Source organism: Lathamus discolor, chromosome 7 (genome assembly GCF_037157495.1).
Source record: "Lathamus discolor isolate bLatDis1 chromosome 7, bLatDis1.hap1, whole genome shotgun sequence".
Lineage (NCBI taxonomy): Eukaryota > Metazoa > Chordata > Aves > Psittaciformes > Psittacidae > Lathamus > Lathamus discolor.
The window spans coordinates 506,625-625,794 of record NC_088890.1 but is presented as its reverse complement, the minus strand read 5'-3'; the positions used below and the strand labels follow the sequence as shown (position 1 = coordinate 625,794).

The 119,170-nt window shown below is 58.7% G+C and overlaps 5 protein-coding genes across 16 annotated transcripts; all 5 read right to left on the bottom strand.

The window, feature by feature from the left end:
- Window positions 1–5,946: 5,946 nt before the first annotated feature.
- LOC136018288 (cytochrome b-c1 complex subunit 1, mitochondrial) lies at window positions 5,947–14,109 on the bottom strand. The gene is made up of 13 exons (XM_065687383.1): window positions 14,001–14,109; window positions 13,492–13,632; window positions 13,048–13,134; window positions 11,981–12,110; window positions 11,599–11,797; window positions 10,905–10,984; window positions 10,652–10,767; window positions 10,121–10,264; window positions 9,242–9,402; window positions 8,168–8,253; window positions 7,590–7,678; window positions 6,973–7,048; window positions 5,947–6,177 (listed from the first exon to the last, which is right to left on the bottom strand). Exons 1-13 carry the CDS (start codon window positions 14,070–14,072, stop codon window positions 6,113–6,115), a joined length of 1,446 nt encoding a protein of 481 aa, XP_065543455.1. The 5' UTR covers window positions 14,073–14,109; the 3' UTR covers window positions 5,947–6,112.
- Window positions 14,110–14,338: 229 nt separating this feature from the next.
- On the bottom strand, window positions 14,339–20,775 carry SLC26A6 (solute carrier family 26 member 6). 3 transcript variants are annotated; one of them, XM_065687823.1, is made up of 20 exons: window positions 20,590–20,775; window positions 19,273–19,427; window positions 18,872–19,011; window positions 18,678–18,788; window positions 18,240–18,412; window positions 17,989–18,153; window positions 17,749–17,901; window positions 17,496–17,578; window positions 17,261–17,408; window positions 17,051–17,164; window positions 16,870–16,947; window positions 16,662–16,757; window positions 16,476–16,582; window positions 16,327–16,396; window positions 16,071–16,163; window positions 15,885–15,989; window positions 15,233–15,643; window positions 15,048–15,102; window positions 14,668–14,789; window positions 14,339–14,586 (listed from the first exon to the last, which is right to left on the bottom strand). In XM_065687823.1, the coding sequence occupies exons 2-20, from the start codon at window positions 19,398–19,400 to the stop codon at window positions 14,563–14,565; spliced, it is 2,376 nt and encodes a 791-aa protein (XP_065543895.1). In that variant the 5' UTR covers window positions 19,401–19,427; window positions 20,590–20,775; the 3' UTR covers window positions 14,339–14,562. The 3 variants fall into 3 exon arrangements, with proteins under 3 accessions (XP_065543895.1, XP_065543894.1, XP_065543897.1); XM_065687822.1 differs by lacking the exon at window positions 20,590–20,775 and adding an exon at window positions 19,789–19,866; XM_065687825.1 differs by lacking the exon at window positions 20,590–20,775 and adding an exon at window positions 19,789–19,866 and having other exon boundaries at window positions 15,233–15,418.
- Window positions 20,776–21,819: 1,044 nt separating this feature from the next.
- CELSR3 (cadherin EGF LAG seven-pass G-type receptor 3) lies at window positions 21,820–52,235 on the bottom strand. Of its 3 annotated transcripts, XM_065687819.1 has the most exons (36): window positions 49,140–52,235; window positions 43,184–43,816; window positions 41,521–41,743; window positions 41,017–41,132; window positions 40,119–40,207; window positions 39,555–39,712; window positions 39,191–39,354; window positions 38,698–38,823; window positions 38,384–38,553; window positions 38,058–38,243; window positions 37,811–37,921; window positions 37,397–37,565; window positions 37,017–37,158; window positions 36,753–36,873; window positions 36,270–36,453; window positions 36,089–36,190; window positions 35,486–35,500; window positions 33,864–33,958; window positions 32,993–33,202; window positions 32,342–32,525; window positions 31,727–31,876; window positions 31,246–31,426; window positions 30,816–30,983; window positions 30,367–30,493; window positions 29,992–30,198; window positions 29,716–29,890; window positions 29,184–29,296; window positions 28,796–28,875; window positions 28,074–28,200; window positions 27,382–27,495; window positions 27,101–27,237; window positions 26,890–26,996; window positions 26,153–26,326; window positions 25,826–26,026; window positions 24,390–25,467; window positions 21,820–23,677 (listed from the first exon to the last, which is right to left on the bottom strand). In XM_065687819.1, the coding sequence occupies exons 1-36, from the start codon at window positions 52,189–52,191 to the stop codon at window positions 23,650–23,652; spliced, it is 9,417 nt and encodes a 3,138-aa protein (XP_065543891.1). In that variant the 5' UTR covers window positions 52,192–52,235; the 3' UTR covers window positions 21,820–23,649. The 3 variants fall into 3 exon arrangements, with proteins under 3 accessions (XP_065543891.1, XP_065543892.1, XP_065543893.1); XM_065687820.1 differs by lacking the exon at window positions 35,486–35,500; XM_065687821.1 differs by lacking the exons at window positions 21,820–23,677; window positions 24,390–25,467; window positions 25,826–26,026; ... (2 more) ...; window positions 27,101–27,237; window positions 28,074–28,200 and having other exon boundaries at window positions 27,387–27,495.
- A 2,854-nt stretch (window positions 52,236–55,089) lies between these two features.
- NCKIPSD (NCK interacting protein with SH3 domain) lies at window positions 55,090–90,561 on the bottom strand. 3 transcript variants are annotated; one of them, XM_065687215.1, is made up of 15 exons: window positions 90,316–90,389; window positions 85,539–85,679; window positions 85,205–85,269; window positions 75,176–75,288; window positions 74,222–74,426; window positions 71,157–71,241; window positions 68,378–69,000; window positions 66,918–67,088; window positions 65,923–66,009; window positions 65,021–65,159; window positions 60,666–60,746; window positions 59,291–59,419; window positions 58,808–58,900; window positions 57,197–57,369; window positions 55,090–56,682 (listed from the first exon to the last, which is right to left on the bottom strand). In XM_065687215.1, the coding sequence occupies exons 4-15, from the start codon at window positions 75,220–75,222 to the stop codon at window positions 56,479–56,481; spliced, it is 2,037 nt and encodes a 678-aa protein (XP_065543287.1). In that variant the 5' UTR covers window positions 75,223–75,288; window positions 85,205–85,269; window positions 85,539–85,679; window positions 90,316–90,389; the 3' UTR covers window positions 55,090–56,478. The 3 variants fall into 3 exon arrangements, with proteins under 3 accessions (XP_065543287.1, XP_065543286.1, XP_065543285.1); XM_065687214.1 differs by lacking the exons at window positions 85,205–85,269; window positions 85,539–85,679 and having other exon boundaries at window positions 90,316–90,561; XM_065687213.1 differs by lacking the exons at window positions 85,205–85,269; window positions 85,539–85,679; window positions 90,316–90,389 and adding an exon at window positions 75,671–75,892.
- A 5,430-nt stretch (window positions 90,562–95,991) lies between these two features.
- On the bottom strand, window positions 95,992–116,144 carry IP6K2 (inositol hexakisphosphate kinase 2). Of its 6 annotated transcripts, XM_065687253.1 has the most exons (8): window positions 116,059–116,144; window positions 108,040–108,112; window positions 102,528–102,613; window positions 102,315–102,441; window positions 99,988–100,210; window positions 99,026–99,201; window positions 98,173–98,348; window positions 95,992–96,774 (listed from the first exon to the last, which is right to left on the bottom strand). In XM_065687253.1, the coding sequence occupies exons 2-8, from the start codon at window positions 108,095–108,097 to the stop codon at window positions 96,277–96,279; spliced, it is 1,344 nt and encodes a 447-aa protein (XP_065543325.1). In that variant the 5' UTR covers window positions 108,098–108,112; window positions 116,059–116,144; the 3' UTR covers window positions 95,992–96,276. The 6 variants fall into 6 exon arrangements, with proteins under 6 accessions (XP_065543325.1, XP_065543329.1, XP_065543330.1 ...); XM_065687257.1 differs by lacking the exon at window positions 108,040–108,112 and having other exon boundaries at window positions 116,059–116,138; XM_065687258.1 differs by lacking the exons at window positions 108,040–108,112; window positions 116,059–116,144 and adding an exon at window positions 115,973–116,046.
- Window positions 116,145–119,170: the final 3,026 nt, after the last annotated feature.

Genomic DNA, 119,170 nt, shown 5'->3' with positions numbered 1-119,170 from the left:
GTACAGCAGCTGCCTGACGCGGGGCTGCCTCCCCTCCCAGGGCTGGGAAGGGGCTCCCAGCCAGGCCGGCCGCCCCACGCACGCTATGGGCACCGGCAGCAGGAGGAAGGGCAGGCAGCGCTCGGGGCTGGGAAGCTGGAGCCGGTCCCGAGGTGCCACCGGCTGTGCCACAAGAAGCCGCTCCTCACGGGGGGTTCATGCAGCTCTGTGGGGACGGGAGCATCCGGTCCTCCCTCCAGCTGCCTCCCAGGCTGTTGCAGCGGCTCGGGGCAGCTGTATTCCCAGGGGAGGAGCGTTGCCAAGAGGAATCAAGGAGCCATCCCTCAGGGGCCCCTATCCCAACCGCAAAGGACAGTGCTGAAGCACTGCTCTGGGCTGCTGCTGCTGCCCTGGGGCTCGCTGCGGACGGTCGCTGCCTTCCCAAGAGATGGGAGCAAGGAGTCAGTGATGGCGAGTGCGCTGCGGGGCCATGGGCGCCACCAGCCCCAGCACAGCAGCCACCGGCGGCAGGGACCCGCTCCGAGGTGCTCGGGAGGAGCCTGCCCCCAGCTCCCCAAGCCCAGGCCCCCCGGCCCCGTGCCACGGAGCAGCCGCTCCCCGCCCGCTCCCCTTTCCGGGGGTGCCGCAGGGGGGGAGCGGGAGCAGCATCGGGACGCGGCTCTGGCAGCGGGGGCCGGGGGGTGCCCAGGTGCGGAGCGTCCCCCGCGGCGAGGGGACGGGGGCACGGAGCGGGGTGCGCGCCACGGGAGAGCATCGGGTGCGCTGCAGCCGCCGGGAAGGGGCTTGCGCAGGGCCTGGGGCCGGGAGGGAGGTGTGGGGCGTAGAACCATGGGAGCGTTTACGGGGGGAAAGACTTTAAGATCATCGACTCCAACCGCTCCCCAGCACTGCCAATTCCAGCGCTAAACCGTGCCCCAAAGGGCTACCTTTACACGTCCTTTAAACCCCTCCAGGGATGGAGACTCCAGCGCAGCCCTGGTCCTGCGCTTGTCAGCCCTTTCCATCAAGAACTGTTCCCAATCCCCAATCTGGAAGAGCCGGCAGCAGCTGCTCTGCCCGCAGGACACCCTCGTGCATCCCCACACCCCAGCGACCAGCGCCGGGGCGGCGGCAGCCGCAGGTTCTGCCCCCCACGGGAAGGATGAGGAGCTGGGGCTGCCCGAGCACCCGTGGCTGCGGTGGGTGCCGGGGACCGCGCTCCGGAGGGGTCGGTGCTGTCCCCGGGACCAGGCTCGTCCCCAGGGCTCCCGTGGCGAGGCGGAGCCGCTGCCCCCGGCTCCCTGGCAGGGAGCCCGGCTCCCCGGCGCAGCACAAAGGGGAGGCAGCGCCCGCCCGGGCCGGGAGGCTCAGTCTGTCACCATGGGAACCCCCGATGACTTCATACCCCATGGAGCGGCACGGGCGGGCGGGCACGGGCACCGCACGCAAGGGATGTGGGGCAGATGCTGCGGGGGGGGGGCCCTGGGCAGCCCGGCGAGGAGGCTGCAGGGGACGGGTGCAGTCCGCACCCACAGCCAAGGGCTGGGGCTCAGGGCCCCAGCTCCCTGCGGGAAGCAGGTCTCCAGCGCGGCGGCACCCTCCTTGCTGGCATGGGGAGGCAGGAGCCCAGGATCCTGTCTCTGGGCCCCTGCCACCTCCGGGAGTCACCAGCGCAGCACCACGAGGAGCCCCTCATCCCTGTCCGTCCTCCCAGCAAAGCCGGGGCAAGGTCACCGTGAGTCACGGCCGTGCGTGCGAGGCAGAGGCAGGATCCCGTGTTCCTGTGTCACCGGGGCTGCTGCCAAGCGCTGCACATCTGGAACAGCTGCAAACAGAGCAGGGGACGAGGGAGCCGCCGGACCTCCGGCCTCGCAGCAGCCGGGCAGGGAAGGGGGGACGCCGGTGCCCAGGGCTCACCCGCACACCCAGCCCCTGGGCACAGCAGGGGAGCAGGCAGGGGCTCCCCACGCTGCCTCCTGCACCGGCTCCTCACACCGAGGCAGCGGATGGAGCCTTCAGTAGTCCCAGCACATGGCGGGGGCTCAGTGATGGTGCTGGGACATGGAGCAGCATCTCCAGGGTCTCTGGTGCTTGCAGCACAGGTTCTGCTCTACCAACACCTCTTTGTACCAGTGAAACCCCTGCTGCTCACAGAGCTCCCCAGGCTGCCCCCAGCAGCTCCGGGCAGGGAGGAACCGGGGCAGAGCCTCCTCCAGACACCGCGGTTCCAGCAGCTCCTCTGGGCATCCCCAGCCACGGGCTCCGCAGGCAGCAAAGCTGAACCCCAGCCTGGCAGCCCCACTGAAAACCTCCGAGTCCCGGGGAGGAAAACACGAACGAAAGGAGAAAGAGCTGGAGCATGAGAGCCACTGATCCTCTTTGGATGGCGTGTGGGGTAAAGCAGCCTTTAATGAGGGTGCTCAGGGCTCGGGCTCGCCCCTTCCAGACACGCCACTGAAGAAAGAGGCGAGACAAAGAGGAGGCATCCTGCAGTCCCGTGTCCGCGGCAGCCCGGGCTGGCTGGAGCTGGCAGTCAGGCCTGGCTGGGCCCTTTGTCCCTTGCTTTGCCACACAATGAATACACTAAAGCGTTAGATGAGCCGTTTCCTTTCCCCAACAGGGTTTCTGGATACGCTTCCAGCCACCACTGCTCACCATTCCCTTCTCCCGGGGCACGCATGCATGGGCCGGACCTCGTGTGTGTGCCCTGTCCCACGCTGCAGCCCTGCAGGTGACACCTGGGGGTACGAGCCCTGGTCACGGCCACACCAGTGCCTCGGTCAGACCCTGCCCCATGGGTCCAAGCAGAGCGAGGCTCCAGCAGCACCAGACCCCGGCAGAGCTGCACCTGAAACCCACGCACCCCCTGCTCCCATTGCCCTGGCAGAGAGGGCAGAGCAGCAGCCCCAGGCTCTGGCAGGGAGCCGCGGCCCGGCTCCAAGCCTCTCGGTGCTGTGAAAGCCTCCGTGCAGCTCCCCAAGGCCAGGCTTGGCTCAGCACCCATGATCCCTATCAGCTGTACTTTCCAGGGTGGGTAATTAGCTCAGGTGAGGCAACGACTGACAACTGGCTGCTGTGGCCTCTCCTGGCAAGCACCCGGCTCCCAACCACGCAGCTCACGTATCAAAGGGATCCAGCAGATCCACCCCGGGCATCTGCCCTGCGTCCCACAGCTTTTCCTGCTGGGGACCGGGGAACCGGAGCACAGAGCACAGGGCTCCAGCGCGTGCCCCCCATGGTCACTGCTGGGGTTTCTGTCCCTGGAATAGCCCTTGCTGGGGGCAGAGGAACCCGGTGCTGTGCGGGCGGCAGAGCTTTCGCCAGGGCGCACGCAGCGATGCACAGCCTCCTCCTTTCCAGATCCTCCTCTCTTCCAGCCAACAGTGCCAAGGTGCCGGGGGGGAAAGCAATTACTGAGAGGTAGGTGGAGAGCGCAAGCTTCAAAGGGGGAAGCTCGCCAGGAGAGAAGACAGCGCTGAGCAGGGAGCAGGGAGCAAAGGCCCGTTGATACCCCAGGCTGAGCTCACCAGCACAGCCTAATGGGGGCCCCAGGACCCTTCCCAGTGGAGCAGCAGAACAAAAACCAGTGTCAGAGCCGCGCTGACCAACCCCGCATTGTCCAGGGAGGGAGCCAGGCTCCAGGCTGGGGAGGTCACCCCGGCCCCCTCCAGCCCCAGGGGATTTGCCCTGTGCCAGCGCCGCTTCCAGCTCCCTCCTCTGGCGCTGCCGCTGTCCTTCCCCGGCGGCGGAAGCGCAGCGAGGGCCCGGGGGCAGCGGGAGGCGTCACGGTTCCAAGGTTCGGGAAAAGCAGAGGTTTGACATTTCCGTCGTGCCGGACGTTTCCCACTTCGGATTCCCTTGGACTGAGGCTGCCCCGGTGGAGGAACAGCAGCACCCCTGCAGCTCAAGCAGCAGGAGAGCTGCCAGAGGCCAGAGCTTCCGCTCCTCCAGCGCCAAGGGTGCCAAATGCCTGATCTGCACCAGTTCCAGGTTATGCTTCCCAAGCCCCTCGCCAAGGCACCAAGTGCCGATGCCTTTGCCAAGCACCAATGCTCCCGCCTCCTGAATGGGTCCCCTCTCCCCACCTTTTAGACTCCCAGTCTGGCTGCTTGCTTACCAAAGGGAAACGATACCTCAACCCTCTCAATCCATGCTTCTGGAAGCACAGACAGCCACAGCACCAGGACACCACCGGCACTACAAGGCAGGGTTCCATCGGAGCTGCAGCCAGAAGATGCCAACATCCGGGCAGGCTCAGCCTCAGCTCCCTGCAGCACCCACCTCACTGCACCCAGTGCCACTCACCAGGGCACAGCTCCTGGGCCACATCAGCCCAAACAGCAATTTGGAAAGCAGCGGTTGCAGAGGGGTTTGAATCTGGTCCTAGTGCAGAGGGGCCTGGGGAATTACTCAAGGAAAACAACCATTCCCAAGCAGATACCTCCAGAGAAGAAAACGTGTAGGAAATGCTGAGGCAAGGATGTGCATCTCCCTTTCCTTGTGTTCACACCAACTGCAAAACACCCTGGAAGCTCACCTGAGGGGGGGAAACACACAGCAATGGAAGACAAAGAGGATTACAGTCTGCTTGCAGACACAAAGCCAAGGCACCATTTACTGGTTCCACAGGCTGGAGGCAGGAGCTTGTTCAGTTTCCAGCCCTCTGTGCACTTGTAACGAGCCAGAGCTTGCAACCACAGTTACACCAATTGCATCAAGAACATTGAACAAACTTGCCTGGGACACGCAATGGGTTCAGACACTGACTCTCTCATCAAAAATGCAGATCCAGCACAAACGCTCAGAGCACTGCGGCAGTCTCCAGTGTAATGACAACTCCTAGAAGCTCTTACAGTCTTTAAACCCCGCTTGTCAGGGCAGCACCTGGAAATCAGACGAGAATCCCAGGGAGCTCTATCCCGAACAGCAAAGCGGGGATGACCTCGCAGCCCGCAGGGGGGGCTGTGACAGGCGAGTGCCACCTGGTGGGAGGCTTCCCTCCATCCCCCTTCCTCAGTTTCATCCTTTGCGTTCCGCGTTCCAGCTTCCCGGAGGCAAGGCAAGGCAGCACCAACCACATTACCAGCAGGAAGGGCCGGGCAGCTCCTCCAGCCGTTCAGACCTAGAGATTACCTTCTAGGTATAGGCCAGGTCACCCTATACTTCAGTCAGCAGCTTCTCAGTTATGGCATAGCTGAGACTGACCAGACAGATGGAGGCTCATCTGCAAGAGGGATGTGGAGACCAGCACCAACATACTCACCACAGTCTGCTCCTTATAGAGCTGGTTTACAGGGAACTGGGAAGCTTAAGGTGAGAGGCAACGTATCCCACAGAGGCTGGTAGCAACAGCTCCAGCTTCTCCCACCATCCTGACAACCACCTCCACCGTCCTGAGGCAGCAGCAGGCAGGGCTGGGCTGCTCGCCCTCACCAGCCTCCGGAGCTGGTGGGACCTCAGCACCCAGTTTTGTCTGTAACTGACTGGGGAGAGAGGGGTGGCGCAACCTGCCCCCTCCACCAACATGGTCACCACAACAGGAGGGGCCCCAACAGCCAGGCCAGGGGGACTGGCTGTCACCACACCCAAGGGCAGGAAGAGAACCAACCTTCCACAGATAGATCCCGATCTCCTTGACAAGCAGGAGAGCACAGAAGTCCCCTCATGGCCCTTTGCTCTTAGGGCTGCACAAACAGCACTGCCACAGCCATGCTGCTGCATGCACAGGGCACAGTGAAACAGCCAGAGCTACCCTGGCAGCCTCATCCTCGCGGAAAGACTTCCTTCATGCAGCCTAAATCCAGGACCTCTCCCCCAGCACACTGCCAGCTCAGGACAGAGGACGTGGGGCTGCAGACAGACACCATTCTAGCATGAGCCCTGACGCATCCAGATTGTGGCCCAGTAACTCATCTATTTGGCAAGATTAATAATAACTCACACGTCACCCAGCAGGACACAGCTGACTCCAGCAGAACCAGCTCCATACAGGATACATTTATTTTATACATTCAATACCAAGAAGACAGCCGGTTGATGGGACTCATCTTGCCCCTGGGTGCATGAGACATTCAGAGCCAGAGGGAACCTGCCACAGTGCACAGCTTCACCATTCCCACTGCAGGGACACGTCCTAGAAACGGACCCAGTACATGCCACTGCGGATGCGGTTGTAATCCAAGAGCTGTTCGATGGGACCTAAGTGAACACAACAAGAGTTAGTCACCAGAGATGGAGCCAAAATCCCTGTGCAGTTTCCCATGGTCTTAAAGCAGACGGCACCAGAGCAGGCTGTGCTCACTGCCCAGGGCAGCTGTGCCCAAAACCAGGCAACTACAGCTCAAACCTGCAAGAGGAAAACAAGCAAGTACCATCTCCTGACACAGAAACTGTTATTTCCTCAGAGGGAGTTGTTTCTGGCACTGCTCAGTGCAGCTCCACAGGCAGGTACGACACCCACCAAGTCACTGAGACTCTGGCTGGTTCGTTCCTACTTCCTGTTCAAGAACTGCCTCATTTTTCCAAGCGGCTCCATTCTGAAGGCCAGAGGAAACAGCTGCCTGGAGGAGGGGAACCCACAACACACAGGAAGGAGGCAACAGCGCGGAGTGAGCTGCTCGGGCAGGTTTTCAGAGGAATTTGTCCTTGGCCAGGCAGACATGCCAGAGCAGCACAAGGGAATCAGGTCCCTTCACTTCCCTTACATAAACCAGCATGACCCCAGTGTAAGGACACGGGGCAGGCGTCGCCGGGTGAGTGAAGACGTGGAGCACAGCCAGAGCTCCCCGCCACCTCCAGCATGGGCAGCGCTGATCCCCTGGCAAGCGCACCCTGGCCATCTGATGGGCAGAGGTAGGAGGACAGCAGCAAAGAGCCAGAGCAGTTACAGAGGCCAGAACAGACACAGGAACTGCCTGCAGCTCCCTTCCACTCAGCTCTTGATCCCTGCCTCGTTTCTGAGCTCCCATGTTATCAACTCCCACAACTACTCACCAACTGCTGCAATGGCCGGGCATTTGTCATAGATGTATTTACTGCAGACCTCTCTCACCATTCTTGCATCAACGGCCTAATAAGTATCAAACGCACAATTAATGACCCTTCTGGCAGACCTGCATTCCCAAAGCTGGAAGTCACTGTTGCCATTGCACAACATCATCAAAAAGATACTGGCAGACCCTTGGGCCATGTGCACCAACTGCCCAGCTCCTCTTTGCGAAAGTGGCTGATGTTCTACACAGAACACCCTTGTGAGGGCATGGAAGACCAAAATCTGAAGCCTTCCAAGGGATACAGTGGCTGCAGAATTACACAAACCAGATGCAGGCCACCTCCAAGGAAACTGTTAAAGGAATTTCACGTTGTGCTGCTTAACTCAGGTAAATGCCCTCTTTCTGGGAGGGACCAAATGCAGCCACAGGGCCATGGGATACCCTGAGTCTATGCCAGATTCTGACACACATACATCACTGTCAGTGAGTTACCTGCCTCGACTCCAGGCAGCTTCACTAAGGGATAAGTAACCCTCACGTTACTACAGCAAACTGACACCAGCAAATGCCAACACCAACCATACTCCGGTACCCCCAGCAAAACAAAGGGATACCTACAGCAATCCTGGCATCCCACTCCTCCAGAGGGATACGGCGTCCGTAGTTTAAGAGATGGCTTCCAATATTCTCACACACTGGCGTAGTCCCTAGATGTTGAAGACAGCACATGGTCATCAGAACAGAAAGCTTCCCAGAACTGCACAGCCCCATCATCAGTCAAAGGAGACAGAAGAAACTCCAGCCATTAAACTGGCTCCCAATGAAGCACAACTCGTAGTTGCCACTACAAGCAGGTGCAGCAGGAGTTAAGCAATCCAAAGATTGCTTCATTGGTCTCCAAAGTGTCCCAGCCAGGGCAGGCCAGTTTGAGGGTCTCAATTCTACCTTCACCACGTTATTCCCTCTCAGCAATGGAATAAGTAGAAGTTTCCAGAGTTGGAGCTAACCTGGAGCACAGCACGCTGGGGTCAGCTGCTTTCACAACTGACAGGAGGAACATGGAGTAGGGCAAGGGAAGCTTCGCCCAGTGCCTGCCAGCAGTACTGTAATGTCTAGCAGAGCTCCTGCTCCCCAGGAGAGACACAAGTGGTGACCACCTGAAAGCTGCAGTGGGCAATCCAGAAACCAGAACATACCATCCAGTTGAGCCACCATGGCATTCCGGAGATAGTTCTTGGCTCTCTCCACCTCTGACTCCGTGGCACTAGTGCACAGGCGCATCCTGGAGAGGAGATGGAAAGACCACCAAATCTTTTAAATGTGTTTGTCTGCTCAAACAGAAAGTTAAATCCTCCCTTTCCCAGGCCCCCACAGAAATAAGCTACCGTCAGCATCACTTGTCCTGCAGGCTTGAGATTCATCCTTGATCACAGCCAAGAACTGGGAAGCACTGAACAGCATGAGGCAAGAGCTCAAGCCTGTAGGCAGGGGCTATGAGCCAGCAGGTTACACAGAGTTACACTCCAAAGGTCTGAGCAGCTCTGGTGCTGGCTCTGGTGTGCCCATTAGGCACAGTGACAAGCAGCCTGCAGTACACTACCACGGGAGCTGGAAGGTGTGTCAGTATTGCCAAGCATTGCAAGCTGCTATGGAAACTGATGCTGAAAGAACAAGACAGCTCCACTGAGTCTGCTTGGAATCCAGCTGCTAAATCCCTTCCTCCTGTGCCAACTGCAGTGTCTCTGGGGCTAGGGCTAACTCCATCTGCTCTAAACACAGCATGGCTCAGCTCTGAACCTCAGATGTAGCCTCGAACCACCACTGGGATACACATGCACACAGTAAGATGGACAGTCAGAGGCCCCCAAGCACTGGCATGACTCCAGCAGCAGGGCATTTATCAACCACAACACAATGGTCTGAAAGAACTCCCTGCCTGCTTTGCTCAAGTTTAACAAGACAATGGAGATGTCTTTAGGCACCTGGGAAAGCCTGTCTCTACGGAATGATCTCACTTGTCTATGGAAAAAACCCCAAAGCCTCACCACTAATACTTGGAAGCACGAACAAAGACCTGAAGAGCCCTAAGGGGATTAAAACAGCTCCTCAAAAGCCACATCCTAAGACATTTAAAGAAACCACTTACAGGATCACGTAACCAGAATGCAAGTTACCATAAAGTTCACAGAGACACAGCTCTCTGAAGAGCTAACGTGTTCCCCCCACCAGGTCCATCTCCCACAAGAGTGTCAGGAGCTTCTTGTACTCACCACTCCCCCTGAGCACAAAACATCATGTCATCAACGGAGAGGGGATCCGAAACAAAATGGAAACCGAAGAGGCCAGTGTCAGAGTAAGAGGTGTTGAATGTCTGGAAACTGTGGCAGAGATTGTGCTCCACAGCAAGCGTGGCCAGCCTGCTGGACTGATTCTGTGAACAAGAGATGCCATCAGCCACTTCAGCTTCCTCGCTGCTCAAATTCTTTCCAACTGAGCTGTTTTCACAAAGACCACAGACAAGACAGAGCGGAACACTTTGCTGGAGGAGAGCTTAATTTAGACTCTTCATGTGGTCAACAGATGAGAGTCACTGGTGGAAAAGCCACAGACAATGGCCTAAGAGTCCATCCAGCAAAACCGTTTCCTTTCCCAGGCTCCTGAGGAGCTGGTATGCATACCACCATAGGAGTGGGAGCAAATGGGAAATGCAAGGTCTCCCAGTATCAGGGGTTAGCACAGTCAACGCTGGCTAGACAGATTCCAGATGAGAATGGCTCAAATATCAGGTTTTAAACAAGTTCCACTTGCTCTGCAGTTGAAAAGCAAGCCTGACACTACAGACTGCTCTGTCCTGCTTCCATCACCATCCCCACTGAACGGTTAGTTTGTGAGGGCAGAAATAAGCTGCTGAGAATTCATCAATTAAACCTCTCCCTAACTCAGCAGAGAAGGTTCAGTTGAGCTGCCAGCACTTCCTCTCAACAACTGTGCTGGATTAGCCTTGATTACACTGCTACCCTGCTTTCCAGACTCCTAAGTGCTGCACAGCTGGGAGGTAAGCACAACGTAAGGCATCTTCACTTAGGGTCCCCAGAATACTTGTATGAAAAGGCTCCAGGCTCTCCCTGTCACACTGACAAGCCTCTTACCTTACCACCTCCAAAAGTGCGGTCATAGCGTCCCATGATAGCATTGGCCACATTGAGGACAACGTTGTCTGGATTAGCCCATCCTGGCCCCTCCACAGCAAGAGCAATGTGGGCAACGGGCAGGCCATCATCTCTGGCACGGATCTAGAACATGAGCAGGAAGCAGAGGAGAACAGCATGAGCAATGGCTTTGCTGCAGCCTGTGCAATGCCAGGCTGCCAAACTGGGGCACCTGATATTACCCCAGTGAAATTAAACAGTCTCAGGCACTACTGAGCTAAACCAGCTGCTCCAATAGGAGTTTTCCAGCAGATGATGTGAGCAACAGCCTCACATTCCTAATGGAGCTGGGTCCCATCTAAAATGCAACACGCTGTGGCAATAAGCCCAAAGAACAGAACAGGGCCACTACCAAGATGCCACATCATCAGCTTCTCAGAGATAAACAATTTTTCTTCTCAGCAGCAGCTGTAGCTGCTCCACATTCAGTCAACAGCTTGGCAAAAGCTGCTTGTTTTGTTCAAGCTTTACCTCACTCCCTGTGAAGCGGCAGCGTGGGAGGACAGGCACAGAATCCTCTTTGTACTTAAAAGGCATCCCACTGAAGTGCTGCTTAGCTGCATCTACCAGCTCTTTGTGGGAAATACCTGGCAATGGGAGAGACACCTGCAGTCTTAAAGCAGCTTCATTTAACGGTATTTTACATTAAAGGTGTGTGACAGGGGTCTGAGCACCAGCCTGAAGATACCCAGGCTTCCCAGAATCACCAGGATCTAGAACTCACCTCCAGCAGCTGCCAGGACCATACGAGGTGCCTTGAAGTGATTATCAACATATGAAGCTAGATCTGCTCGAGTCAGATGCCTAGAAAGAACAGAGAGAGAGACCCACTATATCAGCATCTCTGAGCTGGGAGGGATGAGAGGCTTAGGAGAAGCAAGTTCGCAGTACATAGACAGCAGGGATGTTGTTGATTCTCTTAGTTGTGGGCAAACAATGCCTTTTGGAGGCAAGACTGCACTGCTGGTGTTTTGCCTGTGCACTAATTCCAGAACACAGAAAATGGAAAACCATGGCCAAGGTAGGGAGTTAAGAATAGACTCTGATACAGCCTAGAGAGTGCTGACCCTGGTCATGGAGCTAACAGACGTGTATGCTCAAGGCCATTGCTTTAATGAGCACCCCATGCTCTTAATTTCCCTAACAGCATCAAACTGACAAGTATGGGAGAAGGTTCAACCTGGCCCCACCAACGTCTTCATGAGGGGATTCTAAAGAACGTGCACAAGCACACTGACTGTCACTAGCACCAGTGGGGCAGCACAGCCACGACACAGCGAGAAGCCCATGGGCACAGACCACCTCCAAGTACAGACTGGGGCTGCCTCGTGCAGTCACCACTGCTGACAAGCTGCAGTTATGCACCCCAAGGACCAAACCCATGGGCTGTGTGCTGCACCCAGCCTGCTGATGCTCACTTGATGTTGTCTGTGGTCCCCTCGACAGTGCGGGCCAGCGGCGTGCCCTGGAAAGCAGTGGCGTGCAGGTAATCTAAGGCAACAGCCTCCATGTTGCTGTCTATTTCTTTCAGCTCCTGAAGGATGACACCACGTTCCTTCTCGACCTGAGAGTCCTCCAGGGCACAGTTCTGCACGATGTCAGCCAGAAGCTCAACAGCTGTAACACATTTCCAATGTTAGCAGTGCTAATGCTCTCTCCAGCTACCAACCAGAACCTCCAATTTACCTCCCAGCTACTCTGCTCTCTGAGCTGTTGTTAGAGGGGACGCTGGTGGGAGAGAAACACAAGCACATGCATTTGCTTAAACTCCAAATGCAACTCTGTCCCCAGCCACCCTACCTTTGGGCATGTCCTTGGACAAGGCCTTTATGTAATAAGCAGTCTGCTCACGGGAGGTGTACCCGTTCAGGTGAGCACCCATGCTCTCCACCTCCTTCTCAAAGGCAGCACCAGGACGATTCTTTGTGCCCTAAAAGAATAAACACAATTATGAAATGAGCAGAGTTCCCTCTCGGGCAGAACTAAAGCAAGGAAAAGAACAATAAAGACCTAAACCAAGAAAACCCGTCACAAGATTCATGAAAAGCAAGAGCAAGAGATGTAACACTTGGCTTTACAATACCCAAAGGATGTTGAGGTGTATTTTGAAAGACCAATAAAAGCCCAGCAGGGAAGCAGAAGACCTACTCTAAGAGACAACACTGGCTGAAGATCATATCCGTCAACAGGAGCAGAAAACTACTTCTAACACAGAGCTCATCTTTTAAGGAGCAAGCCAGATGCTGCACCTGCCTACGATGGCAGAGGCTGGACTCGAGGCAGCAAGTCTCTGGCTCAGATGCCTCCTGCCGCAGGGCTGTTCAGCAGACACACTGGGGAGCAGGAAGGGCTGTAGCCTCTAAACCTTGCTGGTTCTCTTAAGAAAACCAAAGGAAAATAAATGGCTACAGGAAATGCTGCTTTGAGCTCTGCCTGCTAACCTGCTTTGTAACGTGGTCATCTGTGTGTGTGCCACAGCAGCTGGGACAGCCAGGGACTGGAACCACAGCAGAGACCCAGTCTCACTTGGTACTTATAACTTTCTTTTTCCTTTAAGAGGGGAAATACCAACTAATAAATAAGGATTACATTATTTCATGCATGCTTGCAAGTTGCCATGTACCCAAAGAGCATCACACAGACTAGGTACCTCTTGAAGTTTATTTCTATACTATGTGCAAAGCCTCTGAGATTCAGATGACCCAATTTACGCTCTTAACAGCTACAGCCTCCAAAGTGAGAGCTCAATAGATATGCACATTTGGAAGTGGATGATCTTTAAGGTCCGCTCCAACCCAGACCACTCTGTGGCTGTATTCAGAACAGCTCTGCAGGGCTGCTGTGCCAGACCCAGCAGAGATCCTTACCTTAAAGGCCAGATGTTCCAAGAAGAAACCAGCCCCGTTGTTCTTCTCGTTCTCATAGCGGCTGCCCACCCCGATCCACACGCCCACCTACGGCAAAGGCATCGAGGACACATGTCAGGAGAGGAAACAAACAGCGTGCTTAAGCCTCAGGCCACAGATACAACCGCAGGGACAAGAAGCCTGTTCCCAGGCACTGGACCAGCAGCGCCAAACTCAGAATAAGCACCAGCAGCTGTTTCCTGGGCACGTTTTGGGTTTTCACAGAGCAACCTCACAAAACCCTCTGCACGAGGAGCAGCTCCTCCTGGTCACTGCCTGCACAACAACAGCGAGGCTGAGGAAACCTGAACCTCACTACAGGCTTCACACAAATCCAGGCCCGAGCTTCTCCTGCTCCATCGCCATCAGCAACGAGAAGCAGGCGCTTCGCCCGCTCGCACCCACCGTGCACGTCGGCTGCGTGGACTCCTCCGAAGCCACCCGGAGGCCGTTCTCCAGAGCGGTGACCTGGGTCTCGGGGACGTTCTGGAGCGTCTGAGCGTACGTGGCAGCGCCTCGGCTCCTCGGCAGGGTCAGCGCGGCTGCCTGCGGGGGGGAAGGCTCCGCTCACCGCCTGGCCCGCGCCGGGCAGCCCCGAGGGCGCGGGCACCGCCCGGGGCAGCTCCCCCGCGGCTGCGCTGCCGAGGGCCGCCCGGTAACCGGGGCCTGCAACCCCCGCGCCGCGCCGCGGGCTCCGAGCGGGCTGACACCCCCGGGCAGAGCGACGGGGACCGGGCGGGCAGCGGCTCCCGGCCCGCGGACACGGGGTGTCCATAGCGACCGCCGCCCGGCCCCGGCGTCCCCGTGACCTTCCCAGCCGGCAGGCCCGGCAGCGGCCCTGCCCGCGGGGCCTCCCGCCGCGGCGGCCGGGCCCGGCCCGGCGCTGCCTCCCGCCGCCGGCCGCAGTGACTCACGGGGGGCCGCGCACCCCGCAGCAGGGCGAGCGCGGCTGCTCCGCCGGCCCGGCACACCGAGGAAGCCGCCATCTTGTCCTGTCGCGACAGACCGTGCGCTCGCGCGCCTGCGCGGCACCGGGGCGGGGCACGGCGGCCGCCGGGCGGAGACACCGTGAGCGGAATGGGCCGGGTGGGAGGCGGCGCCCCCTGGTGGCGGGAGGTCCCGTGCGCGGGGTCCCGCCCGCACCGCGCCTGCGGGCCGCAGCCCGACGGGCCCGCAGCGAGGGCCCCCGTACCCCCCAGTGCCCCCCGTACCCCCCAGTGCCCCCCGTACCCGCAGTGCCGGGAGCAGCCAAGGCGGCCCTGCCTGAGGGCACCTTTATTGAGGAAAGTGCATTAAACGGAGCCCGGGGAGCGCTGCCCGCCGTGACCGCGACGGTTTCATCCCGCTCCTCGGCCGGGTCCCGGCGGTGGCACGGGGTCGGGCTGCGGCAGAGTCCATAGGGGCCGGCGGGGTGCGCCGGTGCCATGCGGGTGGCGGGTCCCGGCTCGGCTCCGCTGACGTCCTCCTCTTGCGGGGCTACATCCTGGTGCTGAGGTCCGGCTGCGGGGTCACACGGGGCTCAGGCGGCGGCCCCCGCCCGTCACGGGGACGGCGATGGGGACGGGGAGTGCTGGCGCTTACCGGGGCCGGGCGCTGCTCCGTGCGGGCGTGCTCCGCGGCGGCGTGCACCGAGGGGAAGAAGCAGTGCTTGGTGATGGATGCGCTGAAGAAGTTGCCCCGCTCCAGCTGGGCGAGGACAGGCACTGCGTGCAGGGACAGTACCCGAGGCTATGGCACCCGGCTCAGCACCAGGCCCACCCTGTGCCGCCGGGGACCCCGGTGCCACCAGCGGGGACCCAGCTGCCTCGCTGGGGGCTGCAGGTCCACGGCAACCTGCAGCACCTCTGTCGCGGGGCACCCCCGGGATGGGGGCACTGGAGGGAGCCCCAGGGCAGCGGCGGTGCCCCAGGGGTGGGCATGCCCGAGGGGCGGGTGTCTCCGCAGCCGTTGCCATCGCTCACCCTGGCAGCTGGCCACGAGGACGTCCACTTCTATCTCATGGAAATCCCTGAAGATCTGCAAGCGGCAGGAAACGTTCCACCAGGGAAAAGGAGACGGGCGGCGGTCGTGGGGGTCCCCCCGGGGGGCCACGGGGACGCCCTGCATGGGGCTCCTGGCCCCCCAGCTCCCCCAGCCCGTCCCTTACGTTCTTCAAGATCTTGATGGAGACGGTGTCCACGAAGCTGACGGGGCTGAAGTCCAAGATGACGGTGTGGAAACCGGGCTGCGGCAGCCCCAGGGTGCGCAGGGTGGGCGCGGGGGGGGCGCTGCCCTCCGCCCCGCTCAGCTCGATCACCGCAACGCCCGGCCCGTTGTGCCCGTCCTGCATGTGCTGGGAGGGACGACACCGGCCTCGCTGCAGGGGGGCCGGGCAGTGCCCCCCCCGCCCCGGCTCACCCTGCCCTGGCTCTTGGCCGCATCGGGGCACGGGCAGCGGGCGCTCCGCTCGCACCTTCACCCACTTCCACGCTCTTCCCGGATGCGTCAAGACCCACCCCTCTGCCGGTGCCCCTCTCCGAGCCGGGCTCGTTAGCTGGCACCCGGGCAGCCTTCGTTCCTGCTCTTAATTGCGATTAAGTCGCTAAATGGCCAATGACTCACCGGCTCCACCACCTAATCATTAACGGCCCCGCTTTCCCCACCGGCCTTGGGTGTGCCGCCGCGGCCCGGCTCTGCCCCAGTGCCCCTTCTGACCAGCATGGCCCAGCCTGAACCGGGACCTTGCACGGGCCGGAGGCTGGGACCAGGCGGGACCAGCACAGAGGGGCAGAGGCAGGGTCCCTGCGGCAGGGAAGCACCTTTTTCCTCTTTGCCATCTCCTTCTCTGCTTTCTTCTGCTGTTTCTTCAGCTTCTTGAGGGCCTTCTTCTTCTTCTCAATCAGGCGGTCCACGTTGATGCCACTCTGCAGGACAATGTGCCCATTCACCACCCCGGTGCTAGCAGCGGGGACATGGGCGGGGGGGTGGCATCTTTTCCTTCGTACCTTCTTCTTCAGGGCCTCTGCGTACAGCTCCACGTTGGCAAAGTAGAGGGTGGAGGAGGAGTGGAAGATCTTCACACCAGGGACCTCCTGTGCCTGAGGGAGATGGGGAGGTGATACCCCAGGGACGGAGCCGCTGCTCCCCTTCCCTCCCTCCCTCCCTCCCTCCCCAGCTCGCCCCTGCTCCCTTCCCCAGCAAACAGCCCCCGGGGAGCTGCACCCGCACTGCAGCGGCGCTTCTCCCCCCTCGCTGTGTTACCATCCGGTACTGAGCCACGTCCCTGTAGGTGTCGGTGTCGGGGATGCGCCCCAGGATGGAGTAGTGGGGCCTGAGGGAGAGGAGCAGGGGCCAGGTCACCACGGCCCCCCCCCCGCCCCTGGGCCCTGGCCCCAGCCCCCGGCACTCACAGCTGGGTGCGGAAGATGACGGTGAGCAGCCCGAAGGCCACCGAGACCCCCAGCCCGATGTCCAAGTTCAGCGTGAGCGTGGCCACGAACGTCATGATCCAGACGGTCTGGGGGGGGGAGCGTCAGAGCTGGCACCAGCGGGGACCCTCCCCAGGGCCGGGGCCCCCCCGCAGGCCGGTGCCTCACCAGGTCCACCCGGTTGGACTTCCAGAGCGTGCGGATGTCTTTGAACTGCTTGAACATGCCGTGGAGGTTGATGATGATGATGGCAGCCAAGATGGCCTAGGAGAGAAGTCGCTGCAGCTGTGAGGATGCTGAGGGCAGGTCCGGGCAGGGCTCGTGGCTGTTCCCTGCCATGGGACGGGCACAGGGGTGGGACACGGGGCAGAGGTACCTTGGGCAGGTCCCGAAAGAGTTCTCCGATCTTCAGGATGGTCACCAGGATGACGAGGGACGCGATGACACCGGCTACCTGCAGGGATGCAGGGCGGGAGGCGAGGGGCACGTCCCCACCGCCCACTGTGCTCCCTGACCCATCCAGCCCCACAGAGGGAGGCGAAGCCGCCCGGCCCCACCTGGCTGTTGCCCCCCGTGCTCTCCTGTACCAGGCTCCGTGACATGGAGCAGCTGATGGCGAAGCACTGGAAGAAGCCCCCCAGGAAGTTGCAGAAGCCCAGCGCGATCAGCTCCTGCAGGGACAGAGGGGCAGCGGGAGCGCCGTGCACCCCGCGGCATGCACAGGCTTGGTGTCGCCGGGGAAGGGGCCCTGCGCGCCGGAGCATCACCTGGTTGCTGTCCACTTTGTAGCCGTGCTTCAGGGCAAAGATCTTGCCCAGGGAGATGCAGATGGCGTAGCCCACCACGGCGATGGCGAAGGCGTTGCCCACCACCTGCCCAAAGTAGCTGACATTAGGGACCACGGGCGGCTTCAACCTATGGCCAAGACAGGGAGACAGGGCTCAAATGGGGGTGCCACGGGCATGTGGAGCCCCCGCAGCGCCCGCAGTGCCGGCCCCTCACCCGCTGGGGATGTTGCCCACCACGGAGATACCAAACTTGGCGTTCAGGTTGACGCCGTAGGAGATGCCAGTGGAGATGATTATCTGGGGAGGATGGATGGAGTGAGGCAGGGCCCGCAGCGGCACCAGGGGAGGAGGGGATGGGTCCCCTGGAGCTGCACTTGCTGAGGCACCCATCCCACCCCATCCCACCCTGGAGGGGACAGGGCCACCCATGGCTGTGTCCCCACAGGAGCCGGGGCAGCTCTCGGTACCGTGATGAGCTCGATGGGGATGGGCATGGGCAGCTTGGCGGCGAACTTGTGGTTGAGCTCTTTCACGATGTAGATGACCACCATGGCGATGATGGCAGTCACCAGGGTGCCCACGTTGGTCTCTGGCAGCTTCCGGCAGATCTCGATGAAGGTCTAGAGGACACGGCAGGGAACGGGCTGGGGGCAGCCCCAGGGCAGGTCTGGGGGCTCTGTGAGCCCCGGGGGTGAGCAGCCCCTCACCACGAACAGGGAGAGCGGCCCCGAGTGCTCGCCCAGGGACACCCCGAAGACGTTCTTGAGCTGGGAGACGAGGACGTGCACGGAGGCAGCGGTGGTGTAGCCGCGCACCAGCGGGTCCGAGAGGTAGGTCACCACGAAGCCGAACTGCAGGAGGCCCAGGGCCACCTGAAGGGGAGGGGGCAGAAGTGACCCACAGCTCGTGGCCCTGGGCCACCAGGGGCCCCGTTCCCGGCCGGGCTGGGGCCCCTGACCTGGAAGATGCCGGTCAGGACGGTGATGGTGGCCACCAGCTCCACGCGCGCGGCGTCGCGCCGCTCCTCATTGACGGTCACGTTGCTGCCGTTGATGGACTCCAGGAAGTTCTCGCTGGGCAGCAGGGAGTCCGTCAAGCTCCCGATCATGACGGAGATGACGGCGAAGGGGCCTGGGGACAGGCAGGGAGCACGGGCTCAGCGCCAGGAGCCCTCTGAGCTCCACAGGTACCTGTGCCCGTGGGCTGGGCTCACAGCGCACCCGCTGCGCTTTGGCTCCGGTTTGCCCAAGCACCTTCTTGGAGGGGCAAAGTAAAGGCAAGAAAGGTCCCCTCCAGGCGGCGATGTGGCAATGCTGTGCCGTGGATGAAGGCTCATCCCTCTCATCCTCGCTCCATCCCCACCATCCCCGTGGGGGCGCGTGGCCCCTCAGCTTACCCACGGAGTTGTGCCTGGACGTCCCGAAGAAGAAGTAGAGGAAGACGGGGTAGAAGGAGGAATAGAGGCCGGTGACGGGGGGCAGCCCAGCCAGCAGCGCGTACGCGAGCCCTGGGCACGGAGCAGGGACACGTGTGAGGGACGGCGCAGCCTGGCCCTGCCGCAGGACCCCGCAGCGCGGGCCCGGTGCTCACCTTGGGGCAGGTGCATGATGCCCACGCTGAAGCCCGAGGTGATGTCCCCCAGCAGCCAGTCCTTGAGCGGGTACCGCGGCAGCCAGCGCAGCACGGGCAGGAAGCGGAACAGCAGGGACTTGGCGGCGGAGGCCGAGCATCTGTGGGGACGGAGCCGGAGCGGGGCTGAGCACCAGAGCTCAGGGACATCGGCGGGGAGCAATGGGTGCTGCGGGCCCCCAGCTCCATCCACTGGAGCTGCTGTGTCCATCCTGGCAGCAGGACGGGTGCGGGCACGGGTGTGTGGGCTGGGGGGAGCCAACCCCTGGGTCCGTGCCGTGTCCACCACTGGGATGGGGCAGCCGGAGCCAGGCTCCCGGTGGCCGTGGGGCTGGGGTCCCGTCACATCCCCCCGGTCCTACCTGTTCTTCTGGAGGCAGCGGCGCATCGAGGGCTTGGCAAGGGGGTTCCGTGGTGCCACCTCCTCCAGGTCGGCCTCGCTCAGCGCCCCGCGGGGTGCCCGGTGGCTCAGCACCATCTCTGTCGCCATGGCCACCCGGCCCTGCACGTGCCAGCGCTGCAGGACAGCAGGGGCAGCTCAGCCCTGCCCGGCCCCAGCACAGCCACAGCCCCTCCTCGGCCCCCTCACCCCATGGAGCCATCAGCCAGGATGGGCCCTGAGGCCGGGGGTGCCGGGATTTGGGCATGGGGCAGCAGCCAGGGCGCAGGCAGGGGGGAGCTGGGAGCCCGCGGTGAGCACGGCCCATCCTGCCCTGCGCCAGCCCTGCTGACCCACACCAGTCCCATTGACCCACACCGGTCCCATTGACCCACACCGGTCCCATTGACCCACACCAGCTCCACTGCCCCACACCAGCCACGCTGCCCCTCTGGGCTGCAGGGGGGGCTCCCCCTCCGCCTCCCCACGCAGGACCCACCTCGGTGCCAGCCACCCTTCCCCTCCGCGTGCCGCAGCGCAGCCACCGAGCAAAGCCCCAGCCACCCCGTCCGCAGACTTTGTCCCTTTCCACATGAGGGGAGCAGGAATGTCAGCCCCAGCCGGTGCCACGGACCTGCCGTCTCCCACCGCTGCCCTCCCAGCCCCTGCGCTCACCGGGGTGAGCTGAGGGCACGGAGCAGCGGGGCTGGGGGCTGCCCCTCACGGGGTGGGATGCGGGGACCGAGGTGTCCCTGCCCGGATCCGCAGCCCCGGAGCTGCCCCCACGCTGCCCCAGTGCGTGGGTCCCGAGATGCTCACCCACAGGCAAGCGGCCTCAGGAGCCCCTCGTGGGGCGCACAGACCCCAGCCCCCTGCCCTCTGCCCTCGTGGTCCCCGCTTGCTGCCAGCCCGGCTCCGCTGCCTCTTGGATTCACACCAGCCCGAGCCCTGAGAGCCGGCTCAGCCCCTGCTGCTGCGCTGGCTCCCCCGGCTGCCCCCATGGACGTCCCATCCCGGGGGCTGCCCTGGCCCCTCTCAGCTCCCAGCTGCGGCCACGGCCGGTGCCGCGGTGCCCCAGTGCCGGGCACAGGGATGGATCTGCTGCCGCTGCTGGGTACCCGGTGCCAAGCACTCGCCTCCCCGGGGCACGGCTCAGGGAGCAGCCATCACCCTCCTGTGCCCCCCACGGGTGCCCCCTGCCCACCCCATGGAGCAGGGCCTGTGCCCGGGGCAGGGATGGGCACCGCAGCCTCCAGCCGCGGCATCGGGGTGCTCTCCATGGGCCCCGACCCCTGCTTACCTGCGGGAACGGGTGTGCTGCGCCCTGTGGACTGCCCCGCTCTTGATGGCACACACAGACCCGGCCGTTATCTTGTTCCAAAGGTCCCCAGCGGGCACCGGAGTCCTGCTGAACCCATCACACCTTCCTGGGCTCCACCGTGACCTGGTACCGCCGCAGGTTTTGGAGGATTTGAGTCATGCTTGGCCCATGCCCATGGGGACCCGGCACTGGAAACGCAGGCACCAGAGCTGGGCTGAGCGGTGCCAAGGTACGGGGTGAAGTCAGGGGGCAGGACGGGAGCTGGGGAGTCCCAGGTGCCCTGGGCAGCGGGATGGGGCTGGGGCACGCACAGAGGCTGACGCCGGGGCCGTGCTCCTCGGGGTCGGGGCCACTTGTCCCCATCACTGCCCCAGGGGGCAACCCGCGGCCAGCCCGTCCCTCCCCGCGGTCACAGCACGGGGGGCCCCGCAGCAGCCGCACGCAGACCCCTCGGTCTGCCAGCAGCGGGGCCGATCCCCACCCCCGTCCTTCCCGCATCCTGGCTCTGCCCTCCCACCCTCGCGGCTGCCGCCTGCCCATCGCTTCTCCTGCCCCCGGCGCCACGGGGAGGCCGAAACAGGCTCTGCCCATAGCGCCCGATAGCGCCGGGCGCTCTTTACAGCCTCCTTATCGCCGCTCCCGTCCCCACCCTGCGCTGCTGCTCCCTGCCCCGCAGCCCCTCACCCCCCGCCCCTCGCCTCCTGCCTCGGGCTCCCGCAGCTCCCGGCACCGCCAGCCCCGAGCCTGGGCCCTGGGGCCGCCCCGGGCTGGGTCGGGCTCAGGCCGGTGCCGAGGCCGGAGCCGAGGGCCGGGGGGTGAGGGCCGGGGGCGACCCTTGCCCGGGCGCCGCGGATCAATCCTGCCCTTTGCTCACCTGCTCCTTCCCCTCCGGCAGCAGCGCGGGCAGGGACGCAGGCACCAGGCTCTCCCCGCTCGCCCTCCTCGCCCACGGGCGCAGCCGGGGCCGCGCTGCCTGGGCAGTGGATTTGTGCCCGTGGCCTCACCCGGCTCCTGGCCAGGGGTGCTGGCAGCTGCCGGCTGGGCCCCACGGCAAACCACAGCCCTGCGGCCCCGCACCAGTGCAGGCACCGGCACCGGCACCAGCGCAGGCACAGCCAGGTTCAAGCTGCACGTGAAGCCCTGGTCCCCAGCATCACCTCGAGCCCCAGCCCCACGTGTGGGTGCAGGACAAACGGCAGCGAGCCCAGCACCACTTTATAGACCTTTATTTCCAAATCTGGCGCTTCCATGATACACTTTTACACAGCCAGGGCGAGGGAGGGCACAGGCATCTCCCTGCCCACAGCACTGGGAGATGGACAGAGGAAAGAAACCAAAACCAACCAAAGCCCCCAAGGAATCCAACCCAAACCAAGCAGGACGCTCCCCAAGCCCAGGCCGCAGCACTACAATCAGGGAGGAAGCCGCAGAGCGCTCCTTGCCCGGCCCGGCTCTGCGGGGCCAACCGCCAGCTCCGCCGCTCGCTTCTTTTTGGCACTTGTCACTTGCTCCCCATTTGGCACCAGCACAAAGAGCACGGGCCCAGGGCCGCGGCACGTGGGAGGGAGCTGGCTCCCGAAGGCGAAGCCGGGTGGCACGGGGGGGCCGGAGCCTGTCCCTGCGCACGCCGGTCCCAGCAGCATGTAAACACGGCAGCAGGCCCCGTGCCGGGAGCGGGGCACAGCGAGCACCCAGCACACCAAGGACGCTGGCACGAGGGCTCCTGCGCGGGGCTGTAAGGCAGTGAGGAGCAGGGCACCGCTGGGCTGCGGCAGGCACAGGAGTGGTGTCAGCCCACGGCAGCGCCAGGCACCCGGGAGCAGAGGAGCCACCGGTCAGCGCAGGCCAAGCTCCCAGAGAGCACCAAGTGCTGCTCATCGCCGTCTCCCAGAACCCGGGTGCTCTGAGCGGGGGTCCTCTGCAGCCGCAGGGATGTGGGTACGGACACAGAGCCTGCAGGGATGCGGGTACGGACACAGAGCCCGCAGGGATGTGGGTACGGACACAGAGCCCGCAGGGATGTGGGTACGGACACAGAGCCCGCAGGGAACCCGCGACACGGCTGCTGTGGGCAATGCCAGAGCCCAGGGCTCCTGTTCCTGTGGCTACCAATCCCTCACAGGGCAAGTGCTGGCTCTGGGACCAGCCCAGCCCGCTGCTGAGCAGGGCTGTGGCCACCCAGCTCCTCGCCAGGACCCACAACCGAGGGGTCTGCTCTACAACACAGGCTGAAGAGCACAGCACGCAGTGAGTGACCCCATGTGCTCTGTGCTGAGCAGAGACCAGCGCTCACAGGGGTGGGACCATCCCGGTACAGGACGGGATCGAACAGCAGAGAACACGGGTCCCTAACGTGGAATGTGCTGCTGCCGCACTCGCTTGCGCTCTCACTGACCCACAGCCCCGCTCACAGCCCCGGAAGGGTCCCAGGGGAGGGCAGGGGGGGCCTGGCTGTGGGGCTGAGGGACCCCAGCAGGGAGGGTGGCATCAAGACACGTGCGGAGGTGCAGGGCAGGAGGGCGGCTGCCCTGCCATGGGGTCAGCACAAGGCAGTGCTGCACGGAGCAGGAGGCTGCCCCGCACGGCCCCCCCCCGTGCTCTGGGATCACGGTCCCTGGTACCCCAGGGAGGCTGGCAAAGGGCTCTTGGTGAAACAAAGACTCCAGGGCCTGGGAACAGACCATCCGCAAAAATAACCATAGAAATTTCTCTTCTCTCTGATTACAAAGATACAAAAAGGTAGAAAACCCGCCCCCAACCCACGTCCTGGGCTGCCCCTGCCCCCCCCACATACAGAGAGCAGGGTCCGGGCTGGGCTGGAGGTGCCACCCTCACCCAGCACCCTCCCGCTGTACCCATCACCCCAGGCAGGCGAGGGTGGGGGGCTCCCGGCCCCCTCGGGCAGGGGCAGGCAGGGCTGGGCTGGGGCCTCCGACCACCACCAGTTCTGGCCCCTGCCCGTGGGGCACCAAACCTCAGCTGGCAGCGCCAGGCGAAGGGCCCTGCGGCTTCCGTCTCTGCCACGCTCAGCTCCGGCCCTCAGGAATGCCCCTCGTTCCTCAGGATCCTTCTCGGAGGGAAGAAAACCAGCGTTAGGCCATGGCATCAGCCCCGGGCTTCAGCTGCCTCCCAGCCGTGCCCATGGGGACAGGGCAGAACCCACTCCTGCACCGGAGCAGCAACAACTGCCTCCAGGTCCCTGAGCTCGAGGAAGAGGAATCAGAACCCCAGCCTGGATTGGGTTGGAAGGGACCTTAAAGCTCCTCCAGCTCCAACCCCTGCCACAGGCAGGGACCCCTTCCACTGGAGCAGCTTGCTCCAAGGAGGGATGGGATGGGATGGGAGCGATGCCAGCAGGGAGCAGAGCTGGAGGGGAAGAAATGAGAGCGGGACAGGGTTCCTGGGGAGAAACAGGGCTGGGGCAGGCAGGGCTCCTGCAGGACTCGGGCTCCCTCCTCCTCTCCAGCCTGGCCCCTGCACACGTCCCCTCACTGTGACTTCAGCAGCCACAAGGGCAGCCGGGCTGCACGAAGCACCTGCCCTGAGCACCCTCCGGCCCCAGCCCCTCCGGCAGCCCCACTGATGAGTCTGCTCGTGCCGCAATGCGAGCGCCCGGAGCTGCCGCTCCTAGGGGTTCTGCCTGCTCACTGCTCCAGGCCAGCAGACCACTGACCACAGGGCCCCCCTCCCACCGCCCGCTCCCCCCAAGCCAGCCCCTCTGGAAGAGGCCGGGCGGGCAGGCGATGCCCGAGGCCTGGCCGAGGAAGGGACAGACTTACTCTGAGTCTGGTGACAGCTCAGAAATGCTGTGGGAGGTGGTGGAGCGAGGCGTCGAGGGGCACAGTGCGGAGGGCGTCGAGGTCTGCATGGCAGAGGCGGTGGCGGTGGTCTGCGGGCACGAAGGCGTGCTGGAAGATTGCACCGAGGACAGGACGGAGGAGTTAAAGGAAGCAAGGATGGAGGAAAGGATATCTAACTGTTCTGTGGAAGGCTGGCGGCTGGGCACGGCCTCCAGGGTCTCTCGAGAAGGCTGCCTCCTCGCCAGCGGCTCTAGGCTTTCCCTAGAGAGCTGCCTCCGAGCCAGACTCCCCAGGTTGTCCTGCGAGGGATGCCTGCTAGGCACTGTGTCCAGAGGCTCTCTGGAATTACATCTTCTGGACAGAAAGTCCAGCTGCTCCCTTGAAGTTTGTCTAGCCGATGCTAACTGGTCCCTTGAAAGCTGTCTTCTAGAAAGCAAATCCAATTGTTCTCGAGAAGGATCTCGACTTGGCAACGTGTCTGTTCGCTCTCTGGACACCTGCCTGCTTGGCAATGTGTTCAGCCACTCTCTAGACACCTCTCTGACTGGCCCACAGTCTAGCTGCTCCCGTGACCCAAATCTGCAGGGTAAGGTGTCCAGGTGGTCTCTGGAGCCCTGCCTCCGGGGCAGCGTGCTCCCGCGGTCGCGCTGGCTGGGCCTAGCAGCGAGCAGATCCAAGGTCTCCCTGGACCCGTGTCTGCTGAGGATGCTCTCCAGGTGCTCAGAAGAGCCGTGCCTGCTGGGGATGGTGTCCAGCTCCTCCCTGGAGCCACGGCGGCTGGGCACGGCTTCCAGGCACTCTCCTGAGTTGTGCCTGCTCAGCTGCTCCCGGGACATCTGCCTCCTCATGAGCATGTCAAGCTGCTCCCGTGATGAGTACCGGCTGGCTGGCTGCGACAGGCTGCCCGCCCCCGAGTAGATCCTGCCATAGGAGGCGGCGGGGACAGCCCTGTGGCCCAGCGTGGAGGTCTTGTACCACGTCAGCTCATTGGTCATCCTGCCGACGGAGGGCAGCCCTTGCAGGGGAGGAGGGTACTGGAGCCGGTTCTTCAAAATCCCTGCACCGGACAGGAAGAGAAGTCAAACTTTGCCCAGCAGTGAGAAGAGCACGAAAGCCGGGGGAGATAAGCCATACCTCCCCAGGGACATCATAGAATCACAGCACGGGTTGGGTTGGACGGGACCTTAAAGCTCATTCAGCTCCAACCCCTGCCACGGGCAGGGACCCCTTCCCCTGGAGCAGCTTGCTCCAAGCCCCTGTGTCCAACCTGGCCTTGAGCACTGCCAGGGATGGGGCAGCCACAGCTTCTCTGGGCACCCTGTGCCATGACAAGATGGATCTGATCCTGAGCCTTCAGGGCCACGTCAACCTGATAGAGGCAAGGCCACCCTTGCCCACTTGCTCCAGGCTGTTACCTTTCCTTTGCCGCTGGGTCTGGCTGAGGGAGTTTTCATCCCCGCTGGTCAAGGCCAGGTCTGGCTGATTATTGTTGGCTGCATCCTTGTTGATGTCGAATCCCAGCTTCCGCTCAGAGCCCCACTTCTGCAGGGAGCAGGGGTGCACCTCGCACTCGCCCAGAGCTGGCCAGTACGACATGAGCTCATTGCCATCCACGTCTGGCGAAGGACACAGCGGAAGGGGAAGAGGGAGAGAACGTGTGAGCAGCGCTCGGAGGCACCACAGGACAGAGCCTGGCCCCAAGGCCTGAGCTCAGCCCTTCCTGCCGGAGCGCCGGGACCTGCCTTTGGGCGCGGTGTTGGCGGGGTGAGTGAGGAGCCGCTCGCTGTGTGCCGTGCGCTTCGCCCCGCGCTGGAAGCGGCCCCGCAGGCGCACGTTCTCCTCGCTCTCCGAGGACGGGATGGAGAGGCTGCGCTCCTCGTCCAGGGACAGGTCACTGTCCGAGTCCGAGTCCTGGTCTGCAGGGACACCACGGTGGGGGACATTTGGGATGGCGCTGGGAGACGGTCCCAGTGGCGGGGCCAGGAGGGCAGAACACTCACAAGGACCCAGCCTGCCTGAGCCCCACTGACCTCCCCTTCGCTGCACCCTGTGCCTGCTGCTCCTCCCTGAGAGCAGCTTCTCTCCGCCTCCCTTTACCTCCTCGTAAGGCAGCTCCAAACAGCCATAAGAGCCCCTTTGCCTCCTCTTCCTCCAGGCTGAGCAAACCCACCTCCCTCAGCCTCTGCTCGCCTGTCTCATGACCCATCCACTGGCCTCACCCCACTGAGTCAAATGTGCTGCGCTGGGGAGCCCAGCATCCCCCAGGGACCTCACAACAGCCTCTGTCCTCTCCTGCCTCCTCCATTTCTAGCTCCTTGGGGACTGCCCTTTGCATCTGCCCGGGGGGGGGGAGACTGTGCTAAAGCAGCACGTTAACTGCCTCTCTCTCCTACCCAGAGCACATTTGGAAGTCGCCACTGAACACAGGGTGAAGGAGGTGACCACACAGCCACCACGCAGGCATGGGGCTGAACCTTACCTCCCCCAGCATCGCGGTGGAACATGGCCACATCAATGTCCGTGGGGCCGGCGTGAGCCAGCAAGCTGTGATCCAGAGCAGAGCCCTGCCGGGCCGTCACGTTGTCTCTGAAAGGCAGGAGGCCAAAGGGTCACGGCGGCAGGAGCCCGGCTCTGCCCATGTGCTCCCCCTGGCACCCGGGGTCTGGCTCTGCCGGTGTCGCGGTCCCTACCTGAGGTACGCGCGCTGGCTGGAGTGGGTGCGGGCTGAGCGCACGCTGCTCACCGAGGAGATGGTGGAGGCCCCCAGGGTGATGCGGATGAGGCCGCTCTCCTCGAACAGCGCTGTGTTGTTGTAGGCACTGGGGCCCTGGCGAGGCAGGGAGGGGAGACAGGGCATGCGCCCCGTAAGGGAGCTGCGGCGGCATCCCGGGAAGCAGGACCATTCCCATCAGCTCCAGTGCCAGGCAGGCAGCCTGTCCCCAGCCCCTGCGCTGCTCCTGCTCTTGCCTACCTGCGTGCTCCTCGTGGTCTCCTCACTGTGCCCCTTCTTGCCGAGGCAGGCCAGCTTCCAGGCCTCCCGCACCTCCTCGTTCAGCACGCAGAACAGGACCAGCACAGCCAGCCCCTGCGGGAGAGACACCATGAGGCAGTCCCTCGCTGCCAGCCAACCTACAGTGCCAGCACCGGGACGGGCCCTGGCTCCTCCAGGGTCCAGCACATCAGCCATGGTGGGCACCAGGCCTGAGATGCACCAAATCGCTCCCCAGTGCCTCCGCAGTGGGCAGGGGTGAGGGAGGACAGGCTGCGGAGTCCTGGCTGGCAGTGGCCAAGGAGCCCCTGGCAGTGTCCCCTGCAGCAACACCAGCCACGGCGGTGGCAGGAGCTCTGTGGGATGCTGCCGTGGGTCATATCTGGGGTGTCCAACACCTCCACTGCAGGCTGCTCTCTTGCTCTGCCCTTGGAGAGCACGGAGGCCCCTTTCCTCCAGACATGGTCCTTGCTGCCCCTTGAATGTCACCTCTGAACCAAGTACCCTGCAGCCACCTCCCGCTCATGCGGTGCTCACCACGGGCACAGCAGTGAGGAGTGGCAGAGCAGAGAGTGCAGGGGGGACAGTGGAGGGACAAGGACCCTGCTCTCCACAGACGGCAGTGCTCTCCTGGGCTGAGCCAAGCCCTCCCCTGGCAGAGGCCGGGCAGTTACCTGGAGGCTGCAGAGGACAGTGTAGAGGTAGTGGAAAGCCAGGACACTGTTGTTGACAGCCAAGAGGCCAAAGAGCCAGGTAGTGCTAATAACTAGAAGCAGAACAAAGGAGCTCCGTAACGTCATGCTGGAGAGAGAGAGACAGACAGACAGGCACAGACACACACCGAGAGGTTAGTGCGTATTGTTAATCTACATTTAGAGCTCACAGACAGAGATCCAGAGGAGAACAGCCCTGCACAGCAGCTCAGCTCCCCCCGGCTCCCAGCCCTTCCCTTCTGGATCACACATGGCAAACACAGGGCCCCAAACAACACAGGTCATTCGGAGGCACGAAGAGCGGAGCCGAGCTCCAGGGCTGGCCCAGGAGGGAGCAGGGAAAGGTCTCAGAAGGAGCATGCAGGAGAGGAAGAAGCATGGGCTGAGAGTTGGTGAGGGCAGTGTTGAATCCAAGCAGACACAGGGGTGGCTGTGAGAGCAGCCGGTGAAGGGGACAGGCTGGCGGGACAGTGTGGAAATGGGGACTTAGGAACAAGAGGAAAGGACAAAGTTTAGGAAGGGTTAACGTGGCCGGGAGGTGTGGGAGAGGAGGGCGGCTGCCTGGCTGACACTGATGCACAGAGGGGCCCTCTGCGATGGTGGAAGGAGGAGGATGGTCACTGAAACTGCTAAAAACCACGAGCCACAGGAGCTCTGCTGGGAGTTGGGCCACTGATACTCACAGAACCGACTTCTTCTTGGTCTCCTTTTGGCCAGGGGAACAGGACATCTTGGCCACAAGCAGGAACATGACCCCATTCATCTGAAAGCGTTGGCACTGATTAGAAGCGGTGCCAAGGGCTGGCTCTGACCTGACATCCCCAGCACAGAGCATGGGCAGAGCCCAGCTCTGCCAGGCCCATGTGAGTGTCCCCTCCTTTCCCCTTCACGCCTGAGCCATGGCCTCCCCTGGGTTTGACTGGAGTGAGGAGGGACAGAGGAGGGCCCTGGCTGAGGAGGGGTTGTACAGAGAACAGGGCAGGCAGTGGGCAGCCAAGGAAGGGGTGAGTGCCCGTGGTGTGCAGAAGGGAGGCAGGAGAGGGCTGTGGGGGAAACAGGACAGGGTTTTACCACAATGACGACAGTAATGGGGCCTGCAAAGCTCCAGACCAGCTTATCATGAATGGAAATCCAGCAGAAGTCAGGGTTCCCGTAGCCCTCGGGATCCAGGCCAACAGCCAGCCCTGTGGGAGGACGGGAGAGGTCAGGTGCAGATCCAGCAGCCTTGGGCTTGTCCAAGCCGTGTCTCATCCCACCACTGAAAGCCCCAAAGGGCTCCCTCTGCCCAGCCCATGGGCATTCACTGCCAGCAACAGGTCACCCAAGCACACAGGCTTGGGAAGCCAGGAGACCATAACCACAAGCCCTGCAACCACAGGAGCCCCATGCCCACTGAAGAAGCCACGGGGAGATGTGCTGAGGAATTACTTGTCCCCACTGGCAAGACAACAGCCCTTGATATGTGGTCCCCAGCTGAGCACCACAGCACTGCCAGCTGTGGCAAGCCCACCCTCAGCTCTCCCCATAGGGCCAGTGAGCGGGGCAGCACCAGGGGTTCAGGAGGCTGCCGAGCACTGATGGCTGCAGGACGAGCAGCTCGTACCAGTGATGATGGCGGGCACCCCCCAGCCGATGGCGTAGTAGAAGCGCATGGCCCCGAAGTTGACGTTGCGAGCTTCCGTCTGCATGCGGTAGATGTGGAGGCCCTGGACGAAGAGCCAGGCGAAGGTGGAGAGGAAGAAGCAGTGGAGGAGGATGGCAATCACAGTGCAAAGAAACTGGAGAGACAAAAGCCACTCAGAGATGGTTCCATGGTGCCAATGGTAACTGCACCAACCATGTCTTGTCCCCACCCCAAGGGCTTGTTCAAGCCACAGACCTGGTTCTCAGTGCGGTTGATGCCCAGGAGAAAGAGCAGCTCAGAGAAGAAGAGGGTGACTGATATGTTGGAGTGGATGCCACGTGTGTTGGACTTGAGGCCTTTGAGGCACGTCAGGAAGGAGAAGGTCAGCAGCAGAGCCACCAAGGAGAGAGACACCAAGGAATAGGTGACAATTGCCAATGTCTCCAGGTCGCCTTCCAGTTGCTGCAGCAGCAGAGAACCAAAGGCAAACAGTGGAGTCAGGGGGAGGCATGGGGAGACTGCTGAGCTCCCAAACTCTACTTGTGTCCACAGGGAATTTTCTGCCTGTGCCTGCTTATTGTGGGCCTCAGTGGCTAACAGCCCCCTCCGAGCCCTGCAGGCCGGGGTTACCTCTCTGTGCGAGCTGTCCATCAGAACCCCAAAGGTGCCAAACTGGGAGCACTGGCAGTGCACGTGTGTGGTGTTTCGGTACACGAGCTCGCAGTCCCTGGCTGTCCAGAAGCCAGAGGGGTTGGTCCTGCAGCCACCAAAGAGCAGAGAGGAGAGAACACAGATGAGCAGGGTGTGCGGGGAACAAACTGCAGAGAAGAGGGGTGAATAGCAAGGATTTTCCACCAGCAGATACAACTGTGCTCCTACAGCTCAAGTACTGGAGCCAGAGCTCTGCAGTGATCCTACTGTGCCCTCGGAGCAGGAATGAACCCCCTGGCAGAGGGCAGAAGCCCCACGTTCCAGTGCTGCCCAGGCACAGCCTGTCACGGCCAGGGCAACTGGGGCACTGCAGAGGCAGGTGCCTGGGGAAAGCAGCTCAAAGAGTGGCCCCGCCGTGCCCAACTCACGCGTTGGAGTGGTTCCACTGGACACAGAGAGGTTTGCTCCTGTTGGCCGTCTCCAGCAGGTGAAACTCCAGCACGAGAGGGGTGTCCAGGGGCCCCCGCAGGAAGGTGTGATTGCTGAACACAGACACGCTCACGATGGGGGAGTTCATCACAGGATTCTTGGGGAGCCTGCAAGGAGCAACGGAGCTCTGCCATCAGTGTGCCTGGAGATGTCACCTCCAGGGACTCCCGGGCACCCCAGATGCAACAGCTCTGTCCAGCCCGCACCAAGGGGTCAGGAAACACGGGGCTGAGCAACACCGAGGTGGGAACAGGCAGAGCACCACGGGGCCAAGTGCCTGGAACCAAACCCCAGCCACTGCCAGGGGAGCAGGGCAGAGCCCAGCAGCCCCTTTGCACTGCTGCTGGTGGAGGGCAATGGAGGATGTACCTGACGCTGCGGCGATCCACCTGGTAGCGTGCAGGCAGCAGCCCCCCCAGTGTGCGGTACATGATGAGGATGATGACGGTGAGAGCAGGCTCGGGCTCCGGCAGTGCCTGCCCTGGGGAGGAGCTCTCCACCGAGGAGTTCCCTTCACCTCCAGCCGCCGTGGGCACTGCTGTGGGGGCAGCTGAGGACACAACCGAGTGGTGAGAACACACACACACACACAGGTAACGTGTGAGGCTGGCGGGAGCCTTTGGGATGGGTGAGATCAGAGGCTCTGAGCCCTCAGAGGTGGCTTGTGGACCTCTGGCAGAGCCAGCTCTCAGCAGGGTACATGCAGACTAAATGACCTTTAAAGGTCCCTTCCAATGCAATCCACTCCATGCTTCTATGACTTTCCAACCCAAACCACCCCATGACTCTACACCCTCCCCACCAGCCATGCCCCCCCGCACTGCCCCTCAAGTGATGCTCACACGCTCACCTTCGGCTTTCGGGGGGCTGAGCACCGACAGCGGCAGCACGACGTGCGTGTGGGGGTCCCAGGCGGGCTGACCCCGGAAGAGGCTGCTGTGGTAGCGAGGGTAGCGCCGGCGCACGTGGGAGCGGTTCTCCATGCGGTCGATGCTCAGCACTGCAGCAGGGGAGGGAAGGCAGCTCCAGGATGGCCACCTGGAGACAACCGTGCTCCGGGGCACCCCGCGTTTGAAGTCATCGTCAAAGGGACCGTATGAGCCATAGGCTGGGTTGTGGATGCGTCCCATGTTTGCGCAGGACGTGAAATCCCAGCACCCACAGGGCTCCTTCCCAGCCCAGGTCCTTGCTCTGCCATAGGGCAGACTCCTTCTGCCACTGAGCTTTTTCACTTGAGACTGGGAGGGAACTGGGAGTGGGCAGCAGACTCCTGGGCCTGCTGGCTCTTAGTGGCGTGTCAGCCACTGCAGGCAGGGATATGGGAGCAGGGTACCTCTCGCAGACACCTCCCGTGCTCAAGAGAGCCCTTGCAGAGATGAAGTGCACTGAGAAGGGGACGGGTGTGATGGAGGAGCAGCTCTGCACCACCCCAGCCAGGCCCCACCAGCAGCCAGCTCCTACTCACTGATGTTGGGGGTGACGACGCCGACAGGGTTGAGGTAGGTGAGCTTCATGTTGCTGGCCAGCGTGCCCGAGTAGTCCCGCAGCTGCTCCATGAGGCTGGCGCTGCCGTGCTCGCTGTGCGGCAGCATGGCCCAGTGCTCCCGGTTCTCCAGCGCCAGCACCGCACTGCCAGCGCGCAGCAGGTTCTGCAGGGAGAGGGAGGGAGGGAACTGCTGCCCTTGGGCCCCTCCTGGCCACCCCCAGGCTGCAGCGCTCTGCTCCTGCCCAGCTTCCTGAACAAGGGCTCGGGGAAAGGGGGTACTTTCTGCTAAGGCAGAACCCCCCCCCCAACACTCATCAACCAGCACTCTACAGCCACCTTCCCTGCACTACTGCCACAAGGGACGTGCAGGCAGCAATAAGACCTCCCTGTGCCTTCCCAGGTTGACCAAACCCAGCTCTCTGCTACTCTTCATGCACCCTGTGCTCCAGTCCCAGCCACAGAGGTGACCTCCACGGCCGTCACTCCTGTGGGACAGTGTCGGTGTGGCACCGGCAAGCCCAGTGCTCTTGACGTGGTGTCACATCCTGAACCCCCCCAGAGACCCAGGCTCAGGGTGGCTGTTGAAGAAAAGCAGCAGCAGAAGCCACTGTGGTCTGGGGAGGGCCTCACCTCGTTGAAGTGGGCATCCTGTGTGGCTGTCAGGCCGAAGCCACGCTGCTGGCTCTCAAAGGCCATGAGGCGGGACAGCAGGCGGAAGGTGATGTGCACATCATTCCCAAAGTAGTGGTCCGTGTGGTCAGTCACAGCCCGGAGCCGGTGGGCCAGCTTCTTGGCTTCAATTGTGTTGAGCTCAGTCCTGTTCCTCTCCAAACCCTCCAGCTGCCAGTGGGGTGAAAGGAAGGGATTAAACCATTAAGCAGGTTTCTCACTGGGAAACCAGGCACTGCTGGACCCAGCAATTATTTCTGAAGCCACAGATACTGTCAGTGGTGGTCACCAGAATCATAGGGAGCATCTCCAGCAACACACCAGGGATGCACTGGCCCAGCTAACGCAGCCCTGTACAGCACTGGGGCCAAGGAGACGAAAGGACAGGGCAAGCATCTAGTGCTCCTTCCCCGCAGCTCTCCTGGTTCCAGTTACAATGGGTGCACGGGTTCAATAAACTCGCCGGGATATTTCAAAGGGATTTGTCACTGGCAGAGTCTGGGGGCCACAGATGTCCCATGGAACAGACACCCACCAGCTCCAAAGAGGTCAGCCCTGCTCAGCTGCCTTCAGGGAGCAGCTGTGTTCCTCTCAAACACTGGGACAGGACACAGGTCATTTCCGACAGGGACTCTCAGATTAGAGATGAAACCAAGGGAAGTTCAGCTCAGCTCAGTGCTCCCACACGATGGGTTTGGGACAGATGAGAAAGGTGCTGAGCACTGTGGCAAGGCCCTCTCCTATTCCAGGTACCCAAGGAAAGCTGAGCTCTTTGAAACCTTGCTCACACAGCTCCTGCTCCGCCAGGGCTGCAGAGCAGAGAGAGGATTACCAGCACGGAGAGCTCCTTGAAGGCAGGTGACGTGCAGTTGAAGAGATCTGGCTCCAGCCAGCCCTTCTCCTCATCACAGTGTCTGACGGCTGCACCTAGAGCCAGGAGGAAGGGCATGTTGGAAGTTCAGCACAGATGCCTCCCCCCGAATCCCCCACCACAGGGACCCTCTGCACCAGCTAATCCCAAGGAGCAGCACCAGCAAGTGATGGGGAGGGCCTGTAACACCTCAGGGCCATCCTCCTGCTTTGCACCAGTGCAGCCCATTCACCCTTGGTCTGTACCACCTCAGCAAGCTGCTCGCTGCAGGAGCTGGTTCCTCTGTGGGCCTCTGGGCTGCATCACACACAGTTGCAAAGAGGAGTGTGTGCCTTGGCAGGGCTCAGGCTGGAGAAGCCCCTGGTCCCTCTGGAGACGTGTGTGTGTCCCCAGGGCACATCCTACCCCGAACCTGTGAAGCCCATGCAGCTCCCGGCATCCCCTGCTGACAGCCTGCAATGCCTGCTGAGGGCCTACAGGGCAACATCACCACAGGAGGACAAGAGTCCTGCTGTGGACCTGGCAAACCCACCCCAGGGATGAGCCTCTGCAGCTGAGGGGGCTGGAGGACCTCTCACCAGCACAAGACCCCAGCTCCTGGCTGGGGCCCAAGTGCTGCTGCACAGCAATGGAGACACCAGCAATGAACAGGGTCAGCTACTGATCACCACCAAAGCACTGCTAAAGCCAGCACACAGAGCAGTGTCCTGGGCTGGGAGCATCGCCCTGCACACTTGGAGCATGAGGAACCCCGGGTACCTGGCAGGACTCGGACCAGAACCTCCTGGGGATGGCACCAGGGCACAGGAGCCCACCCAGGACCGTGCCTGGGGAGGACAGCAGCATGGCAGGACAGGAGGGGGAGCCTGCAGCACACTGGTTGCTGCTCAGAAAAGCCCCAGTGACCAGCGTGCCCCCCGCCACCATCTCCAGCTCCTACCTGTCCTCCCCAGCCACGCTTCCCCCGCTGCAGAAGCCCAAGGGACCATTGCAGCAGGGAGCAGGGAGCACAGACACCTCCCCGCTGCCGGCCTTCCCCCAGCAAGGGCAGGCACCAGCAGGGAACAGAGACCAACTCAGCTGCAGACCTGGGCAGGATCCAGCCTCCAGGTCCCTCTATCCCCCTTGCCAGTGGGCAGAGGGCACTGGACCTTGTGTAGTGCATGTCCATCAGTTCCTGCCCCTGCTCAAAAAGCAACCCCTTCCCTCCACCCCATGGCCACTCCCCCGTGGCCCCACCACCCATGGCTCATCACCAGCTCCTTCCCTCCCAGCCTAAGCAAGCAGGTACCAGCCCTGCAGAGCAGGACTCATCGCAGCGGGAGCAGAGCACTGCAGGCTCGGAGCAGAGGGTGGCAGGGGCTGCATGCAGCTGCAGCCAGGTTTGTGCTGGTTAGTGTGCTGGGAGCAGGGAACAGCGTGGAGGAGCAGCGAGGCCAGGCAAAGCGTTGGGAAGACACTCGGCAGCTCCAGAAGCGGTGGGGAAAGCGCAGGGGTGAGCAGGGTGCCAGGCAGGAAGCAGGGGGGAAAGCCACATGGCACAGCCCTTACAGCACGGGGGAAGGAGATGGGAACAACCTTACCTGCACCCCTCAAGCCTGAGCACGGAGGGCGAGAGAACCGGGGAGAGAAGCGACAACAGTTAGGAGCCGAACCTGCCTCCTCCCGGGGCGAGCGGCTGGAGAAGGACAGCGTTTGTATTGTCCCCGGGGGCTTGCACTGCCCTACAGCCCCAGACCCCTGCTTGTGCCCTTGCTGTCACCCGGGACGGCCTCCTCCAGCCTGGGACACGGACTCCTACCCAGACACTCACCTAATGCACGCTGTGCCCTGCTCCCCTGGCAGCACACACCGAGGCTGGGGCCGGCGGAGCCACAGCAAGGCACTGCACGCACTGAGATGCCTGACCCCAGCCTCAAGCCCTCCGAAACCAAAAACCAGCAAGGAGAAGGTGGGGACCAAGGCCAAGGGAACGGCACAGTGCTGGGGTGGGTGACAGACCCCACAGCCTGTTCCCAGCCCCCTCTGCTCTCCCCAGGCTGTGGTATTTTCTTCTTCAACTTCCTTGTCCCAGCCCTCAAGCCCAGCTAAATGGGACTGGGACAGCACAGAGAGACACTGCTGGGGCTGCTACAGCCCCTGGCACGACAGCAGGCTGCCCCCTCCCCATCGCATCCCCCACTCACCCAAGGAGCCTTTGGGACACAGCACCGCAGCCGAGAAGCCAAACTTGGTCTGGGGCCACCACACACCCGCCTTGAGGCTTTTGGGGCAGCCGTCATAGAGCACTGTGGGGACACAGAGGCGAGGAGCTGTCACCGGGGTGCTCGCTGACACCGAGCCCACGCACCCAGTCCCCACACTCACCCTCGCACCCACTGGGTGTCACCTCGGCGAAGGGGCTGTCGCAACCATTGCACTGGCGGCCGATGACCCCGGGCCGGCAGTGGCACCGGCCCGACTCCCTGTCGCAGGAGCGCGAGGTGGAGCCCACGGGGTAGCAGTCGCAGGGCAGGCAGGTATCGCTGCCTTTGGGCCGGTAGTGGAAGTCCTGGGGGGCCAGGGACAGCCATCAGACAACCCATGGGGACAGCAGGCAAGGCCAGCGCCTGGGGAGCCGCTGGAGCCAGGGCAGAGAAGGGCCAGGCTCTCCTGAGCTGCCCCCACTGTCACTGAGCCGGGGCAGGAGAGCCCCAGAGGAGCTGAGCAGGGGCCCAGTCCAGAACTGGGCACACAAAGCAGGGCCTGGGCAGCTGCCAGGCCTTTGGAAGGCACAAGGAACAGCATCAAGGACAAGCAGGGCTCCAGGAAAGCCACGGGCCATGTCCCCACGTCCCCAGTGCCCCTCACCTTGCAGTGGCACTGCCCGTTGGTTTTATTGCAGTCGGGGTCAAAGCCCTTGTTCACATCGCAGTTACAGGGCCCGCACGTGGGGCTCCCCCACCAGCCCTTCGGACACTGCTGGTCCATCCTGGGGAGAGACAGAGTCCCACTGTCACAGCAACCAAACCCCCCGGCCTCCTCCCCACCAGCCCAGCTGCTCCAAGGAGCCGGGTGGCACCGAGAGGTCCCTGCTCACAGAGCCATGGCGCTGCCCCGTGCCCCACATCTCACCTGTGCTCACAGTACTGCCCAAAGAAGTTCTCTCCGCACTCGCACACGTAGCCCAGCGGCGAGCCTGGCTTGCGGCGACACACGGACTTGTTCTTGCAGGGGTTGAGGTGACACACATCCACACAGTCCCCCCCGTAGTACCCTGAGGGGGGGCAGAGAGCACCGTGTAAACAGGCACCTTCCCCCTGAGAGGGGCCGGGGCACCAAGGAGTGGATTGAGGGACTCAGGGGGGACTCTGTTGATGAGTGTCTGACGGGGATGTGTCTTGCTCAGGTGAGGGACAGGAGAGCAGTGACAGGCCAGGAGGGAGCGGTGGGGAGGAAGGAGCACACAGACAGGCGTGCAGAGCGAAGGGGTGGCAGGGTGCTGCCCACCCTACCTGGCTGGCAGACGCAGGAGTAGCTCTGCCACTCGTCCTTGCAGATGCTGTTGGCTGGGCAGGGGCTGGAGTCGCAGGGGCTCGGCACGCTGCAGCCAGCCTCCACCCGCAGGGCATGGCTGGGCTTGGGCAGCACCGTCCCGGTGACGCTGTCACCCAGTCGCACACCCTGCAATGCAGGTGACAAAGTCACAGGGGAGGTAGAACACACACAGCAGGCTACAGCTCTCCTGCCCTCCACAGGCCCACAGGGGCAGCCACCCCCATCACCCTGCTGTGTAGTTTTATGGCTGCCCCATGGCACCTCAGAGCTCTGACTGCTCAGAGGGAGTGTCATCAGCAGGACAGACCCATGTTTCCACCCCTCCATGTAACAGACCCAATAGAAAGGGAAGGCTCAGAGCATGGACTCACTTGTATGCAGCCTCTCAGCCCATTCTGCACCTCGCCAGAGCCCAGGACTCCCCCAACGTGCAGGTGTTTCACCTTCAGGCCATGCAACTCATTTCCAACAACCACCGTGTCCTGCAGAAGGAAGGCAGTAACATGGGATGAGTGGTATTAGCTCTGCCCCAGCCCTCCCCGAGGGTGCAGGGGCCTGTTTATGCCAAGCATCCCGCACAGTTCCTGACTTGGTGCCGGGGTCTCAGGCAGCACCTACCTGGTAGAGCCCGAAGTCAAGGGTGAGGGTGATGACGTAGCGCAGGTCTCGCCCGCTGCGGACGTCGCGCAGCTCCAGCTGCAGGTCGTGCCATCGCCCATCGCTGAGCTGCTGCTGGTCCAGGAGAAGGCTGGTGCTGCGCCCGGAGCCCCTGCTCACCATGAAGGAGAGCAGCCCCCCAGCCAGCTGCAGAGAGGGAACCACAGCAGTGAGCCAAGGCATCACCAACTCCGGCTGCATCCAGCCTGTGCTCGCGCTGGGGTCAGCAGGGTGGGCAGGGTCCCGCTCTCCTGGGCTGGAGCACAGTGCTGTGGCTGAGGCCGTACCTGGCAGAGCAGCGTGGTGTACTGGCCAGCGTGGGCCTGCAGAAGCACGCCGTCCGGCTGGCGCGTCCGAAACGCCAGCCCCAGGTACCACGGCACCGAGATCTTCACATCCGTCTTGAAGTCCCAGGTCAGGACACTGTTGCCCTGGAAGTAGTGGGCATGGTGCATGGCTGGAAAGGAAAGTGGAGGTGAAGAGGAGGGCTGAGCACTAGATGCAGGACAGCAGAGCCAGTTCATCTCCCATGAACCCCTTACTCTGCTTCCACAGCAGCCCCCGCACAGCCCTGCACGCACCCCCCTGCCCGTGCACTCACGGTAGCGACAATCTTTGCCCCCGAAGCCCACGGGGCAGAGGCAGGAGAAGGTTCCCCAGCTGACAGAGCAGGTGCCGCCGTTCTTGCAGGGGCTGGAGTCGCAGAAGGTGTGCTTGGCATGGCAGCCTGCAGGAATCAAGGTCACCCACATCAGACTCTCCCTGCTCACCACCTCTCCCTGGCACACATGGAGAGGCAGCACTGCCCACCAGCCCTTTCCAGGCTGCCAGAGGGGCAAGCCTGGCTGCTCAGGGATGGGGGTCAAGGTTGTTGCTGCTGCTTATGCCAGGCTAGACCTGCAGGCTCTGCGTTTGGGATCAGAGGACATTCCCAGGACATTAGCTGGGGTGGGGACAGGGGATTAGGGGATCTGGGGGCCCCATTCTCCAACGGAAGCTGCTCAGCTCCAGCTGTGCTGCCATGACGCTGATACAGCCCAGCAGTGAAAGGCAGCTCCCAGGACAGGGGCTGGCAGGAGCAGCGGGGCTGGTACCTGCAGCAGTGCCGTTGTTAGCGATGTAGGAGGCCAGGTCAATGCGTTTGCTGTCGATGTACAGGTCTCTCATGCATCCCACAAAGTCCCGGTGAGTGACGGGGAAGTTTTCCGGCAGGTTGGGGACTCCTCCAAGGAGCAAGGGACCCGTGAGGTCCAGGGACCTACCAAGGACAGAAGCCCAGGGCTGTGAGATCCACAGTGACCTCAGGCCGGCCAGTGCTCCCCAGTACAAGGGCTGCGAAGCAGACATCCTTAGGGACAGGCACACAGAGCCAAGGTCCCAGATGTGCCACAGCAGCAGTGTCCCCACCACAACCGCGTCCCCACTGCAGCAGTGCCCAGCGGCCCCCAAGGAACTCACTTCTTGGAGCTGGTCTGCACCCCCTCTGCGGCGCAGGAGTAGTTCCCAATCTCGCTGCCGAACTGCAGGGCCACGGAGGCGTCACACTCGTCCACCGTCACGATGGCCACCTTGTCCTTGGAGGGGCCCTGCACCACCCCCAGGGCGCTGACCTTGGGCTGAAACCCAAGGCAGGGCATTAGCAACACACCCAGACCCAGGCACCAGGGCTCCCACCACAGCAAGGAAGGGGCCTGAGCACAGCCCGGTCCTCACTGCTCTGCTGGAGGTGTGCGAGAAGCAGACGGAGCCCAAGCCAGGGCACGGTGCCAGAGATGGACATGGGCACGCACACTGTGCCGGGCATGTGACACTGGGTGACCCCGACGGCCCCAGGGGCCGACCTGAGCATCAATCGCCCACTGCACTTGGCTGCCTGCTCCACTGCACCCATGCCCAAGGGCTCAAAACCACCTCTGCCTTCTCTCCAGGGCAGAGGCAGAGAACAGGAGAGCCAGAGCTGCTCACTCACACCTTGCGGGGAGACCGCCTCGTGCACGTGTGGGACAGCCCCGGCACACACACCTTGTTGTAGTAGCGGAGCTGCAGCGTGTGCCACTGCCCATCACTCACACCTCCTGGCAGGTAGGGGCTCACCACGGTGCTGGACTCCCCTGCAGACAGAGATGATGGGAGCTGAGCTCTCCCGCAGCACCAAGCCCACAGCCTCATGCAGGGAGGGAGAAGGGCTTCAGGGAGACAGCTCAGCGCCGCGGCCTCTGCTCGCTGTGGCCTTGCGGCAGGAGTGGGGTGCAGGAGTCACAGCCCTGGGACCAGCAGGCAGTGCTCGGGATGGCTCCTGTGCCCAGGCTGCCTGCCAGCGTGGCCTGGCACCCTGCATCCGCCCTCCTGCCAGTCAGCCCAGCTGCAGCAGCGGCAGAGTGGCCACCCAATGCTGCGTGCAGGGGACAGGGGAGGAGAGCAGGGCCCAGGACGGGAAGGAAGCCTCCACTGTTAACACAAGGCCCCAGTGCTCCTGGCAGCTGAGCCTTACACCCCTCAGGGCAGGCAGGATGGGTGCAGGAGAGGCACAGTATGGGCACAAAGGAGCCGAGATGGGAACAGCGGGATAGCAGCCACCCTCCCCAGAGGGTCCTCCCCTCCAGACTGGCTCGCAGCAAGGCAGGAGGTGAAACTCACAGTGACAGAATGGGGCAGAAGGGCAGCAAAGCCACCAGCAGGGTTTGTCCTGGTTTGTGCTCCCAAGTCCACTGCTGCGCTTGCATTCCTAAGCCTGGGGAGTGCCCTGGGACGGACACCCATCCCCTGGGCCACCCACTGACACTCACCAGCACCTCTCCCAGCCCCTTTCACACAGGCTCCACCGAGGGCAGCGCCCTCCTTCCCCTGCTCTGCCGTGGCCTCCTCACAGCTCCCACAGCACAAACCCCATGGCAGGGATTTGGGGCCACCCCAAGCCTACCTGTGGAGTACTTGAGCTGGACCTGCCCCTGGATGATCTCCACCGCCAGGAAGTCGTGCCGCTCGTTCAGGCGCCCGTTGTAGAGCAGGAGGCCGCTGGGCTCCACGGTGCTGAACCTGGGCCAAGGAGGAAGCCGGAGGGCAGAGCGTGCGCCAGGGGCACGCGGGGATCCCTGCTCCCCGTGCACGCACCCAGCACGGGGACAGGGGCAGGCCCTGGGTGCAAACTGAGCTGGGAAGGGGCTGGGAGCTTGGCGCAGCGGGCGCTGAGGGAGCACGGGGCAGAGAGCTGGCAGCAGCGAGGGGACGAGGCACTGAAGGAAGGGACGGGCGGGCGAGACGGGCAGGTTCAGAGCCCTTTGGCTGACGGAGCCAGGGCAGCCCCGAGCCGAGGCAAAGCTCCTGACACCGGGGTGTGGGGAGCATCAGCCAGGCCCATGCAGGCCCGGGCCGCACCAAAGGCACCAGAGCAGGGAGGTGACCGCTGGGGGAAGAGGGGACTCACGAGAGTGCGAGGGTGAGGTGGAAGCGCTGGCGCAGGCCCCGGAACATGACGAAGGAGCGCGGCGGGAAGGAGCGCGCGGACACCTCGCAGAAGGGGCTCTCGAAGCCGCCCGCCGGGCACTGGCAGCGGAAGCCGCCGTCGGCGCCGTTGGTGCAGGTGCCGCCGTTGCGGCACACGCCGGGAGCGCAGCGCCCGGAGCGACTGTCCACTTCACAGTTGTCACCTGCGGGCGAGACAGCAGAGCTGCGGCACCGCGAGCGCCCGCCAGCCCGGCCCCAGCGCAGCCTCGCACCCGCCAGCCCGGCCCCGGGTCTGCGGCAGCTGGAGCCAGCGAGGGACGCGACAAGCCGGCTGTCACCCAAGGCTCCCCCAGGCAAGCCAGCGCTGCCAGCCCTGCAGCACGAGCCGCTGGGCTGGATGCGCCGCCAGCTCCTGCTGAAGGGGAAAGTTTGGACCCAGGACAGGATGGGAATGGGACAGGAAGGGACTGGCTATGGCTGGGGTGTGCAGCCCTAAGGATGGAGAGGCAAGGACAAGCCAGGGAAGTCGCAGCAATACTGAGAGTGCCTCCTTGGGCACAGCCACTGTACCAGCCTGGGACAGGCATCACAGCCCTGGCGCTGGGCTGTGGGCACAGCCAGGACCACTGAGCTCCCCTGCCAAGAGCTATGGAGTCTCACTCACCCTAACCTAACCCTGCAGGCTCTGACACAGGAGCAAAAGCCAAGAGGAAGCCAGCCGGGAGAGAACACCAAATGCCCCTGCGCCTCGCTGGTGCCGGCACCACGGACGTCCCACGCCAGCTAAGCGGTGCGGGGTTCTGGCCAGCCCCTGTTCCCACACGCCACACAGAGAACTGCTCAGCCTCAGCCACAGTCCTACACCCCAGGGCCCTGCTCCCATTAGTTGCTCAATGGCATGAAAGGAGGATGAGGAGACAGCATGAAGTGACAGGGAAACGAGCTCATTAACCCTTCTGCTAATGGCTGCTCATGCTTCAGATGCTGGGGGTTAATTACCACTGACTCTGTTATCTCACCAGGAACCACGATGGGAGAGCAGCTCCGAGGCAGCCATCTGCTGCTGCGCTCCCCCTGCAGCCACAGCCCACCATCCCCAGCGGCCAGGCACGGGTCTCCACAGCCTGCTGGGGACTTGTGGCTAAAAGACACTGCCTGGTCCAGGGATTACGCCATGGCTGGGACCAGATCCGCATGGATCGGATCCCGCCTGGCGGGGCAGCTGGGCCCAGCCTCCCCTTCTGTTCTGGGGGGGCAGCAGCTCCCCCAGCGCCCGTGGGGCCAGCACAGGCTTCACACCTCCGCAGACCAGCTGAAGGCTGGCACAGGCTGCGAGCAGCACCTCCGATGGCCCCAGAGCCCAGCACTAGCATGGGGCAGGGCCAAGGAGCCTCCCGTGCCCTGGCAGGGTCCAGCCTGGTCCTGCTCTGTGAGAGAGACTGGGAGGTGGCACCGGGGTCCCCGCCCTCCATCCCACCTCCCTGCAAGACGGATTTCTATGGCAACCTCGGCCCTGCGCATCCAGCGCCATGGAAACACGGAGAGCCGGGCCGAGCCGGCCTCTGAAGACAAAGAGGGGCACCAGCGCCGTGCTGGGCACAGCACCCCGCCGCGGTGACAGCCGGCCCGTGCCTGGCACTCACCCATGAAGTGCTGGCGGCAGACGCACGTGTACCCCCCCTCCTTGCGGGTGCAGCTCCCGCCGTTGCGGCAGGGGTTGGAGTAGCAGAGGTTGATCTCTGTCTCGCAGTAGTCCCCGGTGAAGCCCTGCGGGCAGCGGCAGCGCAGGCCGGCGATGGGGTGGATGGGCCGGAACAGGGTGGAGGGCGAGGCGATGAAGGGCGCCGAGCTGTCGAACTTGAGGACGGAGATGCACTTCATGTAGTTCTGGCAGGGCTCCCGCAGGCAGACGTTGTCATCGAAGGGCAGCACCTCCAGCATGGAGGCGCCCGTCAGCGCCATGCGCTTCATGTACAGCTGCTCCTGCAGCTCCTCCGAGCTGAGGTAGCGCCCGCCCCGCGGCGCCAGCGCCGAGAAGCTGACGTTGAGCACCGTGCCTCCCACGTCCGTGTCGTTCTGGATGTTGAAGATGAAGATGTCCTCCTTGGGCGTCGCGAGCACGGTGGCCACCCCTTCCAGGAAGGTGGCCAGCAGCGGGGAGAGGAAGCGCTCCTGCCACATGTTCTCCAGCCGCACCGTGATGCTGTTGGCCAGCATGTCCTCCGTGATGATGATCACCCGCAGGACGCACTGGGCCGTCACGCTGTGGATCCCGTCTGCGGGAGGAAACAGGGACACGCTGCAGGTCTTTGCCTGCTGCCCAGAGGGTCTCCTCCCTCCCAGCCCTGCACCCCGCTATGGCCCCAAAAGGCCCAAGTCCTTGGCTAAGGAAGCGTGGAGCCACGGCTCTGCCACTGGGGACGGAGGGGGAGCGGCCGGCGTGGCTGCGCCTCCTGCCTCCCTTCAGCCTCTGCACTGAGAGAACTCGCAGGTCTCTCGGGTCTCCCCCCTGCGCTGCACCTCGGCAGCAAACGGAGCACACAGAACAAAGGTGCTCAGGGGACACGGGCAGAAGAGGCTGGGCAAACACAGGAGCCAATGCCAGGGCCTGGGCTGCTTTGCTTCCCCGCTGCGCCCCGTCTGCCTGCCCCGCGTGCCTTTCCCTGCACTCTCCTCCTGCCGTTTGCTTCCCTTCTCCTCCGGGGTCTTTTGTGCCGCTCTCCCTGCTTCCCCCCTTCTCGCCATCTGCTCCGCATCTCTTCCTCCCTCAGCCCGTCTCTGGTTTGTTTAATTCTCTTTCATCTTCATTTTCCTTGGAAACCAGCTCCCTCCCCCTGGGACCCCGCACCACAGGAGCCATCTCCCGGGCACAGGAGCACACTCGGAGCCTGCTCTCTCCCTGGACCGTGACCCTGAGCAGCACCTCACCCCACGTCAGGCACACTGATGTGCCCGCAGTCAGGCTGCAGGGACACAGCGCAGGACACAGGACAGGGCACAGCCCCATGGCAGTGGCTCAGCCATTCCCCTGCTTCACCTCACCCACCTCCCCAGCTCCCAGAAGCCCGGCGGATCCCGCTGCCGTGCAGGATCCCCCCTCGAAGCCTCACGAGCAAAGCTGCCTTTGCTATTCCTCTCTTGCCGTGGCTGCTGCGCTGCAAAGCCTTTGATTTCCGCAGCCCTTTTGAAGCCCGCAGAGCCGGAGGATTTAAGGACTGAAATAGCTCCCTTTCCCCCCCTCTCCTGCTCTTCAGAGGTGACAGCTTCCTGGTGACCCCGCCAATTCCTACGCACGCACCGCGGCTGGAGCTCCGGAGATAAGGCTCGAGGGGCTGGGCAGCGGCGGGGCCGGCGGTCACCCGGGAGCTGATCTCCTGGGGAAGGGGGGCTTGCTCCTCTCTGAAATCCACGGGCTCCTGGCCCACATGGAAGCCAGGTGAGAAACCACGCCTCGGTGCTGCGCTGCCCCTGACAACGCAGGGCAGCAGCAGAGCAGCTACCAAAGGGCTCTGTGCCGCCCGGGCTCAGCACAAGGAGCCGGCATCGCCACCCGCAGCCCTGAGGCACCTCCTCTCCGCAAGAGGCTGGGGAGAGCCACGGGCCTGGCTCAGCGGCGCTGGGCAGGAGATGTCCCACACCCCCCGGGCCTGGCGGGGCAGCAGCCGGGGACGGGGCGGCAGCAGCCCGGGAGCAGCCCCCGCTCGGCAGGAAGCGGTGCACGTCCCGCTCCAGCTCCTCTCCTTTGTCCCCTCCTCGCGCTCTGCCTCTGGCCAAGGCAAGGCCGAGCTCGGCTCAGCCCAGGGACCCGTTCCTCTGCTCCCCGAGCTCCCGCTGCACGTGGAGCAGCCCGGGGGACAGCTCTCGCCCTCCCCAGGGGCTGCCGAGCGCCCAGCAATAGGCAGGCAGACATCCGCCTGATTTACGGCTCCCGTTGGGCCTCGCTGGCACGATGCTGAGTGCTGGAGCAGGCGGGGGGCCAGCAACGCCTCCCAGTGCAAGGAGGCTGTGGCTGGGGAAGGGGGGCTGCAGGGTGCCCGGCACCCCTGGCATCGCCCAGCCCACGGCACTGAGCACCCCTTTCCCCACTCCACAGAGCAGCGTGGAGCCCGCCCCGGCCCCACAGCCGCCCTTGGTAAGCTCCCCCACACAGCCCTGTCCCACCACGGCATCACACCCAGGGCTGGCTCCGTGCAAGGCGAAGCAGATGGTTAGAGAACGGCCTGCTGCAAATGGCAGGAGGGAGCTACCAAAGGCAAACCCAAAGCTGGCTGGAGGCCCTCACCCCCGGGAGGCATTGTCATCATCACGAATGCTCTGCCTTTCTCATTAAACCCTGGGGCCAGAGAGCTGGTGTCTGGCAAATATAGCAGAGCCCTGGGGACATGCCTACAGGGAAAGGAGCAGGGAGAGGGGACAGGAGGGGCTGGGCAGCACCCAGGCATCGTGCTTGCACTTCCGCAGCTGACAGCAGCCAGCTTCAGCACAAGAGCTCTGGACGGAGCGGGACAGGCACCAGACGCCTCCGGGGAGCTGCCCGCCCGCCTGGGGCCGCAGCTCCGGGCTGCGCTGGAGGCCTCTTGGGGAGAGCAGGGCTGCCGTCCGCTGCCCAGCAGTGCCCCGGGCCTGCCGGGGCAGGAGCCAGCCCCTGGCAGCGCCAGGCACGGGCTCCAGCCGACGCTCCCACCCCGAGAGCCCCCGCGCCGCCGGCACAGGCTCCCCGTCCCCTGCAGCAAACACCTCGGGCTCCAGCCTCGCAGGGAGCTCCAGGCAGCAGCACAGCTCCAACAGGTCCTGACCCACAGGGGATGCAGCCCTGCCCCTCACCTGCGGGGACCAGGAGCTCAGAGACAGGCCCTGGTGCGTGATCCCCTGCATGTGCCCAGCAGCAGAGCCCGCATCCCCCGGGGACAGCCACCGCTCCGCCGGGACGCCCCGGGGTGGCGATGGCCCCTGGACAGGCAGGGGCAGCGCTCACGTTTGCAGCCAAAGAGCAGAGAAACATCCCCAGGGGAAAAAAGCTGGGGAAGGAGGAGACAGGCACGGCCGGGGCTTCCGAAGGGCTTGGGCAGACCTCTCAAGGCTGATGGCGCTTGACAGGTTAAGAGACCTCAGACATAAATCGCTCCCCTCCGCCAGCACAGAGCACAAACGGCACCCTCCTGGCAGCTCAAGAACTGGGGCTAAAATACAATAACCAAGACAACCCCAAACCTGTGCCCTAGCCAGGACTGGAAAGCCTTGAGTCTCGCACCCAAACTCTGTGGTCCGCACCTCCGGCTGTGATGGACCCAACAGGGGAGGAAGCTCCTTGGGGCTCCTCACGGGAGGAGAGGCTGCGAAAGGCCAGGGCAGCCCCGGGACCCCCACCTGGCCTCAAAAGACAGCTCCGACGTGCTCAGGACAGACGTGCGCTGGGTCGGTCCTCCCTGCAGGCTGGGACTCGGGTGAGGTAACTGGGACACGCGGGTCCCCTCCTCAGGGCAAGCTCTGAGCTGTGCACGGAGCTTGAGGGGAGCAGGGCCAAGGCAACGGCCAGAGCTGAGCCTCCCCCCTGCCACCAGCCTGGCCCAGAGAAACCAGGCTGGGATGGTTTAAAGCCAACACGATGGCAGCTTCCTACAGTGCCCCCCTTTCAGGGTGCTGCGGCCACGGACACAGCCCCACCACCTCTGCCTTGCATCCTGGGTGGCCAAGAGCAGCTTGTAACAGCCATAGATGCCTACGCACCTGCAAGGAACTGGTTTGTGACCATGGAATCCCAGCCTGGTTTGTGTTGAAGGGACCTTAAAGCTCGCCCAGCTCCAACCCCTGCCACGGCCAGGGACACCTCCCACCAGAGCAGGGTGCTCCAAGCCCCACCTGGCCCAGGTCTTCCCTGCTTCCAGCAGGGCGCTGAGCTGAGGACACACACACTGCTCACAGGCCCCTTGCCCTGCTTCAGGCGGATCCAGCCTCCCTCAAAGGGACCGCAAAGCTCACAGGCAGGCACAGAAGCTGCCCCTTCCTTGGGCGCTGCCCCTCGGGGCACCCTCCACGGTGCTATCGTTGCCTTCCTGCAGGAGGAAGGTGCTCCGGCGCGGTGCTGTGGGGGCAAACAATGGGGCCGGCTCTGCTGTCCTGGCCCCCAGCCCTGCAAAGCCCCCCCCGCACCCAGCGCGGGGCCGCGGGGCTGCCGGCTGCACGGGGGCTGCAAACAATAACGGCAGCCACCAAAGCAGCCGCCACCTCCCCAGCAGCACCAGGGCCAACAAAAGGCCCCTTTCCCGGTGCCTTCCTTCCCTCCCCAGGACAGCTCTGCCCCTTCCATCTTCTCCCCCGTCACCAGCGCACCTCTCCCAGCCGCCCTTCCCGTTGGAAGATGACGACACTCAAACTGCAAGGCCCCCTCGGCGCAGGACTCCGGGATGCGATTGTCTCCTGCCTTTGTGCAGGGTTAAGTGTGCGAGGAGGCAGGGCTTGCGGGAGCACAGGGGGCAGGGGCTGGGGGGTCAGACACCCCATCTCCTGCGACGGGCCAGCGCGCGGTCTCAGCCAGCCCTGCAGTTACAATTGACCCCCAAAGAGCCCCAGGCCAGTGCCAGCCTGGCGCTGGCCACGCAGCCTCGCTCCACCTTTGGAAGGGAATCCTCCCCTCGCTGAAGGAGCCGGACAGAGAGGGAAAGGGGAGGGCAGCTGGAAGCCGAGGCCAGGGGAGCTCCACAGCTTAAGGCTCCCCAGGTAATGCAGCGCTGGCCCCCCCAGGGAGGGCTCCTGCCCCCCCCAGAGCCGCTCCTCGGCTCGGCGATGGCCGGCCGGCCGCCTCCATTTCAGACCACGCAGCCACGAGCAAAGAAAGGCTGATGTGAAGGCACCAGGCAATGGGGAGCTGCAGGTCCCAACCCCAGCTGCTCACACACAGCCCCTCAGCGCATCTGAAGGGGACCCCAACGCCCCCCGGAGCCATCGCTCACCCGCACTGGGGTGCTCCAGCAACACACACGACACGAGAGCTCTAAGCACGGCGCTGTGGGGCTGGTCACAGCCGCCCCTCGCAGCACCCAGGTGGCTGCAGGAAGGTGGTGCCAGGTCCGAGGCCGCAGCACAAGGCGCTGGTGCCGGCACGCGCCGCAGGCAGAACCGGGACAGAACCGTTCGCTGCCAGCACACGCTGTTATGGGGGGCTCCCTCCCCAGCACAGCCGGTCCCAGAAGGGACAAGAGCCACCCGGCCTGGGACACTAGCGCTGTTGGCAGCCCCCAGGCCGGCAGCTTGGCCACCGCGGCACCGGCTGCGTGCCCGGGCAGCACCCTGCGGCCACGCCACAGCCTCGCTGGCGACAGCAGCCTCAAAGGTGCCCTGGGAGCAGCTACAAGCGATCCTCACAGCTCAGCAATGGTGCTTTGTTCTTGCAGACCACCTCCGGCCTCAGCCCCCTTACACAGTGCTCCCAGCAGCTCCCACTGCTTCCCAGCCCCTCCAGGGCTGTCCCCCATCGGAAGGGGCTTCCAGTCCACCCCTCGCTGCCAGTCCCCAGCCCACTCCCCCCCCCCCGATGCAGGACAGGCCCCGCTGAGGGCTCTGCACTCAGGGTTTAGTGACGTGATGGTTTCCACACCCTACCTGTGACAGTGACCAGCATGGAGGCCACGAGCGGCCGGTTGTTGTCCAGCTGACGGCTCAGCCTCAGCTCCCCGCTCGATTGATTGACGATCAACAAGTGCAGCTCATTTCCCCGCTCAAAGGTGCAGAAGAGGCGGTCGGATGCATCTGGGTCATAAGCTGGGACCTTCCCTATGACCCCCGAGGGGAAGGTGTTGGACTTATTGGACACGTAGTTGTTGAACAGGATCTGGAAGTTCTTGAGAACGGGGCTGTTGTCATTCTGGTCAATGAGTTTGATGTGGACCGTGGCTCTGCTGACCAGAGGGGCGGAGGTGGCCTGCACTACAATCACGTACTCAGGTTTTGTCTCATAATCCAGGTCTATCAAGGCTGTGAGCTCCCCAGAAAAGATGTCCATCTGGAATATCTCTGGGATGTTGCCTTCCACGATTTGGTACATGATCTGGGCGTTGGGTCCCTCATCCGGGTCAACGGCTGTGATTTGGGCCACGACAGAGCCTACAATGCTGTTCTCCTTTACCAAGACCTCAAACTCTTCGGCAGGGAAGACGGGGGCGTTGTCATTCACATCCTGAATGGTCACCTGGATGTGGACAGGAGTGCGCTGAGGAGGGATGCCCCTGTCCACCGCGTACGCTGTCAGCTCGTAGACAGGAACGTTCTCGCGGTCCAGCCTGCGGACGGTGCGAATGATGCCCGAGGTGGGCTCGATGGTGAAGTCTCCATCCCCGTCCTCCCCGTTCTGGAAGGTGTACTGCACCCGCCCGTTGGTGTGGGCATCCCGGTCAGTGGCAGAGATCTGGAGCACGCTGGTGAAGGGAGGCGCGTCCTCGGAGATCATGCCCTGGTAGTGAGGGCTCACGAACTGGGGAGCGTTGTCATTGACATCGTTCACCATGATTTCGACATAGGTGGTGTCTGCTTTCTGGGGGATCCCGTTGTCCTTGGCAGTGATAGCCAACGTGTACGTAACCTGGTCCTCGTAGTCCAGTTCTGCCTGGAGAGTGATGGCCCCGGAGTCTGGATCAATGCGGAACTGAGGGACGTTGTCTTCCAGATAGTAAGTGATGCGGGCATTTTCTCCCACGTCATCGTCCGTGGCGCTGATCACCACCACGGTGCTGCCCACGGGCCGATCCTCGTTGATGCTCACAGAGTAGTGGGCGCTCTGGAACACAGGCCGGTGCGTGTTGGCATCGGTGATGTTGATGTGAACGTGGCAGTTGTCACGCAGGGTGCGATCGGAGGCCGTCACGGTGAGCACGTAGCGCCTCTCCTGCTTGTAGTCCAGCGGCAGAGACAGCGTGATGAGCCCCGTCCCGCCCTGCGTGCTGATGGAGAAGCGGTTCCGCGTGTTGCCTCCCGTGATCTGGTAGGTGATGGCACTGTTCACGTCCCGGTCGATTGCCGTGACGCTGAGGACGCTGGTCCCCACGGCTGCATCCTCATTCAGGCGGATAAAGTACTCCTTCTGGGTGAACTCGGGGCGGTTATCGTTGACATCCATGACGGTAATGGTGACGCTGGCCGAGGCGGATAAAGACGGGGAGCCGTGGTCCCGAGCCTCCACCCCAAAAAAGTAGTGCTCGACCGACTCGCGGTCCAAGGGCCCACTGACCGTGATCCACCCCGTGGCGCTGTTCACCACGAAGGGTGTGTCCGCCGAGACCCCCGTCAGTTTGTACTCCAGGCGCGAGTTCTCGCCGTAGTCCGCGTCCACTGCCTGGATGTGGATGACGGAGTGGCCGAGGGGAGCGTTCTCCAGGACGGAGATCTGGAAAGGCGTGCTGACAAAAATGGGGGCATGGTCGTTGATGTCCACCACCTGGATGCTGGCCATGCCGGTGTTGTTGGAGAGGGGCGGGCGCCCCGCGTCCTGCGCCCGGATCCTCAGGGCGTACTCCCGCTCCACCTCAAAATCCAGCGGGGCCACCACCTGGATCTCCCCAGTGACGCTGTCGATGGAGAACTGCCCCCGGCTGTTCCCGCTGATGATGTTGTAGTGGACCAGCGCGTTGTTGTCCTTGTCCAGGTCGGTGGCGGTGACGCGCAGGATCTCGGTGTGGGGCCGTACGTCCTCCCTCACCTGCACGATGTAGCGCTTCTCGCTGAACTGAGGCGTGTTGTCGTTCTCGTCAAGCACCGTGATGTAGACCTTGACCGTGGCGGAGCGGGGCCCCGGCTCCCTGCCCTGGTCGTTGGCCTCCACCACCAAGGAATACCGCTCCATCTTCTCCCTGTCCACGGGCCCGCTGGTGGTGATGAGCCCGGAGCGCGGGTCGATCTCGAAGACGGCGTGTGCCGCCCGCTCGTTGACGAAGCGGTAGCGGATGTTGGCGTTGGGCGGGGAGTCGACGTCGGTGGCCCGCAGCTGCAGGATGGGGTACCCCTCCTCCACGTTCTCCCGGATGGTCTCGCGGTACTCGCCCTGCTCGAAGACGGGGTCGTGGTCGTTGCGGTCGGCCACGGCGATGGCCACCATGGTGGTGGCCGAGAGCCGGGGCGCGCCGTGGTCGGCGGCCGTCACGCGGAAGTAGTGCAGCTCCATGCTCTCGCGGTCCAGGGCCTGCGTGGTGGTGATGAGCCCGGCCCGCGGGTCGATGCTGAAGAGCTCCCGGGACCGGCTGTTCATCAGCGCGTCCATGGAGTACACGAGCCGCCCCGCCTCGCCGCCGTCGGGGTCCTGCGCGGCCACCGCCAGCACCGCCGTGCCCGCCGGCTGGTTCTCCGCCACCTCCGCCTGGTAGTTGTACTGCGGGAACAGCGGGTGCCGGTTGGGGGCTGCGCGCCGGGCCCGGCGCCCCGGGGACGGGCTCGGGGCCGGGGCCGGGGACGGGCGCGGCGCGGCGGCGCGGGGCGGGCAGCGCGGCGCCGGCGCAGCCCAGCAGGGCTCTGCGGCGGGGCAGCCCCCGCGGGCCGGCGGAGCGGCGGCCCCCAGCCCGGGGGGGAACAAAGGGAGCAGCAGCAGCGGCAGCAGCAGCGGAGGAGCAGGAGGACGGCGGCGGTGGCAGCGGCGGCTCGGGGCGGGCACCGGCTCCTCCGCCGCCATGGCGGCTCGGCGGCCGCCGCCCCGGCCCGGCGCTCGGCGGCTGGACTCGGTGCCGCCCCCCGCCCCGCTCCGCTCCGCGCCGCCGCCGCGGCTGCCGGGGGTGGCGGCGGCTCCTCCCGCAGCCCCAACATGGCTCCCGCCGCCCCGCCCCGCGCCGCGCCCCCGCCCGCCCCGCGCCGCCATCTTGAGGAGGGCGGGCGGCGCCGCGCGTCCGCCCCGCCGCGGCCGGGCCCCTGCGGGCACCGGACCCGGCCCCGGCCGCCTCAGCAGCGTCCGAGAGGGGACCGCGGGGTTGGTGCCCGCTGCGGGCAGATCAGCACCAGCCTGGTTTGTGCTGAAGGGGCCTTAAAGCCCCTGCCCCGGGCAGGGACCCCTTCCACTGGAGCAGCTTGCTCCAAGCCCCTGTGTCCAACCTGGCCTTGAGCACTGCCAGGGATGGGGCAGCCACAGCTTCTCTGGGCACCCTGTGCCAGCGCCTCAGCACCCTCACAGGGAAGAGCTTCTGCCTAAGGGCTCAGCTCAGTCTCCCCTCGGGCAGGTTCAAGCCATTCCCCTTGGCCTGTCCCTACAGGCCCTTGTCCCAAGCCCCTCTCCACGTCTCCTGCAGCCCCTTCAGGCACTGGAGCCGCTCTCAGGTCTCCCCTTCAGCAGAGGGGCAGGATCCCCTCCCTGAGCTGCTGCTCACGCTCTGGGGTGCAGCCCAGCACATGGGGGGGTTCTGGGCAAAAGCCCACACAGAAGCTGGGTCTTGGGGAGCTCCTCCTCACCCAGCCCCCCCAGTCCTGAGGGCTCCAAGCTGCGGGCTTTTCTTCCAGCATCCGTGGAAAATAAAACCTGATTTTCCAAGGGAAGTTCAGGTTAGGGCCCGTGCATGGGAACGGTTCATTAGCGCAATCAGCCTCCAACTTTGCTGTTGGTTTGATCTCAACTAATATCGCAGCCTAATCCGCTGAAGCTTGTAATAGGCTTAGGAATAACAGGGGTTTAGGTCCTCATCAGTGCTCAGTGGAGGGAATACCCTCGGCTGTGTCCGGGGAAGAGCAGCGGAGCCCGAGGCATGGCGGTGGGGAAGAAAGAGCCACGGCAGGGAATAGAGCGAACCTGGGGGGGGGAATTGAGGATGGGGTGGGGGGGACACCGGCCACGCCGTGCCCCCGTGCACACCCCAGCCCCGCGGGGGCTGCGGGAGCCCCGTCACCGGGCTGGGACCTGCTGGGGAGCAGGGGACCCCCCGTGCCAGCCCCGCAGCCGGGCCGGGCGCCGCCGGCACCGCTGGCGTTAAGAGCACGGACTCACACCGGGCTCCTCGCTGCCCGCAGCGCACAGCAGGGCTGCGGCCCTCCAGGGGTGTCCGCGCCGGACGGGCCCGCAGCATCCCACATGGTGCCGCGGCATCACCGCCGCTGCGCAGTGCCCCGTGTGCCTGCGCTCCCCCGCCAAGCGCGGCCGCCGCCGGCTGTCCCGCAGCTCCGGTCCTACCGAGGGTGACAGACGGTCCGCTACCGGTTACCGTCAGTGCAGGCACGGCGCTGGGAAGCGCTGCTGCTGCCCGCTGAGCCGGGCTCGGCTGCAACCGGCTCCCGCTGCCAGGGTGACAAGGGAGCGCGAAGCGGGGTCTGCAGCGCGCCCGGCTGGTCCCCAGCCGCCCTACACCGGCCTCGCAGTCGGCGCCTCGGGCTGCCCCTGGAGGGCTGGTGTCTCTCTTCCACCTCCACCGCCCGGGTGGGCAGAGCGGGCAGGGGGGGCCGGGCTCGTCCTTGCCGCTGGGCTGAGCGCATTTTGTGACTGAAGCACCCGTGGGGCAGGAAGGTGCCGGCTTCACACGAGCCCCGGGCGCCGGCTGGATCCTACATCCCACCTCCTCAAAGTGGGCATTTGCCATCAAGGAACCCCATCAGGAGAGGGGCGAGACTTCTAAAACATGGTGGGGGCTTTGAAGTGTATTTGTTGTAATTACCCGACTGACAGCTCAGCGGAGGAGGGGAAAATCATCAGGGTATTGCTGCCACAAAATAGTTGTAATTGAATCATTCCAGACAATAAAGCAGAGGTGGGGGTCACAGCCAGCGCATCGCTCCCACCCCAGCATCCCCAGCACCCCTCACTGCTGCGCAACAAAGCACATCCATACCAGGAGATACTGCTTTAATAAAGGCTTATTACAGCTAACAGAAGCGCAGTGTGTGAGCTGTGCCTGTCACCCACACGCAGAGCAGGAGCCGCCGAGTATCCTCAGGGATAAGGCTGTGGTTCAGCTCCCTGCATTGCGCCTTCCCCGGGAGCAGGCACAGCTCAGCCGGGGTGCAGGAGGGGTCACACCGTGCGGTGGGACAGGGCTGAGCACACCCGGGGATGCAGAAGGAGCCACCAGCTCTGCCCCATCAGGGCACTGACACTGGAGGCTTTGCCAGGCCGTGCTCCTCGCTCCCGGAGCCACGGATCCTGCCCACTCTTGGGCTCACCCAGCCTGCTGCAGCAAAGCCTGGGCAGTGCCACTGAGGGCAAGTGCCAGACACATCCCACCACTGCAGCCGGGCACGAACCAACACAAGCACAAGCAGCACCCAGAGCAAGCCGAGGTTATCTCAAGGGATGTGCAGCCAAGCAAGGGGGCACAGGAGAGCCCCACAGGGGCAGCACCCATGAGCGCTGGCAGCCTTCATGTACAGTGTTCTGCATGGGTGCAGCCTGACACAAGAGACACTGGGTCTGGGACACAGCCCTGGCTCCATTCCTGCCAGCAGCTGCATGAATGGGTCATAGCCTGCACCCGGCCCGTACAGCCCTGCTCCTGCCCACTGGCTCCTGTTCGAGAGCACAACATTGCCTTTGGGGGCTGCAGGCACCCCTCCACGTCGGTCCCCCCGGCAGAGGCAGGCAGGGCTATGTTCACCCAACTCCAGTTAAAGACGTTTTATTCCTCTGCGTGTTACACCGAGTGTTTAAGAAAATACAGGATCCGTTTTGACATTCATACATTTTTACAGGGGAAGAATAGGTTTCTCTACGAGGGTGTTATTGAGCTTGGGCATGGCCAGGCTGCCTTCAGCAGGGCCTCACCCCCTTAAGTGCCAGGCCAACCCCTCTGCTCCTGAGCATCCCTGCCCCAGCGCTACAGCCCAGGCTGCAGAGCAGAGCTCAGGGATCGCCTCAAGCTAAAACAACACAGTGCCCAGCATTTCCAGTTCCACTTTCCAATAGCTCCTACACTGGGTACTGTAAAGGAAGAGCTAGGGACAGGGCTTGACCAGACTGCGCACACGAATAGCTAAGAGACCCACGTTAGTGCGTGTGACTGCCTGTAACAGGGAGACAGGTTAATCCCGCTTGCTAGAAACCTAGAGGGAATATAAATAAGGGTTCCCCACACTCGTGCACGGTCACAAACAGCTACTGGACACGAGGCTGACGCTGCCTCTGAGCGCTGCCACGCGGGGGGCGGGCAGTGAGGCAGAGCTGCGACGAAGCAAAACCCACAGAGCAGAGCACATCTGCCCCCCCGGGGCCACGCTGCCCACCCGGGGCCACGCTGCCAGGGACAGGGCAAGCAGCAGCCTTTGCTTGGCAGGACACAGCTCTGAGCTGTGCCGGGGCCAGCGGCCTCCCCAGGGCAGCGGCACCTGCGTGGTCATCACTGGAGGCTGCCGCAGGGTGCAAGGACCTCGGTTAAACAGCACTATAGAAAGCAGATCGAGAAAGCAGCTGCTGGGGTAAGATCCGCTGGCCCTGGGCGAGCTGCTGCCCAGAGGCAACGCTGCGGGCCGGGAGGGGGAAGGCTCACTACACGAGGCGTCAGACAGCGAGCGGGCTGCTCCCCCTTGGCAGGGCGGCAGCACATTGGCACTACAGCAGCAAACAGAACAGATGTTACGGAAGCTTCTTCCAAGCACCAGCAGACTCCACTTGGTCACTGCAGGGAGAGATGCACATGGAAAAGAAGTGATGCTCTAAGGCAAAGGCCTTTCTCTTCGGGACCTCGGGACAGCAGCGCAGCCAAACACCCGCACTGCCACGTCCCTCACACTCACCGCCCTTCCCACCATCACCAGCTGCCCGAGCACCACCAGCGCCCGCCGGGCTCCAGCCTCCCCGAGCACCAGCCCTGGGGCACCCCGGGCCCTTTCTGCCACTGGCCTTGCTAAAGGGCTGGTGAACACTGTCCCAGCCTTAGGCCTCGCAGGGAGGGGTACAAGGTATGAGCTGTACTGGAAGGGAATGGGGAGGAAGTGTCAACAAGAGACGTCATTGATCCAAGTGGTTCAGGCTCCAGTCCAAGCCGAGGGGCGGTTAGCTGGTACCAGGAGAGATTTCTGGGAACTCCTTATAGATCTCCAGGATGATGAGTTTGTCCATCTGGCACTGCTGGTCCTCCTCCTCCTCGCCCAGGATGCGCTGCAGGATGCCCTGCAGGTCGGAGAGGCGGTGCTGGTGCTGCAGATAGGCCGTGGAGCGGATGATGGCATGCATCAGAGACAGATACTCCATCCTCAGCTGCCAAGTGGGAGGGGAGACAAAACACAGAGCACAATGAAGGATTTAAAGTGAGATAAACAAGCACAGCAGCTGCTGCTGCTCCACCAGGCAGGGAGTGACTCCACAGGCACCTGCTTTTCCTTCAGGCTCATGAGTAGCTGTGGAAAACCCTGCTTTTCCCCCAGCAGCCCGGTGCAGCTCCTCACCCGCTCTCAGACATGCACATCCCTGCCTCTTGCATACAGGGATCCCTCTTACTTCCAACTGCTCACATAGGGTCCCTTTTCCCAAATGCCCCTGCAGAAGGGTGCAGACCACCAAAGGCCTGGCAGATCCTTCCTTAAACATGTGTCTCCACTGCTGTGTGCTGGGCAGGATAACACCCCCTTCCTTCTCAGCCCCCAAGATTGATCTGAGCATCCAGAAGACCCTGCTCCTGCCTGCCCCAGCTGGCCCCCATGGAGGACCAGGAGACGCATGGTTGCTCTGGGACTCAGCTCCCTGCCCCGGTGCCCGGGGTTACTGCGAGCACCTTGTCTCCTGGGGAGAGATCAGCGATCTGCCGCACCAGGATGTCGATCAGCACCATCATGTCCGTGTGGTAGAAGATGCTGGCTGTGTCCTTGCTGGCAAAGATATCCTGCAGGAACTTCAGCACTGAGTGCGGGGGCTGAGGCTGATGCTTGAAGATACAAACGGGATCATCTGGGGAAGGCAGAGGGTCCGTGCTGAGCCATGGGCCCTCGCTGCCCCTTTGGAGCAGCCCCATCCCCTCCCTGCATCCCAGAGCCTGGGGAGGAGCCGGCCCCGGCCCTGGTGCCCCTTGCAGGCAGAGCTCAGTGCCTCGCACAGAGCTGCCCAACGGGAGGATGGAGCTCCTCGGGGTACAGAGCCCAGAGCAAACCCATCAGCATCGATCACTGCAGGTGCTTCACCCACCTCCCCAGGTGAGAGCCCATCAGCACATCACCTCCCCATGCCCCCTTCAGCTCAACAGCTCCCACCCCTCTTCCCCTTGGTTCATTAGGTCTGGTCCAGTGACCCCTCTGAAAAGCCCGTCAGGGCCTGTACCAGACACGAGCTTTCCCCACAGGGACCAGGCTCGTACCATCCCTGAAGGAAGAAACACTCTCAAGTTTAAATGAGCCATCACATCCTGTTCTCTTCCAGAACACATCCCCGCAGACCCCAAGAGGGGCCCTGGACACTGAAGCCCCCCAGCAGTCGTGAGGAAGGCAGGCAAAGGAGAAGCATCTTCATTAGGTTGCAAGCCCCTCTTTCTTCTACCAGCCCCTTGCATTAAGGTGATCCCTGCAGGGAATCTGGCAGGGAAAGGGCTAAACAAAGGCTTTGGGAGGAGGCGAGACAGAACAGCACTGAGATGCTGGCTGCCCTTAAGCTGATAGAGTGTGGAGACAGTGATTTGCAAGCTCAAAGAGAACTAAAGCCAGGCTAAGATGAGCTGCAAGCATCACAGGATGAGTTTTTACCAGCAAACCAACAGAATGGATCTCAGGCAGCAAAGCCCCTGTGCTCCAGACGGTATTAGAAAGCACAAGAGTGGTGAGCAGCACAGGCAGAACCGCCTGGCACCACTTCTCCTGCGGGGACCTCCAGCTTTCCAGCAATCTGCTTTGCTAAAGCTCTGCACGTTCCGCGGGTTTCACTCTACCTGGAGCAGACACAAAGCTAAGCCTCTGCCAAGCCATTCCGACACGGGAAGGGCTGCTCCAGGCAGCGCTTCAGAAGGCAAAGCCTCCCTCTGGATCTGTCCCCCGGGGCAGGCGGTTGCCAGCACGGGCAGGTCTGTGTGCCAGCGCCGAGGGGTCCTGTCTGCCCAGGCACAGGAGGGCTCAGGACCAGCTTTGCTCCCAGACAAGAGCTTGCCCACGTTGTAGCCATCCACATGGGCTGATCCGAGCCAGGCGCACAGGGACCTGCCAGCCAGAGCCTCCCCTCTCGCCGCATGTGCCACCGGCATCACTTGATCCCTTGCGCAGCTCCACCCTCAGCAGCACAGGTCCCAGCTCACAAACCCACAGCTCCTCAGCTCCCTGCATCCCCAACACAGCCCCCCTTAGTGAGCACAGGGCTCCCCAAGCCTCCATCAGCTGCACCCCCGCGCGGGGCCCCCGACACTCACCTCCTCTGTTCAGCAGCAGCAGCAGTTTTTCTGTGAAGGTCTTTACATTGGAGTGCTTGCTTATTGTGGTCATGATCACACTGTGCTCTGGAACTAGGGGAGAAACCTGCTCAGCTCATCCCTTTGTTTCCTCAAGGCCACGGTAATAACAATAGATAGTGGAGGGCTCCTGTTCTGCAGCACAGCTCTGGAGAGCTTTGGGGAGCCCCAGGCTGTGAGGGTACAAGAACTCTCAGCCCCATGATGTGGCTGAGCAACCAGGAGAGAACGCTGAAGAGCCTGGCCCCAGCACGCGGGCATTCAGTGAGCTGCAAGAGGCAGCAGCAGGTTTGCCGAGACCTTTAGGCAGTGCAGTGCCCGAGCCTGGGGCAGCTGGGCTGGGTATCAGCACCGGGGAGAGCCAGGGAGGGTCTCCCTCCCCATTCTTCACGCCCCAGCTCCAGAGCACTGGAACCCTGCCAGGGCAGAGCAGCACCAACTGACCTGGAATGTGGAGGTTGAAGGCCAGCAGGACGTTGACGAATAAGTCAGGCAGCTGGTCGGTGGTGTCTGAGGGCAGCCCGTCCTCAATGACATCCAGCAGGAACTGCACAAACTGAGAGTTGAGATGCTCTGCGCCAGGAGAAAGACACATTTACAGCGCTGGGAACACAAACCAAGCAACAGGGGAGCGTGCAAGCCACTTCTCTGGGCTTTTATGCACAAACCCCACCAGTGTAGTGCCAGCATCAGCATCCGGGGAATGAACAACCTGCAAGTGCATGATGCAGACCACTGAAGTGTCTGTGTGCGGGACCCTGGGCTCAGAACTGCCCCCAGGGCAGGGGAACACTGAGATTTGGACCCCCACTGGCAGCATTTCAGAGTGAATAAAACACCAAATGCTGCTCTAGCTGCTGCTGCAGCATCACTGCTGCCAGTGAAGGGATCAGGAGGAAGAGATTTGTATTCCTGACCACTGGTTTCATCCATCTATTTTAAAACAGAAGTCGTCCCCATCATTAGTACTAACCCAGATTTCAACGTTGCCATTAGGAAGGCTCAGGAGCTCATGCAAATAAGTCCTGCGGGAAATAACAGCCAGGGTTACATGAGGAGAGGAAAGCAGGAGGTGTGGGGGCTCATGCCTCAGACTCCCCTGCACCAGCGTAAAGCTCGTCTGGATGTACTGGGCTGTGAGGGTGAAGCTGCTGAGGAGGAGCTTTATGAAGATCCCTGCTGCATTCCCAGGAGAAAGGAGCCCAGTGCCCCAGGTACGGAACACAGCATGGCCCAGGCAAGAACCAGGCAGGGCTTCCTGGCTGAGGGCTGCAAGGAGGGGACAGAGGATGAAACAGGCAGATCTGGCACAACGTTGGCACTTTATTGACCACAGCACCCTTCATCATCCCTGCTTTCCCTGAGGCACACAGGGCTGCAATGTCCTGTTAGGAGGGAGACCAGGAAGAGGCCACAGCACACACAGCTTTAGTGGGTGTTCGTGGCGCCATGGGGGCTTGGCCTCAGCAGCAGAGCAGCTGTCTGGGGGTGTGTGTTTTCACACGGGGCAGAGGTAATACAAGATGCCACTTAGTCACAGTGCTGGACTAATCCACCTCCTCTGCAGCACGGCATTAGTCCTGCTCTGACCCAGTCTGTGCTGTCCTCTCTGGAAATCTGGCACCTCAACCCAGTGTTTCAGCAGCCAGGCTCTACTGACAGTGAGCAGACCCTACCCTGGCCCTGCTGGTGCTGGCCTTCCCCAGCTGTCCCCTCCTTGGCCATCAGGAAAGGTCCCTTCCCCTGTCTGCTGGCACCCCTCAGATGTCTCACATCAGCTCTGCTGTCCCACCCAGCCCTAAGCAGAAGCCGCTCTTACCATAGTGGTGATAGGGCAGGGGCTCCCCCATGGAGAACATCATGGCCAGCACCAGCGCAGAGTAGCACATCTTCTGATGATCTGCAAGGTGAAGGTCCTACATTAGCGCTCCTGAGGACGAAACACTGCTTCCCAGCTGCGGCTGGGGCATCACACGTTTAACACAGGCATTCAGCACTGGTTGGACTGCTCCTCACCCCTGTGCTTACCGAGCTGTAAGCATGTTTTGCCCCTGCTCAAGCACCCCCCAGGCACACCTTGTTCAAGCACCCTGTGCCACGCGCTTCCAAACCAACTGCAAAATAATCACAACGAGAATCCTCTTTTATTTCCCCTCCACTTGCGAGTATCTGGGCAAACTCGATGCGAATAATTAGAGCCCTCCCCTGCACAGTCTCAGGACACATCCCGTAGTTATGCAATTGCTGAACCCAGAAAAAGCATCCATCTGGCCACTGTGAAATACTGCCTGTTCCCACCAACGCCACCCCCAGCCAGCCCCGCTGCCTGTCACCCCCCCCGCACGGCTCTCTCTGCTGCCACAGCTCTGCCTGCAGGTACAAGAGGTCTCTGGGGATGCAGATCGCTGCTCGCAGCAGGGCCACGTGTCTGTCTCCAGCACTGACACATCCCACAGCCTCCTGGTCCAGCAGTTTTCCCTGGCAGCAGCTCTCCATGGATGCTCCACAGGACCAGAGCCAGTGCCCTTCCTGAATCTGGATTAACAGAGACATCTCAACAGATACTTATAGGAGAAAAACCAAAATCATGGACTAGGATCTGTGTCATCATCAAACATCGCCTCCGGCCAGTTCACCAAGTCCAAAGATGGAAGGAAAAGGAGCACCATTTTCATAAGGCAGGTTAGCACACACAGTGCCTAACTAAAGTTCAGCTCCATCTGCAGCAGGGGCCCAGGGGCTCTTGCTACGAGGAAACTGAGGGTGTATTTATAAAAAACTGACCAAAGCCACTTTTCATTAAAGGAGAAAAAGGCCCCTTCGAGGTACGATGCTTCTCCCAACAGCTCTGCTTCCGGCACGACACGCGCTGGTCCCCAGTGTCTGCGCACAGACTGACCCATCTCTAAGCACCTGCACGCTGCAGTCTGGCTGTGACTGCTCAGGCTGATGCCTTCACTGTCACCACCCGGCTCCTGGACTTGGCTGAAGGACGTGCAGCACCTGGCAGCTCCCAGGTGCGCTGTTAGCACGGGGGGGCATTGGTGGTGACTGGTTCCAGCCTCGTGCCCCTGGAGGGCCAGCTCTGTGAGCAAAGCCTCTGCAAACACAGGACACACCGTGCCAGAGCTCCACAAGATGCCGGAGTTTTCAAATAGCAAATACGTTGAGTAAAAATAGATCATTTGGGGCTTAAACAGAGATACTACAGCATTAACGAGACTAGGAGTTTGTAGAAGAACACTCTAGACCATGTGGCAGCAAAGGGAAGCTGGAAACTGCTGTTTACTCTTGGTAAACAGAGAGGGAGGATATTCAGTGACTGAAATATAACTCACACTTACATAAGAAGCTCTCAGCTATGAGGCAGCAGCGATGCCAAAGCTCACTGCAGCAGAAAAAGAATCTGACAAACTGTTTAGCACATGATTTCTTCATTCTTCCCTCCATGGCTTCAGGAGCTGGTAGCAGCAGCAGGATGCTGCAGCAGGCAGACACAGGGACCTGCTGCTCCTGCTCCTAGCGAGGCTCGCATGAACAAAACGTTTTCTGTCATCACATCAGGAGCAGTGAAATAATGATCTGAGAAGCAGAACCCAGCGATCTACACGTGGTTGTAGCAAATAAGGAGGAAGAGATTAACTAGAGATGGGAGGGGCAGGGTAGCTCTACACATCCTTGGTCCATCTGCCATAAGCCGATGTGCATTCATCCCGGCTGGCAGCAGACTCCACGACTAGATGGGAAATCTTGTCCTATTTGCCTAAGGATGCCAAAGAAAGGGCGCTGGAAGCAGCCACAAAGCTGAACTCAGGACAAATGCACGTTACCCTGGTGCACTCGCGCGGCAGGTTTTGGAGTGTCCCAGCTGCAGCAAGACACATCCGAGACGCCCCATGCCGAAGAACAGAGTAATTGCCAGGCGAAGCACAGCTTTTTCTATTCCCTTCAGAGCAACACCCGTGGCTGCATTAGTAGGACTCTGCCGATGACAGGCTGACGAGCATCACTCAAGCGCTGCCATTTCAAGTGCCTGTGGAAGGCAGGAGAGATGCAGCTCTCTGCTCCCCAGCCTGCACTTCCAAAGCCTGCTGAGGTACCAGTGAGGAGGCTGCTATCACCTATGAGAGGGGTTTCTCAGAGGCCCTCAAAGCCCTTGTTCCCACCTCTGGCCACAGCAGTGCACAAGCCAGGCCCTGGGAGCACACACGATGCTCTGCACCTGGAGCGAGCAGAGCCCAGCACCTGACTTGCTCGCACCCTGAGCTGCAGCACGGGAGAAAGTCCCAGTTCCAGACTGGATTATCTGTTTTCTTTGGAGTCGTCCTGGCTAAGCCTGCCCTGCTGTGGCTTATTATAAGCTCCTCTAACCCTGCCAGATGCGCAGGGAAGCGCGGCAGAGGGAAGGGCTGTCCAGGAGCAATAGACCCAAGCATCTGGCAGCAGAAGTGGCCAGCAGCCAGCGCGCCTGCAGCAGCCCCAGGGCAAGGTGCCTGCTCATCAAAGGCACCAGCATCCAGCGCAGAGCTGCTGCCGCGCCTGCTCTTCAGTAACAAGCCAGGAGAGATCCCAGAGCTGCTGCAGCCAGCTCAGCACTCCCTGGCTGCTGAGCGCTGGCACCGACCGCTCTGGCCCCTGCCGCCGCAGAAGGATTAGCGATTCCGCGGCACGTCACGGATCAGCTGCTATTCCCCAGGTTTTAGCACCAAAATAAGCTCAAGTCAGTCTGGATTCAAGGTCATGTTTTCACACTTGCCATTTGCTGGCAGGACATGGAGCGCTAAGCACCAGGGCGGTAGGAGGGAACCACCAGTGCCCTGAAACACCTCTGAAGGACAGACGTGTTTGGGTTGAGGATGGTTCCTTCGCTGCAGCTGTGCTGTGAAGGCCAAGAGGGCTGGAGGACACAGAGATGATGTGTGCAAACATAAGCCCAGCCCAGGCAGGCAGCCTGGGGGTCAGGACACCAGACTGGGAGGCGCCTGTAACCAAAGGCTGTCAGCAAAGGAAGAGCAGCTTTTCACCCTTCAACTGCACTGCCTGTGTATTACAGCAAGGAGGAAAAGAATCCACCACGTTGAGACGAAGCTCGGGAAAGAAGAGCTGCTGCAGGGCTGCAGGGTGGCAGCTTGAAGGACACAGCAGAGCCACTCTTCACTGCAATGCTCTTGAGGCCTCCAAAGCAGAGCTAACACTTGCTGGGAGGTAGCCCTGCTTCAGCCACAAGTGCTACGTGCAGAAGTCACCCAGGTCAGAGCTCGCTGCTCCAACACACCAAGAGCCAGAGCTCCCTGTGCCATCTGGGAGGATGCAGCCCCGGACAGCGCAGAGACCATGCAGGAGCCCTGCCGCACAAGGGAGCAGAGCAGGGCACGGAGGCCTGTTTGAGCATGGTGCACAGAACACTCGCCCAGAGACAATCTTTATGAATTAGTGATGGATGCATGATGAAGCTTATTTTTGGCAGTGCTAAACTGGGAGTAATGTCACCACAGAAGCACAGTCATAGCCCCATAACCAAGTACTGCCTGCTGCTAGGGCAGTGAAACCGCAGCCTAGGGCAGAAGCTTCTCAGGCACAACCAGATAAAACACGAACCTTGTGTAAGCTCGCTGCATGGAACTGACAAGCAGCGGCAGCACAAAGGGAAAGCACCAGCGTGGTGGTGCCAGTCCTGCACCACACCACCAGTGCTTCACCTTGCCCCCAAACACTCCCCATATTTGACATCCCCCCTTGGTGCAGTGAGGGTCCCTTCCTTTAACCAGCACACATCTCATTCACCAGCAAGAAACACTGCAAAGACATGGTGTAAAGTGCTGAGGAAAGCTGCCAATAAGAAACTGCAGAGATTTTCTTTAAGACGTGCAAGAGTCTCTTGTCAGCAGCATGAAACAAAACTGGAATAGCTCAAAATGTGCTTTAAGACATCTACAGGATCATCATTAATGGCATGTTCAAGAGCCAGAGGGCCTTGTACCACTGGACTGAAGCATCCCCTCCACGCACTCTCCACTTGGAACTGTAGGAACCCAAATAACTCTAAACCAGACACCCTTCTCCCCCAAGCACTGGCACGTGGAGCAGTCAGGCTACAAGGGGCCACAGCGCTGCTGGAGGTCGCCTGGTGACAGACACGCTCCCAGGCAGCGGGGTACAGCAGCCCTGGCTCACCTTGCGTGTGAGTCTGCATGTCCCGGGCCAGCTCCATGGGCAGCACTGAGTTCACGAGCGTCGAGATGACCGCAGCATCCAAGTTGCACATGGCTCCAAAGCACTTGAGCAGCAGCAGCCGCAACGGCACCCTGTGCTCCTGTGGAGGCAACGGCTGGATGAAACAGTGTCCCAGAGGAGGGCTCATGCTAAGGCAGAGACATAACTGGCTGGAAGTTCCCATTGTCGGGAAGCCACAGACCCTCCCAGGGGACAGTGAACCCAGAAGCTATATGAGCTTTTACAGTAGTGCCAGATGAAAGCCAAACACCACAAGGCTTGATGCGCTGTAGCTGGGGACTTACGGACATGATGGGGACAAGTTTCTAACCCCCCCAGAGTCCTACAAGAGCGCATTCCAGGAAGCTCAGGGGCAAAGCAACACCACACAGGCACTGAAGGCAAAACTTCCATTTCTTCCGCTGAATATTGATTTCCTTCCTCACTCCCAAGGCTCCTACTCACAACCTACTTTCCTAAGCAAAGCTATTTACTAATGCACAGGGGTGCACCAATTAAAGGAGAAGCAGTCACAGCCTGTCAGCTTTCCCAGGGCATCCTCAGAAATCCTTCCTCTGGATACCAGCGTTGCCGACCCTGTTCCTCAACAGAGCTAATGAGAGCAGCAAACTTCACCTTCCGTAGTGCAGCGACCGCTGCAAAGCCTCTGGCACCCGCTGCTCTCCCAGCCACCCCGCACGCACGGCACTGACACCAGCCGGCAGGCAGGCGATGCACGGCAGCTCCTGCTCCACAGAACCACCCTGTCCAGGCGGAGGTCTCCCATCTGTGCAGCACAGCAAGCCTGGCCCTGCCCCTGCAGGGCAATCCCAGGGGAGATTCGATGCCTTCTGCCACCTTACCATCTGGTAGTAGGCCACAAGGGACAGGACGGACTCAAACTCATTCTTCTTGCACATTTTCTTGCACACTTCTGGGTCTGCATCTGTCTGGAAGCAGGAATGAACAGGTCAGCCCGGGGGCACATCAAGCAGCAAGGACCTGGAGGGAGGCCAGCTGCTTTCACATCTCAGTAGCCCAACCACCTCCCAGAGGAACTGAAGGCAGAGCACAAAAGCAGCTCAGGAACCTCCACCCTGCAGACTCTGCATCAAAGTGAATTCCTGAGCAGTGTCTCTGCCACACAGCACGTTTGGGCTGAACATCTGAAAAACCCATGACCCGAGCAGCACTTGATGAGCGCATCCTGCAGTCACAGGGCAGCTCCACCACTGTTGCCATCCTGACAAGTATTGTGCATCTCCTCCCAGTCCTGAATCACGAGGAAAGGTCACACAAGATCCCCCTCTACCTTACCCAGCAGGCCCACAGAAGGCAGCCCGTGCTGAGTGACAGACACTGGCACTTATTACACCAAAAAAGAGCTGTTGTGCTTATGTCAGAGCTGGGAAGGGATACACAATAGGTGCCAGAGCAAACCCCACACCAGCACCCGTAACACAGACCGCATTGCTGCACTGAGTGGCATCTCCTGTATCGTCTTGTTCCCTGTACACAGACGGGCAGAATCAGACCTCCAGGGTTCCTGTGGGAGGTTGGGGTCTTTGGGAGGGGAGGGGTTATGTTCTCCTGTGATAAGTAAACACCACGGCTGCCATGAGAGCAGCTCTAGGACGCCCTTCGGAACCACTTGGTAAGGTAGAGTGGAAAGCAGCTCAGGAGCTCTGCACCCCACCCACAGGAGGGCAGCGCCTCACATCTGCGGCAAAGGATCCACCAAAAACCTGCGCCCTCAAACAACAGATTCGATGGCAACACAGGGCAAAGGAGGGCAGAAAACAGAGCCTCACTGGGAGCATCCACTCTGCGCTGCCTACCAAGAGGGAGATTTGCTCACCAGGATGCGGAGCAGCTCCTCCAGGTAGCAGCAGATGACGTTCTCGTCCTCGTAGAGCGCCCAGCTGCGCTGCTGAGCATCGTCCTTGTGCCTGGCCAGGTCCGCAAAGATCACCTCCAGGCGCTGCTCGTCGTGGCAGATCTGCCCCGAGGGCAGCCCCGCGCTCAGGTTCTGCACGACAGCAAAGGGCAGGTTGAGTGGGGTCGGGACCGCGGGTGCCCGTTTCCTCTCCCCTTTGTCTCGGGGCTGGCAGCTGACCTCATTCAGCCAAGAGCTGGCAGCAGAAACCCAGCGAGTTTAAGCCACGTGTTCCTGCAGCTCTCGTACTCCCGGGGCTCTACCCACCTCCTTCCCTTGCACAGCTAATGCAGTGAATGAATCTAAATAGGTGCCAGAACTGGTGCGCGGTCAGACAGCCTTGAAATCCAAGCTGCCACCATCCTGCTGGAGGATGTTAAAGCTGTCTTCTGAGGATGTTAAAGAACCCAAGAAACCCCACTCAAGGCTACACCCCTTCCTTCTTACTGCATTTAGCAACCTGGGGCTTTTGGAGGAGCATTTTAATGATCGTTTTAACGATCACTCCATTCAGCCTCTTATCACTAATCTACTTTCTCCAGTCCTTCATCTGCAGGCTTTACAACTCCACTGAGCACCAAGTTCCTAATGGACTCGGATGAGATCAATCCATTACCAAGCCCTCCAGCCCGGCTGGTGTAACTACACCATGCACAACCTCAGTGCACCCTCAGCACCCCCCCAGGGGTCAGGTCTCTGCTTATCAAACATCTTGGCAGCTGCTGGAACCTGCGGCCTCATCATATGGCTCTTGCCAGGGATCTGCTGAAGAGCCCAGGAGCAGGAGGAGGTTTGGGTGTTTCTGCCGATGCCTCTTTGCGTTATGGTGCTGCTTCAAACGGCTCCCTCCTTCCAGCCCAGCAGAACAAACTGCTGCAGGGGCTTCGCTCCTTCTCCAGACACTCGGGAGCCTCATCGCACCCACACTGCTCTGCTGTGGGCGCACCAGCCACGCAAGCCCAGCACCATCCTGCCAAGCTCTTCCTCCCCTTCCTTCCTCACTCCACCAGCCACATGGTGGACCACCAGCGCCACAGCTGCACACATCCACCCGCAGTTTTCCCCCAGACGAGCCCAGGCCTCCCTCAGGTACACCATACAGCAGCAATTCAGACACTTTTCAGTGGGGTTGCCTGGGGAGTTCTCCCTTCTCTGGGCAGCAAACTGCTGCAACCGCAGCACAGCACCGTGTATGAACACCAGGTGGCCAGTGCTGCTCTTGGGCCACTAAACCTGCTTCCCTTGGCACTGTGTTTACACCCACCTAGCACCTTCCCTTTCCTTGGGATCTCACCACACTCCCCATTCCAGACATCAGGAGCGCTCACTGAGCTCGTAACACCCTCTGCCTGGTGCCAGGCTGCAGCAGCCCCTGGCATTACCTTGCTCTCCACCACAGAGATGAGGATCTGCTCCATGATGCTGCTGGTGGCCGGGATGGAGGTCTGGATGTGGCCGATGACCACGCCGATGGCCACGCGGGACAGCTCGTAGCTGAGGTGCGTGTTCCTGCGCACCAGCTCGATCAGTTCAGCACCTATTGTCTTGGGCACGGGCACGGCCAGAGCGCTGGGCTCCGCTGCCAACGACTCTGCCGCCTTCTTATCCTCCAGGCAGAGGGTGCTGAAGGCGTCCAGGCCCGCAGCGGGCGCCGGGGCAGCTTTCTTCACCTGAGCAGCCTTCTCCCCATCCACAGCGTGGGACCGGTGGGAGCCCCCCTCAGCCGGCGGCGCCGGGGCAACCCTCTTGGACTGGGGGGATTTGCTGGTGCCGTCCTTGGAGGAGGAGCCGTGGCGCGAGTGGGCCACGGAGCCGGTGTCCAAGTTGCGTGTGATGGTGGTGTGCACGCTGCGGCTGGGCACGGGCGGCGGGGTGGTGGCAGGGCTGGAGGCGGCCGTGGGCAGCGCGGCCTCTGACGCAGAAGAAGCGGTGTACAAGGTATCCAGGGACGTGGTGCTCACGGAGGAGGCGCTCGAAGCTGACCCAGAGATAATTTCAACAGCGCCTGAAAGGAAACAATGAAAACCGCCTCAGCGACAGCACCAAAGGAACAGAGAAAACACACATTGCTCCGGTGCAGCCCCTTAAAGGGCTCATTGTGCAGGGGCCAGAGCAGTTTAACTCCTCTTCCTGCCGCACTTATCTCAAAGCAAAATTGGACCAGTTCTTTCTGGAGCATTCCCACACAATCACCTCTTTAGAAAGGGGAAAAGTGCTCTATTGAGACGAACACCCTTCAAAGGGCTTCCTGTTTTAGGCAGGGAAAGGGAGGGAGGGACCCGACTAAGGGACAGAAAAGTCTTTTTCCCCCGGCTTAGCAAGGGCCTGTTCCTGTGCTTGGGATCTCAGCCCTCACTTCTGAAGGATGGTGCCCGGGAGCTGCAGGACCTGGAAGGCTTCCCACGCACCTCACTGACCACAGCCACGGCTGGCACCGACGGGGAAGCTGACAACGCCTCCAGTCTGCCCCTCTCATCAGCTCCAGTCTGCCCCTCTCATCACCTCCAGTCTGCCCCTCTCATCACCTCCAGTCTGCCCCTCTCATCACCTCCAGCATCTCATCATGAACCCCGCTGGCACCCATCGCTTTCACCAGCCTCCACCTTATCTGCTCTACTGTGTTGATCCCGGCTCTAGGCCCGAGCAGCTCCAGCAGTGGCACCTGCCCCACCTGCCAAGGGAAAAGATCCACTACAAGCAAAGGGATGCTAAGATTTTTCTTTCCTTTCACCTGGTCTAATAGGCAATTTTGGTAAACTTTAGCCATTCCTTTCCAGGGCGCAGAAATGTATTTGAGTCCTTCCCTAAGAAAAGAGTTACTTGGGCAAACCCTGGGTTACCTTCACCTAGAGCTTCACGTGAGCAGCTGATGCAAGTGCTGGAAGAGGAGAAGAGCACCCCGGGGCTCTCCCAGCTCTCAGGGAAAGGAGCTCCCCCTCCAAAGGAAGGACCAGCGATATGTGAAACACCTTTGCTTACCAAGGCAAGCACAGGCCAGGCAGACAAACAGGGCCCTTCCCTCTTACAGGGGCTCAGCATCCCTCTTTTTTCCTCCTCCTCCTCCGATTTCTCATGAGTCACCGCTCCCACCATGCTTCATTAGCTCCAGATAATGAGCTGAAGGAAGCTGGCCTTTGCGAACTCCTACCTCCACGTGGAAAACGTGGCTCAACACCACTACGTACCCACAAGTAAGCTGGTGCCAGCCCCAGGTTTCAATTAACTACCTGCAAGGCAGCAGCTCTGCCTGCTCCTCGCACAGGCACGTGAGCTTGAGATGGGCTGAGTGACACTGTGATTGTCACAGCACAGCGGAACACGGGTCAGTGACAGCAGCTTGGCAGGATGACCACAGCCTCCACCAGCCCAACTGCACTGATGATGGAGAAGCTCCTGACCCAGCCCCGTGGTCCTGCTCTCAAGTGCTCCTGACTGTCTGCTCCCTGCCTATGGGCAGCACATGGGCAGCTGTGTCCCTGCTATTAATGCTGCTCCCCGCTGGCACCGGCCACTGATTTTATGGAAATCCCACCTGAGCACTGCACAAAGCACCCGATAGACTGGGAGGCACAAGCAAAGCTAGGGCCTGTTCTAAGAGCTACCAGTGAGCTCCCCAGGCGAGCTGCCACACTGCACTGCGGGGAAGGGCCTCTGCCTGGCTGGGGGGTGGCCATGGTGGCTGTGGGAGAAAAGCATCCGCAAGGACCTTAAACCAGCCTGGCTGTGTGCTGGCCAGGCCAGCCACGTCAGCAGGCAGATGTTCCACAGGGCACCGGCACCGGAGCACCGGGATGATGCACCCCTCCACAGGCACCACACTGCCCAGACCCTCCCACAGCAGAGAGGGTTTGAAGGAGCACTGGCCACCAGCTCACGGACATTAGCATCAAAACCGACAGGGGTTTAGGAGGTACGTGTGTATACATGTGTAAGAATCACAGAATCACAGAATCCCAAGGGTTGGAAGGGACCTCAAAAGATCATCTAGTCCAACCCCCAAGAATAGGAGATATATATGGATATATATGGATATATAGGGATATATAGGGATATATAAAAGGATGCTCTTCCGAGCACAAAGCGAAAGCACCCGGGCACTGTGACTGCTCCACTGCCCAGTGTCCATCTGTGCCCGGGCTTCGGGCATTGCCTCCTCCTTACTTTTGCCAGGGTGAGCCTGCGCGCTCCTGCGCTTCTCCGGAGGCGGGGGGGTGACGGGAGCAGCGCGCCGGGGCTGCGGCGGGATCTGTGGGGGAAGATGCAGAGCAGTCAGAGGAGGGTGGCGATAGAGACGTTCTCGGTTACGAAACCTCCTTTTGGCGTGTGCGCGTTTGTCCTCACAGCTCCCATCCCTCGGGGAAGTCTCCTCAGGAGGACAGATATTAATAGGCGGCTTCCTAGAAGAACAAAGCAGGACTCGAGCTGGCTTCATCCCCTCCCTGTGACAGGCAAAGCAGCCCTTGTTTAATTGCTGTGTTCAGCAGCACGCAGCACACACGTTGTGTAGACCTGTCAAGTGTTTACTCCGCCTTTATTCCGCACGCAATCCCACACACTCACTGTGCCTCCACATTCCCCTCAATAGCCCCGCAGAGGCTGTGAACAGAGCACGTATTTAGGCACTCTTCTGGAGAGATCCATTACATCAGCCACAAACACCCTTGCAGAAAGACAAAGCCAAGGGCTGGAGCCATGTAAATGCCTTTTCCGTGCTTCCAGAGCTACTTCTGCTCAGGCAGGGAGAAAACGGGGCTAGACCCTCTGAGCAATCCTAGAGCGAGATGCACTGGGAGAAGCTTTTGCCGGGGTTGTGCCGGCTCTCCGCATCTGGGGTTTCTCCTGTAGGTCCAGGGGCACCAAGGCAGCAGGAATCTGCCTCCAGATGCAGATTCCTACACTCACCCTTTCCTGTGGGGTCCGGACACCACGATCACCAACACCGCTTTCACCCAGGACTACTGCGGTGAGGTGTGACCTCAGGGATAACCCTGACCAGTAACACCCCCCTGCCTGCAGCAGCACTGCAAGGTGGGAGCGCACGGCACCAGCACTGGGGCCACCACACAGTGCCAGCCTTGCAGGGGGTTTAGCCCTGCAAGAGGAGTTTTGCTGAGACCTGGCAGTGCTTCCAGGCTTGCAGTGAAGGGCTGAGGCCCTGGAAGGTCTCCATCCGAAACAGCTCAGAACGAGGAGGATGAAAAATGTATTTCTTTTATTCCTGGGTCTGGGAAGGGCAGAAATCTCCTCTGGAATGGGAGCAAAGCTATTCCTGCAAGACAGACATCTTCAGGATGTCACGTTCGAGATGCAGTGCCAGAAGCTGACAACACAGCATCCACAGCCCACGCCGGGACCCGAGCAGGCAAGTGAAGACACAGGGGGGTGCACAGCGAACCAAGGCTATTACAAAGGGACCTCTCGGCCCCTTTCTCCCACCCACACCCAACACATCCAACCTTCTACTGTGTCACATAACAGGTCACCTCCTCACAAGCCCCTTCAGCTGGTGGGTTAGCGCGAGGTACCCCTGCAGGCACCCAGCCTGAGCTCTCCTGCTCCCGTCAATCCAGCCCGCATTGTTCTCAGGGTAAGTGCTACATGATACGTGCATCCAGCCCCAAAAACGATCCGTGTGGGTCCAAAAAGAGACTGCACAGCTGAGAGAGGCCAGAACAGCTCGGGAGGGGCGCCCGCACCGCATGGCTGGGAGGAAGGCTGGTCCCAAAGCTCAGCTGTGCTCAAGGCAGAGCCCGCTCTGCAGAGCAGGGGGGCCCCAGCACGCTTGGGGCTGCTGGGCCAGCAGGATTTAGCCCCGTAGCCCCGAGCAGGCACGTGGCAGTGCTGGAGAGAGCTGAAGCTGGGCGCTCCCAGAGCACTTCCATGGCTTCAGGAGCCCCTGCAAATTGACCATGCAAGTTTAACCCAGCTATTGCAGGCTGGTGCTTACGTTAACAGCTGTGAGCCAATGTTAGCCCAGAGCCCCGCCAGCAGCAGAGCCACGCACCACAGTCCGAGTGCTGCGGTGAGAGCCTAAAGCATCACATGAACCTCCCTGTGCTGGTGCTGCCCAAGCTGTGAGCCCCTGCACGGTCAGGAACCACCAAGGACAACCAATGGCCATCCCCTCCCTCACCCCACATCCCAGCCAAGGTGTGGGGCTGAGGGGAGGATGAACAGCACCAAAACCCCGCAAAGGAAGGGGAAGGAAGGGAAGAAAACATCCTCCCCCCAGCAGGGAATCGGCACTGGGCATGGGCTGTAAGGAGCTTCATTCGCTTTGCCCACCATGCACAGGTGTGAGAATGGAGCTGCCCAGAAAGCAAAACAAAACGAGAGAGCGAAGTGGAGTGAGCAGGGATCGGTGCTGTGCCTGGCCCAGAGCTCCCTTTAACCTCTGCTGACCCGCAGCTCTCCAAGTGCCAAACAAGCCTCGCCTGGGGCTGACGGCGTGTGCCGCACCTCTTCACCGTGCCTCCAACCACTTACCCCAGGGACATGAACGGAAACCGCAGTGCACACATTCAGCTGTAGGGGAAAACCCTCTGTGCTCACCCTCACTTGGTGCCCTTACCCCTGACATCCAGCTACACCCACACAGCGTCATCAGCCACATCGACTCAACCCCAGCCGCTGCATCCACCCTGGGATACTTCTCTGAAGCCTCGCTGGCACCGCACAGAGACCTTGGGACTGTGTGCCACGGAGATGAAACAACCTGCTCTAAACCACATTTCCTGCGATTCACCTTTAATTCGTCATGAGGAGCAACATGCGGACCGAGCAGCATCTTTGGGGTTTTATGTTTTGAGTAGTAAAAACAGGCAACCGCAGGAGATAAAATGCTGCAGGACCAAGGATCTTGTTGTGTGGATCTAACACAGGGGAAGCAAAGCTGTGCCAGGGGCCCAAGGGAGCTCTGCTGCTCACCTCAAAACCGTCCCTCAAGCTCCAGTGGGCCTGAAACTTCTGTCAAGAGACAGTCACGCAACGTAACGTGGATCTCATGTGTCACCGTAAAACCACAGACCCTCCAGGATCCCAAAAAGCATCGCCAGTGTAAATGGCAGAGGGACCATCCCTGACCTCTTACAAAGGGACAGCATCAGCTCGCACTGCAGTAATGGCAGCACAAACACCGGATTCGTGACTTCAGCTGCAGTCCTGTTCAACAGGACAAGCCACGCGCTGCCACCAGAGGAAGCAAGGAAGCGCCCAGGCGCTGTTACCTGATAGAGACCCTCATCGTCCTCCTCCACCTCGGTGTTGGGCAGGCTGTGGTGCCGCTCGTACCCGGTCCGGCACACGCCGTTGGGCTGCTGCCGCGCCACGTCCAGGTGGTGGTCGCTGGAGGACTGTGTCATGACCATCCCCTGCGGGCTGGGGGAGTGCCCTTTGCGGGACACCGTCTCCTTCCGGTGATGGATCAGCTTCCTGGAACACAGCGGCCACATCAGGAAGAGCAAAGTGAAAGGGAGTGACCTTGCTGCAACGTTCGAGTGATACTTTCAATGGTTTATAGCACTTGGGCTATATATATATGTACCAGAACGGGTTACAGTACTTAAAACACCAACTCTGGTTTCATTAACAACCAAGGAAGCACTTCTGGGGGAGGAAGGAAGAGGCTTTGCCAGAGCCCATGATTTATTCATCGGTTTGCTGGATTAAAAATGCCTCTTCCCCGGGGCACAGTCACATATTGCATCGCCAGCGTCAGGAACTGCCGGCACTTCAGGCTCGCTGTCCAACCGAGATTAAACCCGCGCGCCCCAGCACAGCCCGAGGTGCCAGAGAAAAACAAAATGCTCCTCACAAGCAATTATCTGAGCACACATTAAGGACCTCGCGTTATGTGCCAACAGCCTCTGCAGTTGCTGCCTGGTCGAGAGGAGAAAATGCATCCAGAAAGGTCTTGGATTTCTCCTCCAAGCCCATAATGCAGCTGAGAGCTTCCTCTTTACGTGCACAGGGACAGACCAAAGCTCTGCTTTGCTGGGTGCTGTTTGCAGCAGGAGCAGCACCGGCTGCCAGCTCCAACACTGGGACACTGAAAGCAGCAGCACTCGCAGCACAGGGACTCAGATCCACGGCATCCCGCTTGATTCCCAAGACACAGACACAAGCATCACACGCTGGCAACCCTGCACCCGCTCACTCTCCCAGGCACCCATTGCACTCACTGGAGGACATCCCTCTGCTCCAGGTTGTACTTCCCTCCGTTCTTCATGGCCGCATTGTGCACAGCCTCAATGGCGCGGTCAATTGACTGCAGAACCACATCTTGCTCCAGCACCTGAGAAAAGAACCCAGCATCGCGCGTGTTACTGCACCGCTTCAGCTGTGGCCCTGTGAGAGGCCATGGCAAACCCCCAGCGCCGGCCCCGCACCAGGCAATGGCCTAGAAACAGCCCCCAGAGCCAGCGCCTCATTCAAGCAACATCCCACTTTTCCCTCCTTCCAGAGGAAGCGTATTTGAACCCATGCTTCAAACTGAGTGTGCCTGTTCAAGGGTGGTGCTTGGCAAAGAAAGTCACTGTTACAAGCACCACAGCCCAATCATCCCTGCAGGAAGAGCAGGGCCAAGCCTCAGGACCATGCAGCAGCCCTGAACACTCAGCCCACTGCACGGAGGTTTCAAGATCCCACTGCGAAGCCCACGTTACCCCAAACTCAACTGTGTCTGCTCCTGCTGCCCTGCTGGGGAACAAAGGCACAGCTGTGGATGTTAGACCCACATCCGGTGGCCTTCGGAGCCTGCTGGCTCTGGGTTTGCGTTTCTGCTTGCTGTTTCCTTGATGGCCGTTTCGCAACTTGAAGTGCCTTTTCCAAACCTCCACCCAAGCTGTCATAGCAACGTTTATCGCTCCTGCCAGCCGGGCCAGCTCTGCTTACTGCAGCTCAAACAAACACCAGCCTCGAAGCAAGAACAGCAAAGACGCCGTTCCCTGGGCTGGCAGGGCTGGAGTGAGGGGGCACAGAAGGAAAGGCAGGCTCCCAGAGCTGGGACGCTCCTCAAGGCTTTACCAAGAGCTGACAACCCTCCAGAAGAGAACACCTTGATGGGACTGAAGGCAAGGGACAGGCGCTGAGCCTGCCCCGGCTGCAGCAGACCCACAGGTCTCCCGCAGGCTACCGGGGGGCTCTGCACCATCACTGGGTACCAGCACCGGCAGCCTCAGCCCATGAGTGCAGCGGGGAGCGGAGCACTCAGACCCCAGCTGGTTGAGCACCGAAACCCTCTTCAGCCCCACTTGCTGAGCCCCCCTCCCTGCACCACAGCATCCATCTACCCAGCCAAGGAGGGGCAGGAATCTCATCAAGGACGCACCTTAATTGGCCTTCGGAGGCTGCAGCAGGCGAGCCCTCCCCACGGGGCAGGGGCACGGCCTCCACAGCACCCCCAGCCCAGCCGCTGGTGCCGGGCAATGTATTATTTACAGCCTGATTAATTACAAACGTGAATTAACGGCTACCGCAGGCTGGGGAAACCCCCCCGCCCCGGCTGGGAGGAGCAGCCCCCTGCAAAACCCAGCCTTGGACAGGAAAAATTTAGGATAGGGATTTTTTGTTTTCCCAGGAAAGAGAGATGGGAGAAAGCAACTGGGACGATGTTAACACCACAGCCCAGATTTAAGGTATCGGACCCAGGGCAAAGCCAACACTCAGAACCCAGATTCAGGATGAAGCCCCCGACGGCCCCATATGGCATAGGGAGCATTTCACCACCCCGACCACAGACCTAAGCAATGAAACGGAGCAAAGAGCATCGGAACACATTTAGAGGCACGCTGGAAGGAAAGGCAAGTTATTGCAGAGCCTGGATCTCATTTTCTGAGAAAATGAGGACAAGCTGCGCGCTTCCTTGGGGAACGGCAGCAGCAGAAGTCTCCAGTGCTCTGCTCCCAGGGGAGTGGCAGCACTGCTCGGAGCACCACATCCCACAGGAACCCAGGGCTGGAGCCTGCCCGATGCCATTTGTTACGGAGAGGGTGCTTCTCTCCTGATAAAACAGCCCTTTCCCACTAATGCAGCCGTGCGGTGACAACCGGCTTTTAGCTGCTGCGCTCCTTTCTTTGTTCCCACTCCCCAACCCCCTACTAATGGGGCCCTGTCACAAGGGCTGGAATAAAAAGCATTAACTTGCCACTTGCAGTTTATGATGGGGTTGATGCTGGCTGTAAATCATCTCCCTCCTTGATCAGCGGCGCCGGCCGGGAGTAGGGTCTCAGCACTGGGGGTCTGCAGGACACCCGGCATTGGGGCCAGCACTGGAGACTGAGCTGAGCTCTTAGGCAGAAGCTCTTCCCTGTGAGGGTGCTGAGGCGCTGGCACAGGGTGCCCAGAGAAGCTGTGGCTGCCCCATCCCTGGCAGTGCTCAAGGCCAGGTTGGACACAGGGGCTTGGAGCAAGCTGCTCCAGTGGAAGGGGTCCCTGCCCGTGGCAGGGGTTGGGGCTGGAGGAGCTTTAAGGTCCCTTCAACCCAAACCAGGCTGGGATTCTAGGCCAGCAGCACAGTAACGGGGCAGAGCCTGTGCGCTCTGCAGCAGCGGTGGTGCTCAGCAGCCAGCTCTCACCGCAGGACCCTGCCCTCTCCCATGCTCCAGGATGCAGAGATGAAGCTCTGCTCATCGCCACTGAGCTGAGGCTCACGCAGAAGCAGGGAGCACATGAAAAGGGCACCGCTGCTGTCAGAGGACATGCACCAAGTAAAGCCCTGGAATTAAGCGAGATTTACTGAAGCTGGGCTGGGAACCACAGGGAGGGGGCTGGCAGAGCCCCAGCGCTGCTGCATCCTTCACCAGTTTCCAGCTCACCACTGGCACAGCCAAACAGCAAGTCCCAGGAGGCTGGGATAGGTGAGTGCCAGTGGTGGGGAACCAGCCATACATGCCCCAGGGGTGGGCACAGGGTCTCCTTGGTTGGTGCAGGTGGCACAGCACCATGAGCAGCAACAGGACAGCACCTTCTGCCCAGCGCACTGGGAAAACTGCGGGCTATTCAGTGAGGTATCGTCCCCATTGACGTGGTACATCACCCCACAGGGAGCGGCTGCCACCCCTGCCAGAGATTCCTCCTTTAATCCAATCGATCTCTGCAGCACAGGAACGCTGGGAGCTATGAACAGCTTGTGAGGACCAGGCTCTGTGCGAGCAGAGCAGTGACCCTGGACGGGCTGACGGGGCAGGGTGCTGGAGACCCAGGGCAGCGCCAGCACCCTGCAGGCGAGCTGCGGGCAGGAGCAAGTCACAGCTCAATTAGAGCCGGGAACATCAGCTGGGAAACAGAATTTCTTCCTTCACAGCCCAGCGTAGGAGAATCACAGAAGCATCAATAAATCATTACTTCCTCTCTCCTTGCTAATAACACCAGCAAACAAAGGGCTTCCCCAGAGCCTGCTGCCAATTTCCTCCTGCCCCTGATGAGGGCAGCTCTAGAGCTCAGCACTGCCTGGGGTGCTCTGCATCCCATCCTGAGGCCGGCAGGAAGGATGCCTTCCCCATGGCCAAAGCCAGGCTGTCCAGCAGCATCCTTCTGGGATGCCTCCTGCATCCCCAAGCATGGCCAGCATGGGCACAGCCATCACCCCGGCTCACACCAGCATCACCGCCACAAGAGGGTCCCCCCCGAGACAGCACATGAGCACAGGACGTGTCTCTGCACATGGGCTGATGAGACCCCAGCGCTCCAGCCAGCACTGCCGGTGCCCTCGTGCAGGCAGCACGGTGCCTCTCCGGGGCTATGGAAGCCTTGTCCCCATCCCTCTTTGGAGGCCCCCTCCCGTTCCGCCGGCGCTGGTTGAACGCACTCACACAGAAGAACCTGCCCAACGGTCCAGAATAATCCCCCCTTCCAGAACTGCGCTCTCCAGACAAACGCGCCGACAGCGCGGAGGGGCTGAGCCTCCCCATTTACAGCAGCAGCCCATCAGCATGTGGCAGGCTCAGCTTCACCTCCACAGGCGGCTGGTCCAAGGAAGCAGCGCGGGTTTCCCTCCTGCCTCCCCACTTTCTAGTGCTCAAAGGCCTTCGCTGTTCCGCACGTGCCGGAGCCGATGCCCTCGTGCCTGTGGCTCCTTCTGCAGCCCCGGCGGTGCCCAGGCAGGGCTGGCTCCCACCCTCGCGCCCTTGCTCCGGCTCCCACAACACAACACGAGACAGGCCGAGTCTTGTCCGCAGGGGCAGCTCGGCTGTCACACAGCTGCGCCGGCACCGCTGGAACCGGGGCATTCACCCGGCGGCGTGCCCAGGCACAGCCTGGCTCTTTGTAACCCAAACCGCAGCCCATCGCCGCCTCTCGGGTCACACAGCGCCCGGCCCCAGCCACCACCAGCCTGTCCACGTGCGTACCCTTCCAGATGTGAATGATCCGTTTACTAACATCGACTCGCCTTTCACGGCAGAGAGATTGCACCAAGTGCGAGTTCCCCCTTCCGAACCACACAGCTCAGCCAAATGGGCTGAGGTTTGGTTTTCGCATTGCTGAGGGAGATTCCGCTCCTTTCTCTTCTTCTTTTTGCAGCTCCAATCAGAAACTTCCAGCCCCCAGGCTGTTGGCTCAGATACGCATTAACTTGTTCTTGTCAGCACAAAGATACTGTGCCTTGGAGCACTTGAAACCGCACGACAGAACCGCAAGTAAAACAACGGGCAAGTGTCCTGGTTACTGAGCAAACAGATGGGAACCGACCTGCAGCATCTCCGACTCGGCAGCGAGCAAACAAAGCCGCGGCTGAGCTCCTCTGACAAAGAGGCAGCCCAGGAGCGGGGCTGCATCCCTGCGCTCTGCGGGGTTTCCACCAGGCCAGCGCTGCTCCACCGCGCCAGCGGCACCGGGCAGGGGCGGCCAGGGAAGGGCTTTGGTTGTGCAAACCAAGCTGGGGCCCGAGCCCGAGCTCCTGGCAGGAGATGCACCAGGGGCAGCGCCGGCACGAGCGGTGTTTGGATGCACAAAAGCTCTTCCCTGTGAGGGTGCTGAGGCGCTGGCACAGGGTGCCCAGAGAAGCTGTGGCTGCCCCATCCCTGGCAGTGCTCAAGGCCAGGTTGGACGCAGGGGCTTGGAGCAAGCTGCTCCAGGGGAAGGGGTCCCTGCCCGGGGCAGGGGCTGGAGGAGCTGTAATGTAAGGGTGTGTTTCAGGCCAGGGACCCAGGAGAGCAAGCACACTTACAAAGCTCCTCCAAAGCAGGCGCCCCAAAAAAACATCATTTCTCTATAATGTTCCCATAATATGGATCTTGCCAGCAACTTCTGCCCACAGCGCCGCCGCCCCCCCCGGTCTCAGGCACAGGTACGGGGAATATCAGTGCTAGGAAACCCTGGGATACCCAACAACCGCCTCCCAGACATTTTCAGGCCATCCCAGACAGTTCCCATGTGCCGGGCTGCAGATTCCAAATGGGAATCCCAGACAAGTTTCCACCCAAGTAGAAGGGCACATCCATCCCAACAGCCTCCCTCCAGCTGCCAGCAGCCTTCATTGCTTTAACCTGGATACAAAACTCTCTTTAGGGATTTAAACAAGTGTGACAGCCAGGCTCCCAGTACAGGTTAACCCTCGAATGCTCAGTTGCTCATCGTGCTTCTGGCTTAGTGCTCTACACAAAAGTGACACGAGGTCAGGTGAGCAGCTCATCACAGCAAAGCCATTTCAACACTGTCGAGGGTGCAGGGCAGCCGGGGAGGGGGCAGAGGGGCTGAAACAGGCTGCACTCCAGAGGTGGATCATGCTCGTTGGCCATACACAAAACACCTGAGTACACTGACGTGCCTGTTAGGTGAAAGCTGCCCCTGCAAGCACGTTTAGTCCTCATAAAGCAGCTATCTCTGCCGGAGCAACCAGCACCCAAATACTCACCAACACCAGGCAACGCAATGAGTGTTGCCGTGACAATGATAAAGCTGATGCTAACTCATGCACAAAAATAAACACAGATACCACTGAGATTTATAGCAGTGTCTTACAACTACAACTGTTACATGCGCGATCATAAAGCCAGAACCCCCCCCGAGCACTGGGAGCTGCAGCCCCAACAGCCTCCCGAGCTCTTTCTGCCTGCAGGCAGTGGGAGTGGACAGCACATGATGGTTCTGAGCTGCAAACTCAGGCAGGCTGACAGCATCGCTGCCCTACAAAAGCACCTCGAGAACTGCACGCTGAGCTCTGTTGAGCAGAGCGGCGAGGCTGACTCGCTGTTATCTCCAGATTCAGCTCCAGAACAAATTCTGGGGGTTGTTTAGTGGGGTTTGGATGTTAAAAAAAGACTCCGCGGTTCAGCTGGATGTGCTGCCAGTTCACCATAGAGGAGTGAGAGGCGAGCTGTGAAGAAAAGCAATTCACTGGTGTCCCACACTGTCTGTAGGGGAAAACAGCCAACTGCTCTAGCTGCGGGTTATAATCCCATCTCCTGTGGCAGCTTAAAGCAGCACAGGCAGCCCAGAAAGCACCAAGAAACTGGAACGGGGGTAACATCCTCTTAGGACATTGTGCACGGGCAGCAGAACGGCCTAATCCTGTTTTCCTCGCTTCCCAGGGCAGAGGACAAGACTCCTCCATGAGCAGGGCTGCTCACTGCTCACGCACAGACCTTACACCCAGCTCACCTCATTACAGCATCAATCAGTGCATCCCCCTCGTCACACACCACATCCACCCCATCACCACCCGCCTCGCTCAGCAGCATCAGCCAGAGCAGGCTGCTGTATTTCAGGGAATCTCCCCAGGCCACCTCCAGTGGGACGAATCCTCACACCCAAAGAGTCACCAAACGCTGCCAACAGGGGCTTTGCTGGGAGAACTTCTCTGCTCAGCCTTTAGTAGTGCATTAAAGGTGTTCAAAAGCTTTAAAGTGACCAGAGCTCGATATAACTTTGAGGTCGCGGAATCCCAGACTGGCTTGGGTTGGAAGGGACCTTAAAGCTCATCCAGTTCCAAACCCTTCTGCGGGGGTCAGCAGAGGATGACTGCTCCCTCTGGCCTTCAGGCTCATGGAGCACAGACACATGAAATCAATTCCAAAAGCACATTAAAAGGAATGCATTTTTCAGCTTAAGTCAGTAAAGGCAATTCTGGGGCAGCCAAAACCTTCATTACCTAGAGCCCAGCACTTCAAGGGACACTGGCTTCCTCATGTCAAATGGAAAATGCCTTCAGCTGCAAACACCGATTCTGCCAGCTCAGGAACCCCCAGCTTCGGCAGTGAGTGCATAATGACTGTCAGGATCATCCTTACTCAAGGTGCTGGGTTTTCACACAATTACTCTTTACACGCTGGAGAACGTGGGCTCCTCCGATACTTGAGCTTCTCCCCAGATGCTCCTCAGGAACAGCCAAGCCTGGGCACAGAGGAAAATGGGCTCTGGACCTGCCTCCTGGAGCCCTTGCTGACCTGCACAGCACAGCTGATGGTCAAAGCAGGGCGCCCCTGCATCCCCCTGCAACCACAGGGATGTCCTCCGGAGGACAGGGGAAAAGGCTGCGTCCAAGCAGCCTGGAAAACCGCACAATTCACCAAGCGCACCCAGCAAGGAGCTGCCACCACACCAGAGCGAGAGGCCACCGAGGTCTGCGCGCGTCTGCTGGGTGAGGAGCTTCCGCCTCATCTCTGCAGGCGGCCGGCTGGGCTTCACAGGAGCTGCCACAGCTCCGCGGCACCACCGCAGCGCAGGCACCGCGCGAGCTCCACCGACGGGCCCCTGCCCGGCACCGCTGCCTTCTGCCCGCTGCGCCTTCCTGCGCCTCGGGAGCAGGAGCACACGGCTCCGAGGCCGAGCTCGGCCTGGCGCGAGCCCGAGGCTGCGGGGTCGGGAGCCATGGGAGCTGCCACCCCAGCCACGGCAGCAGCAGCTCTGCAGATACGGCCCCAGGCACAAACCTCATGGACGGGCACTGGAGGCCTCTTCATCAGGACACGATCCCAGCTTCCAGGCGACTCCCTCCTCCTCGTGGGCGAGGGTCTATTTCTGCAGCTCTTGCCTCATCTCCTCCCTCAGCTCCTTGTTGCTACTCGCTATAATGGAAGGCTTGGATCTGGGGCCTGCCCTCAGGTTTCCGTTGTACAAGACACTGCCCCTCTCGTAAGAGAGAAACAAATAAACCAAGCAATAACTACCAGCTCTGACCCACCAGAGGTCCAGCCCGACCTCGGAACAGTGATTTAGCAGGAAAGCCCCGCAGCCTGCCGTTATCTAAGCATGCTCAGCCCGACAGCTCGATTCTTTTTGGAATGAAAGCTCTTGAGCAGCTGAACAAACTGAAGCATCAGCCTGCGGCGGCAGCTCCAGACCACGGGCACAAACCTCAGCCTCTGAGCAGGAAAGAGGGACGAAGCCGTGCAGATCAGACCCCACCAGCACCACAGCAAAGCTGGACACCGACCCACAGGCACACCTCCCTAGCAGGAAAGGCGGCCCGAGTCGGGGGAATGGGCTCACTACACTTGCAGCCAGACAGCACCGTCCCTTGAGCTGTGCCCGATGGACAGCAGGAAAGACATGAGCTTCACAACGCAGTAACCAAGAAGTGAGCAGCACCCAAGGCGGAAGGCAGAGACAGCTTCTCCTGAACACCTTCAGCGAACAACCAACCAGGAAAAACGAACCCATGAACCTCTCGCCTCATTCCAAAAAGCCCACGCTGCCAAAACATTACCTCCCCTTCCTGCTGAAGCCTGATGCTAAAGGGGACAAGGATTGCTAGAGCTTTGCTCCCTTGCGAGGGAAGGGAACAGCCCTGCATGGCAGGGTGCGGACACAGAAGGGCTGACACGCTCTCCTGCTGCAGGGTGCGGGGTCTTGCCTTCGGGACAGCTCCATTCCTCTGCCAGCACCAACAGAGCTTTGCCCAGAATAATGCTCAACATCCCCGCAGCAAGAGCGCGATGGGGCTGGAGGGCAGCGGGCAGGAACAGCTCACTCCTGTGAATGGTGTCCTGAGCCACTTCTCACAGGACAGGCTTCAGAACCCTTGTTTGAAATCGAAGGCTTTGCCACGTGATAAAGACCAAGACAAATCAGGCTCGGCAAGTCCTTCCTGTAAAGGTCAAAACCCTGTGAGCCACTGGCTGGGGAAGCAAAGGGATGCTCCTCCAGAGGCAGGACCAGGACCCACCACAGCTCCTGCTTTGGCTCAGGCCCAGAGGGCAATGAGCACGGCCAGGGCCCACAGGAGGCTTTCCAGGGACCCAACAGACTTGCCATTTCAGGTGAGAATTTCTCCTCTGAATACAACAAGCCACTGCAGTTCCAGATGCCAACTCACAGGAGCAGCATGAACCGGGTTCCTCCAGCTGCACTGGCCTCCACTTCTCTCTGCCGCAGCACAGGGACCAAACTGCTCTCACAGCCCGTCAGCAGGAGCAGCCCCAGCATTGAGAGCAATTATTTCTGCCGGGCCCATGGCTCTGCTGTGTCATCTCCACTCACCAGGCAGCCCTGGGAACGGGACCTCCTCCCCATCACGAGGTAGCACTCGTTAGCACAGCAGTCTGCAGGCACAGCCTTGTCAGATTCTGGTTACAGCACTGGCCACGTAGGATGTCAGCATCCTTGTGGACTATCTAATGCTACAGTCACGCACTACGGCTGCTTGTCCTTCCCTCCTTAGAAACTACTTCTGGAGTTTACCCTTTTCCCAGCGCCCAGACTGACAGCTCATCCGCTGAATACGTAATCCTGGCTGGGAATGAGAGCGTTTAAATCCTTTATGGGGGGGGAGGCTGGGATGCTCTTTAAAATTCTGTTTGTTTTCATGTACATCTGAGCTACACGAGTAGGGAAGACAAAGAGGCGGCTGCTTCTGCTTCAGGACCAGAGCTCTCCTCACAGCCACCTCCACAGACACGTTCACCTGGTTTCCATGGATGTAGATACCCATTTTATACCACGGGATCTGACCCTCCCCAAGGGATTAAATATGCCCCAGACCTCGCAAGGGACCTTCTCAGGTCAGCCAGTGACCACGACATGGTCTGCTGTTGTCAAAGCCACTCCCAGTGCAGAGGCTGCTGTGAGCAGAGGTTACTCTTCTCTTGCGTGCTGCTTTCCAGCATCACTAACACCACCTGCACGCTGCTCTCCAAGGACAAGCATTTCCTGCATCCCAGCTCTGTATTCTCACACGGTCTCTGTACGTATTCTCTGTGTTTCGCACGCAGCAACGATCTCAGAAAAATCAATTTCCATGAACTTCCTGGTTTATTGCTTTCAATACAAACCTCTCCTCTACTTTTGTTCGGGATTTTTCCCTACTGAGAGGTCACCTGCTGGGATGCTGGAAACCCTGTAAGGAAACACAAGAGTGGGATCATGAGAAGAGGTGCCCAAACACAAGCCCAGGCACAGGCACCCTCAGACCCTTCACATCCAAAGCCATCTGCCAACCTGCTGCTGAGCTGCTGGTGCCCTGTTCAAGGCAAGGACAGCAATGGACTCATCTCGAGGCAGCAGAAGACAGTGATGGCTGGAGGCGGGACACCTTTAGCAGAGCTGGTGTGTAGCACATCCACCAGCTTGACCTGATGTTGGCACTGTTACTGTAGACAGACGTACCTGTGCTATACAACCTGCTGTCCCATGAGCAGGCAAGCAGAGCCACGTTGCTCAAGAGCAGATGTAGGCTCTTGGACATCTCCATACCCAGCCACAGCACTTCTGCAGTAAGCCCCGATCACCAGCGCTGCTCATAGACGCCTGTCGAGGACAATGTTTATGAGATATCAAAAAGCCTACTTATTTCTCATCAGAGTAAAAGCAAGAACGTGTCTTCACAGCCAAGCAAAAGCAGACGCTACAGACCATTAGCGTGTTTGCACTTATAATCACCTGAACTGTGAGAGACTGCAGAACTTGCGGCTAAAATTCCGAGTCTTCAGCTACTGTAATCAGTAATGGCTCGAATTCCCCTGACTGTAACCCAGCCTCAAGAGCAAAACTTCACCCCGAAGCAGCTCTGGCACGATCGTGTCTGCTCCTGCGACAGCTCGCAGGAGAACGCTTCATTCTCCGAGTTTCTCGCGTGTGTGAAGAGGCCTCAGCTGCAGCGCGCTCCCAGCTGCTCTGCCTCCAAAATAAAGCTTTAATTTTAGCCTAAGCGCTTATTCAGGATCTGCGAGTATTGCAGCTGAGCTCTCACGCCCATTGACAGCAGCAGCAAACCTGCAGCCGATGACGAGCAGTGATGCAGGCTCCAGCGCAGGAGATGGCCTGTACCACGACCATCGCCTTCCATCCAGGAGCAACCAGAGGAGCTGTGCCAGGGCTCAGGAATGCCAAGGGTAAAGCTGGATTTTGCGTAGTTGGAGGAAGGAACTCTTACAGCAAAGCACAATTGCCAAGGCTCAGTTTCCAGCGACCGGGGATTTGCGATAGGAGTATCTGTTTCATTGACACTGCACAACCGACGCCGTGCTCACAACCATCATCACCATCTCCACACGAGCATCGCCGGACCAGAACATTTGCTACCCTGGCAGAAAAGCAACCGGATTAAACCCAAGGAGCTCTCCAGCGAGGCAGTGAACTGAGCCGTCTCCTCCACAGGAGCCGGAGGGCGCGGGAGGGAGGCACGGCTCCTGCGCCCACCCGCCCGGTGCTACCTGTGCTGCGCAGGGCTCAGCCCGCAGGAGGGGCTCGGTTGTTGCTAGGCTGCACCGAGCTGACTCGTATTTTTATCACAGCCTGTTTATTCCTGTGGCAGATACAGCGAGCAGCAGCGAGAGCATCCTCGAGCCGCGCTCCCGGCTGGGTCCATTTTCTCACCTGAAGGTTCAAAGCCCCTTGGCCATCAGCACCTGCAGCTTCGCACCCAGCCGGCCCCTTCCTGCTCCCCCAGAGGTACAGCAGGAAAGCGTGACCGACCAGAGGCCCTTGGCTGGGCAGAGGCTCTAACCCCACACTGCAGCCAAGTTCTGTTATTCCAAATAGAGTCACAGTCATTTTGAAAAGACTATCAACAGCGACTTCGAAGCTGTTTCCTAATGGTTTAATGCAGCTGAGGTGCAGCAGCCAGCGTGCCAGCCCATTCCCACTTCACCCCGCAACCCAGCCCTTGTTTCTGCACCCCTGGCATTACCAGCACAGCGCTGTACGGCTGCGGGTCCCTCCTCAGGGCACCAACACTCCCCCTGACAGGGAACACAGACCAGAGAGGGGGCAAGCCCAGCCGAGGTGCCTGGTGAAGGCACAGCGATGTACAGGCTGCTCAACCCAAAGGGAGGACACATTGTTTGCTAGACTCAGCATTTGTGCCCCCCTGACACCGAGGGACCTCCTGCTCCTACGGAAGCGTTCAAAACTGAGTGTTTTACAGTGCACATTCAGCTTTGGAAGGGCTCCTGGAGTGGCCAACTCCAGAGGGCACGTGAAGCTCCAGCGCAGCCTCCATTTCTCTGCCACTTGTACATCTCTTAAGCATCAGCACCAAGCTGGAGGCTAAAGCCCAGCCTGGTGCTGCCGGCACCTTCCACCCAGTGGGAACGGCACTTGGGCCATCAGCCTCGTTGCAGCAGGGTTTGGCCTTCCAGCCCGCTCTGCTGCCCCATCCTTCCCTCTCGCTGCCCCATGGCTTTCGTACCTATCCCAGGGTGGCCCCCAACTTGGAATGGCTCTTAATAACCCACAGTGGAACTCAGTGAGAACTACAGAGGAGTAAAATCAGCAGGAACACCAACTGAACTTGGGTGCTTCCAACTGACTTCTAATGAACTTCACATCGTCTGCACCTTCTGGTGCCCTGGCTCATCCCTAATGTGTTTCTTACAGGCATTACGTGTTTCTAAGAAGGATCTGTTGGCTGTTTTCACACACACATACACACAACTAACGCCCTTTTAACAGCAACACTGAGCCACAAGGATTGCAGTACAAAATTCCGCCACATTTGTGATGAAAAGGCATCAGCCAAGAACAAGCTTTAAGGAATAAATAGGAATTATTTCTTCCTCCACAGAAGCCAAGGCGTGAATTTCCCTTATCTGTGAACACTCAGCAAAACCCGCCGAGAATCAAGAGGAGCGGGTGAGGAAGCTGATGCCCCGGAGAGCCAAGGGCAGCACCAACAGCAGCCCAAACCCATGCCCTGAGCCTCCTCACAGGGACCTGCTGCTGCTGCGCCTGTTTGCAGCCTGCTGCTCACCTGAACCTGCCTGTGCTGCAGAGGAAGCCACAGCTCACCCCTGCAAGGGGGACTCCCGTTGGCCGCCTCCCCTGCCTGCCAAGCACCAACCACCATCAGCTGTGGTCTCCCTCTGTTGTGACCGGGGCAGCATTTACTGCCTCCCAAACCGCTGACACCAATTACTCCCGGCACCCAAACCGGGGTGACAACTGCTTGCCCTCATCCCAGCCACGCAGCAAAGTCTCGAGCAAGCTCCCAGCCAGCAGGTGCCTTCTCCCATCAACAAAAGCAGGTTTTCACTTCCGAGCAGCTCTTCAGAGCTGGCAGGAACAGCAGAGTCACAGACACAGAGCATCACTGCAACTGCAGAGCAGCAAACGAGATCCTGCTGCCTCATGCACCATCAGGCAAGTTCAGGTGCCAGAAATTTAACAGCCAGAAGGGATGAGCAGATGCAGGGAAAGTTCCTCTGTTTCCTGCTGCTGGCTCTATGGGCTTTTGGGAAAGTTTCATCTGGACTAGAGGAGAGGGCTCACAAAGCCAGCAGCAGCACTGCTTTGATGTGAATGCCTTCGTGTCGGGTGCTCAGGAGTCAGCCTGGCAGGCTGCACGCTGCCTTGAGGCTGCAGCAAAACACAACCTGAGAAATGAACGTAAAGTCAGGGCAGAAACGCTCTTCATGTACAAGCTTTCTGGAGCCGGTAGGAGCACGGTGGAGAGATGCAGGAAGGCAGCTCCAGAGGCAGCCTGGGAGGAGGCTCCTGCACCCACGGCAGCAGCGAGAAGACGTCACATCACACAGGCAGAGAGCAGGGGACTGCAGAGGGGAAACTGAGGAGCAGCAGCCCGGAGCTGCGTCACCGCGGGGCTTAAAACCCAGCAGTTCAGTGCGAGTTTTGCTCTGTAACAGCTCCTGTAAATAGCTTAAGGGCTTACTGACACACAACACGTCCCCTCCGGTCAGGCCAGGCTGCAGGCTCGCAGGAAGGGCAGCTCCTGGACCAAACAGCCAGCTCAGAGACCCAGCAGTGCCCTAACACCAGTACAGGGCCCCCAGGTCGCACTGGTGGCACTGGGGTGCTCTGCAAAGCTCAGCCCACACTTAGAGGCTGAGGGGCTGCTGATCACAACCTCAGAAGGAGCAGCAGCAGCTCACTGGAACGCAGGATTTGCCCCCCCTTCCAGCCAGGCGCCCCATCTGTACCATTCACAGCACTCGTGTGCAGTTCCCCATTCACAGATGCAAAGGGTTTCAAGCACACGGCCCCCACAGCTATCCCAAGGCCCAGAAGCACAACCTCCCCCCCAGTGATGAGTTAGCCTTACACGAAAGGCCTGCTTTAATTTCAGGGGCCACGTTGTCCCTCAGAAGCCCCCACTACGCAGCCCCTGCACCGCACAAGCTGTAACCAACCTCTCTCCCACGACTGCATGGGTGCTGGGCTCTCACCCACTGCTGCAGCACCCGAAAGGTGCCTCCTCCCTGCTCCGACCCAGCGAGGGCTGCAGCAGCCCCCTCGGAGCTCCTGCAATCACCAGCATCACCGGCCTGGCTGCGACTTCTGCCACTGCAGGCACGGGCAGCTGCCGTGGCGCCTCCCAGCCCCGGGACGGTGCGGGTTTAGCACCGGTGCCCCCGTGCGCCGGTGGAAGGAGCACGAGCACCCCTTGTGCTGGGGGGCAATGGAAGCCCCCGCGGCTGAGCGGCCGGCACGGAGGTGACCGCACCAGCGCTGCTCACTGGCACCAGCGGGGCTGCTGGTGGGGGACCCCGGCGTTACCCGGGATCGGGGGCGCTCCGGGAGCAGGGTCCCCCGCACCTCCCCGCGCAGCACCTCGGCATTTCCCTGCCTTCCTCCCCCAGCTCTGCCGGAGGGAAGCGGCCTCGACCTGCGCGCTGCGGCCCGGGACCCGCACCCGGCCCGTGTCCTCCCGGCGCCCTCCCCGGCCCCGCAGCGCTGGCGCTCCCGGGACCCGGCGCCCGCAGGACGCGTCTCCCCCCCCCCCCCCCAGCCCTGCCCCGGCAGGCGCACGGTGCCGCGCGCGGGTCGGGGGCTGCCGGGGAGCCCCGTCCGCTCGCCCCGCTGCCCCCGGCCGAGCCCGGCGGCTCCAGGAGGGGCGCGGGCAGCGCACGGGGCTGCTCCGAGCCGCGCCACCGCGAACCGGACCGCAGGCTCCGCCGCCCGCCCGGAGCTGCCCGGCCCCGCGCACCTGCAGCCGCTGGAGGTAGGAGGCCGGCGCGTAGCCCGTCTCCCCGGAGCCGGCGCGGGTGACGAGCCACCAGTGCTGGTTGCTGCGCTCCAGCAGCAGGAACGTCTCCCCGGCGGCGAAGGGCAGCGAGTTGGGCTCCGCCGAGCGGAAGCTGTACAGGGCCCGGTACATGGCAGCGGCGGCACCGGCTCCTCCGGCGCGGCGCGGAGCTGAGCGGCCCGGACCGGCGGGACACGCCCCCACCTCCGCGGGACACGCCCCTCGCGTCACCGCCACGCCACGCCCCCAACCGCCAACACGTACCGCCCCCTGCCGGCGCGGCGGAGCTGCCCGCAGCGAGGCTCCGCCCCCCTCCCTATATGTCACATTCCCCGCCACGCCCCTGGCCGCGCCACGCCTCTCCTCCCGCCCGGCAGGGGGCAGCAGCAGCTTTGCCAAGGGCCTGCAGGGACAGGCCAAGGGGAACGGCTTGAACCTGCCCGAGGGGAGACTGAGCTGAGCTCTTAGGCAGAAGCTCTTCCCTGTGAGGGTGCTGAGGCGCTGGCACAGGGTGCCCAGAGAAGCTGTGGCTGCCCCATCCCTGGCAGTGCTCAAGGCCAGGTTGGACACAGGGGCTCGGAGCAAGCTGCTCCAGTGGAAGGGGTCCCTGCCCGGGGCAGGGGCTGGGGCTGGAGGAGCTTTAGGGTCCCCTCCGCCCAGCCCAGGCTGGGCCCGTGGGTTCCTGTGGGTTGCAAGCGCCGGGAGGCGCATCCTGGAGCCGCGGCCTCGCTCCATCGCTGCCGGGTGGCTCCCGACCCTCGGCCCGCGGCCAGCAGCCCCGCAGGACGCCAGGCACGCCGAGGGGCTGGGGCTGTGCGCGGCAGCCCCGCCGAAGCCCCGGCAGCTCCATCGTGTGCCCCCCCCGGCTCGGCCCGGGGCCGCGCAGGGCAGCGCTGCCCGGCAGCACCATGGCGGCAGCACCATGGCGGCAGCGCCGGGCCCCCGGCGCGCTGCGAAAGGCGGCGGCACCGGTCCCGGCGCCCTGAGGTGTGCGGATGTTACCGCGCTCCGCCGGCCCCGCGGCGCAAAGAGGCTCCAGGAGGAGCCCGGGGCTCAGCTCCGCGCTGCCGGGGCAGGCTCGGGCGCCCCCTCCGCACCCGTCCTTCCCGATCCCCCCCTGCAGCTCCGCCGCAGCCCGCGCTGCGGCCCAGGGCAGCTGCCGGGGCCCCTTCCGGGCCGCGGAGTCCCGGCCGCTCCCTGCGGTCCCGGTGCGCGGGGGAGCGGCGGCGGCTCCGGGCCCCTTGCGCAACCCGCGGGGGCCGGCGGGGAAGGAGCGGCCGGTCCCTGCCGAAGCCGCGCTTCCTGGAAAGCGGCAGCACAGAAGGCGGGGGGGCGGCGGGGGACGGAGGCGCTGCACGGGAAGGGGAGCAGCTCCCGGCGCAGCGGCCCCGCTCCGCTGGGACACACAAGCGGTTGGGCTGCGCTGGGCAGCGCCTGTTCTGCATTAACTGCCCGCTCACAGCCTGGCCTGGGGAGCCCCCGGCCAGCCCCCGCCTCGGCACCGGCAGCGCCGCCCTTTGCTGCCCACAGCGGCCGTGGGGCGGGGGACAGGGACGCGTCCCGCAGCACCGCGCGCCGGGGCGGAGGGAGGGCGCAAGCGGCCTGGCGGGGGCCCGGGGGTGCCGGGAGGGGGATCCCGCCGGGGCTGCAGCCGTCCCTGGTGCGCTCCGCCCTGCCCCGGCTCCAGGCTGGGGCGCGGCTGCAGCGTGGCCGGGTGACAGCACCAGTGCAGGGCCCCCGGCTCCACCGGGAGCCCCCGCGTCCGGGGCAGGGCCGGGGGCAGCGGGACGTGCCCGATGCTGAGCCCTCCGCAGCGCCGGGGCCGTGTGGTGAGCGGGGCGCGCTGCCCTGCCCCGGGCAGGGGTCACGGTGACGCTGGGGCCGCTGCCTGCGCGGATGCTGCTGCCCGGCCACGGGGAAACGTCGTGCTCTGGCTCCATAAAAGCCACGTTCGTGTCCATCCCCGCTCGGGGAAGGAATCCAGCGGCTCCTCAAGGGGCGGCAGCCCAGGACAGGGACAGAGCTGTCTTCTGCCCCGGGGGCCCACGGGCTGTCCTTTGCCTCTTATGGCTCCCGCCCTGCTCAGCGCAATGCGAGGTGGGGGCACCTATCGAACGCCCCGGCAGGTCCCCAGCGCCGTCAAAGCGGAGCTCCATCCACCGGGAAAGCCGGCGCCGGCCGCAGGAACGCGTTTCATCTCCGGCCAGCCGGCCCGTGGCGATTCCCGGCACCTCCACCCCCCGCAGCCCCCGGTTTGGGGCTAAAAGTGGGCAGTTTACCCCAGATGAGCTCCCCGCGAGCCTGGGGCCGAAGGGAAGGGGTCTGTGGGCAACCGGGGGGCAGCGCCCAGCCAGGCTGGCCCAGGCTCTGCCGCTCGCCCTGCAGAGCCCCCGGGGCAGGGTCAGGCCCCGCTGCAGCCTCCCCGGGCCATGGCCCGGCTGGGCCGGGCTGGCAGGAAAAGGTGGGTCCCGTCCGCGGGTCCGGAAGCGACCGGGGAGGGGACCAGACTCAGGGGAGCCGCAGGACGGGCGCGTCCTGCACAGAGCAGCGGCCGCAGAGAGGGGCTCCCGTCCGCCCGCCCGGTGCCAGAGGCAGCGCGCAGGGGGCCGCAGGGCGCAGGGAGCCGCAGCGCGCAGGGGGCCGCGCTCGGGGCACCCGCAGCAGGGGCAGGCTTCTTGCGGGAGCGCGCTCGGCAGGGGCTGCTGCGGCTCCAGAGCCCGCCCCAGGTTCTCTCTCTGCGGGGCCGCCTCATCCCCCCGGCGCTGCCAGCCCTGGGCACGGACATCACCTCCTGCGCGCAGGGTCAGCCTGGTGCCACCGCAGCAGCAGCAGAGCAGCAGCAGCGAAGCCTTCGAGCCTCTTCCCAGCCCGGCCGCTGCTCCCCCGTTATCCATCGCTCCGTGCCCCCACACACCCCTCCCCAGGCCCGGGGCCTGCTGGTTGCAGGCCTGCCCTCTGAGCGCAGCGGTGGTGGGCAGCGTGCCCCAGGCTGGCAGTTACACAACTGCCTTTGCACATGCACAAGGAACTGCTCGGAGGGGTTTGTGCGAAGCAGCACGGAAAGAAAACAAACCTGGTCCTGAGCCACATGAGGTGATGCGTCAGGCAGAGGGACTCACCTGGGTCACCCCTCTTTAACCCCTGAGGACACAGCCTGGGCTGGGTGACCCCTGGTTTGCACCAGCGTGTGAGCAACAGAGACTTTTACCCTGACGTTTTGCTCTCGCAGCTTTTAAAGCAACTGTCAAAGGAGGGCATTCCCATCCCGCTCCCCTGCTGCAGGCCTGGGAAGCTCCCAAACACCGTGTGCTGCTCTGCAGCGATGGCACCGCCTCGGATAATCCTTGGGCCAATATTGGCAAAGGGATTGTAGCAGCACAGGCCAGGGGCCAGGCTGGTGCCCTGCCCTCCTGCAGCAGCACCAGCTCCACCTGGGGATTAACTGATTATATAGTAATTAATAGAAACATTATTGAAGTCCCCTCCCCTGGAGAGGGGCTTGGGACAAGGGCCTGTAGGGACAGGCCAAGGGGAATGGCTTGAACCTGCCCGAGGGGAGACTGAGCTGAGCTCTTAGGCAGAAGCTCTTCCCTGGGAGGGTGCTGAGGCGCTGGCACAGGGTGCCCAGAGAAGCTGTGGCTGCCCCATCCCTGGCAGTGCTCAAGGCCAGGTTGGACACAGGGGCTTGGAGCAAGCTGCTCCAGTGGAAGGGGTCCCTGCCCGGGGCAGGGGTTGGACCTTAACGAGCTTTGTCTGTACCTATGTCTGCACCCCCAAGTGCTCTGGGCTGGCTGCTGACACTGCAGCAGCCTGGGGCAGGTCTAGGCCCAAGCTTACACCACTGGCAGCATTTCTGAGCAGGCAGCTCCTCGCCTGCAGGCAGCAAACAAAGAGGACTTGTTCTGGAGGCAGCTTGCATCAGAGCAAATGCGATTGTTCTCATCGGATTATTATGAATTCCCTCCGGAGCTCCTACGTAACACAAGTGCATTAGAGGACTTTATCCCTGCTAATTTCAGACTACAAAGTCAAACCGTGTATTTGATGAATCTGCACAGTCTCATTCAAATGCAGCACCAGTGACAGGCTCCCGTTAGCCCATTAGTAGAGGGCATCGTGCCCCACCCAGGAGAACCAAAGGCAAACCCCACTACAGGCACCTGCGTCCCCTCGCCCCGCACCAAGCTCCGCATCTCAGGGGCAGCAGGCAGGGAGCGCTGCCCAAAGCACTCGGCAAGTGGCAGTGCCAAGAACACAAGAACAAAGAGCCCCAGGGGTGGCTGCAGCCAGAGCCAGGAGCAGCGGTGGGGCACCCAGCACTGGACACGCAAACAGCATCAAGAAGGATCAGCAAACCCACCCGATGGGGAGCCCTGCCGTGTGCAGGCGCGGAGCCGTGAGATGTCTGCACAGTGTGAAAATAACCCTTCAATTCTGACATTGGCTCGTGCCCAAACACTATGGAACAAACAAAAGAAAAGCAACCAAACACTAATGCTCCAAGAGCAAAGGTAAAGAAACCTCTTCGCAAGAGCACCACCCAACAGCAATCGGGGAGACTTTGGTCAGGAGAACTGGACAGCAGCAGCCAGGGAATACGAAACTGAAGCTGCAGCCAGCAGGGTGGGGGGGAATGTCCCTTCCCACTGCGGACACACAGCACTCCTGTTGCATCCTGCTCTTTGGAGCAGAGCAGGAGAGGCTCCAGCCCCACCAGCCACTAGCAAAGCGTCAACCCTCTGCTCCTGCTCCATCCTGGACACCTGAACAGGCAACAACATCCCCACACACTCCTCAGCTCCTCCACACCCTGTGTTCTTACCTCACAATGGGAGGAGGCATTTATCTGTAGTTGGACAAACACATGTTCCTTTCAGAAGAGCCCATGGCCTGGTGTTACTGTTATTCAATTACTCACCGTCCTCTCACTTTCTGACACTTCCTTCCTGTTCGTTTGTCCCAAGGAAGGCACTAAGCGGCTCGGGACCTTCCAAGCTCTGCCCCAGGTACTGCTGCTGCAGCTAATCCTGGAGTTTTACATGTATTTCAGCGCAGCTCAGATTAAAAAATAACAGCTCTCTAGAAACAGGATCCACGGTGAGAGAGCCTGAAACGGGAAACAGAATCACAGAATGGTTTGGGTTGGAAGGGACAAACAAAGCTCCTCCAGCTCCAACCCCTGCCCCGGGCAGGGACCCCTTCCACTGGAGCAGCTTGCTCCAAGTCCGTGTCCAACCTGGCCTTGAGCACTGCCAGGGATGGGGCAGCCACAGCTTCTCTGGGCACCCTGTGCCAGTGTTGGGATATGTTTTAATAGACAAGTTCTCACTCGTCAGTTGTACCGCTACAGCTGGGACCCTGAAGTTCTCCCATCCAACCTCCTGTGCTGGGTCCCTCACATCCTTCGCTGCCCACACAAGCCCTGCTGCCTTGGTCTCCTCGCAAAGGGCTGGTGCTTGTTGGCTCTGCTGGATGTGCTGCTCCTCGCCATGACAGGATGCCTGGAGCAGAGGTGCTGTTCCTCACATGGTCTCACAAGGCAGGGCAGCCTGCCTGGCTACCTGCTGCTTTAGCATCACAGCGCCAGTAAGAGCCAAGCTCCACGTCCTCAGTCACCAGCAACAACAGAAGCATCACTTACAATGAACAAAAAGAATTTTATTGGAACGTATACACACAGGGATAACAGAGGTATCTGAGTAATCAAATATGGAATGTTTAAGAAAGTTAAAATAAATAAGGATACCAAGTTTTGCCAGTGCTAGGTCCAGCACCAATGTAAGTAAATGCCCTCTGAACAAGTCTGACCCTGAGGGGACCATCCCTGCAGAGCCTGTAAAGATTCCTACCACCAGAAAGTGGCCAATAATTCTGGAATACAAAGAGTCACAATAGTGCTTTCTACTGACGTGCATCCACAGTTTATTCGCTACTGTCGTCTCTTATTTCTTTAATAATATCTATTAAATTCTGAAGTCCAAAAACGTAACCCGTGTCCTGGCCCTCATGCACCACACTGTCTTCACCATAGTACTTGCAGGTGGTGTGGGCAAAGTCTATCATCCGCACATCAACAGTGCTGGTGCTCGGCTTGTAGGCGTACGCTCCTGCCGACTCGTCCGAAGACTCCTCCGAAAGGTCCTCCAAGTCCTCCGGGTCTGAGTCGACAGCAACCTCCTGCCTCTCCTTCCCGTCATAGATGATGAGCAAGGAGCTGGAGTAGAAGCGGTAGGACTCCTGCTTCTCCAGGACAGACTTGAGTTCAGTCAGCTTTTTAATAACAGACTCAAAGAGTTCCCTGCGCAGGTATTTGCCGTTATGAAAGAACTGGTAAAGTGCTTCTTTAAACCCCTGCACCGAGAGCTTCCTTCCGTGATATTTATTCATGAACATCAGCTGCCCGGTGCCTGCCTGGTAGACCTGCACACACAAACACAAGAGAACAGGAACAGGTGAATTGCTGGGGATACTCTCAAAGCCTTGAGGAAGAACAATAAAACCAGAAGAGAAGTCATGCCACAGAAAGCTCTTACAGGATGGCGTGCCACTACTCATTTAAATATTACTCTTGCACAGCTACAACTGCTAACAACAGATCCAGCAGTTCTGGAATTCAGAGGCACAGAGGAAATGGAAAATTCCTTCAGTTTAAGATCTGGGCTTTTCCACTGGGAATGTCACAATGAGTTTAAATGCAATTAGGAAAGCTGCAGCCAAGATCACCAAAGTCAGGCTACAACTCGTAGCACAGCTGCTCACCGAGCTCAGGTCCTGCCCTGCTCACAGCACACCAGTCATTCCCAGAACGCTGGGCTCTACGGGACAGCAAACACTCCCGTGTAAAACTGCGGGGTGCCCATCAGCCTCTGCCCTTGAAGGAATCAGAGGTGCTCCTGCAGGAAGATTCCTTCCTAGAGCAGAATGGTCTGTGCCCCACACAGCTCAGGAACACCTCAGCAGCTGGGTTGAGCAGGGACTGCAGGTGCCTCCAAAGCTCCTCTTCGTTTCCCAGCACAGGTCTGTACTGGCAGGTGAACAGCCACCAGGCCCTGATCACATCCTGGCACAGTGGGGCTGGAAGCACAGCACCCACGCTTCCACTTCAGCCTCATGCTCTTCCCCAAAGTTAAACAGTGAGCTGAACACCAAACATGCCAAGAGCCATGCTGTGGAACAAGTCCCAGCAAACACTGCTGGCATTCCTGGAATCTACTGGATGGGAGGAAAGAGGCTTCAGAAAAGCCTCAAACACAAACAAGTTGTTTTCCATCTCTCGCTCTAGGAACACAGACTCAGGTAAACAAACCACTCAGGTGAAAGTCCACACGACTGTCTCCTTATTTGACCACGAGTCTCCCCACACTGACCAAGCCACTTCTCATCTGCACTCTGCAACAAGCCTACTGGAAGCAGTGAAAGATCTGTGGCTCTTCAAAGCCAGAGACAGCACTGGCAGCTTCTTAACAATGCTGGCAAATTGCCACATGCTGTAGTCAACACACGGGCACTGCCAGACCCCCCTTTTCCAGCTGGCTCCTGTGCTATCCCGGAACATCAGCTCATTGGTGATTTCACTACACAGCTTGGAAGTGCTGCTGTTGTGCTCAGAGAATGCATTCAGTGATGCTGAACACGTGCTACAGGGTGCTCCTCTGGATGCTGCCACCTTCACCAGGTGACACTCAAAAGCCTCACTCCCATTGCTGAAGGAAACGGGCACACAAGACAGTAACACATGGATGGCTACATAAGCCAAAACCCCACTAGCAGAAGTGGGGGCAAGCCTGCTGCCCTGCACATAACTGGTTATCCTCTCACCTGCATGCCACAGACTCGTACTCCAATAACAGCTGATGTACTCTGCTGACACTTGCGGATCTGATTGGCCTTCTTCTCCTCTGAGGCATCATCTCCATGCTGCCGGGTGCCCATCTTAAGGTCCAACACACACGGTACTTCGTATCGAGATGTCAGGTTTTCCAGCAGGATGAATTCTGCTTAGTTAAGGAACAATCCTCACAACAAGGAATACAGGTTTTGAAATCATTATCACAGTGACGCAGTCTTAACTTCAAGCACACCCAATACATGCCCAGTGTGCAGAAGCCTATCACAAATTACAGTCACATAAAACTGCCATAAAACAGAAGGGGTATCTAGCTCCAGTTTCACTGGTCTCTAAGGACGACAAGCTAATTTCCACATTGCATGGGGAAGAAAGTAACCAGGATCATATGGAAATATAGCCTGGCATCTGATCTGGAATTACAAAATATTTCCTGTCTAGCACGAGACTTCTCATGGAGGGGGAATGAGGATTTGTATGCTTCAGTATCATTAACAAACTGAAGCATTTTCACACCACCTCTGACGCACTGCAGTTAAAAGGCACTTCAGCAGTCTCTGTTCTCTGTGGAAGATTCAAACCACAGCAAGCTGTAAGAGCTGCGCACTGACTAATCCACAACTTATAGGTCTGAGTTAAGTATCCGAACCTCCTAACCCAGCTACTTCATGACATGCTGGAATAGCCACAAAGTCACCAAATCAATCACAGCTTCAGAGAGTCTCCGTGCTGCTGTTGAGCCTGCTCTGTACTTTACCCAGCACATACAAGGAATAGAAACCAGAGCCCTGCTCACTGTCCTGAGGCATTTTCAGGAAAGGATACTATATTGATTCCGGTGCTTTGCATTTTCCTTCATCCGTTGTAACTGCTGCTGGTGGCATTTCATGCTCCAAGGATTATGGTGTTTAAACTGTGAACTGACATTCCCTTTTTTCTCTACAGTATAATACAAGACTTCAGATTTCTTCAGCCACTCGAATTCTTCCTCCAATTTGTGACTAGAAGACAGAACAAAGCAGCAAATTAGAGGTCAAGTAGGAAAAAAGCACTTTAAAAAGGTTGTCAGTGGGTTTAACTTACAAACTACGCTGCTGACCATCACTAACAGCATCAACTTTATTTTGTTTTCTGTACAAGCAGACAAGTTGCCCGTCAATAATACTTCAACCTTTATAAAGCTACTTCTATATTAACATAAATTAGCATATAGACAAATACATTGCAAAACATGTAATGCTACTTCTACACTCTCCACCTGTGTGGATTACTGCCATTACTTGCATTACTTCTTGCAGTAACACAAGACGGAGCTGTAAGATTTATCCTTTGCTAAGGTCACTGCTTTCAGCACACACAGCACAGCTCACCCTCTGCAGTGAGCACAACTCACAACTGAATAAAGGGAAGATGTTAACAGGGATAAAGCAGGATTCCCACACATGTATTTCTGACCTGGTTTTCACACCTATTGTGCTTTGCAGGCAGGGGGGTTTCCTCTCCACCCCCCCTTTTTTCCCCAGAAGCTTCAAATTTAACCTTTTTCAATTTGCCACAGCAAAATAAAGAAATACAAAATGCACAGACCCAGCACAACGGGGCTGTTTCACCACTGAACCCATCTGCTCTGCAGAGGTCAGGAAAAACAGAAGAAACAAGAGAAGAACCGAAAATGAAAGTTAAAGAGTTCTGGAGAATTCCCTGGAATTCTCTGGAGACCAGATCCTAACTTGAGAGCAAAAATCGTTACGCTCCAACACTCCACATTCCAGTTCCCTCAAACTGACCTTTTCATTTTTTCCTCTTTCCTGTGCTGCCGGACCCATTCCTTGGATATCTTCTCATTTTCTAACAACACTGTCTTTTTGTTAGTCCACCGCAACAGTTTACTTTTGGGTTCACAGTCAGAATTATCTAAGTTTTCTAAGTTATCATGGTCCCCATTCAGTGGATATGCTATTAGACACAAGTTTCCATCTTCATCCTCTTCAAAGCTCACTGACACCACACCTGGAGAGAGAAAGGACAGAGACCATCAGGAATTGCTGAAGCGGTAAGAAAACCTCTTAGAGTACATGAGTTTACACTGAGAATACAGCAGCTTTTGGGGTTTATTCTTACCCTGGTCCTTAGTTTCTATCTTGCCCCAGGCCAAACCTCATCTGCCAACCTAACAAATATCAAAAGACCTAGACAAAAATGACACCTTACAAAAGACAATTCATTATATTGACAAAACAATGATACAAAAGGTTCTTTTCTCTCTCTGAGGCAGCCAAGTAAGAATCAAATAATAACAGGAGACAATTTCAATGAATAAATGTTTTTATTAATCTAAAAAAACCTGACTGGTCTGACCCTAAGCGAGATGTAAAACATTTGTTAACATCTTGGAGTGAGAAGTGACCTGCACAAAAATATCTCACACAAAAAGCTTTAAGTTTTGCACGACAGCAAAGCAAAAAGCATTTATCCAAACAAGATCTGGTGAATAGATCCCCAGGGGAAAGGAAAGACTTGCAAGTAGAGCAAAACAGGGAAAACGGCACATTACAACACAAACTAGTCCCACAGCTTCCACTCAGAATCACCACGTTGAATGATACATAGTTTTTTCATCCTTTTGGGATATATTTTATTGATACTGGTTATGCAGCAGTCTTGTGAAATAAGTAACAAAAACGCAATACAAAACAGACCTATCTGTGGTACAGAAACATGGTGAACCTTGAAAGCATTTTCCCCCGTCCTCCCCTCAGGAGTCTCCAGAGCACTGCACTTCAAGAGCCTCAGTGGAGCGCTCCGACAGATGCGAGTTTCCGTGGTTAATGAAGAAGCCATAACAATGCCCTGAGCTGGGTTTAATTTTCCTTTCAGTCTCTCTCTGTAGTCTCACATCAGTAAGCACAGCTCTTGCAGCTCATCACTAGCTAGGGGAGAGCTCCTGGTGAGAGACTGCCACTTCTGAGCTGGGATGGTGGCTCCCAGACTGACGGAGCTGGGCCAGGAGCGCAGCAGCAGTGACTCACAGTCCTGCTGCCACAGAGGAAGGACAGCAGGAAAGAGGGGGGAGCCAGGCGGCAAACGGCCTTTGGCTTTATCCTGGAAAAAGTAACAGAGAAGGACCAGAAGGCCCCTTACCCCTAAATCCCTCCCCACACTCCCCAAAAGCCATATACACTAGTACAGTTGTTCTGTTACATCTCAAGAAGTATCAAAGATGCCATTTTCTTCCAGTCCAACAAAACTTGCAGACGTGTCAAAAGTCTCTGTAAGCGTGCAGGGAGTGTTAACTGTGACAGATCTCCTCTGAAGTCTTCTGCCACCTTCACACAGTATGTAAAACTTCATCACCCTTATGGCTGTTCAAATCAATGTGCTTCAAAAAGCAACTCCATTTAAAAAAAGTGCTTCAGACACATTATTTATTAATCACCAGGTGGCAGTTGATGGAATAGCCAAGAGAAAGAGAAGTGTTCCTGTTAACTAGTGCAATTCTTAGGAGAACTGGAATTTCCACTCCTTCATAACATCTGACTCAGCTTCATCACAGCTACTTGATCCTTCCCTACCTAAATGGCATGAATTTTCACTTCCTTAATGGCAGAAACAACACTGCAAACATTCAACAAGACACCTTACTGACGTGTGTTTATTGCAATCAAAACGAGAGTCAGAGGAGAAATCCCAAAGCAAGGGAGAGCATGACTAAGTTTACACAAAACACGCCAACCGATCTCCCCAAATCCTGTACACAAACATTACACCAGTGGTGGGGAAAAGGGAAAAAAAAGAAAGAAAAGAAGAAAGCAGCAGGGAATTACTGGAAACGTTCACAAGCTGTTCAACTGCTTACCTGTGCCTAAGGGAGATACATGGGCTATCACCAGCAGAGCTGCTCTACTCTAAAGCTGTTAGTCAGCCCAAGCACCAACTTGACAAGCCTTTCCACCCTGCATCTCCACAGCCTGCCTCAGACAACATCAAAATACATGAAAAGAAAACCCTAAAATCTCTTCCACACAGAAGAGATTTCAGAGGACACAGAGAGCACAGCACACTTGTGTTTACAGAAAGAAAAAGCCCAACCCCATCCTTAGGTTTGGATACTCACCCTCGTACTGCGGAGTGAATTTACGCATTTCTGTTGGGAGAGTCTCATAGAACTGGTGTTCCCTCTGGATCAGGGGCTTACAGATGGTCTTGTCATTAAACCGGAGGACACAGGAGTGTCCTCCAACCTGGTGGACAAAAGGCTCGAGAAGAACTCCCTTGGAATAGTGCTCCACTTCCATGGCTCCAAATGCTGGGCTCATCCTTGTAGTACATTAGACAGAAGGCGGCGACAGTCGTGAAGGCAGTTCAGAGCCAGCAGCCTCCGAGACCTGACGGTGTTTATGCCGATCCAACAGTCTGTTAAAGCAAACACAAGAGAGCGCGGGGCCGTCAGCGCCGCCGCACGCCGAGCCGGTACCGAAACCGGCCGCCGAGGCTCCGCCCCGCCGAGCCGAGCCGAGCCGAGCCGAGCGCAGCCGAACACACCCGCGGCGCGCAGGCGGCCGACTGCGCGGCCGGACGGGGCGCACCCAGCCAAGGCGCGCTGCGACCACGCCCCCGGAGAGCCGCGGCCAATAGGAAGCTCCGCGGGGCGGGGCGGACAGCCCCAGGGGCGCTGGCCCCACCCGACCGGCCGCGCATGCGCAGGTCAGAGCGCGGTGGGCGCCGCTCCGGTGCTGCGGGCGCGTCCCGCCGCAGGCCGGCTTGAGGCCGCGCACCGAGCTCGCGGCGCCCCTCCAGCGCAAAGCGGCCGTGACAGCGCATGCGCGGCTGCCCACGTGTCTCGCCTCTCGCGGTGAGGACGTTCCGCGTGGCAGCGTCACGCCAAGAAGCCCCTTTCCAGGAGCGGGACCGGTGCCACCGTTTCAGATGGCAGCACGCAGGGGAGCGGGGCCAAGCCCCAGCGCCACGGCCCGGCCGCCACCTTCCAGTAAAGTTGCTCTAATTTTAGACCCAAGCTTTAATCATTAACTTTCTCCAGCTAAAAACAAGCTCATGCTTATTTTGTCTCAAGATCCATTATGCGAACAATAATGCACTTAATTCAAAGAGACTACAAAGTGTTCTAGGTCACAGGTCTATTTTTATTTGTCCTCCTTAGATCTTGACCAGCTTTCAGCTAACTGGAAAGAGCAGAGACCTGCGGGCACCCATGGCATGCACTGCACGTAAGGGCATTAACTGCATTAAACAACTAAAGTGCTTACAGAAAAACAGATCGATCAGCCGAACTCCTGGAATGCTGACCTGCACCCGCGGGCAACAAGGCAGTGGAGTTTCACCCTCACACACCAACCTCTGCACTGGGCTTGTGTTTAATTCCTGTCTTTCAGAGCCATATTTGGTAAAAGGTTACCGGGTTGTTGGGGCTTTGTTTTGTTGGGCTTCGGGGTCTTTTAATACAGAAGCAGCTCAGGTCACCTCTGCAAGAGTATGTAAAATTCAAGCTTCAAAAGTATTTCATGGAAACAATAAACCTGATACGCTATTTGTATTTTGAGAGCAAAATCACTGAGCTTCAATCATCATTTCAGCTACTGCATCCCCAGAAGCTTCTCACCCGCCTCAACATCCACAACTCAACAGCTTCAAGACACACAGGTAAAAACCTCCCACTCCCACCCCGGACACCAGCCGTTCCTATTTAGAAACCTGTTTAACTGCAACAAAGCAGAGCCACACTGCGCAGGGAGCAGGGACAGCCATGTGCCCCAGCCCGACCCCATGCCCCACACAGTGCACCCACCTCTTCAGGCACTGCAGTCAGAAGGCTCTGGAGACACATCTGCTCCATGCCTCCACGCAGGAGCACCAACTCCACGCAGGGCTGCACTGCTCCTCGCACAGGACTTGGCCGGGAGTCGACTTCAAGGCCAGGCTGGGTGGGCTTGGAGCAAGCTGCTCCAGTGGAAGGTGTCCCTGCCCGTGGCAGGAGTTGGAACTGGATGAGCTTTAATGTCCCTTCCAACCCAAACCAGGCTGGGATTCTACAATTACATGACTTGCCGGCCAGTGTGTACTTAGCAAGCCACATCAGTTCACGCATAAGCTCTGCCTGAGAGTTGCTTCCATTTTCTATTAGAGAAACTTTCAGCATCAATCTGTGTTTGTATAACACACCAGTAATTTTATAAGCCTCAGGAGTTTTCATTGGGTTTTCTTAGAGCCAACAATGCCTCCAGTCTTCTGGAATTTCCCAGGGAAAGCCAGAAGAGTGCCAGCTTTCACTGGGAGGCACAGTTACATGCGTGCGTGGTCTTGTGGTGACAGAGCTTTACCCTGGCACAACCACTTCAACAGCATCACAGCAGCTACTCTTTCCAAGACCAGTATTACCATCCTGTGGCTGCCCTCCTCATCACCTCTGAGGTAGAGACACTGACTGGCAGTTCATCAATTCAAACTGAGAGAGTACCTTGCAACATCCCCAACTCAAACACTGTTAGTGCACCAGTGCACCCCCCCTTGTTTACCCAGCTCATCCCCAGAGAGCCGTTTGCCTGCACATACACCCCAGTGCTGGAGCAGCACCAGGCCCTCCTGCCAGGCACAGAGCTGGGCAAGACCACTCGCACTACTCCACTGTTTCCTGAAGAAGTCAGACCTGGCAGCACATCACACAGGGTCAATTCCCATTTCAGGGATAACAAAGAAAGTTTTTTATAGCCCTGATGTTATAAAAATACCAGTTATGAAATGTTTAGGCAGGGCTGTTTTTCTAAGAGAAATGCTGGAAGCATCTATACATAGTCGAATGCAGCGTACTCAGTCTGCATGACCACAAGGCAAATGAGAACCTACCACAGACAAAGGGCAAAATTCTGACAAGTGAAGACATTTATTTTGCCTGCATTAGTGAGCTCTCCTTCAGGTTTATCTTTGGAAACCACAGCACAGCTCCCATGTGTTATTTCTAGTATGAGGCCTGTGTAGTATGTGCTCCTGCTGAAGCTGTATTAGCATAGCTCTGAGGACAGAACTGTGCACAAGGACTCAACAGCACCAGCAAGGGCTTCCTTGCTATGGGGCCTTTAACCCAGCTCCTGATTTGTGCAAAGCCATTTGCTGCCTTCTTATTGAACCTGTAGTGCACATGATTTGAACAGAGCAACAGTGCTCAGGGCAGAAGCAAGCCCCCCTTGTCTTGTCAATAACTTAGACTTCAATGAATCCTGAGGTTTTAGCTTGTACTTTGAGCAATTGAGTATTTTAGCCTTTCAAGATAAGAAGCCCGGTTCACCAACAAGTTCAGGTTGCTTTCATCCAACAAAGTTATTCTCACTTGCAAAAAAAAATGTTTAGTAAGATCTTTAGGGTTTTTTCTCTGTGTGTTGTAACATCACCACAAGCAGGATCTGTTTGTCATTCTGGCTCTACTCATACTGGGAATTGTGCCATACAGATTAACCACCATACCTGGAGCACAATTGTAATGTCCATCAAAAATGCTTTGCTGTTTCATTTACAAATACCTCACTTCCATAAACAACCCCACAAGTATGTCAAACTCACTGCACTTCCTTAGAAATAAACCCTCTGACCTAAGCCCAAGAGCCTCAGCAGCATAGCTGTGACCAGTGCAGGCACAATGCCATTCACTGCCTTTCCTCTCATTCTACACCCAGCTGTTTCCAACACCTGGGGCAACAAAAAGCCCAGAACATCTGGTTTTAGGCAATTCTCCAGATCCCAAATGCAGGCTCAGTGTACCTGCCCTTTTCCTCCCATGTGCTTTTAAGGGCCTTTGGCCAGTATCTTTTGTTCAAAGGACATAGCAACAGCAAGCATTCAGAGAAAAATCTCCCATAACCCAAAGTGAATAAAAACCACTCCTAGACACAATAACAGAAGCTTGAGCAACGACATTCATACAGTAAGCATCAGGTGTTTAAAACCCAAGTCTGTAAAACAGAAATGACATGCAGAGACATCTTATTCTCACTCACATGAGACAATGACCCTCAAAACAACAGCACAATGAACTTGTGTTGTCAGACTTTTAACACTTATCTCAGATGACAGCATCCTTTAGAAGGTATTTCATGTCATTACAGATTCTCATCCCACATGTAATTGCATTAAAGAACAGATCCTCTGTAGAGCACAGAGCTCTCAACTAAGCAGCAGCTCTTTCCATCATAAGAGTCTCAAAAATAACACCTCTACCCAAAGCTCTGCAACAGCAGAGTAACTGATGCAGAGCTGCCCTCCTAACCCATCTGTTAGAACAGGGCTCTCCCAAGCACAGACATTTTATCTTGGGAGGTCAGTTCTACAACTCCAAATAGCCATAAATCAGCTTCCCAGCGACAGAAATAGCAAGCAGCAAAGCTTTCTGCCTGCCCTTTCCTCAGTTCAGTGGGCAGCGCAAAGAGGAAGCTGATAGGCCAGGTACCTGCAGAGCAGAGCTACTGTAGGACACCACAGCCCCACTGAACCAAAGCAAAGTCCCTTCTGGAGGTCCTACGGAAACAGAGGAATGGCACAGCCAGCCAACAGGAAAGGAAAAAAAAAAAAGTTATCAGTGACCTGTTAGAGAAGCCAAAGCGAGCTGCTTCAACCCATAGAATACTCAGGAAGAAGCGAGCATCAGCTGAGAAACAACATCAGAAGATGCAAGTCTGAAGACTAGAACAGAGATACTCAAATCCTCTGCTGCCCAGTCAGCTGCTTTAAAACAGCACCAGGAAGACAAAAATCACATTTTAAAGATGAGCCACATATAGATTAAGGAGCAAACCCTGTACAGCAGAATTTTTACATCTTAATGGAAAAAAAAAACCAAACAAGAAAAAACAAACTTCTGCATTCATCCATCACAATGGTTTTAACAAATTCCCTGCTTTGAGGGTTCATTATACCACTAAATATAATGCAAGTCCCATACTAGGATGGCTTTTGAAGCCTTTTGTATCTTGCATGGTAATTTAATTCTGTTAAAGCAAGAAACTGGAGGTTTCTAATTTTTTAGCTGATTAACCTAGAAATGCAGAGCCCACCTAAGAACGTGCTCATAAAAATCCTGCAGGTTTGGGAAAAGCCTTAAGAGCAACCTTAAACTCGGCATGATTACAGGAAGCAAACACTCATCCTGGTAACTCATTTGAAGACATTTACCTACAGTACAAAGCTGCACTGACATGATGGATCCTCAGATGTTTTTTCCCCGCCTTGTAAACAAAAAGCTTCCCCTGAACAGAAAGTAATGCCAGTGTGATCCAGCAGACTTCAGAGCTTTCAGCAGCAGGAGCAAGAGGGGCAGTGCCCCCATCACACTAGGAAGAATACATCATTCAGGTGAGCACATTGCTTTTAGTTCTCTCATCTTCAGTTTCCCCCAAGGATTAGGACAAAATGTGACACAAGGCACCAATATGCTGCAGGTCTCTGCAACAGTCACTGACAAGCATGGGTAGTGTCTGGAAACCCCCAGACCCATGAGGTATTTCAGAAAATTACTCCATGGAGCTTGCTTTAAAAGACAGACTAGAGTGGGGAAAAAAACCCCCTCTTCTCCATTAACTGTAACTTTAAACCAAGTGGTTGTAATGGAAAGAAAAAAAGAGGATGCTGAGCTGTAAGCTGCTACACAAGTCAAGGTTATTTAACCTCTGCTGCAGCAAATCAATGTAGCCATCATTAAATTATCTCCACATGACTTTACCCAGAGATGAGTAAGCATGAGGCTTTGTAAAAATACTCATCAGGAACACTTGCAAGCTTGTCCGCACCTACATGTTGAGGCTACACATGCATTCCCCTTCCAAGCAGGATCACTTTACCTCTAGCTTCCAGTGGTAAATCATGAGGGCAATGGAGTCGGGCACTGCAGGGATTCATCTACCATCATATCACCTACGGATACAAAAAGCCAAAAAAGAACAAGTTCTTGTTGAATGTAGGGTGCTTGCGTAAGACCAAAGAAACCAGCTGGAAGTGCTGATACACTTTTCTCTTTTTATTAATCTATCATTATTAAATGGCTGGTAACTGCAGCACCACATTCCTGTATCTTGGAAAAATGAAAACTGATCCAGATAGAAAGGAAAAAGAAATCTCTTGAATTAATTTACTTAATCACACAAACCAGACTGAATGTAGGAACCCAGAATTACACATGAATTCACGCACAAAGTTTCTACAAACTAAATTTGTAATGCTCTTTGGGAATGCTGCAGAGCTGCTGGGCAGCAGGCCTGCCCAACAAGGTAGAGACCCGATCCTATTGTAACATTAGGCTGAGAACCAAAGATTCTCACCAACAAGGGATGCTCATTACAAGGTGGGAAGCGCCCGTTCACCAGTTCATCCAAGCAGCAGCCCCGGCCTTCCTCCACACCAATTACAGGAACTTGCTGGAGCACGTTTATACATTAAAACTGAACAAAATCTACTGACATTAGACTTTAAGAAAACCCTGTGCTGTGTGCCAGAGCTCACCCACCAGTGGCACAGGACAAGTCACACTCGGCTGAAAGAGCATTTAGGTTCTGTAAACAATGTTCCAACATTTTTAACAGATCTTCAGAACTCCCAAATGGTTTTTATAAATCTCTGGGCAGTTTAAACTGCAGAACACCACCCTGAAATCTTCTGAGGGCCTCAGGTCAGGTATGTCACACCTGAAGGTGCTGCTTCTCTGGGTCTTTTCCCTCCTCTCTACGGAAAGGGAGTGCAAAACAACACTGGCTACCATGGCGAAGGCCTCCCAAGGGCTACATTCCAGATCCTTCTTTGAGCTCAAGTACAGGCCAGCCCTGAGAGCCCCTTTTTTGTAACAAGATCATCAGGCTTATTCTATAAACTAGGAATTTTATCTATAATATAGAAAAGACATTGCACTGAGATGCTCAAAAGTGTATATAAAGATGCAATCTTAGCACAAACCCCCTCTTTTTTAAGCCAGCAGCATGTGTAAGTTATCTCCTTTTACTCTCTAAACATGGAGTTCTAGGTTTGAGTCCTTTAATTATAACCCAAACACAGTAGTAGTTACTATGGGAAATTAACACTATCACACAGGTTAAGACATGTACTTGCACCTGTAAATTAAACACCACAGCTGCAGAGCCACCTCTTGTAACAAATACCAGAAAGACTTTTGAATACAGCTTTAACAGATGAAATGAAGAATTGCAGAACATTAGGAATAACCTAGGAAGGAAGCAAACTATAAACAACCTGAAGCTGCATAATGTTCCGGTGTTGTTCTTCATGCACAATTATCCCCATCGTCCTTAAACCAGCTCTACAATCCTAGGAGGAACCCGGTGCCCCAATCCTTGTGCTTGGGAAAGCAGGGAGAGTAACCAAGAGCTTCCAGCTTTTGCTTAACAGAACTTGCAGAAAAGTGCCTCTGCAGCAGTTCCCAAAACCTCAGTCACGAGGTTACGTGCTCAATACAACTAGTATTTAGAGATGCCCCAAAATACAACAGCTTTCAGCTTTCCCGACACCATTTGCAAACTCAACCACCACATACACAAAGCTCTGGAGAAATGCCAGCTTTACCTCTCAAGTAAAGCTATTTTATCGCTCTAGAACTAAAATAAAGCCAAGTTACAGGTTACTAAGCATACTCAGCCAGAAAAGAACATGCAGTCCTGAGCCATGCAGTTTTTCCAGGGAATGTGTAATTTAAGAACTAGCTTCTTTTCCAAGTAAAAATGCCATGGAAACTAAGGAACCCGAACCACCAAAACTAAGCTACTTATACTTCCTATTTAGAAACTGATCCATCTTAAAACAGTATTTGGCACCAGCACCTAAACCACCAGTAGCTATAAAAAGACAACACTGCCCTTTGTCGTGGAGAAACCAAAATAGCATTCAGCCTTTAATCTCCCAAAAATATGACAGCAAGAGCTAAACTGTGTGGATTACACACATGGAAGTGTTATTCAATATGCCAAAACTGCCAGAAATTCTAGCACCAAGATTAAAATACATCCAAGGCTTTCTTGTTACCATGAATTTAGCAGTCTGGGAACTGTATTTCTAGCCTCTCAATAAAAAGAGCCCAGTATCTTTGGCCCTTGAGCTGTGAGCAACTCACCACATAGGGAAAGCTGCTCAAGAGAAGAACTGTGAAGTCCTGTTCAAAGGACACATCACCGAGCTACAGAGAGACTTTACCTGTATTCCCTACAGAAATCCCAGTCCCTAACACATTTTAGACTATAAACATTAGTAGCCCGCAGAAGGAGATTGTTAAATTCAAGCTCAGATGCCCAAATCCTACAATCCAGTTTAACTCTTTGACCAAAAATTTCCAGAAGCACAAAGCAAAGATCAACAGTAAATAAACTGTTACAGGAAGAATGGTGGCCAAAATGCACAATTACATATTTCATTCATGTGTACATTCATCCATACAGACAACCTCTTCATTTGAGGTCAACATACTTATAATGAAGAGGTTTAGGCCCTTTTCATTGAAAATGGTCAAGTACCCCAAGAAGCAGACACTCACCAGGCTTCAAATGCCCATCCACATTTTTAACTATAATTCTTCAAGTGTAGGTTCCAAGCCTTTACTTCTGATGACAGATGGGGAGTTTTTGTTCCAAAGCAGCTCAAGCTCATGAGATGTATTTAATGTATCTTTTTCAACTGATTCTGTTTCAAAACATTCCAAACTACTGAAAACACACCTCAAATCAGATAACACAAGCCAGACTCGCATCTTACAGAGAAGAGTGTATATGATACAGTGACCTCTACATGGCTTCTAAGAAGTTATGAAAATACTTGGATGCTCACCCCAAAACACTGAAGAATCATTTCACTGTGCTTCCTCTTAAACTGCAGCAGATTGGATACGATCAAGTAAGGAAAGGAAAGGAGTCTTACAAGACAGACTCAGAAATGGAACAACAAAACCAAGGGGAAAGTCGTGAATGTTTCCCATGGTAAACCCACAGTAAACCCACAGTTTCTCCCTAGTAAGAAGGACAAGAACCTTTTCTAAAAGCTCACCTGCAGTCATCCAAAAACACCTGAGGGGAAAAAAAAAACCCAAACAAACCAAAAACCAATCCCAAGAATTATTTCTGTATTTCATGTTTCACTGCTCCGTGATCTCACATACACCATCTGGGGCCAATTACAGGCTCACCAGAATAATCACTGTCAAAGAATTAATCCATTTTAATCTCATACAGTTTACATATTCAAACAGCAGTGAGAAAACCACTTGAGAAAACTCTTATCCATGTCAGTAACCTCTGAAAGGCAGCTCTGCAGGGGCTCAGCTGCTCTGCTTTCAGCACCCTGCAGGCTGAGATGCTGCATTCACTGCAGAAGAGCAGTTTTGTAATGGACACAACCACAGGCTCATTCCCCTAAACACATCTGTTACTTTACAGGCAAATTTTATAGCAGGCAGTGAATCTACAGCACAAGCAAGTCTGGTTTGCACAACTGTCATCAGAGAAAGCGTCACTGACCAAAAAGGAAGACTCAGACAGGATGAGTGCCACTTTCTCTACCAAACCTTGCAACACAGCCCCTCCATCCCCCCCTGTGCTCATCTTCCAACTCTGTATCTCTAAAACCAGCAGTTAGGAGAAAAGTGAAAATTCAACAAGTCAAGCTTCTGAAAGACAGTTTACTTTAGGAAGCAAACTGTGCATAGCGAACTTAATACATTATTTGCACTTTTAAACAAGAAATCACCATTCAGCACTTACATTCAAATGCAGGAAAGGTGTTGTTTTACTGGAGGAACTGCAAGACCTCTCACCACACACCACTCACTGCAGCTCAATCAGCATTTACTACATTTACTGCTCATCCGCGAGAGACTCTCTCTGTAACTCCAAAATGATTCTCCAAACGATTGCTCCCTCCCCATCTAGAACTATATCCTTAACATTAATATTCACAGATGTCAGGAAATTGACTGGTTCTATTATGCCAGATCCATTTCTTTCCCCAGTTTGCTTGACCAGATTCCCAGTTACACTACCAGTTACAGGTAAGTATGAACACATCCACCATTGATTTAGCCTCCTATCTCCAGTTAAATTGAGTCAACCTCCTGAAAGAGCCGACAACTCAGAGACAGCAAGATGATGTCATGTACTTCCTTCTTACAAAGAGAGGTGAAACTGAGAACATTCATCTAAGTAATGTCACCATAAACCCCCCCACCAAAACCTCACTTGCCATCATATTGCCCCAGAGAGACAGTCAGACCTCAAAGACTTGGTGCTACACAAATAAAGAACCTGCAAAAGATTTCAGTGATGATTTCAAGCTCCTAAACACCTGATTAAACATAACCAGCACCAGACCTTCATTTGAACAAGCAGTTTTGCTTCCACTATGTCTTCTAGTACTTCAGATTTTGCAGGGAGAGAAATTTCTAGCTACTTACAGCACATCATACTGTAGCATACAGATTTTTGCAAAAGGAGGGAAGAATTATTCTGAAACACAGTTATTAAGAAAGGCCCAAAAATAACATTCTAATGAGTATTTCTAACAAAAGCTATAGAAACGCACATCTGCAGTTATACCTGAAAACCCTAAAATGTAGCCTCTTGATATTTGAAAACTCTCCCTGTATTGTTTCAAAAATACAATAACCTTGGGCAACACAAAGCCAGGTAAAAGAATTAACGGGAGGAAAAATCCTCTCCCCGCAATGGAAAATTTTCCTCTCTGGAGCAGGCAGAGATGCTCAGAGCCCAGCGTTGCCTGGAGACCAACTGCAGCTCCTGCCAACAGGGACAGGCTTAAGCATCAGCAAATTCAACAACTGATAAGTGGATGAACTGAATGAGAGGCAGCAAGCTTTTTCCACACACCAGTGTAAAAACCTGATAGCTTTCAGATCCAGCCCATGATAGCTTTCCTTTCTGGCCCATGCTCACCAGATACACAGGAATTACTATGAATATAAGATGTCAGCCTAATAAAGCTTTAAACCCCACTGCACTCAGCTCTTACCTGCACACTTTTGGGCACAGCCAGAGCAGCAGAGTGCATACAGGTTAACATTTTTAGTCACAACTAAATTTCTGCCCTTTCAATCTTTTGATGCAGTAACTGAACTTTTGGAATAGGGTTCTACTCATTAAGCAAGTTCTGTGTTCGAGCACTGGTGCAGAAATGTCAAGGAAACCAATGAACTACATCAAACAGGAAGAAGCTACACCTCAGCTTCACACTAAAACCCACATCAAAATGCGCTTCAGTTCAGAGCCCTGCCTTTGCGCCAGCCCTTCCCACCCAAAGCGCAGCTCCCCGGGCAGGACAGCATGACAAGCATTGCTGGCAACACACTTGTGTTGCCTATCCTGGATCTGGAACTGCTCCCAACCTCGGGCAGGCACAGACGGCTGCAGAAGCAGCACTCCTGACCTCCCAGAGGAACACCTCAGCTGTCTCTTGACTCCCAAACACCACCAGATGAGAATCATCAAAAGTAACCGACATTTAATATCAGCTACTCCAGAATCCCCCCCAGACCTTATCTGAATCAATTCACCAGAGGATTCAGACAGTAAAGAATTAAAAAATTTTTCCAAGAGTTACTTCTACTTAATTTATCTCTTTAGATATAATATCCTTGTGGAATTTATGTCACCAGTGAAGTCAGTCTTCCACCATCAACCTGGCAACATGCACTTCCCTGCCTCCACCTACGCCTAAACCAAAGGGCAGATATTTGTGTCCTTAGCACCACAGCTGACAGACTGAGACAGCCTCTGTGCCTCCAGGTTTACATCCTTCCCTTCCCCTTCAAAAGAAAAACCAGCCCACAAATACCCCTTCACACTCCCCAGCTGATCAGAGAATAACCAAAGCACCAGCACACCTATGACTGGGCTGGAGGCCCACCCGCTGACAGGCAGGCAGCAAGGAGTTTGTTTCTAAGACCTTTTCTCATCCTGTTTTTTCAAAGCCACATGCCTGACAAATCTGAAGTCTTCCCTGCAAGCAACTGGCAGGGAAAGAATTTGAGTGCACAAGGCCCAGCATTCACAGGACTGACCACTATGCAGCCTTCCAGCTCCTTCCCAAGCTACCGTACCGCATGGGTACAACCGCTCTGATCTACCTTTCCTCAAGAGGAAACAGCAACATAAAGCTTACGTTGCTTGTACAAGCAAAGTACCACGGACAACAGCTAATTTCTTCAGAAAGGAATAAACAGTGAAGACAGAAAAGGCAGGAAAGCAGATTTTCAATTAACTAAATTCACAAATTCATTAAAAGCTACATGGCTGAGTTTAAGTTCTGAAAGTGCTACAAACAAGCACACAGGAATGGCTGGAACCCACCCTTACCCAGGAGCACTCCTGAGCACCTGAAACTTTTTTGAAGGTGTTTTTCCTTAATTCTGGCACTTGAATCATTGGCTCCTTCCTCCCTCAGTGACACACTTCAGGCAAGAAAAGATTCTAACAACAAGCTAGAAAATGTCATTAGCCTAAACAGGCCACACGTAAACAAATTAACCACCCCTTTTCTAAAATGCACGTATTTGGGTGGGGATGCGCATGTGCATAAAAACACCGTCTCCAGCCCTTAATTTCATTTTAAGCCCTGAAAATATGCAAGTTAATTTAAAGAACTTTACAAAAAGCTTTTTTCGTACATAAGCAAGGTTATGAGCAAAGATGCCAATTCTTAGATGTCTAAAAAACCAAAATAACCCTGAACTTGTCATTCTTAGGTGTCAAATTTGAACTGTTCTACGCTCGTTTCAGTGTTACACGTTGAGTAATGACCGCTCCAGCTGCCTAAAAAGTTTTAGCTCACATTAGCTTCAATGCTCCAGAACCAAATATTCAATTCTGATTGCAATATTTGACATGGAACTTCCCCCTTAGATGTTCACGAGTCTAAAAAAGCATACGGGCACAGAATGCCTTTTGAAAACACCCAAGTATATAGGGCACAGAAGGCGCTGTGCCAAAGAAATAAAGAAACAGGCGACAAGTAGAAGGCAATTAAATTCCAGCACATACCAGTAAAGATATCAGCGTACTTTTCACAGTGGAATTAAGGCCGGGACCTATCAGGGTGTAGCTACCAACAGCCTGTTAGTCTATCAACAGCGATAACATTTATTTTCTTAAACGGAACGCCGATTCCCAAAGGCTCCGCCGTCGTTTTGTTTGAGAGCCTGAGGGCCCTCAGCCACGTTAAACACGTTTCATACATCTGCGACGCTCAAACCAGCTCGTAACATCTCATCACCCGGTAGCTCCGCTTCGCACGGAGGGGTATTCGCGAGCAGCGCGCCCCATTATGCAACACATCCCCGAACACCTCTCCTATTGCAGTTTGTGTCACTACCGAGTGCACGAAGCATCCCTCAGCCCCGCAGCACACCCGTCACCCCGGCACCTCGCAACGCAGGCAGCCCAGAACTGCTGCGTAACGGCACGGGGCGACCACCAGCGCCGGGGTCACCCGGCCACGGCCGCACCAGCGCCGCCGAACCATCCCCCTCCCGGGAACCCCCGGCACAGCCCCGCGGCGGGGCCAAAGCTCGGCAGGAAGCGCGATGCGGCGGGGATGCTCCGCGGCCGCTGCGTGTCTGCCTGCCCCGTGCCGCACCACAGCCCGGCCCCGCTGACCCGCCGCCGCCGAACGCCGCCCGCGGGGAGCCGCCCGGCTCCCCCCGGCCCGGCACCGAGCTCCCGCAACGGGCGGGGCTGGGCCCTGCGGCGGCAGAGCCCGCGGCGCCGCACGCACCGGCGGCAGCTCCCGGTGCCCGCTCGGGGCCGGCCCGGGGACACGGCGGAAGCGCGGGCGGGGGGAGCGGGGCCCGCGGCCGTTACCTGCTGTCAGCCGGCGGCGGCGGCGGCCTCGCCTCTTTTGTTCCTCAGACGTCAAAATGGCGGCGCGGCGCGTGGCCGGCCCACCCCCACCGCGGCCCGCCCCGCCCTCGGGCCCGCCTCCCCATTGGCTCGGCCCGCAGCGCCGCGCGCTGATTGGGCAGCCGCCAGCGCCGCTGTTGCTAGGGCAGCCCGGGCAGCGGCGGAGCTGCGAGCCCCGGTCCCGGGGCTCCCGGCCTCCGTGCGGGCCCTGCCTCAGCGTGTGCGGAGATCGCAGGGCACGGCCTCCGGCTCCGGGGGGAGATCGCAGGGCACGGCCCCTGCCTTCGGGGGGTGATCGCAGGGCACGGCCTCCGGCTCCGGGGGGTGATCGCAGGGCACGGCTCCTGCCTTCGGGGGGAGATCGCAGGGCACGGCTCCTGCCTTCGGGGGGAGATCGCAGGGCACGGCTCCTGCCTCCGGGAGGCAAGTGCCTCTGGCCAAGCTGGAGCCCCCAGGTGCCCTCCATCCCGGTGCCGGCCCTGCCTGGTGCCAGCCGGGTTTCCTCTCCCCGTGCCCTGCACAACCTTTGTTCACCTCCTTGACTTGCGGCAGCAGCAGCCAAGGGCAGGGCTCTCCTTGACCCGGTGCTGGTTGAAAACAGTTTATCTCGGTTTGAGCCGCGACGTGGGCCTGGCTGAGGGGCAGAGGCAGAGCAGGTGTGGATCCATTGACGCAGGGGAGGCTCACGGGCCGTGTGCCCGAGCTCATCTCTCAGTGCCGCGTTTCTGTTTCGGTACCACCACAAACCTCCCTCGGTAAAACGCAGCCGCAAGCGCCGGGGGCTGCCCCGACTCAGCTTCACCCTGAGGGACGGCTCGGAGCCTGTGGTCTGGAGTTTGAGATGCCACTGCGGTTGTCGGGGTTTGCAGCAAGCTCCTGAAGCGCCCGCAAGGACAGAGCCAGCATCCTTGTGAGGAAACAGGGCTGAACAATGAGATTATTGCAGTTTAAATTACTAAGCAACAGTCTCTCTGACAATGAACTTAGTAACGCTCTGCCATCTATTTAATCACACTAATGAGACAGAACAACTCTGCTTAGATACAAATTACTCTGCATTTCATTCAAATAAAGGTCAGAGAGCTAAAAGCCACGCAAGCCACCGCAGTCCTGCTGTACAACACACCCAGCAAAAGGCATCCTTTGTTCCCAGAAGGGACCCAGCCTTTCTGCCATGAGCTGCCGAGGCAGGGCTGCATCTGAGCACCCCACACAGACCTCCTGCCTCCGCTCCCCATTGCCATCCCTGCGTGGGCTCGGGCCTGCCTGGGTCGGGAGCAGCTCCATGCTCTGGGAGGTGAGCATCAGTTCACCAACGAGATTCAGAGGGCGAGAGAGCTCTGATTTCTCCTTGTTCTAAAGTACAAGCACATGTACGGTCTTGTGTAAGAAACAATTATACCCCTCGGTTCTCACTGCTTAAAATGCGCCTCTCTTGTCCATGAGGCTGCCTGTTGAGAGTCTCGCCATTTATCTGGCTGGCGCCATCGTGATTATCTTCATTTCAAAATCTGGTTTTGTGTGTGCCTCTCACCATTGCAAACCGGTGACTTTCCTGGGGTATTTAAAGGCTTTGTTTGAAATCCGTGCCTCCTTGGGCTGAAGCTGGTCATGAGAGGGCAGGCCAGTCATTTACCCAAGAGCCTGGCAGCTACAGCTGGAGATTATTGACACATGCTGCTGGTTTGAACCTCCCTTCGCAAGCCCAGAGCAGATGTGTGCTCCCCAGCCGCGGGGAGAGGAGAGCCGAGGTGCCCCCGTGGGACCCCTCCCCAGTGGGTGACTGCACGACGCCTCTGGAGGCTGGGAACGTTCCGCCATGCTCGCAGCAGCATTAGGCTGCCTCAAGCCTTGCTCCTCGCTGCGCTTCTTTCCGCTCCTCTTAGCGAGCAGGGCAGTGACTGCCCGCGAGTCACCGGCCTCCTCCCGCCTCCCCCCCGGCAGCGTCCCCGGTACAGCTCATGCCTGTACCAAGACGTCACCGTCGAGCTGGGCTTGGCAAGGCTTCCATCCCTGCACTGCCCGTGCCCACACACGGCTTAGGGACACTTCCTGAACCTCCGGCCCCCATCCCGTCGGCTCTCCTGCAGCTAACTGCACTCCCAGCATTAGGTGAGCCTGCAGCTAACTGCACTCCCAGCATGAGGATAAGGTCCTGGGGCCGCCGGGCACTCCGGGTGACCCCGCACCACTGCTTGAGAACATCGCCCTGAGCAATGGTGTGGGGCTGGTGAATCCGATGCACTCGGCTGCAGGAGTCCCTGCACTTGCAATGCCCCTCAGCCCTCCTCCTCGCCAGGATGAAGGAGCACCCAGTGAGGATCTGCTCACGGAGGCGATCAGGAAGGAGCCTGTTTATTCCACTGCCAAAATCACTCACAACATAAATAGGCAATAAACATCCCACAAATACCTTCCTCTCCCCTGTGTGCACTGTGTGTCCGCATGTGCATCCGTCTACACATTTTTAAGAGCTAATGAAAGGAGCCTGACTGACAGTTTAAAGGAACAAGCACTTCCCGTTATTTACAGAACTGGTACAATATAGGAAGCAGCAGAGCAAACTTCTCCCTTGGGCTCTGTCAAATCCCTGATCCAGAGGAAACACTAAAGCTCATGTACGTTCATTTTTCTCATCTTCCCCGTTCGGATGCAGGAGCTGTTCCTTTCCCCGGGAGCAGAGGGGCTGTTATGGAGCTCCCTGGCCCAGTGCTATTCTTGCCATGATAATGGCTGCAAATTTTCACTTCTATGAAAACTGACACCTGAATCAAACCACATAAACCCCAAATTCCACCTCTTCCCACCAAATCAGCCCAGTTCCCACCCAGTACAAGTTTCTAACTGCGTAGTCCTCACCCCCCGTCTCAGTCCCGTGCTCTGCCTGCCTGGTGCCGTGGCTGTGGTAGCTCAAATAAAGCACATGGTTCCAGTTATTACTTACTTGCAAAACATTTCATCAGGCCATGTGTCTGATTCAGGACCCAAAAAGCCAGGCCACGAAAGGAGGACAGCACTTAATGGCATGAAGTAGCAGGGAAATGTCATGCTTTAAAGATGTCTTGCAAGGAAA

Coding starts and splice junctions, on each gene's coding strand:
- LOC136018288 (XM_065687383.1), bottom strand. CDS start 14,072: ATGGCGGCTTCCTCGGTGTGCCGGGCCGGCGGAGCAGCCGCGCTCGCC. Junction 13,135..13,491: donor CCACGCAGCCGACGTGCACG/GTGGGTGCGAGC, acceptor CCTTTGCCGTAG/GTGGGCGTGTGGATCGGGGT. Junction 8,254..9,241: donor TTTTGTGCTCAGGGGGAGTG/GTGAGTACAAGA, acceptor TCTCCTCTCCAG/GATGCGCCTGTGCACTAGTG.
- SLC26A6 (XM_065687823.1), bottom strand. CDS start 19,400: ATGGCGACAGAGATGGTGCTGAGCCACCGGGCACCCCGCGGGGCGCTG. Junction 16,948..17,050: donor GCACGGGGGGCAACAGCCAG/GTGGGGCCGGGC, acceptor GCATCCCTGCAG/GTAGCCGGTGTCATCGCGTC. Junction 15,990..16,070: donor CAGAGGCCCTGAAGAAGAAG/GTACGAAGGAAA, acceptor ATTGTCCTGCAG/AGTGGCATCAACGTGGACCG.
- CELSR3 (XM_065687819.1), bottom strand. CDS start 52,191: ATGGCGGCGGAGGAGCCGGTGCCCGCCCCGAGCCGCCGCTGCCACCGC. Junction 38,824..39,190: donor TAACAACGGCACTGCTGCAG/GTACCAGCCCCG, acceptor TGATTCCTGCAG/GCTGCCATGCCAAGCACACC. Junction 26,027..26,152: donor CGCCAACACCGCGCCCAAAG/GCAGGTCCCGGC, acceptor GTCCTTCGCCAG/ACGTGGATGGCAATGAGCTC.
- NCKIPSD (XM_065687213.1), bottom strand. CDS start 75,844: ATGACAGCTTGGGTGGAGGTTTGGAAAAGGCACTTCAAGTTGCGAAAC. Junction 67,089..68,377: donor TCTCTGTGGTGGAGAGCAAG/GTAATGCCAGGG, acceptor GCTGTCGTGCAG/AACCTGAGCGCGGGGCTGCC. Junction 57,370..58,807: donor GCTGCTGCTGAACAGAGGAG/GTGAGTGTCGGG, acceptor TGCCTTCCCCAG/ATGATCCCGTTTGTATCTTC.
- IP6K2 (XM_065687253.1), bottom strand. CDS start 108,097: ATGAATCCCTGCAGTGCCCGACTCCATTGCCCTCATGATTTACCACTG. Junction 102,614..108,039: donor TTTACCACTGGAAGCTAGAG/GTAAAGTGATCC, acceptor TTGCTTTAACAG/ACTGTTGGATCGGCATAAAC. Junction 98,349..99,025: donor AAAGCACCGGAATCAATATA/GTATCCTTTCCT, acceptor TTAACTAAGCAG/AATTCATCCTGCTGGAAAAC.